Here is a 115,796-nt window from a genome sequence, read left to right on the forward strand (position 1 = left end):
CACTGGGGAAGTCTTCACACGCTTGGTGTAGACACCCCCCAACTCACTGATGGGTGTAAACCAGGTTGCCCTCAATCTGGTTTAGCCCATGTGCCAAAACAGTTTACCAGGGCGTGGCCACTGTGCATGCTACAGCTTCTTGGAGCCACAGGTGAGAGTTAGGTGGACACTGAAAGTGGAAAGCAGCCCTCACGCCAGGGGCACTAGTCTTTCCTGAACACACCCTACACTCCAAGACCGGGGGATAAATGGTCAGAGGATGTGGATGAGAAGTGTTCAAAGGAAGAAATCTAAGCTATCAACAGCACATGAGAAAAAGGGCTCACAATCACTAATAATTAGAGAAATGTATGCAGTTCTTCCCAACACCCAGGACACCCCTCTGCAGGACAAAAGCCCCATTGACTCATTGGTATCCGTGGGATCCTGCCAGGTCCATCACAAAGGAGGTGAGGCGCTCAGCTAGAAAGGAAGAGGAACTAGCTTTGGTTTCAAGCTATCCCTGGGTGATTTGTCTGCTCACGCAGCCCTTTCCCCTTCACAGATGTTGCCTTCATGGCCTTTGGGGGTCCTTTTCCCAACTCTCACTCCCACTGCCAGGTCGGATCCCTGCGGGGTTGGCTGCATTTCCCTTCTGGTTCTAGGAGTAACCGCAAAGGCTTGGGGTGTTGATGCAGTTGGCTGGAATCCCCATTCTGGTGTGTTCTGCTTCCTCCATACCAATCTCACTATCATATACTGGCAGTCATCATCCATTCCCTTTTTTACAGAGATATTTACTGAGGAGATGATATAGCAAGGCATATCCCTCCTGGGAGGAACATGGGCCCCCTTGCCACCGGGATCCCTGGCCATTTTGAGTGGCTGCCACAACGCATGTAGCCCCACCTGAGACAGGATACAGGGTCTTGTCCCGGTCTGGTCCTGCTGAGTTGGATCCTGTTTCAGGTAACTCCTGCTCAGTCAGCTCAGTGCCCTCATTTACCAGAGGGAGGCAAAAAGGGAGACATATGGTCAGTGTGAAAATTGTATTCATGACTTTTCTTTTGGGGGAGGGGTATGGAGATAAAAATGGATTTTTGCTCATTGGAAACAAAATTTTAAATGAAGCATACAAAAACTTTCATGCTGTGCTTGTGGCTTTGTGTCAGCAGGAGAAGGCTGCTGGTGCTCCCCACCTAGAGGCTTACAACAGTGTTTGCTGCACTCCCACGAAAAAGAAGCCCATTTGGCCTGTTGGGGTCTTCTTTATACACACTCAGTCTCAGCTCAGCAGCAAATCATGTCACCAGTCACCTCCAGAGATAGGCTTCCCAATGTAGGCTAGCAGCAAGCAGAGAACTCTGACCATCCTCTGAGGGTGGGGGTCCCATTGGCCAGACCCCCATGACACATGAAAATGAGTATGTGACCTCCCAAAGAGACTGTGATGTGAGCAGAGGACCCAGAAGCTTGAGGAATCTGTATCTCCAGGACTGGGATCAGCCTCCTGCCAGGCCAGGGTCTGAGGCAGCCAGGAAACTCCCTGGTGTTCCCGGCCTTTCCTACTTCAGGGGTCAGTCCTGGCCAGTGTGGGCACCAGACAGGGCAACTCAGGATTCCCTTGGGCAGCTCCTCTTTGGTCACTCGGCCCTGCTCTCAGACTCATTGCCTCCAAGGCCCTCACTTTGGTTTCTCCTGGCTGACCAGTGCCAGCCTCCTTGGAGGTCACTGTGCTTTCTTAGCCACATCAGCACTCAGTGTTCTCTGAGGCTCTTCAAGCATTCTGGCCCTGGTCTCCACTCCCTTTGAATCCTGGGGACTTTCCGTCTTCCCTCCTGAACAAGACAGACTAGGAGTTCAGTGGCTTGGCTTGGCTATGACAGATACCTCTCTGGTGCTTAGCTGTCCCCCAGGGCCTCCAGCTCCCTCCAGGTGCCCCATTCCTGCCATGCCCTAGGCGGGCCCCTCATTCTGGGAGTGGAATGAACACTGTTGTTATTAGAAAGATCATCTCTGTGGCTCTCCAGGCCATATTCCCCTCCCTGGTGGACACCTCTCCTCAGTGTATGATCTTCCCCCATTAGAACCTGAGCTCCTGGAAGGTAGGGTCTGTCTGCCCAGTGCCTGGCACATGGTGCATGGTTAGGTAGCTTTTCACTGATGTTCTGAAGTGGCCCCCCTGCCGCTGTCCACTCCTTCCTTCTTTCCTCTCTGCTTCCAGCAGTCATGATCCTCTCCTCTGCAGTGTGTGTGTGTGTGTGTGTGTGTGTGTGTGTGTGTGTGTGTGTGTGTGTGTGTAGGTCCTGCAAGATCCCATCAGCCTTAGTCCTTGCCTCATCACTACCCTCTGCCCCTCTGATCTGGAGGGCAGAGCCATGAACTCCCAAACCTCCATTTATGGAGGGGGCCCAGGCCAGCCCTCTCTTCATCTCCCACTGACTCTTTTGGATTTCTCTTTCATGCCCCTATACCAGGTACTTTCTCCCCACTCCCTTTTCATCTTTCTTTTGTGTATTGTCTTCCCCCATTAGACTGCAAGCTCCTTGAGGACAAGGTCCAGCTTTCTTTTCATATTTGAGTTTGTGTTTCCAGTGCTTAGCACAGCTCCTGGCACATAGTAGGCATCTGATGAATGTTTCTTGATGGATGGCTTTTGAAACCATCTCCTTAACTCTCCCCAGTTTTCTCAAAAGCTACCAAGCTCCAATTTCTAAGCCCTCAACATTCCATCTGGTTCTTAAAGCTAGCCTCTGTTGGGTTTTGTGAGACGGGTGTTACACAGCATTTCCTTGAACCTGAAGCTTGGTAATGTGTCACAAGAAGAAATGAGGTTTGTTTAGCATGACTTGTTCTTAGCAAGCACTGTTTGGCTTTCTAAATGTTTACAAACCATTCCTTCAATAATTTGGCAGGAGTCAAATTCCCTGTGAACATGTGAGTCTACTATGAAAACGGGAAAGAGGGTTGAGCCTTCCCTCTCTGAGCTGGATCCTGAGGAATCTCTCCAGTTTTCCATGGTTTTCAAAAGTTCCTGTTCGCTGGGCCCTGTAATCACATCAATCAACAGATCTCTATGGGTCAGCATCTCTCAGCCAGTGTGTGGAGCATCTGATAAGGTAGTTCAGCTGACCCTGGTCACTCTTTCCACATCAATCTCTGCTTTCAGGGCCCTGTTAGCCATTTCTGGTCTGTCCTTGGAATCATGGTCACCATCCTTGGAAGAGAAAGGAGGAGCAAAGCAAGTGTGTCATTCTGCCTTCTCTGCTGTTTTCCCATTCACTCGGAGCCTCCAGCTGAGCATCCCCCATAATTTAAAAAGTCCATCTGGTCATCTCAGCATGTGTCAGCATGTTCTGAGTATGAGTTTATCCAGGGCCCTTGGGCATTCATCCTTGGTGACCTGATCTCAGTTCCTTCTTCTCTCTAAGTTGGTTGGTGAGCTCCCTGTGCAGCCACATCAATCTCTTTTGAGAGCGACTCTTTTCTTCCTCATTAGAATTACATCTGTGTATCTTTATATATACATATTGTGTATGTCACGTGTAGCTTTAGAACATATTCCTGAAAGCTATCTATCCCATTTGTGACAATTTCTCTTGTAAAATCTTAAGCCTTGGCACCCTATATTTCCTTTCTATTTAAAAACGTCAACTTTGAACACATCTCTCCTAGTATCCAGGGTTATGTCCCACTATGCCCAGCTTTCCTTTCCTCTACCATTAATTCTAAGATGGACTGATCACTTCCTGCCAAGGGTCCCATCTTTTCCATTCCAGTGCCCTGACCCTCCTTGTCAGTGACAATCCCAGTTTTTCCCTCAGCTTCCATTCCAGCCTGCATCCCCATGTCTTCCATACCAGAAGCTTGGACTCCACCCTGGGAACCATGGTGGGCTCTGATAGCTGAGGTTTCTTTATATCATTGTTCCCAGAACCAATCTTCTCCTTTGCTTCTCGGCCACCAGGTCCAAACCGAGGTGCTGTGCGCACAGTCTCACCGTTTCCTTCCCCTTCCCGGCTTTCACTTATGTGTCTTCTCCCATGCAGAGGTGTTAATTCATGTCAAACCCATAGCCCACACCCCCAAACTCCAGATTAAAATGTCATGGGAAAATGTCTAACAAAATAAAGAAAAATGCAATTCAACACAGATCATGTTAATTGGTGGTTTTCTAAGTCAGTTTGTGGCCTGGAGAATCATTTCTATTGAAGTTTGTCACCACTGACCTAGAGGACAGAAACTGCTATGCTTTCTTGTATTTGCATCCTGAGGGCTTGGCACATAATAAATACTTAATGCATGGTCCATCTACCATCTGTCTTCCAAAAGGTGACCTTATCAATAAGGTAAACCATGGATTTTCTGGCCATCCTGCTTTTGGCAGAGAGAAGCTCCACCCATGAGGCCTGCGAACCAAAGCACTTGGTTTAAAATCCTGCCTCTGCCTGCCATGGCTTCTGTTTCCTCAACTATAAAAGGAGATGGTTGGTTTCTGACCCTGTGGTTGAATAATAGATGTGTCCTCTCATGGCTCCATACCAGATTTGTGATGTTTTCTGTACTCATCTATTTCCTCCTTCTGCCTGTGTAGCCTATAGCCTACTCCCATGATTATGTTACTTCTGTTTCTCCCTTCATTAATCCTCCTTAACATAGAGCTCTCCTCAGGTTCCTAGATTTCTTCTCATGAAGCACCATGAAGGAGATGACATGGTGATCAGGGCTGTTCAGGAACTCCTATTTGCCCCCTCACTCTTGTCCTGATTAATTTTCCAGAGGGATTTCCCAGTAAAAATGTTTTTTCTCCTCTCTGGGAATAATATCAAAGACATATAATTCTCTTTTTCTTTTTTTTTTAGGTCCAAGCCCCCAGACAGAGACAGAACTTTTGGCAAAAAAAGATCAGTGTTAGATCTGTCTTGATCTCTTCTCTGGGGATGTTTCCCCTTTAGCCACTTCCTTCTTACTTCCCAAGAAGAACACCATCAATGTGGTGTCCATAAAGACAAATCAAACATTTAAAACAACACAACAGAAAAGGTAAACGGAATTTCCCTATGCCTAGAGGGAAAGGCTTCAGGCTCCCATGAAAGAATTCAGAGGAATACATCCCTTGGGATGTATGTGCAGACAAGCATAACCTTCAGTCTTCATTGCAAAGCCTTGAGGCCAGATCAGATCTGCAAGACTCCAGGAAAATCTATTTTTACCAGCCTGTTTTAGGCATTTCCTATTTCTGACCAGAAGATATCATTTCTAAATTTTAAACTGAGGTCCACAAATACAAATCCCATTATTAGAAACCTTGACTTTCCCAACTTCCTTTCTCTTTGGAAACCATGACTTTTAGTTGGCCAGGGTGATGAAAACATCAGCTATGCCCTTAGACATGGGTCTTAGTTTTTTACACAAGACTTAATAACTGCTGGCTATGTTTCCCTGGTTCTCCATGTGAATCACTGGAAGTAATGAGTGGAATAGAGAGAATTGTCACTCCAATATTCTCAGGCAACAGGAACAGCCTTTTGGGGGTGGAAAGAGAAAGAAAGGAAGAAAGAGGAATGTGTGGGGAGGGTGGGTGAGGCAGACTTCTTTCTGGGAAGGAGGCAGCCTTGACATTAGACCAGGAAGGAGCAGGGGGCTGTCACCCCTCCCCCTTGGGTTAGGGCTTAGGGTCCAGGAGCCAGTTCAAGTGGTACTGTCCCTCTGCCTCAGAGTCCCTAGCCTAGAAGGACTGCAGGTTAAAGCTTTCTTCCTATACTGGATTTGTAATGTTAGGACAATGAAGAAGTTTCTCCTTCCCACCTACAGTGATGAGTCCCCGCGCACCATGCTAAAATTCTCAGGTCTCTCAACACAGCCCTCTCCCCCGGCATTTCCAGGCACGGATTACTCTGCACAACTGAATGTTAAAGCTACAGGACTGATAGGCCTGGTGACTGTGTATCCACCCCGTGTAGATGGACGTCTGGGGGGACGGAAGAGTCTGGTCTGTTCCAGGAAGTCCTGTTCACAAGGATGGAGACAAGGGCGTTGGAGTCTGGGGATGGGGTATATGGCCTCCAGGATCAAGACCCGGAATGCCCCAAAGCTGTCCTCACCAGGTCTCCCCCTAATGCCATAGCTGGGATATGCCCCTGACAAGAAACGAATTTCTAGAGCAGGTGATGGCTGTGAGCTGTGGCCGCTTTTTTTGACCAGACATTACTCCCAGTTACTCTGGACGGTCTTGCTGCTCCTGCCCAGGGATGTGCTGGATAACTTCATAAATTGTGCCTTGGATCTCCTGCCTGGGGCCCCACTCAGAGCCACAAATGGGCCTGCTGGGTATCTAGAAGATAGATCAATAGGGGAAGCATTTAGTAATCGCTTACAATGGGCCTGCCACAGCCATCATCACACAGGTAGGGAGCAGATAACCTGTGGCCCAGCAGGCTATGACCACACCCAATGTCTAATTGTGCCAGGTACCATGAGGGGCCACCTGCTGGTCTGGGCTGGCCGCTATGCTCATGATTATGGCACCTGGGAGCCTTTTGGGGGACATGGCCCCTTGGGATCTGGGGAGGTCAGACCTGGCCTGACCCAGACTTGGGGAGCCCTGCCACCAGTCAGAGGCTCTGTCTCCAGGCTGCCCTCAAAGGTGTCAAACACCTCTGCTGGAGCCCAGCTCCAGCTCTCTGTTCATTGCTAGGGAGGAGTAAAGGCACGTACGATTCCACCCTCCCTCTCCCCTTCCCCTGCCCTTCTAATCCCCACCCCCATGTGAGCACACACGTACCCTGGGAGCAGTGGAAGGCTCTGGAAAGGCAACAAATTCATATATCCCAAAGTCAGCCAAGGCATCTTCATGGCCTGAAAGAGAGGTCAGAGTTTCCAAGACAATCCGTCAAGCACTGATTAAGTACCTGCTGTGTGCAGGACACTCCTGCCCTCAAGGAACTTCCATTCTACTGGGGAAACACTATGGACAGAGGTAAGTGATTGGGGAGTGCTCACTATGGCAGACCAGGGAGTCAATTATTAAATGCCTCCTGTGTACCTGGTGCAGTCCCTGTCTTTCAATAAGAGGCAGTTGGAGCAGCTAGGTGGCACAGTGAGTAGAGCACCGGCTCTGGAGTCAGGAAGACCTGAGTTCAAATCCGGCCTTAGACCCTTGACACACGTACTAGCTGTGTGACCTTGGGCAAGTCACTTAACCTCAATTGCCCTGCCAAAACCCCTGACACTGACATTGATAGTCTCTTTATAAAAGGTAGATAGTGATGACCCAGATAGGCTCCTTGTGAGGATCAGCTGAGATAATAGGGAGCAGTGGAGGAAGGCTCTGAAAGGATGAGTTTGAACCCTGAAGAAAGGGCGGATTGAAGGGGCAGCAGGTCTGAGATGCAAATGAGATTCTCGGGACGGAGGTGGAGAGAGGTAAGGGCTGGATATTCATATCATTTGGGATTCGCTTGTGCAGCGGTGATAGCTGATGGGGTCACAAGAGTCTCCCAGGGCAGATCGATGGGGAGATGAATAGGACTCTGTAATAGAGACTGAGAAGTGTGGTTAAACAGGTAAGAGAAGAACCAGCACTGAGCAGGGGTCAGAAGTGGGTCAGAAGCCACAGGAGGAGAGCACAGCCAAGACACAATGGAATGCAGGCCACAGGATTCCACATGGAATAGGTTGGTAGAGTCCGGGGTGGAGGCCAAAGCTCTGCTGGAAGAGGTGGCCAGAGGGAGGCCATGAGAGAGTGGGGCAGCCAGGACAAGAGCTCATGAGGGCATCAGGGGTTATGTCAGGAAGGCCGAGGCCTGGGCAGGTAAGGGGAGGTGAGGGAACCTCCTAGAAGGAAGAGGAAGGGAGGGTCCTGCCAAGGATAGAATGGGGCCAAGGCAGGGATTAGAGAGGGAAGGGCCAGATAAGCTGTGGCCACAGCAGCAGAGTCCTCAGCCAGGGAGGAGAGGAGGGACTGTTTGCCATGAGGAGAGTCCAGTGGAGATGAAACAAGATACGTTTGTAGTGAGTTGTGAGTCTAGGGCCGGAGGAAGAAGACTGTGAGAGTAACTTAGGGCTAGTGTTTGGCAAGACAAACTCAGGGATGGGATGAGGGGGAGATGCAGGATGAGAGAGGATGGTGGATTTGGGCCAGGCAACCCTAGGGTGCTGTACGGGGCGGGGCAAAGGGGGGGGTGCAGAGCAGGGTAAAGGGCTGGGAGTTTGCAGGGAGGATCAAGAATAAGGTAAGGAGCATTGAGACAGAGGGAGAGATGAAAGGACAGGAGAAGGGAAGTTCAGAGCCCTTATGGGCATAGCCATGGGTGAGGGTGACACTGAAGGTCTGACCATCGCTGGGGGTGCCTGGGGTGGAGTGGAGACAAGTCTTGGGACATTGAGGAACCATGGAGCCACCTTTGGGTGAATGTCAACCCTTGATGAGGCTCTTTGTATGAAGACAGAGGTTGAGGGGAGGGAGGTCCCAGGCAGGGACTGATCCCCGGAGGAAAAAGGGAGTAGGATCTGGGGGCAGGAAGAGCGGCCCAGCAGGGCCTCTGGGACAAATGATGCAGATGGAGGGAGCAGGAGGGAGGGTCCCAGGGCTCTCCTCCTCCTCCTCCCTCGTCTATACGCACACAGGCTGACTGTGAGCTTCCTTCTTTGTATGCCTTGCATACACTAGGCGCTTAAGAAATATCGGTATAATTGGATTGAACTGAATCTGAAAATGCCCCCACATCACTACTGTGGTGCTCCATGAGAAATCTTAGGAGATCTGACACGGTCCCTTCAAGAGTGTCTGCTCGCCTGCACACAGGTGCCTCTTAGATGCAAAGAGCTCTCAGAGCTGCAGGGGGTGGTAGTAGTACACAGGCCACAAGCTGCATTACCCAACACCTCCCACCTCCCACCTCCTTTGGCTTCTCCCCATGAAACTTCCAGAAAAGGCCCCTCGTTCTGAGGAGAGACGGCCAACACCCTTCACCTCGACCCTCCTAGCAGGCCTGGGAAGCCTCCAACCCCTCCCTCCCTCATGCCCACCCGAGGCCCCAAGTCACAGACAGAGACAGTGCCAGGGAATGGCATGGAGCCTTCTCAAGGGCTGACAGGAGAGGGAAGCCACCAGCAGCACCTTCTCCCCCTCCCTCTGAGGCTGGGGCATTTGCTGGGGCCCGTGGGGGCCAGAGAATCCTGCAGTGGCCCAAGAGAGGCCGCCTCTGGGGCCCGGAACAACCCCAACCATCTGTAGTGTCTCCTGTAGTTCTCACCCGAAAACGTTTGTGCTTTTCTGTATTCGGATTCTGGCCTGAAGAAAAGAAACAGACACGAGCATGATTTAGTGTAATGGGAAATACCCCGAAGAGCTTCGGGCCCAAGACAGCCACCACTGAGTCCTTACCTGCCTGCCCACTTGTGTCGGATGGCTGTGGCCAGCGGGGGAGAGAGAGACAGGGAAAGAGCGCACAGTGAGTCACGTTTGCTAAGAGGAACAAAGCCAGGAAATTCTTCAAAATAAACTCGCACATACTTTTGTAGGGTCGGCACTTCTTCCACAAGAAGAGGCTGCTCATGGCTACGATCAAGAACACGGAGATGCCGGTGATGATGGCCAGGGACGACTTCCCTTTGCTGGTGACCTTCTCTAGTCCTGGGGAAAGAACAGACGAAGAGGGACTCTGAACTCTTCTGAGACAAAGCCGGGCCCAGGGGCAGCCCCACAGAGGTGTGCAGGGCGGCAGGGGTAGAATGGAGGAGCTGTCCCCGCTGCTGAGGACTCGATAGAGGAAATGGAGGCATTCTACCCAACGTACCACCAGAACTTTGGTGTTAAATGACAGGCCCATGTTTCAAGGTGCTTTGGTCCCACTTACCAGCTCTTCAGTTCCAGGTGGACATGCAGTATGGGGTCTCCCCCAGCTCTCATTAGATGGACAATGGGCTGTCTTCATCTGCTTGGTTTTTCTCATGTGCGTGGTTAGGCTGGCCTCCTTTGAATGACAAACTAGTTCTAAGCCTCTGCAATGTTGCAGGACTGAACAGGACCAGGACAATGTAATCAGCAAATTGAAGCACCTGGAGGCCCTGGCCACCTGCAGCAGAGCACTCCATCTTTTTATGTCCTGGAGACCTTCAGCAGTCAGTCTGGTGTAGCCTATGGACCCCTTCTCAGTCACACTTTTTAAGTGACTGAGTAAAACACCAGATTACAGCTAGAAGATGATGAAAATCAAGATGCAATTGTTTTCCATGCAGGCTCACAGACCTCCTGAACCCTCTCCATGGAGCCCAGGTGAAGAACCCCGACTTCTCAGGACTCCCTCTTCCATGTGGGCTCTTCAGGGACTTCCTCTGCATCAGTGGCTAATGCCTCCAGTGAGCCCCCATTGGTCTTGGGCTTCTAGCAATAACCAGAGGGCCAGCAAGCCAAATGATCTCTGTGCTTGGATTCCTTGGGACACTTTGTATGATTTTGGACATATGCACTGGAGACACTTTGTGCACAAGGGATCTGTAGGGAAGCATTGTCCTTTGCTGAGTCAAATGCTTTTTGAAAGTCAATAAACAGTGAGCTCTTTTTTCCATGTTTCAATCCAGCATATGAGTGCCCAGATATGGTTGGCTACAGAATCCCATTGACAAAAGGCTGCCTGCTTCTGGCTCATACCCTGTTTAAGCTATGAAGGTATCAGGGGGCCTCACAGAGACTTTATAGAGGAGGGGAGAGCAGTCTGTGGTTAGGGAGGTGGGGACCTGTTTGGGGTAACAATAAGATCTGAGATCACTTCCCAACTTCTGGTAAAGCCGGGAAATTAGACATATTGAGAATGGATTGTTGCCTTTTCTAAGTGGCCCAGTGGATAGAGCCCCAGGCCCAGAGTTAAGGAGACCTGAGTTCAAATCTGGCCTCAGATACTTATTAGCTATGTGACCCTGGGCAATTCAATTCAGCTATATCTGCCTCAGTTTCATCATCTGTAACATGGGGATGCCTCCCAGGGTTGTTGTGAAGATCAGCTGGCCTGCTTACCCAGAACCCTTCAGATCCTCACAGCCAGGCCCATGGAGGACTTTTATAGAGATTTTCCTGCAGGGACTCTACACATGTCACTGGCCTGAATATTTGCTGGGGTTGGACAGGAGCCCTTTGCAGTGTGAAGAGGCACCCCTCTCACCGGGACAAGGACCAAGTTCTCCCTCTCCTTTCCAGTGGCAGAGACTGAGTGGGCTCCTTGCTCCCAAAGGCCTTTGGGACCTGTCTGGAGTCACCTCTGTCAGTGCAGCTGCCTGAGGAGCCTCAGCAGGTGCTGGACAGGACTCTTGTCCACTGGGGAGAGCGTGTCCTGGGGGCCCCTGCTGTGCCCTGGGCTCCTTCTTTGGCTTCTCTCGCCCCCTCACTGAGTGTCTGCTCCTTTCCTGGCCTTGTGTTGTGGGCCAGGAGATCAGTGGCACCAGCTGGGGCTGTGCTACTCTTGGGGTTAACATTGCCTCCAGGTCCCCTGAGCTGCAACCCCATGAAGGCCTTTTGGGTGAGAAGAGAACATAAAGGTGGTGGGTGGGACTTGGTGGGGGTGGGGGGGGGGCTCCTGAGACCCCAGGCAGTTCCTTCTTGACCACCTTTAACCTTCTTGGTGTCAGCTTTTCCCTGTAGTAATCTTCCCAAATTGCTTTTAACCTCCTTGGGACCTGCTTCTACCTGGGTGCATTGGGAGGGGTCTTGCAGTACTGACCCTCATGTTTGGAAGCAGTCCTGGCATTCTATCTCACCCTCTCCCCCAGGGGCTTTAGAATAAGCTGTGCCCTTCCCTCTTCACTCAGCAGTGACTGGTCCATTTCCCAAAGTCCTCAGCGCACCATGCCTGACCTTAGTTAAACAAATAAAATTAAATTGCCTATGCAAACACAGACAAGAAGCACTGGGGAGCCCTGGGTCCAAGGAAGCCATATAGTGCGGCTGGCTTTTCCGGGTCACAGGGGAGCTGCTTCACCCTCCAGTTGGTCAGTCAATCAACAAGCATTTATCACCCCCTGTCCAGTCAGTGTGAACTCCAGCAGGAGGCGGCAGTGCTTATGACTGGAGGACACAGCTGACCACACAGTAAGGACCAGTGGATGGCACACAGCAGCTCCTCTTGGACAAGTTGGCTGAAGAAGCCCCTCTGAAAAGGAAGGAGACACCCAGCCAGGGTCTCCTGGGTGCTCTGTATTCTGTGCAGTTGGCACAGATTCAGAAGTGCTCAAATCACTTGGTAGAGATTTGAGTATGGCAGATGAATCCAAAGCAGGAACAAATGAATATTTCAAAGGCTTGGACTAGCTGCTGACAGGTTGCCAAGGGGCATAACAAGGAAGAGCAATAACTAAATTAATGGAAATGGCTCACCATGTTAAAGTCATACAAGACACTGAAACATATGGCAGCACAGACAACTCTTCAGTCATCTTCAGGCAGGAAATCAAACTTGGAGTCATCCGCTCACCGAAAGGGTTTGCTCCCATCATGTCAGAGGCTGCCTAGAGAAGAGTGCAATGGAAGAGGGCTTCCCTGGGGTGGGGGATGAGGTCCTCCAGATGCTCCTGGCTACCGAGTGGCCCAAGCACAGGGACATGAAGGAGCTTCCTGAGTGAGACCACACCCTGATCATCCACATGGGAAAAACCAAACAGATGAATAATGCCTGTTGTCCAGACTACAAACTGTTGTCTGAGGGCTGGTGCGTGAGGTTGTTGCAGTGGTCCATGGGTCAGGGACAGATATCACAAGAGGACAGAGAGCTGGGCCTACAGGCAAATAATTAAGGATGCCATCCAGAGATGCTTTTTCACACTAACAGTTCCTCAGTGAGGCTGAGTCGCTGCAGACCACAGAGCACCAAAATCTCTGAAGAATCTGAATGGTGGGAGATCCTGAAGGTGGAAAGAGGCTAGAACAACTCTGGGCAGCTTGACTGGAGTGGGGAGGGGCAGCCTCCTTCAGTAAGACCCAAGGGAAGCCCAGGACCTCAAGGGAGGCCTCCTGCACCCAGGAAATCCTTTTGCGACTCCCACAGAAGGAAGAGGCGGGGCTGTGGATGGGGGGAGGGCCCTCACTGAGGAGGTGACAGGCCCATAGACATCTTCTAGTGCATGTAGCATCCCATAAAAGGAGCCCATGGGAAGGCCTTCCTAAGGCATACCTGCCCTTTGGAGATGCTATTAACAATGGTCCTCCCCAAAGCCTCAGGACTCACCTGAAAGGTCAACCTTCACTATCAGTCTCTCTCTCCCTATCAACTCCAACACAAGACTCCTCCCCAAAGTCACAGGGACATGACTAATCTACCTGGACCTGAGTAGGCTGATGATCAGAAGGGAAAAGTGTCTCTGGTTCCTTTGGTTAATGGAAGCATCTCTTGAGGTCACCTTGGACTAACTGGAAAGGAGGAGGAGTCCGAAGGGAGCAGTTCAGGGCCATTATTCTCCAGGGTCCTGTGCATCCTTCTTATGTGGGGTCACTGGACCCTGAGGCCTAGAGCCATGCTTTATCTATTCCAGTTTTGTCTATTGTCTGGGGAGGTTTTTTTCAATTTTCAGAGCCCTGGGTTGGTGTATCCTTCTTTCTAATCCATCGTTCTGTCTTCTCTCTCCAAGCAGGATGCGTAGATTAGAATAATCTAAATTTATTTATTAAAGATAGGCGGCTAGGGGGCTCCACAGTGCACAAAGCACTGGCCTGGGAGTTGGGAACATCTGAGTTCAAATCTGTCCTCAGAAACCAACAAGCTGGGTGACCCCCCAGCAAGTCCCTTCGCCTCTCTCTGACTCAGTTTCCTTATCTCTAAAGTGGGAAACATTACAGCATTTACCTCCCAGGATTGTTGTAAGGATCAAATAATATTTGTAAAGCATTTTATCTGGTGCTCAGCACATAGTAGGTGCTCTGTAAATGCTCATTCCCTTCCCCACCCCCTCCACAACTGGCTCTTGAATAATTCAGCACATTTACTGGAAGGGCTTTGCTGATGTTGTTGGTGAAATGGCTCCAGGAGCCTCTGAGCCTCTGCTCCCAGTCCCTCCCCTCACACCCACCTGCTCTCCTTGTTTACCATCATCACAGATGGCTGATCTAGGCACAAGTCAAACAGGTTTGTTGGATTTCTCGAAAAGGCAACTGTCTGACGTGAAAGCTGCAGTCATCTGGGGTCCTTGGTCATCGGACCTTAATCAAATATTAGGAGCCTGTAACATCAGGCAAATACTTTGGCTAAACATTAACGGAAGGTGGGCAGGCGAGGGAGACAAGGCCCAATCTGTAGATTCTGGTCATTTTTCATTCAAAGAAAATAAAACCAGGCTAGAATTTACATTTGGGTTATTTTACTACTGATGATGAAAAATCCCCTAAATCCATTAAATACAGAAAACAGAAGGTGTGGAAACAGTTGGGAAGCACAGAGAAAACCCCAGACTTTGGAGGGTCCCTAAGGCATCTTTCTGTCCTAATGCTGAACCTCTTCTTCCCTGGGTCATTGGAACTCACGGAGTAGAAGCTACAGGACCCATTTGTCAAGCTCCGCCTCCAACTCCACCATTCTGGGAGAGGGAGAAAGTAACAACACAATATTCTTTTTTCTTCTTTAGGCTACATTCTGACTCTCCTCCTGGACCCTCTGCAGTGCTCAGAATCCTCTACAGCCCTGGACAGCTTCACACATTGAAAGCCCTCCACTCCCACCCTGCAGCCCCTCTCTCTCACTGGATGAAGTATTGTGTCCAGTTCTGGGTGGTCCATCTTAGGAAGGACATCTTTGATAAGCTGGAGAGTCTGGAAGGAGAGCATCCAGGGTGTTGAAAAGGCCTCATGAACTTGAGGGCTGGTCCTGGAGAAGAGAAGCCTTAGGGGGTCCATGATTACTGTTTGAAAGACTATTGGCTAGAGGGCTGATTGAATCTGCCCTGTTTGGTGCCAGGGGACAGAATCAGGAGCAAGCGGGGGGGGGGGGGGGGGGGGGGGGGGGGGGGGAGCTTCAGAGAAAGAAAACGTCTCTTAACAGTTAAAAAACAACAACCAGTCATTTCCAACTCTTTGTGACCCCGTTTGGGGTTTTCTTGGCAAAGATACTGGAATGGTATGCCATTTCCTTTTCCTTGCTCATTTGAAAGGTGAGGAAACTGAGGCAAACAGGGTTAAGTGACTTGCCCATGGTCACACAATTAGGAAGTATCTGAGGTCACATTCGAACTCAGGAAGATGAGTCTTCTGGATTCCAGGCTCAGCGCTCTGCACACTGTGGCGCCCCCTAGCAGCCCGTCCTAACAGTCACAAGCTCTCCAGTACCAGAATGGGCTGTTTGGTCCCAGGAGCCATGGGGGAGATTGTGGAGAGGCAGGTTCAGGTCTGATATCAAGATGAACTTCCTGCCAAGTAAAGCACTCTGAGGGGGGAGTGGCTATCCCTGGACGTAGAGGATTCCAAATCTCCTGGAAGTCTTCAAGCACCACTTTGGGGATATATGATGGCTTGGTCGCGGGGCGGACCAGAAGGCCTCTGAGCTTCCCTCTTACCTCTGAGATGCAGAAAGACCATTTGGCAATCGTTTAAACATCACAGGGACTTGAAGAGGGAACAAGAACTTGATAAGGGAGAATGTCCCTTAAAGAAAACAGCATAATATTCCAACTACAGGTCCATGAATTTTGCCCCAGTCATCAGCAAAACTTGCGAATGCGCTTTGGTCTGTGAGCGCTCAGAGAAGCAGAATCCAAACCGGTCATGCCAGCCTGGCTTCGTTTTCTTTTAGGAAAGTGTTTCCAGCCTGTGGGATTGGGGAAATGCCTGGGCTGGCTTTCAGGATCTGAGGAAGAGATGCTCACCACAAGGTTGCTGACCCAGCATGCAGCGCTGGGTGCTGCGCCTGTAACCCAAGAGATTTTAGCCAAGCCTCTGATGAGGTTTCTCCTGATCTTCTTGGGGAGAAGATGGAGAGATGTGGGAATTGCCCCCTCAGGCCGACTGCAGCCCATCTCTGAATTAATTTGCAAGTCCTGAGGTGTTTGTCCCGGGCTTAGTAAATTGCCTGGGCTACCAAGGTTATTCAGTATCAGATACGAGCTGGAATCTGAGCTCAGGTCTCCCTGGCTTCAAGCCTGGGCCATCACTTCCTGGGGCAGACATGTAAGAAAGCTGGAAATGGGCTGAGACTGATGCACCAGGAGCACACTACCCTAGCACGCTGTCCCAGAAGTGAGAAGATCGGAGTTCAGATCCCTGCTCCTGCACTTGCTACAAGCCCTCGAGATGGAGAGCGTGAGGTCAGAGTGGCACTCACACATGCGACCGCCCCCGAGACGTTTGCACCTTCCCTGGACCAGGAGCTCTTACCTAGAGAAGTGATGATCACTGTGAAGCGCGCCTCCCCTCGCCGCCCAGTGACGTTGTTATAGGCGCAGCAAGTGTAATCGGTGCTCCGGCCCAGGTGCTCCGAAGCCACCTCCAGGTGGGGCCCATGCTCAATCACCTGGGTGGAATTGTCGTCCCTCTGAATCCACGAGTAAACGTTGGGGGGGTTGGAGTCCGCAGAGCAGTCAAACCGGACAGCCTCCCCAAGGTCGACAGTGAACACCTCTCCCACTCTCAGGCCTCGGTCTGAGTTGACAGTGAGACCATAAGGACCATCTGTATTAAAGGGAGAACAGAGGAGAGGCGGAGCCTCAGTTTGCCTAGCCTGGGGCTGCTGGGCAGAGACGGGGGCTGAGGAACCCACCAGACAGCCTCAGCCAGTTCCCTTCCATGCCTGTCTCCTAACAGTCAGCATGGAGCCCGTGAACTCAGCCTCCTGTCTGAGAAGATGGAGCTTCTTTGGGTTGCTGACCAAACCACAGGTCAGACAGGCTTGAATCCAGGCTGTCATGCCAGGGTCCCACAAAACTGGCACCCAGAACTGGAGCAGGGGGATGGGGAGAACCATCCTGGCTGAGCTGTCTGCCCTTGGGACAAATGTCCTCAGGATTCATTCTTCTTATCATCTTCGTGAAGAATGATACTAATCGCTAGCATTTATGGAGTGCCAGGTACCATGCTAAGCATTTTACAGATTTTATCTCATTTGATCCTCATGAGAATGGGTGTGCATGTGCGTGCGTGCGTGCGTGTGTGTGTGTGTGTGTGTGTGTGTGTGTGTGTGTGTGAGATTACTATCTCTGTTTTACGATGAAGAAACTGAACAAAGGGGTGAAGTGGCTTACCTAGGGTCCCGCAGCTGGTAAGCATCTGAGGCAAGATTCTGACCTCGGGTCTTCCTGACACCAGGCCCAGAGCTCTGCACCACCTAGTCAGCTGCCCCATGATTACACGGCCACTTTCCCCACTTTGCCCCCAAACTGGTAAGAGCAGTAATATTGCTGGTGAGAGAGAGCCGGATTTCATGCACAAAAGGTGGTCCCTCCGTCTCCCTGAGTGTGGGGGTCTGAGATGAGCTCGAGCGTCTAGGTGCCTAGGTCCTGGTCACTGCTACCACTCAGCTGTATGACCTTGGGAAAGTCCCCTCCCTCCTGCGCCTCAGTCTCCTCACTGGCAAGATGAGGAGCCAGACTGGATGACCCCTCTGATGTGCTCTGGCTCTGTGCACACTGGTTGCTCATTCTCCCTGTACCAGGGTGGTTTGTGGAAGAATCAAAGGAAGGCACATCTCACAGGAACTTTATATCAAATGCTTGCTGTGCGCCTGTCAAGGGTCTCTCCTTCGCACTGTCTTAATTGCAGACCACAGGCTGTTTCTCTCAGGTCACAGCTCCTGACTCAGTGCTGGAGGACAGGAGGCTTTGGGGACTGGAGAAGCCCCCTGCCCCATGATGTGGGAATTAGAGCCACTGGAGAGAATTGCAAGAAGGAAGGGACAGTTGCTGGATAAAGGATGCTGAAGGGGACAGAAATGCTCAGGCCCTCCCTGAGCATCCACTGAACATGGCTCCAGCAGCACCCCTGCCCTCATCCCTCCGATTGACCCCTCATCCCTATTGGCTGAAAGCTGCTGGTGACCTGGGGATGAGAAGGCAAAGCAGAGGGAGGCTGCTGCCTTCCTCAGACCTGCCACCGTCTGACCTATTAGACCCTGAATACCATCAGAGAACAAAACCAAGCCCCCTCTCCAAGGTCAAGGCTGGCACCTTTTGGTGTCTGGAGTGTCGCATGCAGAGAAATGAGATCTCCACAGACCCCAGTGTTAGTAAATGCCTTTGGCCCTTCTGAGGGACTGCGGCTACCTGTCCACAGGTCCTACAGAGCAAAGAGGTTCAGGACTGGCAAAGGCAGACTGAGCTTGGCTGCTCACCCCAAAAAGGAGAGGAAGATGATGATGATGATGAGGAGGCTTCACCTCTTGTCCAACTCTAGTATGTCTCCAGAGTGTCCACTGAGACAGTGATTCTGGGAGCTGGGATTTCAGGACAGGAAGAGGAGGAGGAGAAGGAGGAGGAGGAGGAGGAGGAGGAGGGGAGAAGAAGAAGAAGAAGAAGAAGAAGAAGAAGAAGAAGAAGAAGAAGAAGAAGAAGAAGAAGAAGAAGAAAGGAAGAGGAGGAGGAGAAGGAGGAGGAGAAGGAGTAGAAGGAGGAGGAGGAGGAGAAGAAGAAGAAGAAAGGAAGAGGAGGAGGAGAAGGAGGAGAAGAAGAAGGAGGAGGAGGAGGAGGAGGAGAAGAAGAAGAAGAAGAAGAAGAAGAAGAAGAAGAAGAAGAAGAAGAAGAAGGGAGGAGGAGGAGGAGAGAAGAGAAGAATAGAGAAGAGGGAAGATAGAGGAGAGGACCTGTCTGCATGTGATGTTGTTGGTCACCTTCTTCTCATGGACACTGTACTCTCTGGGTTTCCATGATGCCCACCCCCCTTCTCTCTCTCTCCACTTCCCCCTCCCTGTCTGGCTGCTCCCTCTCAGTTTCCTTTGGTGGCTCATTGCTATAGCGTTTTATACCAAGACTCAGCGCTGGACCCCCTTCACGCCTTTGGTGAGTACCTTCTGTCCCCCATCTGAGACTTTATGACCAAAGTTACATTGAGCAAGGTTGTTGGGTTTTCTTCCAGGGAATGTTGCGCAACATTTGCTAGTGGCCTGGGAGATGGTTTTGTGGGAGGAGCATGTTTATGTAGGTCTGGCTGGACTGATTATATGGACCCCACCCTCCCCTGCCCCGCCACGGTTTTGTAAGACAATGTCTTCCAGTATGAGAGCGATAGGAGAAGCTGTCCACTTTCCTCCTGACCCTTCATGGAGTGGCCCTTGACGCTGGATTAGAGGATTCTCTGAGGAACGACAGAGGTGGGAAGCTGGCTTTTCTGGTCAGGAGTTTTGACACTCTCAGTCATTTGCTGTTGGTGCAACATTAGGAGTGACTGGGGAGACTCCGATCAATATGGCGAGTTCTCTGTTCACCTTGTTGAGAGGGCAGGGTGTGGGAGGGCACCTCCCATGAAGGTTGGCATGTGCTTTGCCACCTGGGGGGGATGTAGGGAAGGACTCCTCTGGCTCCCAAGGACTGACTCCCTCCCTGTGGTCTGTAAGAGTGAGAAGATTGCACTTCTCTCTTATTTTCCCCATTGGACTTCCAGAACCAAGTGCGACAGGTGGGTGGGAAGAGCAACTCTCTCCCCCTTTCCCTGGAGGCTTTCAGCAGAAGTACATGACAATACATGCTCCTGTGCCTCGGTGGTGGTAGTGGTGGGAGGGGATACTTCAGGGTACTTCCTGAATCCCACTTCCTGTGCAGAGAAGGGGACATTGGGGATCTTTGATTATCCAGGCAGGGTTATTTTGGAATCTCACTTTCTACCCTGAGAAGGGAGTTCACTGAAGAAGCTCCAGCTCTGAGAGTTGCTTCATGGGGGACCGCCAAGTTCAGGAATTCCTGAGTTTGACTGATGGGTTGTCTAGGTCTGCGGAACTGATCTTTTGTCCTCCTTTATCATTTGTTGGAAAGAATGGATCTTGGGGTGAGGGAAGGGAAATGAAGTGACAGAAAAACCAAAGAGGTCAGTGAAAATTAAAAAAAAATTCTTGAGTCGAAGCATTTGGGCCCTGGCCTCTGGGAGGACCAAGATTCCTCAACAGTGTGCTTGTTGGGAAGGAGGGATGTGTCACCAGAGGAGACTTCTGTGGCCAATGAACCATGTACTGCTGGGACACCGGGAATCTGGCTCCAAGGAGAGGCCTTGTTCAGCAGCCTAAGGACATTTACCTTTTGGGGGATGGAGTATTTGAGGGCTTTATGTTTCCACACTTGTTTGTGAGCATCTGCGGAGTGCTTAGCATCCCATGCATTTTCTGCAGGGTCAAATGAAGGCACTGCATATTCACCCAGTATTCATATTGAGTGTCTGGGCAGGAGCTGGGGACCCTGCTTCCCACATTGGGGAGGTCCTAGATATGAGCTTGACCTAAGCTTTGTTTTGGAAATTTTCCAGGAATAATTCCAGGAATAACATTCAAAAAAAATGAGTCCTCTTGGCTCAGGCCCTCAGGAGGAAACCAGTCCAGGTGAGTCAGTGGAGTGCCTCGCAGCCACAGATTTCAATATTAATAATACTAATAATACAAATTAAGCATGTATATATTTATATAGTGAAAGCTGGATCTTCCCGTATTCATCACCTTCTGCATCAACCCTACTGCTCCTGGGAGCGTGTCTGACCCTGTGATGCCGCGTTTGTCCTGGGAATAAAAAAACAAGACAGATCTTTTCTTCTTTTTCTCAAGTCGTCAAGCTCTGTGCCAGACTCTGGGCCTCAGAGGGGTCTCTTGCTCAGCTGCCTTGAATCTGTTTTCCTCCATACCTTCTTATTGAACCCACAATTCCTCACCCCCCAGATCTTCCCTGAGAGGATTTCCCCAGAGTCTGCTCCCGCCCTGGGAGTGCCTGTGTTTGTCACATCTCCCCGCATGGTGGAGTTCAGCAAGTGTTTGCTGTCCAAAGGGCAGGCAGACCCTGTGGCTCTTGGGCTCAGAGCTGGGGCAGTTGATTTTAACCAATGGAACTTCAGTCTAACAGATACTTGCTCCATAGCCTCCATTTTCCAGAAAAGCTTGGAAGGCTTCTGTCAAAGGGGCTGGCTGCATGGCCCATCTTGAGGGCCTTCTGATCCTTCTTAGCTGTGCCCACTTGGAATGAGATCCTTGGGAATCCCAGCTCCCATCATTCCTCCTCTTTGTTGATCCTGGCCACCTCGTTTCCCATGTTTGCCTTCTTGGAGGCCTCAGGTTTCCATTCATGGGAGGAGGCCTGGTGGGAACACAAGGCTGAGCCTAGCCCTGTATTTCTGAGGTGTGATGACCAGAGGCCTTGGCTGGATGCCAGCCCCATCCTGGATCCCTGCCTGCAGGCTGCAGGGTTTCCATAGGACGGATGTTGCTCCCTAATGCAGGGTGATTAAGACACTCTATGCCTGCCATCTGCTCCCCGCAGGGTGGTGGTGGCCGTGCCCATGCAGTCACCGATGGTTAATGGGAACAGGTGATTCATCAGCCTGGAGTCATTGAGGAAGCAAACATTTCTCTCTCAACAAAGGACTCGTTTCTCTGGGATCCCTTCCCAATAGGCCCATGCTCCCCAGAGGGGCTGCCCTCTCCCTATTACACACTTTCATAATTCTAAGTAACCACCTCTGGGAACAGAGGGAGGGCATATGGATCCGAGGCCAAGATGCTAATATGCCTAATAATGATAAGAATTGGCCGCACATTAGCCTTCGGACCTTGCAGAGGGAGCCTGGAGCTGAGGGGCAGTCAGCCCCCAATCGGAGGATCCTTCTCCAATCTTGATCTCATTCCAGCTTTGTCCAATGAGCTCCTCAGGTCCTCCTGGCCCAGCCTAGCAACCTTGCTGGGAATCCCAGTGTGCTCTGAGAAGATGGACACAATGTACTGGGGAGAAGGCCCAAGGAAGAGAATCAGCCACCTCAGAGAGCCAGTCCCAAGGAGGCCCATGCCCTCCTGGCCGACCACTGTGCCAATGCCACCCCAGCCAGGTATACCTCCGGGGGCTCGGGGCTGCTTCCTAGGGAACATCCACGAGGGTGATAAAGGCAGCGTGCGGACCGCATGACCGCAGATGCATCTATGGGTTGTGAATCCCGCCTGAGACACTGACCAGTTGTGGAGCCCTGGCTGACTAACTTCCTTTCTCTGAGCCTTGACTTCCCCATCTATAAAATGGTCTCACCCTTACAGGGAGCATAGTGGAGACAGGAATCATTGCACCCCCATTATCATTGTCCTCATCACCTTCATCACCATCATTATCATGAATTATTATTTCATAACGAGGCCTCATGACCCCAGGAGATCCATTTGGAAGTTGGACCAGCTTTTCCCCAATTGGCCTGAGCCCAAGGTTGACCTCTGGTGACACGGGGGGTAGCTGCTGATTCTGAGGGGCACTGCTGAGGTGGCCAGATGAGGCCTCCTGGATGTCTGGGAAGGCCCTGGGCCTTCTTCCCTCTGCCCTGAGATTCTGCTGCCCACTCTGGGCAGCCTGTCCTGAGCATCCCAGTCCATAGGAGTCCCTGTCCAAGAGCTCATGGTGGCGCCCCTTGCCCCTACCTATGGAATCCATGCAGAGACTTGTTGGCCTGTTCCCAGTGGCTCACGCCACCTCGCTCATCATTTGGTTCACATTTTTCTTGGTCTCAAATACTCGTTCTGGGCCCCTTTTCTCCTCTGATGCTGCCTGCACCCTAGTGCAGGCCTTCATCAGCTCACACATGGATGACTGCAATGGGTGGGTGGAGTCCTGCCTGCCTCCAATCTCTCCCCTCCCCATCCATCCTCCATTCAGCCTCCAAAGTGATTTTCCAAAAGCATCTCCCTCCCTTACTCAGTATGAACCGCTGTGGCTCCCTAGGGCCTCCAGGGTCAAATATAAACCTTCTGTTTGACACCTAAAGACCTTCGTGGTCTGGCTCCATTCTACCGTTCCCATCTCTCCAGCCAAATGGTCTGTCTTGTTCCTGGAAGCATCCACTCTTCCCCAGTTCCTGACTTGATACCTTTGTCCCTCTCTCTCCTTGTATCTGTTTCCAGAGCACAATACTTTGAGAAGCTGGGATCCATGAGAAAGAGGCAGACCACATACTGTGGGAGTCCTGGGGTGGGGGAGGGAGCTCCAAAGGTGCCTAACTTGGGGTGCTAATCAAGGCCGGCTTTCTGGAGGAGGGAGCTTTGGCATTCCTGGCCTCAGCCTCCCTCCAGGCAGGGACCCTTGGGAAGGCTGATCCATAGCAATGCCCAGCACTGACTCTTTTTTCATGGAGGCCAGGAGCTGGACCATCCTGCTCAGAATATTAGGGGACCAAATTCTAGAGCTGGAAGGGAGCCCAGAGGCCATCAATTCCAAACTTGCATTTTACAGAAGGTAAATTAGAGGGGCAGGGGCCCAGGAAGTCCAAGGCCTGGCCTTCCCCATTTGCCCTGGACCGGCTGGCCCCTCCTACACTTACAGTAGATGGTGGGTGCTAGGGCCTCGCTCTGCATCTCGCTGATTGAATTCCTCACCAGGCAGCGGAATTCCCCGACATCGGCTTTTGTCACGGGGACCATGTGGAGGACGCTGTGGTTGAGAGAGAAGCTGTAGGTAGAGCTGGCCCGCACGGGCTGCTCGTCTTTCAGCCACTGGTATGTGACCCGAGTGCCGGAGGCCACCACACACGTCAGTGTCAAGTTGCCCACGTTCTCCACAGCCCCAGAGGAAGGTTGGGTGTGCACGGCAGGCTTTGTCACGGGATCTGCAAGGCCAAGAGAGGGAATGAGCTCTCCGTGAATCTGTCACCACTTCCTCACCTTACTCCACGTGTCCCTGAGGGGTTTGGGGTTTGCACTGGGCCACTTTGGTTTGGGGGATTGACTTTTGGACAGCTGTGGCCAGACCATGTACTCATTCAGAATTTCTGACCAAGCCCCACAATCCCAGCCTCAGACAGGCTCAAACGAGGCCTCAGATCCTTGCTGATGGTGCGACCCTGGTCAAGTCACTTTCCATCCCTGCCTCAGTCTCTCATCTGTAATACCAGCGTAGTAAGAGCACCTACCTACCAGCGTGGTTCTGGGATCAAATGAGATAGTGATGGTGACGTGTTCAGAGCAGCGTCTGGCACACAGTAGGAGTTTTATTATCATCATTCTTTCTGTCACCTGACCCTCAAGAGCCAGGAGGCTGGGGGCAGGGGGCGGGGTTGGGGCCCTGGATGAGGGAAGGCCTCTTGCCGGCCAGCAGCCTGGGAGGCTGTCCAGTCCTCGCAGGGCAGGGGGATGGGTTTGGGAGCGGGGATTCGAGGGGCGAGTCAGTGTGATGGGCTGAGCCGCGGTGCCCACCGGAAGGCACTCACCATCCACAGTGACGAGGATCTTCTGGTGAGCAGACACGGTCCCGTTTCCCTCCGTGTTCACGTTGACCTTGACGATGTAAGTACCCTCGTCGCTGAAATGGAGCGGCTGGATGCGCAGGGACGCGTTGGGAGGCACCATGGTGAATTTGTGCCGGTACTCCAGATCGGGAACCACGGACCTGTTCACTGCGCCCAGCAGGTATTTGGGAGTCATCTGAGGCCTCTGGAACAGCCATATGATCTGCACATCTGAGGCCGGGGTCTGGAAGCTGTAGACCACCGGAAGGTGGAGCGCTTGACCCCGGACGCCGTGGACTGCGGCCGAGGGCACGGTCACCGTCAGCCCAGCACAGGTGCCTGCGGAGGAAGGGAAAAGAAAGGCAGCCGCCGAGGTGGCCACTGTCAGAGGTGGCGTCTGAGCCACTGCGGCAGTCCCCGGCGGACACCTGGTCCTTTCAAAATGCGATGAGGAGGAAAGCCGGGCATTCCTGGCCTCAGCCTCCCTCCAGGCAGGGACCCTTGGGAAGGCTGATCCATAGCAATGCCCAGCACTGACCTTCTGAAAATGCAGAAACATTAGTGAGGAGACCTGCCCGAGCGCATCCCGCTGATGTGCCTCCAGCCTGTTCACCGGCGGATGGGGAGCACAATTAGGAACGGGGCAAAGCGCACGGGGGCAGGGGGTGTCCTTAGCAGTCAGCATCACCCTCTTTGCATTGGCCTTTTCCTAGTTCCAGGACTGCCTTCTGACACCTTCCTCCTTTCCTGGCCTCCCTCCAGGCTGGCCTGCATGTCCCAACTCCACCCATATCCTTTGCTTTTTCTTTAACAGCATTTTCATTTGAAGTGGTCTTAAGTCAGTGCCCAAGGAGAGCTCCTCCCCTCCCCCAAGTCAGGCACCAATCTCATGGAAGTCTGGGGAAACTGGAAAAAGCCTTCATTCCCATCCAAGGAAAAGGAACAAAAATTAAGGTGGAGGATACAAAAAGATATGTTTGAAGAATCACATAATTCATACGTGAGCAGCGCTATTACCTCCCTCCCCTCGGGAGCAGGCATGTATTTGCCTTTCCTTACATCACCAGCACTTAGCACATTGCCTGGCACACAGTAGGCACTTAATAAATGCTCGTTGGCTGACTGAAAGCCTGACTGCAGGACACCATGATGTTGGAAGCAAATGGCAAAGGGCCTGGAATATGGGGCAGAGGAAATTGTGTTTTATGCTGAAGACCCTAGGGAGACCCTGATGGCAGCTGTCTGCCACCTAAACCTCTGTCATTTCTCCTGACTCCTCCCACAAATGCCTTGAGAAGCCAGGGTCCATCGGGAAGATGCCAGGATCCATTGGGAAGATGCCAGGATCCATTGGGAAGATGCCAGGTCCTGGGGGGCAGGCGAGGGATGTCCTCCTCTGCTTTCCAGAAAAAGCATCTTGGGAGAATGGACAGAACCCTAGGTCTGGAGTCAGGTCTGGAGCTGGACTCCTCACTCACATGCTTGGAGACAGGATGTGGTCACTGGCATGCTCCTGCTTCTTGGAGCCACAGTGAGAGCTGGGCAGCAGGTGGATGCCAAAGGTGGATCAGCAGCCCTGAAGGGCTGGCCTGCCCTCACACCAGGACCTCCCTGAACTCTCCATGCACACGTACACTTATACACACAGACACAGACAGACAGACAGACAGACACACACACACACACACACACACACACACACACACACTCTTCTTGGAGCCACAGCGAGAGCTGGGCAGCAGGTGGATGCCAAAGGTGGATCAGCAGCCCTGAAGGGCTGGCCTGCCCTCACACCAGGACCTCCCTGAACTCTCCATGCACACGTACACTTATACACACAGACACAGACAGACAGACAGACAGACAGACACACACACACACTCTTCTTGGAGCCACAGTGAGAGCTGGGCAGCAGGTGGATGCCAAAGGTGGATCAGCAGCCCTGAAGGGCTGGCCTGCCCTCACACCAGGACCTCCCTGAACTCTCCATGCACACGTACACTTATACACACAGACACAGACAGACAGACAGACACACACACACACATACACTCTTCTTGGAGCCACAGTGAGAGCTGGGCAGCAGGTGGATGCCAAAGGTGGATCAGCAGCCCTGAAAGGCTCGGCTGCCTTCACACCATCTGAAGGTTTTGGAGAAGCCCAGTGACTGGCTGGATCGATGCCCTAAGAAGATCATTCGCTGTGCTGTTTTGTAACTGATCGGTCACAGAGAGTGGCTTTTCGGCTAAATGCCTTTTCTGTTGGCTTGTCTCCTATAACCACAGAGTATAGGGGCCCCCCTGGGCCAGGGAGGAGGAGGATGGGTTCATGGCCTGTCATGCCTTCCCTGTCCCTAGTTGGCCAAGCCTCATCAATTACTCGGGGAGAAGGTATCATGGTCTTTTGTGGGGAGTATTTTGTGCCAATTGTTTCTGCTCTGTCACTGTAGTAAATACCCCTTACTAAAAACTACTTAGCCAATCAATCAAACATTTGTCAAGGGCCTAGGGTGCACCAGGCCCTGTGCTAAGTGCTGGGGAGACAGAAGGAGACAAAAGACAATCCCTGCCAACATGGAGCTTTCAATCTAATGGGGGTAGACAAAGACCAAACACAAACCTACAAACAAGCTCTCTACAGGATAAAGAGGAAATACCGAAGGGAGGGGAGGCCCTGGAATGAAGAGGGCTTGGGGTAGGCTTCCTGGAGGAAGTGGGATTTTAGTTGGGACTTAGAGGAAGCTAGGGAGGTTAGCTGGACTGAGGAGAGAAAGCATTCCAGGCCTGGGTGACAGTTGGAGAAAATGCCCAGAGCAGAGAGATGAAGGATCTTGTTCATGGAACAGCTGGAAGGCCAGGGTCACTGGAAAGGGGGGAGGGGGGCTGGGTTAGGGGGGCTTTGAATGCCAATTTTGTATCTGATCCTGAAGGCCAGAGAGAGCCGTTGGAGTTTATCCTGTGATCCAGCCCCCTAAATGATTCTCAACTGTTCATTTCAGGAGGAAGCAAGCTGGCCTCAAGATGATTGCAGTAGAGTGATCACTGACACCCCTACAACTCCAAGTGGGAGATAGCCCCTTTTTCTAGCACCCAGGACTCATCTGTGAGAGTGGGAGATATATAGGCTACAGCCCTCTCAGCCCTGAGACTTAGTTGGGGCTCTGGTGATTTCTGAGGTAGAGGAAGGAGTGGGGACCTCAGAGGGGCAGAGGCAGGAGGGGTAGCAGCAGCAGAAGTGGCAGGGGCAGTGGCAGCAGCAGGGACAGGGGAAGGGGAAGGGGGGGTGCAGCAGAAGGGGCGGGGCAGGGCAGGGGGTCCACAGCAGCAGCAGGGGCAGGGGCAGCAGTGGCAGCAGCATTATCAGGGGCAGGGGAAGGGGGGGTGCAGCAGAAGGGGCAGGGGCAGGGGCAGCAGCACCCTCCCCAGCAGCAGCCTCCCCAACCCCCCACATGACCTAATGAGCCCAGCTGTGAGCCAGGAGGAGCCGGCAGCTGAGGGGGAGAGACAAAAAGGGAAAGGTGAGGAGGAGGAGGGCCATGGGCCTTCTCCAAGAAGTCACTGGCTGTGGGCACTGTGTTCCTGAGTGCCTGTCCAGTAAAGGACACGTGAGCCCCCTGGTCACGGCTTTTACAACTCCTCAGACATGAGGAGGTCAGGGGTCAGCGAGGGATAAACACATTTTTTAAATTGGGGCCAAGTCAACCCTTTGCCTGAATATTAGGAATTTTCCTGCTGGGGGCTTTGGGCTATTGTGTCTTAGCTGCCAACTTTTAATCTGATAGAAAGTCCAGGAAGCAGGAGAGGTGACAGAGGTCCAAGGGTGTGGCCCACTAACTGTCAGGAGAGGAGAGGGTGGTGAGGAGGATCTGTCGGTCAGCTGTGTCTTCCACAGAGCCACTCGGAACCAATGGGCCATGTTTGGAAAGGCATGCTGCTCTGTGCTTACTTTCGGGGGGCAGGCTAGTGCAGTGGATAGAGGACTTGGAATCAGAGAGGCTTGGGTTTAAATCCTGTCTTGGATTCTTCCTAGCTGTGTGACCCTGGGCAAGTCACGTCCTTTCCCTACTCTGTACAATGTGGCTAATAATCATACCTGCCTCCCAGGACGATTGTGGTGCTTCATAAACCCTAAAGTTGGACTTTTATATTAGCTACGATGATTTTGTCCCAGATATTCGCTGAGTCTCCAGTTATCCCAAGGGCTGCTGCCAGGTTGGAAGGCAGATGATGGAGACTTCCACCCATTTCTGCCTCAGTTTACCTTGGGGATTGGGGAAGGGTCCCCACTCAACAAGCCTGGCAGCTTTGTGGACTGTTTAGTGCCGATGATGATGAAGAGAAGGAAGAGGAAGAGGAAAAGGGGTTCTTCAGAGTGGCTATGAGATTGCCAGGCCTGGAGTCAGGCTCTTCTCCCTGAGTTCAAATCTGGTTTCAGACACTTACTAGCTGGGTAACCCTGGGCAAGTCACTGAACCCTGTTTGTCTCAGTTTCCTCAGTGGTAAAATGAGCTGGAGAAGGAAGTGGCAGACCACTGCAGTATCTCTGCCAAGAAAATCCCCAACAGGCTCCCAAAGAGTCTTCCAGGACTGAATAACAACTACCCCTCTCTTAAGCACCAACCAGAACTTCCACCACAGAAAGCCCAGCTTTTGCATCAGGATTGTATCCAATCACACTTCATTTGATTATAGGTTTTTTCAAAATCGTAAGAAAAAGAATTCTGCAAATGACCTTTTAAGATGGTGTTTCCCAGCAATTAATTAGCAAGTTATCTGCTGGGATGGATTTCACTAGGAATAAATAATTCCAAGCACCCAACTTAGCCATTGTGACCTGTGGCCTGGTGCCTCCGTATTTTCTCTGTCTGGAGAGACCAAGAACCTAGGGCAGGAAGCCCAGAGACAGGATCGGATCTGCCTTGATTTATAGGTGAGACAGAGACAGGCGGCTGAGGCAGAGGCTGCTGAATTCCCGGGTGCTCTTAGTGGGCTGTGCAGGGCACAGAGTAAACCTCGGGTTCTGGATCAGTATCAGTGGGACCAGTGCGTCCTGGCTTTCCTGTGATGGGCTCCCTGTGCTGTCATTGCCCTTAGCATGAGGAGATACCCACCTCTGGGCTCCTGTTACAGGGGGCTTGTGCGGAGGCATCTCTAAAGGTGCGTTGGCTCCCCAGTGACCCATGGCTAACCACTTGGCCACCCTCTCTGCCTGAGGCATAGCCAGGAGCCAGGTGCCTCCAGTTCCTTTCCTGGCCCAGCCAGATCCTGGCGCTGGGTCAGTTAGAACCCAAGTCCTCCTCTGCCCCATGGCCGCCTACTTTCCATCAAACAAAGAGCTCTGGGAGCCCCCGAAGCCCTGTGTTAATTATAAACACGGTATGGGGCCCCCTCATCTCCTGCCCCTCCCAAAGTGACCTCTGGGCACCTGGGGCCCCAAACACTTGGCCCTCCCCTCCCCATCTGTTGATAGAAAACAAGCTCTGGGGTGGGGTGAGGAAAGATGTTCTCAGGAAGCTAATCGAGACCCTGGAGCAGGGCTGGTGGGGACTTTCCTCCTCCTTCCAGTTTGGAAGAGAAAGCACCTGGAACCCAAGTTCCCGCTCCATCTCCACCCAAAAGCTGGGGCTGAGCTCCGCACCTCTCCAGTGGGGATGTGGGTAGGGTGGGGTGAAGAAGGGTGAGCTTCAGAAGGCAAATGCTGCCCCATGCCTCACCGCCCCACAACCGACTCCACACGCACCCCTCACACATGTACCTCACTGGCCCTCTCTGCCCCAAACCTTACACCCCCACCCCACACCTTACTGTCCCCCACCTCACTGCTCCTCACTGCCCCACCCTGCAACTTACCGTCCCCCACCTCACGCACCATGCTGCCCCCGAGGGGAGGCCAGCCAGAACCCTGGGACCCTGGATGGTGACTGGGCAGGGGCAGTGGGAGCCACGAAAGCCGGGAGCTGACCCAGTTTCAGGGACTGCGTCAGGTGTTCCTCAGCAGCCCCTCTGAGCTCACCCCACCAGACTAAGTCACCTCAGACCTGTTCCTGGAAGGGGAGGCTCAGAGATCCTGATCTTGACAGGAGGAACCTGAGCCTATGGGTCCGAATTGTCCTGGGTGGGGGACTTCTGCCTGCCCCGCCCCCCCCATCCTCTTCCATCAAGTACCCACAGTAAGCGCTTAGTGGTTGTTGATAGCTGGAATGAAAGGGGGTAGCCCTGACTTTGACCTGAGGAGAAGGTTTTCAGTCAGAGCCGGGGCCTGGCTTTGGGGGCCTGGGGCAGGAATTTTATGCCTCCTGGGAGGTAAACTCTGGGGCCACTTTTCTGTCTGGCAAATGGATAAAGAAGGAAGTGGATTCATGTTCCAACTCTGCCCTTTTCCAAGTTAAGGACTTTCTGGGATGGCCTCTAGTAGCAGGCAGGCAGAATGTATGGGTTTCATCCAATGCACTTAGTGAGACTATTTGTAAAGCACTCACGAGGCACTAGGCACTTAGTAGGCACTTAATAATAAGTGCCAGTCCTTCCCTCTCCCCCGCCTCCACTAAGGGATGGGCTCTGTGCTCAGAGCTGGGCAGCAAAGCCAAGCAAGGCTCGCATGGTGGTGAGCTCTCCCCTCCAAGAGCTTCCAACATGGGGAGGAGAGATATGATACAGACACCGAATCAGAACCCAGCTGTCTATGTGGCAGATAGGCTGAGAGGCATCTAAAAGGCTTTGGGATCATGTGGGGCAGAGCTAAATTCTAGCTAGGGAAATCTGGCTAGTCTTCCATGAGGAGGCAGCTTTGGCCCTGGGCTCGAAGCACCCAACTGTAGCCAAGGTCTAGTCACACCAGTACATCATCAATACCCAAACCCTCCCCCCTCCTACCTTCCCTATGGCTGTCAAGGGCCCCCCACCCTCTGGGTGCCTCAGGCTCACAAGCGAGGACCCTGACTCCTCAGTAGCTCTCATCCTGTTTCCAATATGGTGTCAAGGTCTCTGCATCACCTCATATCCTTCCCCTTCTCTCCTTGGAGATGGCCACCCTGTGGTGCTGGCCTTCATCCCCTCACACCTGGACTACTGCATAGCCTGGAGGGGGGGCTGCCTGCCTCTAGTCTCTCCCTACTCCAATCCAACTTCCATTTAGCCACCCAATTCTGACCACATCTCGCCACTCATCCCCTCACCTCCTACTTAATTTCTAGCTGTCCCCTGTAGCCTCCAGGACCATATGCAAAATGCTGTTTGGCATTTGAAGACCTTCCTAACCTTTTCCAGTCTTCTTACATCTCACTCCCCAATGGGTACTCCTCAGTCCCATGACCCTGGCTCCTGGCTGTCTCACAAACAAGATCCTCCATTTCTGGGCTCTGGGAATTCTGTCTGGTGTTCTCCAGTACTTGGAAGGTCTCCCTTTCTCTCTTCCTCCGACCCCAACACTCCCTGCCCCCCCCCCCACTTCCTTTAGTTCCAACTAAAATCCCAGCCCCTTGAGGACTCCTTTTGGGACAATGCTTCCCTCTGTTAATTATGTCCTATTGACCCTGAGGGTAGCTTGGTTTGCATCTGTTGGTGGCTTGTCATCCCTGCCTTGAGGGCAGCCACTGTTTTTTGCCTTTCTTTATAAGCTCCTTGCTTGGCCCAGGACCTGGCCTGGAGTGGACATTTGGTCCATGCTTGGAGCCTAGGGTCCAGAACCAGGGAATTGTGACCACCCCACCCCCAAGCCCTGGTCCTCTCTGTTAGCCTTCTGCCTGAGCCCAGAGCAGTGCTACCAAATGGGGAGCCTTGGGGACCTCTCTGCAGAGTCCCAGAGGCTGGACTCCATAAACACAAACCCAAAGAAGGCCAGTCCCTTCAGTCTTTGGAGGAGCTTGGCCAGTGGCCACCGGTATCCTGCTGTCTGGGTGACCAGGGGTCGGCTTTTCTAAGAATGGTATCTGTGGCCCCACTAGGTATGAGGTATGTCAGGGTCCTTCCCCGGCCCCCTGGAAACCTGATTGGGCCATTGGAGAAGCCTCTAGAATTAGGTCCTAGGTGGGTAGACCCCGACTTTCTTAGACCCTGGGAGTCAAGATGGCCAGGGAGCTGCAAGAAAATGCCAGGCAGCAGGGAGGAAAGGGGAATGGGAGAGGCCATTGGCTGTCCTGGCAGAAGGGGAAGTGAGAAAGCCCTTCCTGGGCCCTCTGGGAAAGAGAACAGGGGCCTAAGAAACAGTCTCTTTCAAGTGGAGGGGGCTGCTTTCCTGGTGTGGACAACCTTTGGGGCTGCCTCCCCAACTCTGCCCCACCCCAAGACCCTGGTACAGGGAGAGGGGCCTGACTCGGTCCAGGCACCCTCCTGCCTCCAGACCCAGGACCACTGGGCAGCAGTGCCCACCGGCCTCTGACTAATCCTGTGGTCTCACTTCCAAACTGACCCTGTGCTCCAGGCCACTTTGTTGACTCCTGGGAGCTAAGACAAAGAGACCAGAGGGGCAGGCTCCCTGTAGGCCATGGCCCCACCCGATGCAGTCCAGGAGCAGCCTGTGAGGTGTGGGGGGCTTACCTAGAAGCAGGCAGTACAATTGGCAGCGCAGGACGCCCCTCCAGTGCCTGGGTTGGTCAGTGGGCTCCATGCCAGCCTCAGGACCCATGGAGGCAGGGCCCTGCTCCCGATGGCCCTTTGCTCTGGCTGACAGCTGCAGATTGATTTGCTAGGGAAATGAGCCCTGAGATAATCACCCTCTTCCCTCTGTGATTTGAATATGAGGTGTGTGTGTGTATGTATACAAAGGACAGGGGGAGGACTGAACACCTGTCAGGCAGGAGGGTGCCTGCCTCCCATTGCCAGTCCCTGGGTTGCCGTGGGGGCTGAGGCACAGAGAGGCAAGCCCTTTCACGGGATCACTTCCTACTTGTAGTGCAGTGGGCAGTGCAGCAGTCAGCGAGCTGATATGTGCAAGCAGGTGGAGCCCTGCCCTGGGCTCCTCATCCCTGCATGGCCTGGCCAAGCTCTTCTGCTCTCTGAGCTGTTTCCCCCTCTCAGGCCCCTCCCAGCTCCTGGGACCCCAGTACCCACCACCACCAAAAGCTCACAGTAGATACAGATTTGGCAGTCTTCTGGTTTTTTGAGTGCCTCTGCTCAGGGAGCCCCATGGCTTCTGAGGAAGATGTCTATCTGCCCTGATCCTCCGGGGCCCCCTCCTGGAATCCTGCCTCCAAAACGCCTGGGCTCCAGCCAGGAGACAATGAGAGAGCCAGAGGCAGCCGGGTGGAGGCTGGATTAGGGCTTGGTTTAGATTAAGGACTCTGTGGAGAGATTGTGTATGTAGGTGGGAGTGTTCACTCTTCTCTTTAGATGGTAAACTCCTTGAGGGCAGAGGCTATCCCAGAGCTTTGCACAGTGCTGGCACCTAGGGCTCTTGATAAATGTTTACTGATTGTCTTTGTCAAGGGAACTGTTCCACGTTTGTGTTGATTGACTGGTGGTCTGGGGGGGGGGGGGCTGGATGGTGCTAGGGGTGGGGAGGGGTGTGCTCCGTGTGAATGGATGCCCCTACCCACTGGAAGAGCCAGTGAATTTGCAACTCGTGCCTTATTTGTGGGCTAAATTCCAGCCCGGCGTAGGCCAGGAATGACCTCTGAAGTGTGGGCATCCCTATGGGCTTCAGATTCCAAAAGGCAGCTGGGAGACAGCAGATGCTCACATCCTCTAAAGGGGACCATAGGCTGTTGGTACTAGGGGACTCGTGGGCCGGCATGTCCATTGCTCAGATCCCTGGTACAGAAAGTTGGTGTGGTGGTTTATAAGCTCAGACCCTCCACACGGACAGTTAGCCTCCCCTTTCTCTAGGTCTGGAAAGGCTGAGGCCCCTTCGGCCAAGAGTTTGAAGATGACGGAGTGAGCTGGGTCGCTTCTGAGCTAGTGTCTGAAGGAAAGGAGTCCCTTCCGAAGTCAGAAGGGGCTGTCTCTGCCCCACCCCCAGGTACATTGAAGGTGTGTGAGTGGGGGGTGGGGTCCTCCCAGAGATAAGAGTATGGGAGAGGGGGTCTTTGTGTGTGGGGTGGGAGGTTAGGGTGCACGGCTGGGGCTCTCTCAGGAGTACTTGGGGAGGGGTCCTCCTGTGTGGGGGCAGGGAGCTCCCAGGTGATCACCAGGAGGAACTCTGGGTCTCAGCCTGAATGCGGAGTGGTCCTCCGGTCCCCAAACGACAATAGTAAGAACGAGGGCCAGCCCCGAGCGCTGGTTCGGAGCCCAGGGTCTGGGTTCGAGTCCCGACTGGCCGCTCCGGGCCCTGCTCCTCTGCACAGGGGTGAGGTCGGGCGGGTGTCGGCGGCCTGTCCCCTGCAGCTCCCGGGCACGGCCCGCTCGGGCCGCCAGGAAGCCCCGCTGGGGTCCTGAGGTAGGCTTCCCCAGGTAGGACGGGATCCCGGGTCTCCGCAGCTGCTTTGGGGGTCCACGCTTGTAGCTTCCTCCTCAGCCCAGCCGCCAGGTTCCATGGGCGCTTGGGGATCCTCCGGCCGCCCTCGTTCCCCCGCCCCCACTCCATTCCGCCAAATGTAACAAGCTCTAGGTGGGAGAGGTCAAGTTCAACTCTAGGGTCACCGGGCGCCGGAGCCAAGGTGGCTCCTGGGGGAGGGGGACCTCTCACATCCAGCCCCACCCAGGGGCCGGTGTATCAACCAATCCAGACGCCCGCCCAGCGCCCCGGCCCCGCCCTCTGGCCACTCCCCGCCTCCCTCCGGCCTTGCCCCTGCTTTGGTCCCGCCTCTTTTCCTTTCCTCTCCATTCTCCCAGTTCTCCGGTGCTTATGCCCCGCCCCCACTTCAATACCCGCCACTCTCTGGGCTGGCTCAGGCCTTGGCCCCGCCTCCTACTGGGCCTTCTCCTCTCGGCGTAGCCCACTGGACCCCGTCCCCGCCTCCGGCTCCTTCCTCCCCGGGCGGCATCGCCCTTCCCGCGATGCCTCTCGAGAGTTGTAGTTCGGCCTCGGGAGTCATACTCCAGGCTCGCGTCCCACGTGCCCGGGCGAGAACTACGCTTCCCGGCATGCCCCGTGCCTCTGCTGCGGGTCACGTGAACGTCCACCATGGCTTCCTGGTGCTGCTGGGGCCGAGGAGGGCGCGGGGCCTGACCCGAGCATCCCCGAGGTGTCCCCCTGCCCCCCACCCTGACCCCGGGGCCGCGGAGCCCTCTCCCCCTCCCTCCCTGTCCCCACACCCACCCGCCTCGCTCCTACCATGCAGAAGATCAAGTCCCTCATGGCCCGCCAGGTGAGTCGGGGGGGTGGGGGGGGGTGGGGAGCAGCGGGCGCGGAGGGGACCGAGGACAGAGAGGGAGGGCCCTCCTGGGCAAAGGTGCGGAGGTCGGGCCGTGGGCCCTGCAGGCCTCCGGCTCCGCCCTGGCTCCTGGTCCACTCAGGGCCTCGAGCTCTGAATTTCCAGGGATGCCAGAAGTGCCTGCCTCAGTTTCCTCTCAGGACTGCTGCGGGAATGCGGGGGGGAGGACCTGGCTTGCTGTGCAGACCCTCGCTCCCTCTCCCACCCCGGGGTGGGGGCTCGGTGCTCCCTGGCTCGCCGTGGAGCAGCCAGACAAAGGGGTGGAGAGTGGGGCTCCTTCGGATCCAGGGGCAGACTGACCCTCTAATCTTTGTTCCAGGGTCTCAAGAGCCCCCAGGACAGCCTCAGTGACCTGAGCCCCATTGAGAATCTGCGGCTGCCCAGCAAGGTAGGTCGCAGGGTCCCCTGCCAGGTACACCCTCCCTTCCCTGATACATATCACGGTCTCAGCTGTGGGCGTGGCCCTGGCTCTGGTGGGGTCTTCTGGCCTCCTCCTCCTCCTCCCCATACACCTGCCTTTTCCGTTCTTCCCTGTCCCCACGTGGATGGAAGAAAGCGCCTACTATGTGCCAGGCACCGCGCTCGGCGCTTTACAAACATGGTCTGGTTTAATCGCTATTACTATCCCCGTTTTACAGTTGAGGAAACTGAGGCAGGCAGCAGGGGGTGAAGGCCGGCGGGTGCCTGGCTGGTCGGCCCGCCCTCGGGGAACATCTGGGCCTTCTCCCCTGGCCGGTCCCGGGTGGGGGCGGGGAGAGCTCAGAGTCCCCCTCCCCTCCCCCCTTAGCTGCAGGCGGGCACACAGTAGGAGCTCAGGAGATGTCTTTGGTATCCTGGTGTCAGCTTGCGGGGCGCACAGTAGGAGCTCCTCTTGTATCGCACTGTAGGAAGCCCGTGCTGGCCCCCCCCCCCAGGACCTGGTTAGATAAGGGGAGGGCAGAAGCAGGCGGTGGGGGCAGGGGCAGTGTCCGCCCAATGCTAAGGGACGGAAGGGGGTGGTGATCGGACTGGGAGCCCCTCCCCGGGTGACCCCGGAGCTCACGCACAAATGGGAGGGGGGCGCACCCCGCTGAGAGAGGTTGGGGGGATGGCCAGAGGGCGCCGGGGCGGGAGGGAGGGCAGCCCGAGGGTGGGGAGGGGCTGCGGGGGCAGGGTCAGCATCGCTGCCCCCTCCCCCCCAGCCTGCTCCTTAGTGCCCCCTGCGACCCTGGGGGGAGGGGGTCGTGAGGGTCCCCGTGTTGCAGGTGAGAAGACTGAGGCAAACAGGGCCCCTCCTCCCCTCCCCCTCCCACGCAGCACCCAGGCTGAGGGTCATGGGGGGCGGGGCGTGGCCGGAGGTGGGGGAGGAGGGGCGGCACCGCAGGGGGTTTTCCGGGCAGAGACGCTGCAGGGTCCATGAGGAGACCGAGGCACGCGGGGTAATGGACCGGCCCAGGGTCACCCAGCGTGGAAGTGCCTGAGGCGGGTCCCAGGTGGGAGAAGGTGCCGCGGCTGGCCCGGTTGGGGTTGGGGGGCTTTCTGTAGAGGGGACAGATGGGTAAACTGAGGCCGGAGAGCTAGCGAGTGCCGGAGTCCAGCCCCCCTCCGGTCCTTAGGAACCGGTGCGCTTTTGGCGAAGAGTCTCACCCGACCCAGAGCCAGAGACTCGTCCGCAAAGGCCCCTCCCAGGCTGTGGCGCTGGGCCCGGTGACTGCCCGTGGGCGCTGTGGGCGCGGGTGCCCCGGTGCGTGTGCCTGTATGTCATGGGCGTGCGCGCGTGTGCACGGGCGCTCCGGGGTCCCTCCGTCTCCTGCCACCCGTCAGGTGTTCATCTTGTTAGTCTCTGTGTACGTGTCAGGTAATTGCATGCGTGGCGCTGCGGCGGGTAGGGAGGACCTGAGTTCAAATGCAGCGTCCGGCCGAGTCACTCAGCCCTGTTTGCCTCAGTTCCTCGTGCGTAAAATGCGCTGGAGAAGAACATGGCGCGCCACTTCAGCGTCTGCCGAGAAAAGCCCCCCCGGGGTCACGGAGTCAGAGCGCACGGTGGATGGGTGTGCGCGTTTTTAGCGCAGTCTGTGTTTTTTCTACATCACCGTGGTTTCCCCGAGCATCCCTCCCCTCCCAGAGAATCAATCCTCCAACAAGCCTATTTCTTTAGGGTGCTAGAGGGCGCCCCGCGGTTCACGGAGAGCAGGGGGCAGATCCAGCCTCAGACACTTAGCCGCCGGCCGGGTCACTTCACCTCCGTCAGCCTCAGTGTCACCAGCTGTGAACTGGGAATAGTAACGGCCTCTCCCTCCCGGGGTGGTGTTGTAAGGTGTTTAGCGCGTGCCCGGAGCCGCAGATTGTTCCCTGGGCCGCCCCTCGCCTGCAGACCCTCGGTGACGCCTCACCTAGGCTGGGATGTGCGTTTCTTTTAATTCTAGGGATTCAGAGCATTTTTCGTGTGCCTGTTACTAGTTTACATTTCCTTTTTAAAAAATAGCATTTTACCCCCCAGTTACATGTAGAAACAGTTTTTAACCTTTTTCCTGGAGTTCCAGATTCTCTCTGCGCTCCCTGAGACAGCGAGCCATCGCAGGTAGGGAGACAGGCGTCTCCACGTGAGTCATCTCATGGGGTCAGAGTGTGCGCCTCTTTTGAGAAAAGCCCCGGCCTGGCCCTCGGCTCTCAGTGGGTGGGATGTCTTTAATTGTTTCTGCAGCCGATGCCCAAGCCTTAGCAGACCGCTTGGGTCGGGAGGATTGCCGTTTGATGGCTCCCTCCTTCCCCCGGATGCGTGATCTTTGCTTGCTCGTGGCATCTCGCCCCCTTGGGCTACGAGTCAGTCCCTGTCTAGAGCCAGGGCAGTACCTCTTCAACACACACGCACGCACGCACCAGCACATGCATGCACACACTGACACACATACACCACTTTTTCTGTGTCTTGCAACAGCCTGTGCACAGTCTCCTCCATGAGATTGTGGGGAGCCTTTGGGAAATTCCCTTGGAATTTTGCCCCAGGTGTGGTTTTAGGGCCATGGAAGGTCATCATAAGTCCTTGTTGCTTGGTTGGTTCTCCAGGTGCACTCAGATCCAAGTTCTGTGGGCAGGGAAGGTGGAGCATCCCATGGAGGGCATGACCTGGAGGGGAAGTCAGGGCAACCCCCAGGGAAGCAGGGCCTTGTGTGTCAGGGGCTGAAGTGCTGGAACTCGTAAGCCTCCTCCTTCCCTGTAGGCTGTGTGGAATGTGTGTGTGGTGTGTGTATGAGTGTTATGTGTGTGGCATGTGTGTATATATGTGTGTTACATTGTGGCATGTGTATATATGTGTGGGGTGTGTGATAACATGTGTGGTGTATGTATATGTGTCATGTATGTGTTTGTATGTGTGTCTGTGTGTTGAATGGTGTATAGGTGTGGTGGTGCTGCTTTCCAGCCCCTGACTCCAGATGGCAGAGCCCGAAACAGCTGCCCTGCCCATGCCAGGCCCCTTACCCTTGGAGACAGCTGGGTTTTGGGCCCCTGACCCCTCCTCTTGGAGCTTTTCTGCTCTGGGCCTGAGCCTTGGGTTTAGGAGTTTCCTGCTGAATTATTCTGCACACTGAGTATGTCTGTGATTTATTAGTTAAATTTCTGGGCCTTCCTATCTCTCCTTCCGCTTGTCACAGAGTCTGTTGTGCACGTGGAGCAGAATGAATGAGGGCTGTGCAGTGACAACAGTAACTTTTAATTGGCCCTTTCATTTTTGTGTATTTTCATTAGAGATGACTTAGGCGGAAAGTCTGTGGAGTCTGATTCCCCAGGGATTTGCGCTGGGAGCAAGGGCAGAGCCACGGGGGAGCCTGTAGACCCCTGCCGCAGGCTTCCTTGCTTCTGGGTTAGAGGCTGCCAGGTCACACCCTCAGAGCTGGAGCGGCCTCCTGGGCCATGAGAGTGTTATGTTGAAAATCCAGATGGGGACGTGAATGTGCTGGGTGCAAGACACAGAGATGAAGACAAAATTGGCTCTCCCTCTAGGAGCTTCCCTTCTGTTGGGGGGAAACAGCAGGTGTATAATAAATATATGCAGGACAGATAGAAAACAAACTCAGGGTGGTCTGGGGCCAGAGGGAGAGAGGGACTTGGGAGTTAGCCAAGGGGGTGTGTTAGTGTTGTTTGTGCAGGGGCTTATGGAGGGTTTCTTAATTTGTACAGTTGAAAACAAGGGACGTGACTTGTGAGGCTGGGAAGGGGCTGCATCCAGAGGTCAGCGGGTGGCCGTTGGTGGTGTAGGTGGCCTGTGGCACATGGGGTTAGGTTTAGCCACTCGTCATCCCCCAAGCTCTAGGGCTTCAGGGGTCAGGTTGGCTGGCCCGGGGGTCTCTTGGTGTCTGTCGTTGGGGGGCAGGGAGGGTTAGCCCCTGGCACGGTTCATTGGTCACTCACGTCTTGGTTGTGCTTGTGGTCATCCTGGCCTTGTGGTTTTTTTTAAAGGAGGAATCGCGGGAGCTTCGGGAACAGCCCATTGACCCCCAGGCCCAACAAGAAATCATCAACAGCATTGAGGATGTCTACTTCTCGACTGACTCGTTTGATATTGTGAAGTATGAGATGGAGGTAAGAGCAGTGACTTCTGTAGAGATGGCAAGGGCAGAGGCCACCAGTGGGTCTCCAGGTGCTGGACTGTGTGCACAGCCAGAGGGGGGCTCCAGGGTTTGTGTCCACCCTCATTCACCTGCCTCCCATACTGCTCCGATGTTCCTGCTTTGTGGTGTGGGAGGTTTGGAGGGATGGCCAGCATCTGGTGGGGTAAGCCCCTACCTCTAGACCCCCACGTGGTTCTCCAAGCTCCTGCACTAGCAGAGAGTGGCCTTACATGATCAGTTTTGTCCTCGTGGCACGTGCCTGCCATGTTTCTAGGAGAAAGCATGGTTGCCATACCATTTTGGGGGCCCTGGGAGCTCACCTGGCCCATGTGAACAACAGTAGCTGTTGACCTTTGGGGGCAAGAGGGGCTCCGGGGCTCTGGGGCCTGGCCTGCAGGGGACATAGGTGGTAGGTAGGGTTTTAATGCTTCTTTGGGGGGCAGGGGCGGTGGCAGCTATAGCTCTGACCAAAATCTGAGTTTTGTGAGCTGGTAGGGAGCTGAAAAGGAAGAGACCTGGTCCCATCCACCCATTTTACAAAGGAGGGAGCTTGGGCCAGACTTCTGTTTGCAAGGCACTCTGCCCAGTGATAGGGGTACAGTCAGAGGGACAGCACTAGCAATGGAGGAGTAGAGGGACTGAGAAAGGCCTCCTACAGAAAGTGGAGTTTGAAGGAAGCCTGGAGGTAGAGGTGAAGGAGGGGAAAGCATTCTAGGCATGTACAAAGGCGTGGAGATGGGAGATGGAGTGAGGAATGGGAAGAAGACCAGTACAGTTGGATGGTAGAATATGTAGAGTTAGTTCAGTGAGATCCGAGGAGACTGGAAAGGGAGGAAGGGGGTTAGGTAATGAAGGGCTTTGAATACAAAACAGAGCATTTTGTATTTGATCCTGGAGGCCATAGGGAACCACTGCAGTTTGTTGAGTAGGGGGGAGTGACATGATGTGACCTGCATTTTAGGAAAATCACTTTGGTGGCTGAATGGAGCATAGACTCGAGCGGGGAGAAACTTGAGGTAGGCAGACTCCCACCAGCAGGCTAGTCCAGTAGTCCAGGTGTGAGGTGTTGAAGGCCTGCACCAGGGTGGGGGTAGGGTCAGAGGAGAGAAGGGGGAGTATTGGGGAGGTGCTGCAAGGGTGAAATTGACCAGAGATGCTGCAAGGGTGAAATTGACCAGAAATGTTCAAGTGAAATCAGTAGGCCTTGGCACCATATCAGAAGAGGGTGGGGTACATCAGCAAGCATCATATGTAATGGGGATAAGCTAGATGCATTCCCAATAAGATCAGGGGTAAAACAAGTATGTCCATTATCATCCCTGTTATTCAGTTTGGTACTAGAAATGTGAACTTTAGCAATAAGAGAAGAAAAAGAAATTAAAGAAATTTGAATAAGCAGTGAAGAACTAAGTTGTCACTCTTTGCACATGATATAATGATTTACTTAGGGAATCCTAGAGAATCAAGTGAAAAACTTCTTGAAATAGTAAATAGCTAGCAAAATTACAGGATATAAAATAAACCCACATAAATCCTCAGCACTTCTATATATTCCTAACAAAGCCCAACAGCAAGAGATAGAAAGAGAAATTCCATTTAAAGGTATTGTAGACACTATAAAATATTTGGGAGTCTCTCTGCCAAGAAAAACCCAGGACCTATATGAAAACAATTACAAACATTTTTCACACAAATAAAGTCAGATCTAAATAAATGGAAAAACATCAGTTGCTCGTGGTTCAGCCGAGCTAGTATAATAAAGATGACAATTTCACCTAAATGAATTTATTCAGTTCCATAACAATCAAACCACTCAAAAATTATTTTACAGAGCTGGACAAAATAATAACAAAATTCATCTGGAAGAACAAAAGGTCCAGAATATCAAAGGAATTAATGAAAAGAAATGCTAGGGAAGGTGGCCTAGTGATACCAGATATTAAACTGTATTATAAAGCAGCTGTCCTCAAAACTACTTGGTACTGGCTAAGAAATAAGAGTGGTGGATCAGTGGAATAGGTTAGGCATGTAAGAAGCAGTAGTCAATGACTGTAGCAATTTACTCTTTGATAAACCCAAAGAATCCAGCTTCTGGGCTAAGAATTCACTATTTCACAAAAACTGCTGGGAAAATTGGAAAATGGTAGGGCAGGAACTGGGCATAGACCAATATCTTACCCCAGAGCCAAAATAAAGTCAAAATGCGTTCATGATGTAGGTATAAAGGCTGATACTATAAGCAGTTTGGGAGAACAAGGAATAGCTTACCTGTCAGATTTATGGAGAAGGGAAGAATTTATGACCAAACAAGAGATAGAGAGCATTAAGAAATACAAAATGGATAATTTTGATTATATTAAATTGGAAAGTTTTTGTACAAACAAAGCCAATGCAACCAAGATAAGGAGGGACGCAGTGTCTCTGATAAAGGCCTCATCTCTAAAATATACAGGAAACTGGGTCAAATTTATAGGAATACAAGTCATTCCCCAATTGAGAAATGGTCAAAGGATATAAACAGGCAGTTTTCAGAGGAAAAAATTAAAGATATATATATATATAGAGTCATATGAAAAAATGCCCTAAATCACTATTGAGTAGAGAAATGCAAATCAAAACAACTCTTAGGTACTGCATCTCTCTTGTCAGATTGGCTAATGCTAGAGGTGATGTGGGAAAACAGGAACACTCTTACATTTTTGGTGGAGTTGTGAACTGATCCAGCCATTCTGGAGAGGAATTTGGAACTATGCCCAAAGGGCTATAAAAATGTGCATATTGTTTGACCCAGCATTACCACTTCTAGGGCTGTATCCCAAAGAGATCACACAAGTGGGAAAGGGAACCGTATATACAAAAATATTTATAGTAGCTCTTTTTGTGGTGGCAAAGAATTGGAAATCAAGGGGATGCCCATCAATTGGGGAATGGCTAGACAAATTGTGGTGTATGAATGTAATGGAATACTATTGTGCTATAAGGAATGGGGAACAGACAGACTTCATAATAACCTGGAAAGACCTACATGATCTGATGCTCAGTGAGGAGAGCAGAATCAGGAGAATATTATACACGATAACAGACACACAGTATCTCTGATGACTAACTTTGATAGACTTGGCTCTTCTCAGCAATACGAGGTTCTAAGACAGCTCCAGAAGACTCATGGTAGAAAAAGCTATGCACATCCAGAGAAAGAATTATGGAGTCTGAATGGAGATTGAGGCAAACTATTTGCTCTCTTTTTTTCCTCTTCTTTTTTGGTCTTCTTTCCCATGATTCATTCTATTGGTTATAATTCTTCTTTACAACTTGACTATTGTGTAAATAAGTTTAATGTGAAGGTATATGTAGAACCTATATCGGATTACATGGCATCATGGGGGAAGGTGAGGGAGGAGGTGAAAATTCAGAAATCAAAAACTTGTGGAACTGAGTGTTTGTAAACTAAAAATAAAAAAAAAATAAATTAAAAGAAAAGTGGGTGGGGTGGACAGTGAGGAGTTGACTCAAGATGATTCCTGGGTTGGGAGCTGGAGGCACTAGGAGGAAGGGGATACCCAGAGGGTAGGGGATGGAGGATTTAATGGGAAAGGTGATGAATGCGCTCCCATCGTGGGCATGTTGAGCCCCAGGGGCCTTTGGAGAGGCAGTGTCAGGCAGGAGGCTCAGTCATGAGGGGCAAAGACAGGAACATCCTTTGAGGCAGGAAAGGCACTGAGTGTTCTTCCAGATTCTTTCTAGGACTTTGGCAGTGACTAGGTGGAGACTGGTGGGATGGCAGCTAGGGAGTGTCTGGAGTCAGGGAGAACCAACTTCAAATTCGGCCTCAGGTACTTCCTAGCTGTGTGACCCTGGGCCAGTCATTTATCCTCTGACTTGTCTCAGTTTCATCATTGGTACAGTGGGGATCATAACAGCACTGACCTCTCAGGGTTGTTTTAAGGAGCAAATGAGATAATATTTATAAAGTCTTAGTGCGAGGCCTGCCTCTATGAATGTGAGCTTTGATGATGATGACTTCAGGAGGTGGCAAGGTCCAGGGAAGATTTTCCAGGGTGGGAGAGATCCCGGGATGTTTCTGGCCCGAAGGTTTGGCCCCAGTAAGTCGGGAGAGATTAATGTGAATAAGACAGGGCGCAGTCATTGGACCTTGCTGTTGAGGGGAATGGGCCGGGGTGGGTGTTGGTAAAGAGCGTAGAGCGTTGCTCTTGGAGGCTCCTGCCTGGGCCCTTCATAGCACAGTCATTCTGGGCAAGCCCACCTCCCTTGGGCCTTGGTTTCCGTGTTTGTAAAATGAAGGGGCTGGGCTCTGAGAGCCTTTCCAGCCCTGAGAATGTGATGGGAAGAAGCCACCTAACACCGCCTCCTTCTCCCCTCCCCATTTTATAGATAAGTAAACTGAGGTTCAGACTGACCTGCCCACGGTCATGGGGCGAGACACTGATGGGGGTGGGGTGGGGGTGGGGTTTGAACCCGGGCTGCCCGCATTTTAACAATGGGTGCATGGGGTGATGGGTGCATGGCCTTGTTTTCTTTTGTTAAAGAGCTGGAGATGGGAGGGGAGGCATGGGGTGCTGGGGGCTGGGGCATTGGCCACTCAGGGCCAAGAGAAACATGGATTTGAAGGAGATTAAGCAGGGTGGGAGGGTGGTCAACAGCTAGAGAGGCTGGCGGCGGGGGAGGGGCCCCAGGCTGAGGGCTGAGTGGGCTGAGTGTAGACTGGGCTGAGTGTAGACAGCTCAGTAGAGCATGGATCCCCAAGCCAAGAAACCCTCCTCGTGGCTGGGGGAGAGACCCCAGGCTGAGGGCTGAGCGGGGTGCTCTGTACCTGGGGCCTGGACCCCCTATCCACTGCGGGGGTGAGTGTAGACGGCTCAGTGGAGCATGGGTCCCCAAGCCAACAAACCTTCCTCCCCATGGCTGGTTTTGCCCACAGAAGCTCCCTCCTGTCCTCAGTTTGCAAGAATTGGAGGCATACAGAGACAAACTGAAGCAGCAGCAGGCCGCTGTGAGTATAGGGGGGTGACCGGGGGCTGGCCTGGTGGGGGGGGTGGGGGGGTACGGCAGGCTGAAGGTGAGTCAAGGCTTGCCTCTGACTTTGACATGAGGGACAGAGCAGCGCCATTCCCTTCAATGCTAGGCAGAGATTTCCTCTGCCTTGAACCCTGGGGTGGGCAGGGCTTCTTCCAGGCCTCCGGGGTCACTTGTCACCTGTGTCCAGGAACCTTCTGGTCTAGGCTTTGTACCAGAGGCTGTATGGGTGAGGCTGAGGCCTTCCTGGCTCCATGCCTCAGTTTCCTCCCCTGTAACATGAGAAGGCTGAGCTCCAGGATTTCTCACTTCTAATGGATTCTGGCATTGAGCCCAAGCCTCTGATTTTACAGATGAGGAAACCGAGGCCCAGGGGAGGTTGATGAGATGTGGTGGCCTCCTGGGTCTTAGCTTGTTGCCTCCAAGGCACCATGGCTCACTTGGTGGAAGCCCTTCCCTCGTTTCATTGGTCCCCAAATCCTCTGCCAGTGGTCGAGGGCTGTGTGGCCTGGAAGGAGGAGGGGGGCTGTCTCCCGGCACTGGGCTCCCCTGGTCCTTGGTGGTGGCCAGGCCCCAGCCTGGTCTGGGAAGCCTTTTCTGCTTGGATCCAGGCAGGGTGACCTGGGAGTGTGAGGGGGCGGGTGGCGTATGGGCTGGCAGGGTCGGGTGGCAGTGAGGGGAGGGTAGGTGGGAAAGAAGAGGCCGGACTTGTGTTGGAAGGCACCAGGAAGCTGTCCTTGGTGTTGGCTCCATGTCTGTCTGTCTGCCTTTGCTTGGGCAGGTCTCTAAGAAAGTCGCAGACTTGATCCTTGAAAAGCAGCCGGCTTATGTCAAGGTAGGAGGTCCTTGGAGAACCTTGGGGAAGGCTGCAGGGGTGGGGTCTCCAGGGTGAGACCGAGGTGGGCTGGGAGAGCCTAGGAGGGCTTCATTTGGCTTTGGGCAGGATCGGGCATTCTCCCTTCTCCCTGTCTCAGAGGGTTGTGATGGGGAGCTTGCTGGTCCTAATTCCGAGCTTGTCTAAGTCCAAAGGTCTTTTTTATTTTTATTTTTAATTTTTAAAATGTTTTTATTTTTTTGGTCCAAAGGTCTTTAAGCCACGTCTGTGCTGGGGTGTTTTTTTTCTGAAAGCTTTAGGGTGTGTGGTTTTTTGGTGGCTGCCCCTCCACAAATACTTGGGCCCAGGCCATCACAGGGTGGTCTCCAAATCCACTTTCACATCATTCACCTAGATTTTCTGAACCTAAATCCAGAGGGAGAGGCCTCGTGGCTGCCCAGGCCCGGCTGGGCCGATGGCTGGCAGTGCTCACTGCTCAGGTTGGCCTCGGGAGTGGGACTTGGGTCATGTTTTTCTTTCCATCAGGGAGGTAGGTGATAGCGGGCCTTAAATTGGAGGTGGCATGTGCTGCCTGCCTTCCTCAGACAGCGAGGTCTCTGCTTGCCAGCCTGGAAGGGCCCGGCCTCCATCAGCAGGAACACGGATACCAGGATGCCTGGGGGCCACTTGCCTGCTTGTGTGGGGGCCGTGAGCGACTGTCTTTGAAGTTTGCTCAGCACATTTCTCACGGCTGTCAGCCCATTAGAGCCATTGGCCAGAGAGGAGCTGGAGGCGAGCAGTGACCCCTTGTGTGCCTCCCTGCAGGAGCTCGAGAGAGTAACCTCCCTGCAGACGGGCCTTCAGCTGGCAACTGTTATCTGCAGTAATGGAAGAAGGTAGGCTGTGCTGCTCTAGCTTTGTGGGGAACACTAGGGTTCGTGCTGCCCTCCTTTGGACAGATGCGCATTGTCTGAGGTCCCTGCCTTAGAGACCACTTTACAAGGCTGGTCCAGGGCACACCTAGGAGTCTGGCAGCATAGCTCAGTCCTTCCTATTTTCTGGCCTCCTCCGGGGCCTTCCCACAGCTGCCCCAGGGAGCTTCCTCTGGGCACACCCCACGGTCCTTAGGAAGAAGTGCTGTGGCCTAGCCCTGGGCTGGCCTGCGGGGCTGCAGGGCTTCCACATCTCTGGTCTCTCAGAAGCCAGACTCTGTGGCCCCTGGGCTCTGAGGTCTGCCGCGCCTCCTGGGCAGTTCCCCCCACACTGCCAGCCCCCTAGTTCATGTTGACTGTTGAGAAAGCTGCCTTGCTTCCTGGGATTGACGCTGGTCTTGTGTCACAAAGCCCGGAGGTGGTGGACCTGGCCTAGCCTGGCCAATGTCTTTATTCTTCCTTCCTGCAGGCACCTGAATATTGCAAAGGAGGGTTTTACTCAGGCCAGTCTGGGCCTTCTCGCAAACCAGAGGAAGCGTCAGCTGCTGGTTGGCCTGCTGAAGTCCTTGAGGACCATAAAAACACTGGTGGGTCTGGGGGCTCAGGGTGTGGCTGCCGGTCTGCTCTTGGGCCACGAGCTCACCGCCGCTGTTTGTTTTTCCAGCAAAGAACGGATGTGCGCTTGAGTGAGATGCTGGAGGTAGGTGAGGATGATAGACTGATGGAGGAGTCAGGGGACACCACTAACCCCCCCACCCCCACCCCCGCCCCAGTAGGTGTGTGGAGCTAGCCCCAGAGCAGAGATTTTTTTAGGTAGGCGGCCTCCCACCTGCCTCTAGGGGCTGCAGAGAGCCCTCCTCCCGATGACCCAGAACAGGTCCTTGAGACCTGCCCCCTCTGGCCGCCTGTGGCAGCGACGATGCCCCTCCCTGGGTCTGGTGCCACGTTGGTGTGGCTGGGGAAACTGAAGTGCCTGAGTGCTGCACTTTTTCATTGTATGTTAAAATGAGTTTTCTTGAAAACATCGTGGTCTTGTCCTGCAGAGCCTGCCTCAGTAGGTGCTTTGGTGCTAAAGAGACCCCTCGCCCTGGGCATAGAATCGGGCGGGTCATTGCCCCTTCACGGCTACTCCTTAGTGTTCTGTTTTTCCTCAGAAAAAAGTTCATTGTCCTTGCCTGCCTCAGTTTTCCCTTCAGCTTCCCCTTCTGCTCAGGGTCCCCCACCAGCAGCCCCCGGACCTTGGGCCGAGCTCCCTAGCTGGGACATGTCCCTTCCCCTAGCTAGCGCCCACCCTGTGATGCCTCTATTCTCCCTCCAACGTCCCTTGTCTCCCCAACATCCCTCTCCCCCCAAACAAATGCTGTGCCCGTGTTTGAGCAGAGCCTCACGCGCTGTTCTCCCCAAGGAAGAAGATTATCCTGGAGCTATCCAGCTCTGCCTTGAGTGTCAGCAGGCGGCCAGCACTTTCCGACATTACAGCTGCATCAGGTATGGGGGCTGGTAGCCCCAAGTGGAGCGGGAGGGGGCAGGGTGAGTCATTGGGAGTCTGGGGTCTTCAGGGGCATTTCCACAAGCGTAGAGTCAGTTGGAAAGACCAGGCACCTGTGTCTACCCACCTCCCACCCCATCTGCCATGGTGTCCAGGGAGGGAGCTGTTGGAAGAGGAAGCCCTGCTCTTTCCCTTAGGGGCAGCATTTTTTTTTTTTACCGGGTTGTAGAGGGCTTTATTTTTTCCCCCCAATTACATGTAGACATTTTTTTTTTTTGAGTTCCAAATTTTCTCTGTCCCAACTCGTCCTTTCTCCTCCTTGGGAAGGCAAGCAGTTTGATACAGGTTATACGTGTTCAGTCATGCAAAACATTTCTGTGTTAGTCATGTTGTGAAAAAAAAAGCATGGACAAAAAATAAAAAAGAAGAAAAATGAAGAAAGGAAAGGAAGGGTCTGCCTTGATCTGCATTCAGACTGCAGCCCTGTTTTCTCGAGCGGTGGACAGTCTCCATCATGAGCCCTTGGGGATTGTCTTGGATCATTGGATTGCTAAGAATAGCTGAGTCATTCACAGTTCTCCATCTCTGGTGCTGTGTACAACGTTCTCCTGGCTCTGCTCACTTCACTTTGCAGGTTTTTCTGAAGTCATCCTGCTTGTCACTTCTTACAGCACCATAAATAGTGTTCGATCACAATCTCATACCACATCCCTTTGATTTCCAATTCTTAGCCTCCACAAAAAGAGCTGCTATAAATATTTTTGTGTAAATAGGTCCTTTTCCCTTTTTTTCGATGTCTTTGGGATATAGACCTAGCTGTGGTATTGCTGGATCAAAGGAGATGCACAGTTTTGTAGCCCTTTGGGCATTGTTCCAAATTGCTCTCCGGAGTGGTTGGATCAGCCCACTACTCCACCAACAATGCATCAGTGTCCCAGTTATCCCACATCCCCTCCAACATTTGTTACTTTCATTTTCTGCCATGTTATCCCGTCTGATAGGTGTGAGGTGTTTTAATGTGCATTTCTCTAGTCAATGGTGAGGTATGACTGTAGAGATTGGGATTTCTTCATCTGAGAACTGCCATTTATTGTTTGAGGAATGTAGTGGCCAGTTTGCCAGCAGAAACCCAGACCTTGAGAACTGGGAGAGAGCTCAGAGACCACTTAGGGCTTCACCTTCATTTGACAGGTGAGGAAACTGAGATGCCTGGGGCGGCCTGTGGGGCCCCAAAGGCAAGGTGAGAGGTAGGGTTTGAATCCTGGTCCTCAGACTCTGCAGCTCCACTGGGTCTGGATGCTTTGACCACTTTGACCATTTCATATCTTTCCTGTAAGAAAGTAATTGTCATAGGTGAGGTGACAGAATCAGTTAGAGTTTTTATTAACACTTTAAAAATGCGACGATCCTGCCCAGTGCTTCAGTAAGACACATTCTGTGAAAGGGGCAATTTGGTTTTGTCTTCATAGCCACAGCCCAAGGTCTGATGTCCGGCAGGACCCCAAACAAAGAACCGTGGTCCAGTGGCTGCTTTTTCTGGAGGGAGGCTTTGGGGCTTGCTCCCCCGGCACTGAGATGCTGCTTCTCTGCCCGCACGTTCAGACCGTTGGGGGTGCTGACCATGGGCGGTGGGCTGGGATGTCCTGTCTGCTGAATAGGGACTCTTGGCTGGCTACTGTTACCACTCTCAGTATTTTTCTTAAAATTAATTAATTAATTGATTTTTAGTTTCAGTTTACAACATTGAGTCCCTCAGGTTTTTGAGTTTCAAATTCTCTCCCCCTCCCTGTCCTCTCCTCTCCCCACCCAAGATGGCGTGCAGTCCGATATAGATTCTGCATACACCTTCACACTAAACATACTTTCACAATAGTCAGGTTGTAAAGAAGAATTGCAGCCGATGGAATGAATCAGGAGAAAGAAGGAACAAAACAGAGAAAAGAGCGAATGGTTTGCTTCAGTCTGCATTCAGACTCTAAATTCTTTCTGTGGATGCGTCACTATTTTCTAATGAGGGGATGCCTTCCCCAAGAATTCCCCAAAGAAATAGTGAGGAGGCTCTGCTGCTCTGTGTCCTGTCCAGGAACCACTGAGATAACAGCATATTGCCAGGAGGTACCTCGTTAATTTTGGTGCCTTTCCATTCTTTGTGATCCCTTGGGCTGTGGACCTGACCAGGTCCAGGCTAAGCTCTAGAAAAGGTTTTTGAAGCCAGGGTTTGGGGATATCCAGGACACTCTGCACTCCTCTTCACCATCTTCAATCATGCGATCGATTAATAAGCATTTATTAAGTACCTACTGTGTGCCAGACTCTGTGCTCAGTGCTGGAGGTACAGAAAGAGGTGTAAGCCAGCCCCTGTTCTCCAGGAGTGCACAGCCTAATGGGGGAGACAATGTGCAAAGTAAGCTACAGACGGGCTGAATAGGAAAGAATTAACAGAGAAGGCCTTGGAATTCGGGGGTGGGGAAGGCTTCTTGGAAGGGGTGGTATCTTAGCTGGGAATTAAAGGAAGCAGGGGAGGTCACTGGTTAGAGCAGAGGAGGGAGAGTGTGCCAGACCTGGGGGGCATCCAGGGAGAAGGCCCAGAGTGGAGGTGGAGACTGGGGTCACTGGACCGAGAAGGCAGGGCTCAGTCACAAAGGGCTTTGGATGCCAAGGAGAGCATTTTGTATTTGATCCCGGAGGCCATAGGGAGCACCTAGAGCTTATTGAGGTGGCAGGGTTAGAGCTGGATTGGGGTGGGATGATTAGATCTGCCATTAGGAGCTGGAAAGGGCAGAAACTGAGGCAGGAGACCTCCCTGTGGCTGGGCTGCACCAGGGTGGGGGCAGGGTTGGAGGAGAGAAGGACACGAATTGGTGAAGTCAGCAGGCCTCGGTGCCATCTTGGATCTGGGCGTGAGAAGTGATTCCTAGGTTGTTACCCTGGGGACTGCGAGAAAGGGGGAGGGTGAGAGGTGGAAGGGGGAGCAATCGGGGTGGTGATGGGGGAAGAGAATGGTTGTTTTGGACACGTTGAGGTGAAGGTGTCCACTGGCCCTCCTATGGGAGGTGGGGCCTGTGAGCCATCAGGCATACCCTGTATGCCCAGCCCTGTAAGCTGGGCTCTCTCAGAGGCTCGGAGAGCATCTGTGAGCTCTGACATGAAGGAAGGCACCTTTATTTCTCACTGTGTCCCCCACCACCCACTAAGCCGTTCCCTCTATTAAGGGCTCAAACAAAGAAGAGGAAGGAAAAAGGTTCAGCCCTGCTGCCTGACGGGCCAGAAATGTCTGGGGGTGCAGTCTTAACCCTCTGGGGGGTGCGGTCTTAACTGTCTGGGGGGAGTGCAGTCTTAACCATCTTGGGGGGTGGTCTTCCATGCCCAGTGGGGGCGCCCCCCACCTTGGCTAGAGGCAGGGCCAGGATCTGTGTAGGGCTGGGGTCTGATCCGCGTCCCTCCTTCCCTGGGGGTGCTGCTGTCACTGCTGGGGTGTCTCCAGGGCCCACACAGGCCTTCTGAAAGGCAGGGACCTGAGCTGTCTCTTCTTGTCCAACAGTGAACTAGACTCCAAGCTGCAGGACACCCTGGAGCAGATTGAGGTGAGAAGGGGGGCCCTTGGGCCTGGGGGGAGGGGCGTGGGGAGTGTGGAGTCAGGGGCCCAGAACCTCCTGGGGGTGGGGGGAGGGGTGTGGGGTGCTGCCCTGCTGAGCTGTCCTGGCCTCTGTGTCCTGGCTCTGATTTGTGCTTCTGGGAAGTGGTGCGGCCTCCCGGGTGGGGCTCAGTGAGGACAGTGCCACACAGTATGGTGCAACACTGTGGCACAATACAGCAGCACCACACCACAGGCTAACACAGCATGGTCTGATACAGCACAGCACAGTATAATGTAGCCCAGTACAACACGATTTTATACAACCTAACACAGCACAACACACTAACACAACAGTACAGTCTAGTACAACAAACATAGCATGACCTAATTGTATGTAGCCCCACACAACACAATCCCATACAGCCAAATTGATCCAGCCCAGCAGCATAGCAGCCATGGCAGGTTGGTTAGTCAGAGGCTGCAGGCTGACCCGCTGGGCTGGCCAGTGCTCCTTTGCTGGCGTCTTCCAGGAAGGGCGCTGATGGGCCTTGGCATTGGTGGGGCTCATCTCCCCTTTCCCTTACAGAAGCTGAGACGGGTCTTCCCGAGGCTAGAGTCTGTTTTGGACCCAGGCCCGGAGCCACTCACCTGCTCAGGGGACCAGGCCTACAGTGACCCTCCCCCCTCCCCCTCCAGCCAATAAAGGCTAGTCTGAGAAACGCTGCTTTTGCCACCAGGGCGTTTTGTCCCTTCTCTCACCGCAGAAGAGAATCCTGCTTTACTTGAGAGTTCATGGATGCTCAGGGGCCCCAAGGTTGACAGAGCCAGCCCAGTGCCAAGGCCTCCGTGGGAAGCCTCGGTCGTGGCTCTCTGCAGCCTCCCCTTCAAGCCAGCTGGGCTGTTTGCAGGGGCTGGGCTTTCAGGCCCTTGCAGGCCCTGGGCTCTGAGAGCTGGCCTCACAGTTACTGAGAATCTGTGTTTCATAAATTCCGGCTTTTCTGGCCCCAGAAAGGACCTTGGTCTGTCTAAGCCCTTGTTTTACAGAGGTGAGGAAGTAGTTTGTCCAAGACTGTGCAGCCCAGGATTTGAATTCAGGCAGTGGGGCTCCAGGGTTGGTGGGTCTTTCCTCCTAACTCCTGCTCGGTGTGTCTAAGGCCAGCCCCACTCATCCTGTGGGTATTCCGCTGGGGGCTTCTCACCAGCCCCTCCTTGTGTGTGCTCCCTTTTAGGAGCAGCTGGATGTGGCGCTCTCCAAAATCTGCAAGAACTTTGATGTTGCCCATTACACCAAGGTGCAGCAGGCCTACAGGCTCCTGGGGAAAACGCAGGTGTGTTTGGGCCTGCCACGGCCTGTCTGTGCGGCCCAGGTGAACCCAGGGGCGATGAGCCTGTGTGTGTGTGTGTGTGTGTGTGTGTGTACGTGCGCATGAATGCCTGCCTGTGTGTGTGCACGCATATATGTGTGCATGGCCTGTGGACAGCTGGGCAGCCCAGTGACATGCTTCTCGTGCCTTGTAGACTGCAATGGACCAGCTGCACATGCACTTTACACAGGCCATCCACAACACAGTGTTCCAGGTGGTCCTGGGCTACGTGGAGCTGTGCGCGGGCAACACAGACACCAAGTTCCAGAAGCTTCAGTACAAGGACCTCTGTACGGTGTGTGGTGATGTGCAGCTGGGCTCTTAAGCCCTTTCCTTGTCTAGCACTTGACCATGGGGCAGAAAGGGGGAGCTTGGGTGGGGGGGGCGGTGCGGTATGGGAGTGTGGGCCGGTGGATGAGAGAGGGAGAGAGGAGATGGGAAGTAGGGAGCAAAGGGGAGCCCAGTGCCCAGTTTACCTAGCCCAGAGTTGCCCCACGTGAAGCCTTTCAACATCCGCAGTTATTTTTAATGCCCTTCCTCTTAGCCTTTTCTAGATGCTTGGCAGGGAGAGGAAGGTGGGAGATTGGATAATGGCTGGAGGAGATGCTTTCTAAGGATGGTCAAGAGACCTGGGTGTGTCTCTGGGCCATAGGGCAACAGCCTGGAGATGGGGAGGGGGTGAAGATGAGAGAGCGGGCCTGATTGGGAGCCATTCTGCTGGGGAAGAAGGGGGGCGGGGACCAAGGGCACCAGCAGCAGGTGTGGCCTTGATCTGGAATGGGGGCCACTTCTTCCAAGTCTGGAGCCCTGCTGCTCACCCAGTGAGTGTGCACCTGGCTCAGGCCTGCTCACCTCTTGTCTGGTGGGTGCTTGAGCTCCTCCAGACCATGCCACACATGGCGGGCATCCAAATGTAATAAAGAAAATTGGCTTTCTAAGCCCCACCTTCCTGCAGGAGAGGCCGACTAGGTCAAGTGACTTGACCAGGGTCACATAGCTGGATTCAAACTCAGGTCTTCCTGACGCCCAAGTTCTGCAATCTCTCTGCACCACTGAGCTGGACGTCATTTGCGGAGCGATGATTGTTAAATCCATTGGAGGGGTTGGAGTACAGCAGAAGAGAAGAGGGTCCAGGATAAAGCCTTGGGGGACACCCACAGTTAGGAGGCATGACCTGGGTGAGGATCCAGCCAAGGAGACAGAGAAGGAGCAGTCAGAGGGAGGAGGAGAGCCAGGAGAGAGAGAGAGAGAGAGAGAGGAGAGTATAATGGAGGAGTGACCCACGGTGTCCAAGGCTGCAGAGAGGTCCAGGAGGAGGACCAAGAAGAGGCCATCGGGTTTGATAGTTAAGGGATCACTGATCACTTTGGAGAGGGCAGCTTGGGTGGGAACCAGACTGTAAGGGGTTAGGAAGAAAGCAAGAGAACAAAATGGAGAGGCTCCTGTTGTGGGCAGTGAGACATTAGCCTATGAAACAGGCGAGATTTGAAGGTGTGAGGAGTCAAGGGGGAGCCGCTTGTAGGAAGGAGCTGTCATCTCAAGGGAGGTTAAAGTTGGAGAAAGCAGAGGGGGTGGGTGTCAGTGAGCACATTAGGGGATGGTGGGAAAGGAGGGGGCACATGTGGTCCTTCCAGGTTGGAGATCTCTCCCCCAACCTTGCCTGGCCCAGAAGGAAGAGGAGCTTTCTGGGGGGCGTTGTGGGTACCTTCCCTGGCCCTGCCCCGAGCTGGGGGCCACCTTTCCCTCCCTAGAGAAGCGTGTCATTGCACGGCTGCCCTAGGGGCAGGAGAGCTCAGCGGTAGCCCTGCTCTCCCCTCCTGGGTCTCTTGTTTTTGTCATTTCTTTGGGATACAGACCTAGCAGTGGTATTGTTGGGTCATAGGGTATGCACAGTTTTATAGCCCTTTGAGCATAGTTCCAAATTGTTCTCCAGAATGGTTGGATCAGGTCACAACTCTGCCAACCATGATTTCCCACATCTTCAGCATTTTCCTTTTCTGTCATATTAGCCAATCTGATAGGTGTGAGGTGGTACCTCAGAGTTGTTTTAATTTTCATTTCTCTAAAATGGTGATCTAGAGCATTTTTTCATATGATTATATATAGCTTTGATTTCATTATCTGAAAACTGCCTGTTCATATCCTTTGACCATTTATCAGTTGGGGAATGACTTATATTCTTATAAATTGACTCAGTTCTCTGTATATTTGAGAAATGAGGCCTTTAAAAAACACTTGCTATAAAAATTCTTTCCCAGCTTTCTGCTTTCATTCTAATCTTGGTTGCATTGGTTTTGTTTGTGCATAACTTCTCTAATATAATCAAACTTATCCATCTTACATCTTGTAATGCTCGCCATCTCGTTTGGTCATAAATTTTTCCCGTCTTCATGGATCTGACAGGTAAACTATTTCTTGCTCTCCTGTAAATCGTTTTCCCCTTTTGACCTTATCTTGGTATATGGTATGAGATGTTGGTTTTTACCTAATTTCTGCCATACGGCGTTCCAGTTTTCTCAGAAGTTCTTGTCAAATAGTGAGTTCTTATCCCAGAAGCTACGGATCTATTATGGTCTTTTACTACTGTGTCCTGTGTACCTGATTTATTCCACTGATCCATCACTATTTTTCAGCCAGTACCACATTGTTTTGATGATTACCACTTTATAATATAGTTTTGAGATCTGGTACAGTTAGGCCACCTCCATGCATATCTTTTTTTCCCCATTAATTCCCCTGACATTCTTCACCTTTTGTTCTTTCAGATGAATTTTGTTATGGTTTTTTGTAGCTCTGTAAAGCTCTGTCTGTAAAATAATTTTTTGATAGTTGATTGATATGACACTGAATAAATAAATTAATTTAGGTAGAATTGTCATTTTAATTATATTGGCTTGGCCTATCCATGAACAATTACTGTTTTCCCAGTTATTTAGATGTGTGAAAAATGTTTTGTAATTGTGTTCATATAGTTCCTGAGTTTGTCTTGTCAGGTAGATTCCCAAGTGTTTTATATTGTTTGCAGTTATTTTAAATGGAATGTCTCTTTCTGTCTCTTGCTGCTGGGCTTTGTTGGTTATATATAAAAATGCTGATTATTTATGCAGCTTTACTTTATATCCTGCACCTTTGCTAAAGTTATCATTTTAGCTAGTTTTTTTGTTGATTCTCTAAGTGTATCATCACACCATCTGGGCAGTGTGACAGTGCTGTTTCCTTATTGCCTATTCTAGTTTTTTTCAGTCCTTTTTTCTTATTGCTATAGCGAGCATTTCTAGTAGAGTGTTGAATAATGGTGTGAGAATGGGCGTCCTTGCTTCACCCCGATTTTGTTGGGAAGGCTCCTCGCTTATTCCCAGTACAGATAAGGCTTGCTGATGGTTTTAGATAGATATTACTTATGCTTTTAAGGAAAGCTTTATTTATTCCTATGCTCTAGTGTTGTAACAGGAATGGGTGCTATATTTTGTCAAAAGCTTTTTCTGCATCTATTGAAAAAATCATTTGATTTCTGTTGGTTGTATTATTGATATGGTCAGTTATACTCATAGCTCTCCTAATGTTGAACCAGGCCTGCATTCTTGGTATGAATCTCACCTCGTCATAGTGTATGATCCGTGTGATATGTTGCTGTAATCTCCTTGCTAGTATTTAATTTAAAATTTTTGCATCAATGTTCACTAGGGAAATTAGTTTATAGTTTTCTTTTTCTGTTTTAGCTATTCCTGATTTAGGTATTAGCACCATATCTGCATCATAAAAGGAATTTGGTAGGACTCCTTGGCCTCTTTTTCCAAATACTTTACACAGTACTGGAATTAGTTGATCCTTAAATGTTTGGTAGAATTCACTTGTGACTTCATCTGGCCCTGGGGATTTTTTCTTAGGGAGTTCATTGGTAGCTTGTTCAATTTCTTTATCTAAGATGGGGTTATTTAAGTATTCTGTTTCTTCTGTTAATTTGGGCAATTTATGTTTTTGTAAATAGTGGTTTTGCTTAGATTGTCAGATTTATTGGCATATAATTGGGTAAAATAGTTCCTAATAATTGTTTTAATTTCCTCTTCATTGGTGGTGAATTCACGTTTTTCATTTTTTGATACTGGTGATCTGGTTTTCTTTTTTCTTTTTTAAAAATCAAATTAACTAATGATTTATCTATTTTTTTTTCGTAAGACCAGCTGCTACTTTTATTCATTAGCTTAATAATTTTCTTTCAGTATTATTAATCTCATCTTTTAGTTTTTAGGATTTCTAATTTGGTGTTTAATTGGAGATTTTAAATTTGTTCTTTTTTCTAGTTTTTCTTAGTTGCACGTTCAGTGCATGATCTGCTCTGTCTCTGTTTTCTTGATGTAAGAGTTTGGAGATATAAAATTTCCCCTAAGAACTGCTTTGGTTGTATCCCATAAATTTTGGTCTGTTGTCTCATTGTTGTCATTCTCTTCGGTGAAATTGTTGATTGTTTCTATGATTTGTTCTTTGACCCACTCATTCTTTAGGATTAGATTATTTTGTTTCCTATTAATTTTTAATCTATCTTTCCACTGTTTCTTACTGAAGGTAACTTTTAGAAGGGGGCCCTTGTTTGGAAAATGTTCCAAGACTGGAAGCCCAGGGTGGCAGGTGGGTGAGAACCAGCATTTGGAGGAAGATTGGTCAGTGGAGGAAGGTGGAGAGGCTGACCAGGGCAGCTTCTTTCTTCCTCCTTCAGGGTTCCTTCCACCCTCTGTTGGTTGTTCTTAGGTCCCACTATGTTGTTTGTTCGTTCGTTTGCATATAGATTAGGTTGAGCCAAGGCCCTTAGCCTGTCTTTGTGGTTTCTCCTGGTCCCTGATGAAGACTTGCAGGCTAGCTGAGAACATCATCTGATCAAGAATACAAGGAGAAGATCTGTGACATTTGTCACAGATTGTCACATTTGTCACATTTGAGTCTCGGTTTCCTTCTTTGAGAATGAGAACTGGACTTGGCTTGTCTGTGATGACCCAGCTCTGCGTGCCTGGGAGGCAAGGGGGAGGACTTTCATCCCCATGGACAGGGCTAGATGTCATTGCCTAAGAATGAGGTTCTTGACCTAGGCATTGGTAGCCTTTTAAATTTTTTATAAGTTTGACATTTTAGTCCAACATAATGACAAAAGCTAGCACCATAAATTGCAGACAGGGCCTCTGTTCTGTAGGGTTCTAACCTAGGAGTCTTTCTGTGATTATTTTCTGAAATGAAAGGTGATTTCCTAAGTCTTTCCCTTCTCCTATCTTCTTCCCTGAGGTCTCAACCTCAGTATTTATTGTGAGCTCATGGTCCTTAAACCAGAGCGCTCCAGGGATGTCCATCAATTAGAGAATGGCTGAACAAGGTGTGGTATATGATTGGGATGGAATACTGCTATGCTTTAAGAAATGACAAGCAGGGTGATTTCAGAAAAACCTAGGAAGACTTACGTGAACTGCTGGTGAAGTGAACAGAACCAGGAGAACATTATACATGTACACAGTAACAGCAACATTGTATGATGAACAGACATGAAAGACTCAGCTAACTCTTATCACGACTACAGTCTAATGTGATTCCAGAGGACCCACGATGGAAAATGCTGTCTACCTCCAGTGAGAGAACTAATGGACTCTTGGGTGCCAAGTGAAGGGAGCTTTATTCATTTTCTTTATTTTTCTTGTTTTGTGTGTGTGTGTGTTTTCTTTTGAAACATGGCTACTATGGGGATGTTTTTTGCATGACTTCACATGTATAGTTGATATATTGTTTTTATCAAAGGGTGGGGGAAAGAGAGAATTTGGAACTCAAAATTTTAAAAAATGAATGTTAAATTTTTTTTTACATATAATTGGGAAGTATTTAATAAAATAATTAAAAGTTTATTAAAAAAAAAACCCAGAACCCTCTACATGCTCCTCCTGAGGGGACTTGGCATCACCCCATGTTGGTCTGATGAAGGCATGCAGGGAATTAGGGCTGGTCAGTTCTGAGGCAGGGAGCTGTTTGGTGGCAGCCTAGAGCATGGCAGTGGTACTCGGGGCCTGAAGTTTCATTTTCTGGTCTGTTACTCCATGACAAGTGGAAGAGAGAGCTAGCCATCTGTGGCATGTTTGTGCCCTCTCTTGTGATTTATTCTTTGATGAAAGTAGAATCATGGGACCTTCCTCTTATCTACCTAAAAGGAAGGGCAAGGATTAATTAGATTGAATTTATTTGCATCATCACCATGCAGATCTACCAGAGGTTGTCACAAATTGCACTGGACCTTTTAGCTAAGCCAGTGATACCTGAGCTCAGGGAGGTGAGTCCTCTTGTGGGGCTGGAGCATCTGCTTGGACTTGTGTGGGAGCCAGGGCTTGGAGCGATTGAGGCTGGGGCTGACTTTCTACGTGTTAATCTTTCTGGGCCTCAGTTTCCCTATCTCTAAAATGAGGGCCTGGATTAGCTGCTCTCTGAAGTTTCTTTCAGCTCTTAAGCCCTGTCCCCTTTATCAGTTTTTGTGCTGCACGCACGTCCAGAGTGAACAGACTAGGAAGGAGGTCAGTGGCCCCTTAAAGCAGAGATGGTGAGAGGGAGGGAGAAGGGTCCTCCTGAATAGATAGCTTAGGGATTAAGTTAGATTAAAAAAATTAGTGTGCTCAAATGAGAACACCTCCAGTAAGTGCGCATTGTACAGTTATTCTTAAGAAGGCCTGTTGCCTGTGTGTGGCCCTCGCTGGAATCCCTGCTTCCTGTCTGCTCATTCCTTCAGCTGCAGATGTGTGTCGTGGAAGCAGTGAGCAATGCTGAGGGTTGCTTTCTGTGTTTCCTCTGAGGTCCTGGCAGGGGCCATATTAGGCCGGCGTGAGTTCACAGAGAGGCTGGGCTGTGCAACCACCTCTGGGACTCTGGGCTCTTCCTCGCTTGCTGCTTGTGAGCCTTTCCCTCGTTCTGTCCAGACGCTGTTGACCAATAGTGGCGTCATCTTCTTTAGGATGAAGCACTTCCAGGACAGAGCCAGCCATTGGCATTCATGGTCCCAGGGCATCAGTAAAAGATGTGCCCAGCTTGGTCACGTACTCTCCAGAAGTGTTCTCGTGTTCGTATCATTGTCATGATTCTGGTTGATTCCCTGCCTGAAGTGGTGCCTCCTGGCTCTGAGCTGCACTTTTCTCATTGTCCCTGACATGGAGTATTTTTTAAATGACCTTTTCCATGAACAGCTTCCTCTTCCTCTCCCTTTATTGTGCCAGTGAGGATGAAGCCGCACCCTTCAGTAGAAATTTTTAGTAACTTTTAGTGGTTACATTCATTGCATGTAGTTTTGTTTTTTAGCCTGGTTGTGTGTCATCCATCGTGGGGATTGTTCTCTTTATCTGCAGTCCTGTCTGTCCTTTTCCCTTAGCCAGCAAACTCTGGGTTTCTAGGTGACCCTGCCATTTAGATGATGAGTTAATTTGGAGGAGCTTATGGAAAAGCATGGGGTCACCTCAGCAAGCCCGGAGAGGTCTGCAGATCCATCCCAAGAATATTTGTAAATAAAATCAGAAGGGTGAGTGGGTCAAGGTGGATGAGACTTGCCGTGATGCCCTTGGGGACTGTCTTCATCCTCAGTGAAGGGAGCTCCCCAGAGGTGGGTGTCTGTCTGCTGTAGCCTTTTCTTTTTGTGTCTTGAAATAGCTGAGGAGATTGGAGCCTGAGGCTTTCAGGTCACACAGGGTGGTTGTCCTCTAGCTCCCAATTCTGGGCTCTTCTCTCCACCCTCCTTCCAGCTGTCTCCCTCTGTTAGCCCCCTGGTGCAGGGGCCTTGGAGGTAAAACAGACACCTTAGCATGGCATTCAAGGCTTTCCCCACCTGCCTGTACTCTACCTGCCCAGCCTGATTTCACCCTGCTCCCATGTGTTCACACTGCATCTCAGGAAAGCAGGGCTTGTGGCTGTTCTTGGACTCAGTTTCCTCACTCTGTGCCTGTCACATGCGTACCTTCCTCATTTTCCACTGCCTTCTCTCAGGGCCCAGCTCAGGTGCCACTTAACTTATGGGACGTCCCCTTCTCAGATTACTTGGGATTAGACCTCCTTATCAATTTAGTGTCTCTCTCCCAAGTCCCCAGTGTAGAACAGGAGCCTGAGAAAGGTACTGAATGGAGTTGTGGGAACAGAAATGGTACCCATGCCCAGGTTGCCCAAGTCTTAGCTCAGAAGGCCCAGGAAGTTGGTGCCATGCCATGGCATCTGTTGGAGCATCACTGGCTTTTTCTGTAAAATGTGGCCAAGGCTCAAGGCTCTCAAGAGATATTTGGTTTGTTGCTGCGCTCAGAAGGTGGAAGATGGGGCCCTCCTGGGGGTCTCCGTAGGGTGCTCTGTTCAACTCAGTGAACTTTGAGACTCTTGGCTGTAGGCCTTTGGCCCCTGCCCTTTGCCAGCTCTGTAGGAATACTGCATCTGTGGGAGAACCCCACTTCATGATTCTAATGAGAGGCCACAGCTGTGAGGGCAGGGGGAGGGGTCCTCTGTAGTGTCTGCAGGGCCTTCAAGGTCCTTAGTGTGTGCTCTCTGGGGTTCCGCAGGATAAATTGCAGTGAGCCTTCAGCAGATTGCCTCCCTCAATTCAGGTCTTGCTAGCTTTTCACGGGAGTTTCTTCCTTCTGCAGCATGTAACAGTGGACAGCTACATTCCGTGCCTGGCTGACCTCTGCAAAGCCCTGTGGGAAGTCATGCTCAGCTATTACAGGACCATGGAGTGGCATGAAGCACACGACAGTGAGGACACGACCAGGGTGGCCGGTAGGACCCTCTTGTAGCTCTTCCCCGTGTCATTGTGTCCTAGGCTCCTGGGCCCCCATCTCTGCCAGCCACTGCCTCACTGCGGAGCCTAGGGAGGTTTGCTTTGCTCTCTGAGCCCCAACCCAGTTCTCAGGCTGAGTGGTGTTACCCTTATGCTAGATAATTGGCATTGAGCAAAACCAGCCATGGCTGTGACTGCATCCCAGGAGACACCCATCCCTCAGAGATGGCAGTGCGGCGCTTCCTGAGAGAGCCCCTGGAGGCAGGGTTGGTCCCTGCTCTGCTCAGAGTCCTGGGATCTGACTTTGTGGGCACGTGGATGACTTGCCTACCACTACCCACGTCAGCTGGGAGCTGTGCAGAGACTGCAGTGACTCTTCAACCCTAGGCATGTGCTTTTCTTTTTTCCCTTTTAATCTCCTCTTCAGAGGTCTTCAGCAAGGTTGTTTTGCTCAGGAGACTCTGCTTCCTCTCCTACCCCATCTCTGCTTGTTTCCTTGTGAAGTTTGCTGTTTTTCTGTACCAAATCCATGAGTGTGGGGATGTGGACATGCGTGTGCGTGTGTGTGCATGTGTGCATGCGTGCGTGTGCATGTGTGTGTGCATGTGCATACATGCATGTGTGTGTGTGTGTAGGGGAGAAGTGAGTGTGTGTCCTTTTAGATGAGAAAGTCACCTGATGCCCTGTCTGCTACACCTTCCTTCACTTTTTTACACTTCTCACTCACCCCAATTATGAGAAGTTTTAGATTCTACCTCCAGACCCTCAGAACATCCACTCCAATACTTCTGCTTGTCTTCTTTAACTGCTTCAATATCATTTGAGACATTATGGTTCTGAGGGCCCCTTGTTTCTTTTCTTTCTATTAAAATGTTAGCACTACATCATCCTACAGGTCCTTCCAGTTGCTCAAATAGATCTGAGCTCTCCAGGCTTCTCTGAACTCTTGTGTGTATTTGCATTTCAAAGATCCCTAGGAGCTCTTGCCTTTTCATCAAAATGACTGAAAGTCGTCTGTTTCACTCAAGGTCATTTTTTTCCTCCATAGGAACATACTCAGCTTTGCAGGTTAAATTATTTTTGGTTATGAGCTTTTGTCTTTTACCTTTTGCAATATTGTATTCCCAGATCTCCTTTCCTGACTGTACTTGAACTGCTACTTTTGGGATGTTCGCAATATTTCTGCTTTAATGTGGGAGTCCTAGATTTGAGCTAGGACATGCCTAGGACTTTTTCCTTTTGGGGTTTCTCTTCAGGGAGTCAGGGGATTCTTTCTGGCTCTTCTGTGGTTTCTGGTTCTGATAGCTTTTGGTAGTTTTCATTTGTGATTTGAGGTAGAGGGTCCAGAATTTTTTTCAGTTTCATTTTGTTCTCATATTTCTTGCTGTCTCGTGGAGTCATTCATTTCTGTTTGATCTCTTCTGCTTTTCAGGAATTCTGTTTCTTGGGGAAGGTTTATGACTTTCTCTTTTAAGCTGTTTATTTCCCATCTAATTCTTTTCTCCAGAGCTTTTATTTCCTGGTGATTCAGCCCAAGGTCACCTCTCTCTGCCCAGATGTCTCTGGCATCTGTCCCTCTCTCTTGGCCTTACCTCAGTGACCTGGCCTGGGGGCCCCTCACCTTGGCCCATGCTTTCACAGTTTTGTGGCAGCCCCTCCCCCCGTCTTAAATACCCTTTCTCCACTCCTTCTGTGGGCCTCTTCTCTCCCTAAGCATTCCCTCCTCTTGCCTGCCAAATGTCAGCATCCCCAGCTCTGCCCTCAGTGCTGCCATGGCTTCCATGCTCCAGCCTCATGCCTGGGGCTTCTGTTCTCATTCTCCCTGCTGGGCTCCACCTGTGTATCCTTGGCTCCTAAGCTTTGTCTGCCCAAGGCCACACTGAACATCTTCCCCCAGAAGTTTTTCTCCTCCCCAAGGCCTTGGCTTGGAGTTCTAGAGTGAGTGTTTTGACTCTCTCCTCTCCCTGTGCCCTGACTCTTTTCTTTCTTCCTCTTCTCTGACCCACTACAGTCACTTCCCAGCCTGTCCTCCCCCTCTCCTCTTTCTGCCTCCAATCCATCTTATGCCACTTCTAGATTGAGCCTGGCATTCAAGGCCTTCCACACTGGGGCTCTACCCTGCTCTTGCTCCATGATGTCCCTTTGTCCCGTGCCTACCTACGTAAGAGCAGGAATTTGTGCTGTTGCCACACCTCTTTCCTCTGGCCCAGGGACTGACTCTGCTCCTCCTTCTCATGCCTGACCAGAATCTCATGGGTCTGTCCCATCATGTCTGCGCTATCCTTTCCCTTCCAGGGCCGGGCAGGGCCTCCTCTTTTTTTCCCTGCTTAGTGCCTGCCCATCTGTGTGCCTTTCTTCACATTGGACTGCACCTTCGAGCTTGTTGGGCGTGGGTGTCTGACACAGGCTGTTTATCCTCCCTCTGCTGCAGGGGGAGAGGCAGGGAGGGTCTTTCTGCCAGTGCTGAGCGGAGCATCCTCTAGCAGATGGGCAGGACCCCTTCCCTCCCCTCCCTGACCCCCTCAGTGTCCCAGCTGTGCCTGAGCATTGGGTGCAGGGTGGACTTAGGCAGGACCAAGGAGCTGCTGGGGAGTGGGCAGAGCCTGGGGGCTCGGAGATGGCCTGCCTTACCTCCCAACTGTGGTGGGGATCAAAGAACATACCCTGGGGTCCTCTTCCTCAGTGTTTTATGAAATAACTTCTCTGTAGGGGACAGCTGGGTCAGCGGCGAAAGCCCCAGGAGCGACATTGCCTAGAAAGAGGAGAGTGGCATTCTTAGTTCCCATTGGCATGAAGCCAACCTGAGATCTGTCCCATCTTTTCATTTCAGAAGGGGGTGGCATGGCGGGGTCTGAGGAGAGCAATTTTGATCGCAACTACGTGAAGAAGAAGCTTGAACACGGACTGTCACGGATATGGCAGGTTGGTTTTCCAAGATGGGAGAAGGGTCAGTGTTGACATTGTGTGCATGTACGCGCGAGTGTGTGTGTGTGCGCGCGCATGTGTGCATGTGCGTGTGCGTGTGCGTGTGTGTGTGTGTGTGTGTGTGTGTATGTGTATGTGTGTGTGTATGTGATGCCTGCAACTGGGGCCCAAGACCGAGGCCTGTTTGGCCTGTCTCTCTGGCTGCGTCTGCAGGGCCTTGTGGGTTAGGTGTCCAGCAGCCTCACTGATGTTGGTGGTCACTTCAGCGCTTCCCTCATGGCCCTCAGACAGTGGGGTTGGCGGCAGCTGCTCTTCTCTCAATGGATGCAGACTTGCGCTCTGTTTTTTGCCTGGCTTCAGGGCCTTCGTTGGTCGCTACTGCTTCTGTCTGTGCCCCAGGGTTGGGTTTTCCTATTTTAGTCATCGGTGCCCCACCAGCCCCTTCAGCACGGCTCAGCTCCACACGGCTTAGGCTGCCACCCCTAGACAGGACCTCCCCCCAGGTTGTGTTATTGTCCTTGGTCCACCAGGGCCCTCAGACACTGACGGGCAGTCTCTTCATTGCTGCCTGCCTCAGTTTCTTCAACTGTCAGATGGGTGTGATAGTAACAGCACTGAGGGTCAGATTAGATACTGATTTTAAAGCACTTAGCATGGACCTGGTGTGGAGTGGGTGCTTTATCTGTGCCAGCTGTGATCATGATTCCAGTTAGCACCATCATCCTTGGGGCCTTTGGCTGGGCCATGTTCTTTTTCCTGCTGTTTCTCCTGCCCTTTTGTGTGATCTGGAGTCATCATCACTGGGGTCACACGCACACATATGCACAAATGTACACACAGTCACAAACACAGACCTGCACACACAGATGTGTTCACTCACGCACATGTTAATGTGTGCACACGTGTGTATCTGCACATACAGTTCACACAAACATACATTTGTGCACATGCACATTTGCACGCATGTGCTCACCCATCCACACACACACTTGTAGATTGCACATACAGACATGCTCATACATTTGCACACATACACGCTCACCTATTCATGCTTGCACATGCACACACTCATTCTCACATGCACACATGCTCATCTTTTTACACACTCACGCATGCATGTGTTCACACACTTGCCTGCACATTTTCATATGCAGGTACACATTCACATCCATGCACATTTGCACATGCACACAATTTGTTCTTACATGCACGCATGTGTTCACTCATTCACACACTCACATGCACACAGACCAGCTCACACATTTGCACTCATGCATTTACTTACATGCTCATTTGCACATGTACACACATGCTCCCCTATTCGTATGCACTCAGACATGCACACAGGCATGCTCACACATTTGCCTGCACATACACATTCACGACTACACACACACACGCACGTGCACATTTGCACACACATGTGGTCCTCTATTCACACACATTTCCACACACGTGCACATTTGCACACGTATGTGATCTCCCCATTAACACACATGCACACATGTTTGCATGCGTGCACATTTCCCACACACACACACGTGTGCGCATGCACGCACATGGGATGGGACATGTGTGGTCCGACTCCAGGGGCCACCTGGGACCTGTGGCTGGGAGCTCTCTGATAGATCCCCCTGGTCTTCAGCACCACTTGTTGAGATGAGTATAGATCCCATCAGAGGGCTTTGGCCTCTCTTCGCTGGAAAGGTTGAAGGTACTGACAGGGCCATCGCGTTAAGTGGAGCTAACGTTCTACTTAAAAGGAAGAGAAATCACAACAGCTTGCAAACGCCCTTTGGGAATCACTCCAGTGGCTTTGATTCCTTTGGTCGCCATCTCCTGCGCACCTTCTGGAAGAAGAAGCCTCCCAGGTGTGGCTGTGGGAAGCGTTTGCTGACCCTCTGTTCTTGGGGCTTTCCCTTCAGATTGTGGCTCCTGTGTAGCTTTTGTGACCATTCTTGTGAGCATGGTGAGGAGCAGGCATTGGCTTTGGGACAAGCGCCACGGGCTGTTGGCTGGACATAAGACTCGTAATTCAGAGAGTGGCGGCTGGAAAGGAGCCGTGTGTCCTCAGACACCGGGAGTGCTCTGTTTCTTGTTCTGTTTCTGCCAGATGTGGCTGTGACTGGTGACCACTGTGAATCCTTTCCTGCCTTTGGATGTGCTGCGCTCTAATGAAATTCAGTCATTTTTCAAGCATGAGTGACTGAATTAGGAGGAGAGCTGAAGATGTGATGTGACTAATGATAAGGCGGTTGTTTGGATGTTCTGATGTTTGAGGGGGAAGTTGGGGGAGGGTCATTTGTAGAAGGTCACAGAGAGTTCCCTTTGTATGAAGAACCTAAGCATCCTCCCCTTTTTGATCATTGTCTATTTTAGGGGCGAGTTCTCAACTTTCTATCCTTTGTTATTCTTTTTTTCTTTATCTCAACTTATCTTTAGTGAATTTACTCATTACATGTACTTAGTCTAGTCTTTTCTCTTTCCTGTACTCCTATTGATCCTTATATGTGATTTCATTGATGTAGAAATCTCTTCACACCAGATTGTCAAACTTGTCGGGAGCTTAGTCTTCAAAAATAAGGTTGAATGATGACTTATTACCTGGTCACATAGCTAGTATGGTTTTTTTTTTCCTGCATAAAATCTTTATTATTTAATATTTTTTTTAGTTTTCAGTATTGATTTCCACAAGGTTTTGAGTTACAAATTTTCTCCCCATTTCTACCCTCCCCCCACTCCAAGATGACATATATTCTGATTGCCCTGTTCCCCAGTCAGCCCTCCCTTCTGTCACCTCATTCCCTCCCCACCATCCTTGTAGGGCAAGATAGATTTCTTTGCCCCATTGGCTGTATATCATATTTCCAAGTTGCATGCAAAAAACAACTTTTTTTTTGAGCATCTTCTTTTAAAACTTTGAATTACAAATTCTCTCCCCTCTTCCCTCCCCACTTACTCTCTCTAAGAGGGCAAGCAATTCAACATAGGCCACACATGTATCATTATGCAAAACATTCCCATAAATAGTCATGTTGTGAAAGACTAACTATATTTCCCTCCATCCCATCCTGCCCCCCCTTTACTCACTTTTCCCCCTTGACCCTGTCCCTTTTTAAAAGTGTTTGCTTTTGATTACTTCTTCCCCCTATCTGCCCTCCCTTCTGTAATCCCCCCTTTCTTATCCCCTTCCCCCCACTTTCACGTGGGGTAAGTTACCCAATCGAATGTGTATGTTATTCCCTTCTCAAGTCAAATCTGATGAGAACAAGACTCACTCATTCCCCTCACATGCCCCCTCTTCCCTTCCAATGAATTGCTTTTTCTTGCCACTTGTATGTGAGATAATTTACCACATTCTATCTCTCCCTTTCTCCCTCTCTCAATATATTCCTCTCTCACTCCTTAATTTTATTTTATTTTTTCAGATATCATCCCTTCATATTCAACTCATCCTGTATCCTCTGTCTATATATATGTATATTCCCTTCAACTACCCTAATACTGAGGAAGGTCTCATGAATTACACACATCATCTTTCCGTGTAGGAATATAAGCAAAGCAGTTCCACTTTAGTAAGTCCCTTATGATTTCTCTTGTTTACCTTTTCATGCTTCTCTTGATTCTTCTGTTTGAATGTCAGATTTTCTATTCAGCTCTGGTCTTTTTATTGAGAAAACTTGAAAATCCTCTATTTTATTGAAAATCCATATTTTGCCTTGGAGCATGATACTCAGTTTTGCTGGGTAGGTGATTCTTGGCTTTAATCCTAACTCCTTTGACTTCCAGAATATCATACTCCAAGCCCTTTGATCCCTTAATGTGGAAGCTGCTAGATCTTGTGTTATCCTGATTGTGTTTCCACAATACTGAAATTGTTCCTGGCTGCTTGCGGTATTTTCTCCTTGACCTGGGAACTCTGGAATTTGCCAACCATATTCCTAGGAGTTTTCTTTTTGGGATCTTTTTCAAGAGGTGATTGGTGGTTTCTTTCCATTTCTATTTTATTCTCTGGTTCTCGAATATCAGGGCAGTTTTCCTTGATAATTTCTTGAAAGATGATGTCTAGGCTCTTTTTTTGATCATGGCTTTCAGGTAGTCCAAAAAATTTTTAAATTATCTCTCCTGGATCTATTTTCCTGGTCAGTGGTTTTTCCAATGAAATATTTCACATTGTCTTCTATGTTTTCATTCCTTTGGTTCTGTTTTATAATATCTTGATTTCTCATGAAGTCACTAGCTTCCACTTGCTCCAATCCAATTTTTAAGGTATTATTTTCTTCAGTGGTCTTTTGGATCTCCTTTTCCATTTGGTCAATTCTGCCTTTCAAGGCATTTTTCTCCTCATTGGCTTTTTGGAACTCTTTTGCCATTTGGGTTAGTCTATTTTTTAAGGTGTTGTTTTCTTCAGTATTTTTTGGGTCTCCTTTAGCCAGTCATTGACTTGTTTTTCATGGGTTTCTTGCATCGTTCTCATTTCTCTTCCCAATTTTTCCTCTACTTGTCTAACTTGCTTTTCCAAATCCTTTTTGAGCTCTTCCATGGCCTGAGACCAATTCCTATTTTTCTTGGAGGCTTTTGATGTAGGCTCTTTGACTTTGTTGACTTCTTCTTGCTCTTTATTTTGATCTTCTTTGTCACCAAAGAAGAATTCCAAAGTCTGAGACTGAATCTGGGTGTGTTTTCGCTGCCTGTTCATGTTCCCAGCCAACTACTTGACCCTCAAGCTTTTTGTCAGTGTATGATAGCTTGTAGAGTAGAAGTACTTTGTCCGAAGCCTAAGGGGCTGTGCTGCTGTTTTCAGAGCTACTTCTACACAGCAAACTCTGCCACAGCAGTGCTCTTCCTCCCCCAAGAACCGCCAACCTGGACTGCGACCCAGAACCAAGCAGGCTCTGCACTCCCACTCTGATCTGCTGCTTAATTCCTCCCACAGGGTGGGCCTGGGGCCAGAAGTAACTGCAGCTGGGGCTCTGGAAGCAGCCCTACAGCTGCACCACCTCCATGTCCCTGGGGCTAGGGCCGACTGTGCACTCCTTTCACTCTAGCAGTTTTTCTACCTTCTCTGTTTTTGGCATTTGTGGGTTGAGAAGTCTGGTAACCACCACAGCTTACTGATTCAGGGTTCTAGGGCCTGTTCCACCCGGCTCCCCGTCTGGTTGGTCTGGGAGCAGCGCACGCTGGGCTGTGCTCTGCTCTGTTCCAGCTCCGTGCGATAGACCCTTCCCAGCGACCATCCAGGCTTTCCTGGGCTGGAGCCTTTGTTCCCTCTTCTATTTCGTGGGTTCTGTAGGACTAGAATTTGTTCAGAGCCATTTTTTACAGGTGTTTAGAGGGATTTGGGGGAGAGCTTAAGCAAGTCCTTGCTTTCCAGCTGCTATTTTCTATCCTTTGTTATTCTTAAAATCGTTGAGAAGCATTGTGCTAGAGTGGTTGGTCAGCAAGGGGGGCCCAGGCTCAAGGCCTGCCTTCTAAGCACTCCGGCGGTAGGCATGTCCCCATCAGGGGGCTCTCAGGACTGCCTGGGGCCCCACATGGGAGACTTCTTCAGCCTGGGGAAACCACAGGACACACCCACACACGTAAGTGCATGGATGTGTGCACACATGTGTGGACCCTGCTCATACATGCACAGTCACACACATGTACACACAAGCACGTTTGTTTTCTGAGCATGTTTTGAAGCAGTCCTTTCAGAGAAGTGGTGCCTTTTGAAGACTTTCCAGACTGTCCTATGTGAGGGCTTGCTGTGACATCAAGGGCTGCCAGAACTAACTGGGAAATGTCTTGTTTTACAGGACGTCCAACTCAAAGTGAAAACCTATCTGTTTGGGACTGACATGTCAACTTTCAAGTATGATGACTTCATCTTTGTCTTGGATATAATCAGCAGGTAGAGTCGGGGACTGGATGTGCACTGCCACTTCTGTCGTGGCTGCTTTCTCCTTATCGAAAGGGATGGCTCCCAAAGCGTGCCCATCTGTGAACTGGCACAATGTGGTTCCCCGAGTGTTGGGGGGAGGGGTCCTTCTTGCTTGCTCTTTCTATGGAGGGGAGGCCATTGGGCTGGGCCAGCCAGGTTCCACTGCCCTTTACTCTTCCTGCCTCAGCAGCCCCTGGAGGACGGCCTATTTCATGCTGTTTCTCCTATGGGGTGTCTTATTTCTAGTGCATCTTAACCTGCTTGCGCTCATGGGGTCCTACCACGCTGTGCTCCTTCGGGCGGTGGGGGAGGGTCCTCTGCACCTGCCCTTCAGAGCTTGTCTGAGTCTGCACATAGACACATGCACAGCCAGAAATGAAAAGGCGCATTTCCCTCCTCTCTGCTTTTGACTCCATTGGTGCCACATCCAGGCCTGTGCCCCAGAGAGATGAGAGGAGGGGGAGAAGGATGCCCTTGATTGAATGTGTGTGGCAGCCCAATTTGTGGGGGCAAAGCCCTAGAAATGGAGGGGTTGCCCTCCACTGGGAGTGACCGACCATGTCATGGTCTCTGGAGGTGATGGAGTGATGGAAGGACCAGGGCTGGCAACTCTGAGGAGGGACCAGGGCCAGCCTCTGAGAGCCTGGGGAAGACTTGTCTGAGCTGATGCTGAGGGAGAGCGCTGTGAGAACAACATCTATGGTGACACCAACATTGTCTTGGCTGACAGCCCGAGAGGACGGCCTTGTGACCAGCCGGGCTGCCACAGAGGAGATGTGTGCTACGGCTGTGGCCCTTTGTTGTGCTGGCCTTTGCTTGTTGGTTACAAGGACCTCTGGGTGGGATTGGTGGGGACAAGGGACTAGCCACAGCGATGCCAAAAGAAGAGAAAAAAGACAGGCACTGAAACATTTCTTAAAATTACGCAGGAGAGAAAAGAAGGTAGTGCAGACAAATGGGACAGCTCCAAAAGCAATGTGAGAATTGATTATGGAATTAGAAACGCTTTGGAATAGAGAGTCACAGCTTCAAATGCAGTGTCTACTTTATATGGAAATGCCTCTTTTGGTATTAAAAAGTGAAGAAGTGGCTTCTGTCTTCCTTCTGGCCTATTATCTGTTCTCAGTGTCCATCTCTGAGGGCCATCCTGAGGGATGAGCTCTGCAGGCTGTCCATCCAACTGAATGGATGAGGGGTAGTCAGCATAGACTTGGACTTTCCCATACTGCTGGTTTGGCGCTAGCACATTGCATCGTCTCGGAGGCTTTGCGGTGGTCATGGCTTGCTGTGTGCAGCGGATTGCCCACATCAGGAGGCCATCTCTAAGGAGTTCCTCTTGGCTTACACTCTATCCTGGGCCTCCTCTTTGTCAGTGGGGATCACATTTGGCCAGTGTGTTTCTCCCTGTTTTAGTTTTTGCTTGGCCTTAGTAATCAGAGGGATTTTAAGCCAAGTTATTTCTGTTGCATTTCTTCAAGTGTCTTGAGTGATTTTGGCCACATGTGGGAGACTCCTGGTTGAGGGGACCCTTTATAGGGGTGTCTGAGTCTACCATATTCAGTGCTTTCTTTTTTATCCTAGTGCTGTGGAGAAGTACTGAAGATTTTGGCAATGAACTGGGAAGGTCTGGGTTTTATACCGCAAAAGCAAACAACTAGAATTTACTCACAATAATAGATTTAACGAAAAGCAGTTTTGTTTATTTTTTTAAAAAAATTATTATGAACAAATACAAAAATCTATTTTTCTCTCATTCCTATTGGGAAAAAAAGAAAGCCCAAATCCTTGAACATATGCATAGTGGAGCTAAACAAATTCCCTAAAATCTATGGCTTGTGCTGTCCCCCTGGTGCATGCCCTTGCTGTCAGGAGGTGGTCCTCTGGGGTTCGGGTTGGCAGCTGCATAAATTGATCTGGATGGCTTTGGAGCCTGTTTTTATGACTCTTTCATTGTAGAAATCATTCTGCAGTTCTGCTCACTTCACACTGTATCCATTCATGCGAGTTTTCCAAGGTTTCTCTGGAGTCATCCTTTTTATCATGAACTTTGGGGTTCTGGAGGACACAGATAGAGGAGCGATGAAAAGACAGGAAATGATTCAGAAAAGTGACAGTTCTGGAAGATGAGCCGAGGAAGGAAGACTCAGAAACTAGGAAAGGCCAAAAGGACCTTGACCAGACAATTGAGGAGCCTGGTGGAGACACCTTCCCAGAAGTGATGAAAATCAAGCATGGCTTCCCAAGAGACCATGTCGACAGGATGCCAAGAGGAATGAATTTCAGATTGAGTTCATGTGCCACAGAATGTCCCCCAGGCTCTGCCCCATGCCTTCTTCTCCTCTGCTGTTGGCGATCTGGTCAGCTTGCACAGACTTCATCATCATCTCTCTGCCGAGGACTCTTGGTCCCAACCTCTTTGCTGACCTCTGGCCTCCCATCTCTAATGGCCTTTCCGACATCTTGAACCCGATGTCCAGGAGGCATTTCCAATAATACAAAAAAGAACTCAGCATCTCCCCCCAACTCCTGTCCTCTCCTGCCTTCCCTGTTACTAGAGAGGGCACCCTGTTTTCCCAGGCCCCCAGGCTCACAATGTAGGAGTCATCCTAGACTCTCCAAGATGGTGCCAAGACCTGTTAGTTTCACCTCTGAGGCATCTCCTAGACTCCCCCTTGTCTCTTGGCTCTGCCCCCACCGTGCCCCATCACATGTGCTTGGACTATGGCCATACCTGCTGGGAGGGGGCCTACCTGCCTCAAGTTTCTTCCCCATCTAGCCCAGCCTCCATTCAGCCACCAAAGTGATTTTCCTAAAGTCCAGGTCCAACCACATCACACCGCTGCTTGGTCAGCCCCAGTGGCTCCGTGAGACTTCCAGGATCAGATACCAGATGCTTTGTTTGGCCTTCAGAGCCCTTCCTAACTTGGCCCTCTGCTCCCTTCCCACCTTCTCCCACCTTCCTCCCCACCACATACTCTGTGATCTAGTGCCCCAGGCCTTCTGTCTGCTCCACAGACAGGACACTTCATCCCCATTCTTCAGGCCTGGAATGCCCTCCCACACCTTCCCACCTGCTGTAGACAGTTGCATGCATGTTATCTGTATGACTGACTGCTCCATGAGGGCAGGCATGTCTTCTGCCTTTCTCTGTCTCCTCCCACTTCGCCCAGGGACTGCCACACACTAGGCACTTACTCAGTGCATGTTGACTGACCAGCTAAGACCTGGGCCTTTTTCTAGTGAATTGTGAGAGGCTGTGGAGTTGACACACATATTTTTGACCATTGTGCATTTGCTCATTTTGTGGCTGTTTGTGAAAATGTCTTTCTGAGCTTTCTGAAATTACTTTTCTTTGGACAGGCTGATGCAAGTGGGTGAAGAGTTTTGTGGTAGCAAGTCTGAAGTTCTTCAGGAGTCCATCCGAAAGCAGAGCATCAACTACTTCAAGAATTACCACAGGTGAGCAAGGGCTCCTGGAGATGCAGCACTGTGGGGGCCTGCATCTGGCTCCATCTCTCACTTGCCCAGACTTGTATCTGTGATCACAGAATTGCTTTCTTTTGGTCATCAGTGAGGCTAGGGTCTGGTGGGCCAGGGGTCTGGTGGGGCTGGAGACTGACCAGGGTCCGGTGGGCTGGGGGCCAGCCTGTGGTTGGCCTGGGGTCTGGGGGGTGTATTAGCAAGGCAGTAATCACAACATAGATGATAACTGTCAAAATGCCTATATGGTTCAGTATCACAAAACATAAGAGACTCCACGTAGAAGGTAGAAGAGAAGTAAACCATTTATCCAGACACCAGAGAACCCGATCCCAAAACCAGTAAGCCCAGTCCATCACAGCAGCAAAGAATTCAATACACAATACCACAGCAGAGAACCACTCCATCCCATAACCTTCCGCCCCCTGCTGGGGCCTTGCTACCAACACATACACTTACAGCATAGCTACCACATGTCTATTCTTTTCCTCAGCTCCGACTGCTCTCTCTCCACATTTCCTGTGGCACACTTTCCTTTTCCTCTCAACAAGCTCCTTCCACCACGTGTGACTTAGGCTTCCTGTGATATAAGCAGGTCACATGACCTATTAATGGTTGGAAAAGATCTTCAAATCTAAATTGTCATTACAGGGGGCTGGCCTGAGGTCCAGTGGGCTGGTGGCCAGCCTGGGGTGTGGTGGGCTGGCCTGGGCAGTGGGAGGCCAGCATCTCAGCCCTGCTCTTCACAAGATGTCTCAGGTGACTCAGCCTTTGGGGGCCCGCTTCTCCCCAGCCGTAGGGGCGGGAACCTGCCTGAGGGTGCTGGGGAGGGAAACTGATGGGCTCCGGTGACTTAGAGCCTGTGCGTAGCCTATGCTTGCTCTTTCTTGGTTCTCGTTGTTTCTGCACCTAGGCCCATGGCAGCTCTTGGGCCTTCACCCATCTGTCATCTCTGAGGAGCCAGCAGGTGGGCTCTAGGACCAGCACCCATTGGGGTGTCCCGGGCAGGTCACTCCTCAGCCTCTGTTTTGTCTACTATCCAGAGGGGCCATTGACAGCTGGTGTCACAGGGAGAGTGGGAGCATCTCGCCAGCTTGGAATTGTGGGGACGGTGTCTGCAGTCAGCACGTCCTTCCAAGGATGGCCTCAGCCAGACCCTGGGGCCAGCCACTGGCTTCCTCCCAGTCCCCAGCGCAGGTGCCTGGAGTCCGATGCTATTGGCACCGCCAGCTTGGGGCTGTGGGCGGGGCTTCTGGGGTGTCTGCGGTGGGTCCTGAGCTGTGGCCCCTGTCCAGTGAGGTGGCATTGGCCCTTGGGGGAGGCCCAGGAAGGTTCTGTGTAGCCCCCGTCTTTGGGGATCGTCTGGATCATCATGTTGGCAGGTGTCTTGATGGTCTTTCATCGTGCCTGGAGCCTGAGCCTGGCATGAATGGTCTCTGCGCACTTTGTAGAGCCTGGTTGGACCCAAGGCCCTTCCACTCTGGGTATTTGCTTCTGGGCACTCGCCAGGGGATCATCTGAAGGGGAAGGAGATAAGTGTTTATTAAGTGCCTACTGTGTGCTGAGCACTATGCTAAGAGATTCACAAACATTTTCTCATTGATGATTCTCCATTTTACAGTTGGGGAAACTGAGTGACTTACCCAGAGTCCCATAGCTAGGAAGCTGCTAGATTTGAACTCAGTTCTAGTGTTCTCCACACTGTGGCTCCCCCTAGTGGCCCAGCTTGCTTCCTCAGGACTGATGTGGCAGCCTTTGGTCCATGGCTGGGATGCCTTCAGTGTAGGGAGTGACTGCTGCCACTCAGCCTTGTTCTGCCTTTAGAACCTGAGGTCTGGGTGGCCCATAGCCCAGGGGCTGCAGGGCCTTACCCAGGAAAGGTCTGACTTGGACCCACGTCTTCTTCCCAGCCCCTAGCCTCCTCTGTGTCACACCTTTCTCTGTTGGGCTTGCTGGCCCCTAGGACCCCCAGATCTTTTTCAGCTGACCTGCTATCTAGCCACACCTTCTTCATCTTTTTTTAAATATTTTTTCATATTTTACTATTTAATATTATAGTTTTCAACATTGATTTCCATAAGGTTTTGAGGTACAAATTTTCTCCCCATTTCTACCCTCCCCCCCACTCCAAGATGGCATAGATTCTGATTGCCCCGTCCTCCAGTCAGCCCTCCCTTCTGTCACCCCATTCCCTCCTCCCCCATCCCCTTTCCCCTTACTTTCTTGTAGGGCAGGTTAGATTTCTATGTCCCATTGCCTATATATCTTATTTCCCAGTTGCATGCAAAAACAACTTTTTTTTTTGAACATCTGCTTTTAAAACTTTGGGTTCCAAATTCTGTCTTCCCACCCACCCTCCCTAAGAAGGCAAGCAATTCAACATAGGCCACACATGTATCATTATGTAAAACACTTCCACAACAATCATGTTGTGAAAGACTGACCATATTTTCCTCCATCCTATCCTGTCCCCCTTTATTCAGTTTTCTCCCTTGACCCTGTCCCTTTTTAAAAGTGTTTGCTTTTGCTTACCTCCTCCCCCTATCTGCCCTCCCTTCTATCATCCCCCCTATTTTATCCCCTTCCCCTCCTTTCCTGTGGGGTAAGATACCCAATTGAATGTGTATGTTATTTCCTCCTCAAGTCAAACCCGATGAGAGCAAGATTCACTCATTCCCCTTCATCCTGCCCCCTCCTCCCTTCCAACAGAACTGCTTTTTCTTGCCACTTTCATGCAAGATAATTTACCCCATTCTATCTCTCCCTTTCTCCCTCTCTCAATATATTCCTCTCTCACTCCTTAATTTTATTTTTTTTTTTAGATATCATCCCTTCATATTCAACTCATCCTGTGCCCTCTGTCTATATATATGTATATTCCCTTCAACTACCCTAATACTGAGAAAGGTCTCATGAATTACACACATCATCTTTCCTTGTAGGAATGTAAGCAAAGCAGTTCCACTTTAGTAAGTCCCTTATGATTTCTCTTGTTTACCTTTTCATGCTTCTCTTGATTCTTCTGTTTGAATGTCAGATTTTCTATTCAGCTCTGGTCTTTTTATTGAGAAAACTTGAAAATCCTCTATTTTATTGAAAATCCATATTTTGCCTTGGAGCATGATACTCGGTTTTGCTGGGTAGGTGATTCTTGGCTTTAATCCTAACTCCTTTGACCTCCAGAATATCATACTCCAAGGCCTTCGATCCCTTAATGTGGAAGCTGCTAGATCTTGTGTTATCCTGATTATGTTTCCACAATACTGAAATTGTTTTTTTCTGGCTTTCTGCGGTATTTTCTCCTTGACCTGGGAACTCTGGAATTTGGCAACAATATTCCTAGGAGTTTTCTTTTTGGGAATCTTTTTCAAGAGGTGATCGGTGGTTTCTTTCCATTTCTGTTTTACTCTCTGGTTCTTGAATATCAGGGCAGTTTCCTTGATAATTTCTTGAAAGATGATGTCTAGGTGTGTTGGTAAGCAAAATGGGCTCTTAGCACTCAGTTCAGCCTTGAAGAGTTTGGCTTTTGTTTCCTTTGATTAATTCAGTGTATTTCATTGATTTTTACTAGGTGCTAAGCCCCAGGCCCAAACCCCTATTAGTTGCTAAGCCTACGTGGCATGAAGCTCCCAGGGTACTAAGGGGAGGTGGTAACTCAAGAGCCAATCATAGTAGCCTAAGTTCTGGTCATTCAGATGACATTTGATGATGTCTGAAATGGTATGAGAAGAGAAGACAGAGCTATTTGCTCAGGGCTCTCACTCTTGGTGTGGAGACTCAGGGCAGCTGTAGTTAAGAGCCCTCCAGCTTGCCCGGATGTCCGGACTTGGTTTTCTTGGTAAGTATGAATTATGATTTGGTCTGTTTCTAATGTATCTTTGTATTTGTATTTGCTCTGAAGTTCAGGGTGCTTGCTTTTTCCCCTGAACTAAGTGACTGATATCTGTACATTGGATTGAAATAAGATTGTTAACCCCTTAACGTTGCTTTCCTTAGTAAAGTAGATCAAAAGAACCTGGGCTTTGGCAGCATTCTTGTTGTTGGGCTTCTGTTGGTCTTTCACCCCCACAACAGCTGCTAGCCGGATTTTTGAAACACTAGGCTCTTTTTTTGATCATGGCTTTCAGGTAGTCCAGTAATTTTTAAGTTATCTCTCCTAGATCTATTCTCCAGGTCAGTGGTTTTTCCAATGAGATATTTCACGTTGTCTTCCAATTTTTCATTCCTTTGGTTCTGTTTTATAATATCTTGATTTCTCATGAAGTCACTAGCTTCCACTTGCTCCAATCCAATTTTTAAGGTATTATTTTCTTCAGTGGTCTTTTGGATCTCCTTTTCCATTTGGCTAATTCTGCCTTTCAAGGCATTTTTCTCCTCATTGGCTTTTTGGAGCTCTTTTGCCATTTGGGTTAGTCTATTTTTTAGGGTGTTATTTTCTTCAGTATTTTTTTGGGTCTCCTTTAGCCAGTCATTGACTTTTTTTTCATGGTTTTCTTGCATCATTCTCATTTCTCTTCCCAGTTTTTCCTCTACTTCTCTAACTTGCTTTTCCAAATCCTTTTTGAGCTCTTCCATGGCCTGAGACCAATTCCTATTTTTCTTGGAGGCTTTTGATGTAGGCTCTTTGACTATGTTGACTTCTTCTTGCTGTGTGCTTTGATCTTCTTTGTCACCAAAAAAAGATTCTAGAGTCTGAGTCTGAGGCCGTTTTTGCTGCCTGGCCACATTCCCACCCAACTACTTGACCTTTGAGCTTTTTCTCAGGGTATGACTGCTTGTAGAGGAGGGAGTGCTTTGTCCCAAGCTTTAGGGGCTGTGCTGCTGTTTTCAGAGCTGCTTCTACTCCACTGTCATCACAAGCTCTGCCACAGCAGCACTCCTCCTCCCCCAAGAACCGCCAACCAGGATTGTGACCCAGATCCAAACAGGGCAAAGCAGCCTCAGCACTCCCACTCTGGTCTGCTGCTTGATTCCTCCCACCGTGTGAGCCGGGGACTCAGGAAACAGTTGATGCTGGAGTTCTGGAAGCAGCTGCAGGAGCTTCCTGCTGCCACCCCAAGTGCTGGGGCCGGACCACTTTCTATTTTTTTTTAAATTTTAATTTTTTTTTTTTTATTTTGAGTTTGCAACACGCGGTTCTACATAATTTTGAGTTCCAGATTTTCTCCCCTCCCTCCCCCCTCCCTCCCCAAGATGGCATGGAATCTCGTATAACTACCACGTATAACTTCACATTGAATTAATTTATACACTAGTCAAGTTATGGAGAAGAATTATGACTAATGGAATGAATCATGGGAAAGAAGAAACAGAACCAAAAAAAACCCAAAACCCAGTAACAAAAAAGAGGAGAAAAAAAACCGGACCACTTTCTAACCCGATCTAGCAGTTTCCCCACTAACCTTCCCTGTTGTCTTTGGTATTTGTGGGTTTAGAAGTCTGGTAACTGCCACAGTTCGATGATTCATGGCCCTCAGACCGACTCTGCCCGACTCCTGGTCTGGTTGGTCCTGGTGTGGCCGTGCTCTGCGCCTGGCACCATGCGATAGATCCTTCCCACGACCATCTAGGTTGTCCTGGGCTGGACACCTGCTTCCCTCTGCTATTTCATGGGTTCCACAGCTCTAGAATTTTTTACAGGTGTTTGGAGGGATTTGGGGGAGAGCTCAAGTCCCTGCTTTCCAGCTGCCATCTTGGCTCTGCCCCCTCCACACCTTCATCATCTTGTCCTGGGGATCTGGGTTTTCCACCTAAGTGTGATTCTCCAGCTCCCTGAATTTTTTCTTGTTAGATTTGGTCCAGCATTTGAGCTTGTCCATATCCTTCTGGACCTTGGATGTCATGCAGTGGGCTCGCAGATTGGCTGGGTGCATGTCCATGCCTCTATCCAAAGCCATGATAGAAGCATTAGACAAACAGCAAACCTCCTGCTTTGTTGACACGGCACATACTTCTAGGATTGGGCTTCACTTGGTGGTGGTTGTTAAGTCCTTGGGTCGTGTCTGGCTCTCCGTGGCCCCATTGTGGGTTTTCTTGGCAGAGACACTAAAGAGCTCACGTTACAGATGAGGAAACTGAGGTAGATGGCTGAAACCTCCTGCTCCGAGTCCAACCCTGCAATCAGCTAGCGACAGGCTGGATGATTCTTGTGGCCGCTGAGGCCAGGGTGGGTTGCCCTGGTCATGAGAGAATTGATTGCTCTATTTTCTGGCTCTGTAATCCTGGGCCAAACAATCCACCTCAGTTTTCCTCGGTTTCTTGAGTGGTAAAATGGAGTAGCAACAGCATCTGTCTTGCAGGGTCGTCAGGAGGATTAAATGAGATGACATTCGTGAAGGGCTTAGCACAGTGCCTGGTTTCCCCCTTTCCTAACATCAGGGCATGTGGAAGGTGGAGCAGCTCTTGCTCTGCTGGGGCAGTGACCTTGTCCAGGAGGGATCTGGGATTGCCTGGAGTGGTTGGCTCTGGGTGATGGGTCCCCAAGCCTGGACTGTTGTCATCACTGCTGCTGACCAGGCTGGAGCCAAATGACAGGAGGAAGCCTTGGCTTCCACCCCAACCCTGGCTGCATCGGCCGGAATCTGCCTAGGCCAATGTGATACTCACAGTGGCTATGGTTGCTATGAATATGCCGGTGTAGTTCTGAATTACAAAATATAACAGACTCTCCTCATTGAAGGCGAAACCAAAACATTTATTCAGGCACGAGAAAGCCAAATCCATCGTAGCAACAAGGAAATCTATAGGCATTAACAATGCTGGGGGCACCGCCATTCCCAAGTCTTCCCTGTGTTAGGGCCTTCACACAAACGAACACCCTCAAGCGAAATCACTGCTTGGCTCTCACTTCTGCTAGTTGCTGCTCTGTCTCTCTCTCTGTCCCCCAGCTCTGACTGCTCCGTCTCACTCCCTCTCAGTTCTGCTCCACCCCTTCCTGCTCTTCTCATTTGGCAAGCTCCTCCCACCACAGGCTCATGGGACTCAGGTCACCTGGGCGTATTGATGGATGGGAAAGATCTTCCTATTGCATTACCAATACATTCGACCCCAAGATCTTTCCCATCCATTCCATAGGTCGGTGGGAGTTTAGGGGTAATTGGTGTCAACAGAACTATACAACACTATAACAGGGATAACACAAAATAAGCACATAAAGCAATATCTTAGGGTGGGGCTTGAGCACAAGCACCCTGTCATTCCCCCCTCAAACGAATGGGGCCCAAAATCCCTTGGGGTAAAGGGGCGAAGGTCTCTTCTTCTATAGCTGCTTCCTGCTGAGGTTGGACGTGGAGCTGTCGCTGCCCTAAGAGGTCCCATTTGAGGGTTCAGTTCTTTAGCCGGCATCCAGAGTTTGGTCGATGCCAGGTCCAGGGGTGACACAGCACAGTCTTGGACAGGGGATGACATCCAGATAGAGGTTAAGCTCTTGCTCAAGGTCCCACAGGCAGTATTAGGTGGTAGGATTCAAACTCAGGTCCTCTGACTCTTTCCTGCCACCAGCATTGTTGAGGGTGTGTGCAGTGCTAGTGGGGGAGGTGCCCCTGATGGCCTATTTGGGTCCATGCAGTGGAGCTGTTTTGATGCGTGTCTGCCTTCTGCGGCGTGTGGTAGCCACATCTGTGTATTTGAGGAGGAACCCCCCCAGTGAGATAGAAATCGATCTGGCCCTCCTCACCTGGGAGGGAGGTGGGAGGCGGGAGGTGGTCTGGAAGCCTCCCAGGCCCCGTAGCTCAGTGCTCACTCTGTTGTGAACCCGTCCAGGCACTCCATCCAGGAAGCTACAGGTATGCAAGGATGAGAGGAAGGAGAGAACCCCACTCCCGCCTGCCTTCCCTAACCCTCCAGCCCTTGCCCCAACCTCAGCCTCAGCTTCTGTGTTTCAGGACACGCCTGGATGAGCTGAGGATGTTCTTGGAGAATGAGACCTGGGAGCTGTGTCCAGTTAAGTCTAGCTTCAGCATCTTACAGCTCCACGTGAGTGGTGGCTCTCTTGTGGATCGGGCCATGTGGGTCCCAGAGCCAGGAGGGGAGACGTGGGCCCTTTGGGGGCCCATTGTCCAGCCCTGCGGGTAGGATGGGGCCAGGGAGGGCTGGTGCCAGTGGTTACCGAGCCTTGCATCCATTTGCAGGAATTTAAGTTCATGGAGCAGTCGCGGTCCCCGTCTGTGTCCCCGAGTAAGCAGCCAGCCTCCTCAGCGTCCTCTGTGGCCCCTACCTTGTTTGAACAATACTGCAGCGGAGGGAACCCCTTTGAGATTCAGGCAAACAGCAAGGATGAGGAAACTGAAGACGTGCTGGCTTCCAATGGGGTGTGTGAGGCCTGGGGCGCCCACAGCAGGAGGGGGTGTGTGTGCAGGGTGCTGGTTTTAGGGCTTCCTGTCTGCAGCCCAAAGCAGCCTCCTAGCCCCCCCCCCCACCCCACCCCACCCCTCCCTGCAGATGGATCAGCTGGAGGTGGGGCCAGGATTCAAACTGGGGGCCTCCAGCTCCATGGTCTGCTTCTGCCCAGAGTGGGCAAGAAGAGGCCTCCCCCACCTCTCCTCCCCTCTCTCCTCCCTCCTCTCTCCTCTTTCACCCTTCCCACTGAGCTCTGACCCTAGGGGGCTCCCCGGGCTGGTGAGGGTGAGGAGGAAGCGGCAGGGTATTTCCCCCACCCTCAGTCTGCACACTCTGCCCCCTTAGTATGAGTCAGATGAACCTGAGAAGAGTGCGTACCAAGACTACGACAGTGACAGTGATGTCCCTGAGGAGTTAAAGCGCGACTACGTGGACGAGCAGACAGGGGATGTCCCTGTGAAGAGGTGACTGCCCTGGGGCTGGGTGAGGATCCTGCCACAGATATTGGCCTGGGCTCTGGGGCCTAGGCCTGAGCCTCAGTTTCCCCTTCTCAAAATGGGCCTAATGTCGACCCCGCCCTCACGGGGCTATTTGGGCTGTGGTAGGAGAGCATGTGTCCAGGCCCCTGTCTCCCTCCCACTCCTTCACTCCTGCCTCTCCCTCCCCCCTCCTGCTTCACTCTTCCCTCTCCTCTGCCTCCCCTCTCCCCCATCCTGCTTCACTCCTCCCTCTCCCTCCCCCCCTCCATCCCTCTTCCCTCTCTCCTCCATCCCTCCTCCCTTCTCCCTCCTCCTTCCCCTCTCTCCCTGGTCTCCTCTTGCTCTCCTAACCCCCACCCTCTCCCTTCTCTCTCTATCTCAGCGTTTCCAGAGAAACGCTAAGGAGCCGAAAGAAATCAGATTACAGCCTGAACAAAGTCAACGCCCCCATACTGACCAACACCACCCTGAACGTCATTCGGCTGGTTGGTGAGTTGGGGGCCGGTGGGATTGGGAGGCTGGGGCTACTGCCTGGCCTGGCCCAGCCCTCCTCTTGCAGCGGTCAGAGAGTCCAGGGATAGTCATGAGGAGTCCCGGGGGCTGCCACCTTGTATATCTGTGGAATTTCAGGACCGGGTGACCGGCCTGATTTCCAGACCTTGATTCCTTTTCCTTGCTGGGTCGCGCCCCCATTTAAGCCCTCTGGCACAGATGGACGGCTTCTTCAGGGACATCAGGGGCCTGTGTGGCTCCTTGGTCAGGGACAGTGGCTCTGTGAGGCCACATGTATATGCCGGTCAGTGTCGGTGTTTCCTTTCCGCCTTCATCTCCGAGGGGAGGAGTGTAATTGATGTTTATTGATCGATTGAGTGATTGATTGGTTTTATACTTCCTAAGCCAAAGAGGAGGGGGTGGCACGTCTTCTCTGTCTCCATCATAGTGCCCACAAGGGGGAGCCATCTCCCTTCTTTCTGTTGCTTGTTGCTGATGTCCCCAAAGAGCATTGCTGGTTGCCGCCCACATCGCGCCCTGCCGCCATTCCTCACTCTGCCTTTGTCCACGTCCCTTGACCTTTTTCTCCCTGGGCACCCATTTTTCTTTATGCATCAGAGCGTCTTGTCAGGGCCTCTCCGTCTGGTGATCTTGCCATTGTGGCTGTCAGGCACTGGCTGATGGGGCAGGGGCAGGGGACGGTTCTGCCACAGAGACCCAGGGCTGCCTGAGAACAAGGCGCTGTTCCCAGAGGGGACGTTTTACTCTCCAGCTCTGCAGAGCCACTGATGGCAGCCTGCTCACCCCTTCTCCATGCTCTCCCGTTCTGGGCCTGTCCTGTCCTGGGGATCACCTCTGGAAAGGGTATCCTGCCATTTGAGGAGCCTAGCTCTCATTGGCAGCCCCTCCCTGTCCCAAGGATTTCTGCCATCAGTGAAGTTTGGGGGCTGCTGAACCCTGTTGGGTGGGGACCAAGACCTGTTCTCAGCTCCTGCCCTGTAGGAGGATGGTCCCAACTCAGGCAGGGGCAGGAGGGCCTCCCCTGCCCATGTGGAGGGCTTCCTTTGTGGGAACTGGGCTCTCCCTGGGAAGTAGGTAGTTTGGGGGTATGCGGGTCAAGTCAACAGCATTTGTTCAGTTTTATTTTTATAAAAATAAAACTTGTTGGGGCAGGTAGGTGGCGCAGTGAATAGAGCACTGGCCCTGGAGCCAGGAGGACCTGAGTTCAAATCCAGCCTCAGACTGTGTGACCTTGGGCAAGTCACTTAACCCTGATTGTCTTGCCTTCTCTCTCCAAAAAAGCAATTATTTTAAAGTTTAAAAAAGGTTAGTTTTTAATGAATAGAAATCTCTTTTCTTCCCCTGCCAGCCGCTCCCCACCCCAGATCCCCGAGTCCAGCAAGATGTGCTCCAACTTTGGCTGTGTCCAAAACGTGTGTCCCATTACGCACCCTGAGGCCCCTCCCTTCTGGCAGGAGGTGGACAACCAGGCTCTTGGTCCTTCATTGCCCAGACCTTGGGGTCCTTGTGAAAGAAGGCGCCCCCTGGCTCTGTGCCTGTACTCTTCTGTGCTTTGCAGAAGTCCCCGGTATTCTAGTGTGAGGAGTGTGTCAGGCTGGGCGGGTCTTCCCAGGGTCATTCTCTCCCCTGCTCTTCCTTGCTCTTTAGGGCAACATCTTCCTGCAGCATGCTGCCCTTCACTGTTTCCTTCCTCCTCACCGCTGGCGTTGCCGGCTGGCCGAGGACGAGGCGCACCTTTTTGCCATTCTTTTCTCCCTCTAGTGGCGCTGGAATCATGTTTTTCCCTAAGGACAGAGATTGGGGAGAGCTGGACATCGTATCAGGCCAGTGCAGGAGGGGACCGTGCAGCCCCCACCCCCTCATAGAGGAGAAAACCAGCTCAGGGAGGGGTGTTTGGGCGGCCTTGGGCAGGGTCTGCTGCTGGGGGGATGCTTAGAACTGCAGCCAGAACTGTCTGTGCAGGGAGGCCCCCTTAGGGTCACGGTCAGGGGGTCCGTTTCGCTGTTGCTCTCTTGGGCTCCCTTGGACTCCTTGGACTCCCTGGCGTGGGATCGTTGTCCTACTGGCGGCCGGCTTCTGCCTTCCCACACCCCTTCTGGTGTGCGGGAGGCCTCCTCTGGGTGTGTGTGGGGGATGACCCTGCCTTGTGGGAGGGTGGAGTGGGCTGACATGGGAAGGTGGCGGCCAGGTGAGCATATGGAGGGTCTGGGCATCAGGGCATGGCGTGCAGCGCACAGGGGGTCTTGACCATAGCCTGGCCTTCCTCACAGGAAAATACATGCAGATGATGAGCATGCTGAAGCCCATCGCTTTTGACGTGGTCCACTTCATGTCGCAGCTGTTTGACTACTACCTCTACGCCGTCTACACCTTCTTTGGCCGCAATGACTCGGTGAGTCTGGCTGGGACAGGCAGGTGACGTGGAGAGCTGGATGTGTCCATGCGTGGGGGGGAACGGAGGTGGCCAAAGGACAGCAGCCGTGCCCCCCCGCCCCTCTCGGATGTGACTCGGAGAGGGAGGTCAGGAGGAGAAATCGTGTGTGCTGGGTCCTTCCTGCGAGGTGGACTGGGCCACACAGTGCACGTGTGCACATACGTGTGACTGGCGGGGCCCTGCTCTCTTTTTCAGCTGGAGTCGACGGGCTTGGGCCTAAGCAGCAGCCGCCTGCGGACGACGCTGAACCGCATCCAGGAGAGCTTGATCGACCTGGTAAGGGGCCCCGGGAGGCAGTGTCCGCTCCCCTCCCAGCCTGGTCTGTCTCCAGCAGATTGGGGGTTGGGGGGCAGTCACTTTCACAGACTTCCTAAATGTGCCCCTGCCCTTGGCCTGGAGAGTCTCACGTCCCTGCGTTGGGCCTAGTTAGCATTGCCTGAACCTGAGCTGTCTTTTGGGGGTCTTCTGGAGGGCAACGCTTGCCACAGTCATCCCTCACCTTGCCAGAGCCCTCAGGCCAGAGTAAGCCAGGGGTGTCAGGGGATTGTGTCCCCATTTTACAGGTGAGGCCCAGGCTGGCAGGGCTCAGGAGGAGGAGTAACAGTGCCCTCCCCACCTGACTGGCTTCTCTCCCTTGGGATACAGCTTGGATAGGCTGCCAGCCCGCGTGCCAGGCAAGACCTTGCCTGGATGGCTGCCTTCTTTCGTGTGGGTTGTTGCTGAGAGAGGGCCAGCCAGGTGCTGCCCGTCAGATCATGGGGGGGGGGGGGGGGGCTCAGGAGCTGGAAGCCTCCCTCCTGGGCCTGGGTGTGCATGTGGAGGAACAGTCAGAGCCAGGCCTGGATAAGGCCCTCAGGGCCGGGGCAGGAAGGGCCTCAAAGGCCATCTTGGCACTACTGAGGAGCACTTTGCAGTCTCAGCCAGGGCTGTTTTCTGATCACTGTTTGCAGCCAGTCAGCGCCCCTGAGGGCATCTCTGCCTCTGGACGCAGTGAGCTGTGTGCTTAGGATCTGGCTCCCCTAGCTCACCTGGCACTACACGTGGTTGGCTGGGCCAGGGGCTGGAGTGGGGCTTCTCTGTGCCAGTCTCTGTGTCTATCCTCAGCATCACTCCCCGGGCCAGTCCCCACTGAGGAAGGCCTGTGCATACCTAGCCCTGTCTGTCCCCCCCGCCACCACCACCACCCTGGGGCCCCTGGGCCCCTTTCTCCTTTCCTGCCTGGTGCCTGACCTGTGGTGGACTGCTGGATTCCCACTTTTCCCTCTGCATCTCCTCCCAGGTTCTGCTCTTTACCTCTTGGGGCTGGACTCCTTCACACCCCTGAGGGATCTTTGAGCAGAGAGACCTCAGATCATGATCTGGGGTGAGGCTGACCTCTTGTCAAGCCTTCTGCCTAGTGAGCCCAGCATCAGCATCTGGCTGTCTAGAAAGAAAATAGCCCTCCTCCTGGGCCACTGTCCCAAGGCCTCTGGAATTGTGCTGGGTCACTGTGCTGGTCACATCCCTGAGTCTTTCAAAGCTGTTTGTCTTTCTAGATTGTCCTCCTGTTTCTGCCAGCTCCCTGGACATCACTTCATCCAGCTCTTCCCAGGTCTTTCTAAAACTATCCCCTTCATTTCTTACCTGTAATGTCCCATCGCCTTTCTAGGCCACAGCTTGTTCAGCCAGTGCTCAACGGATGAACATCCCTGCAGATCCTGCAAAAATTGCTGCTCATTTCTGAATTGGCTCACACACTCAGATGGGGAAAGAAATCTGTCTTACCCTACAGGAAAATAGGAGGGGAAGGGATTAAGGGGGTGGGGGCTGGTAGAAAGGAGGTGGATTGGGGGAGGGAAAAGTCAGAAGCAAAACACTTTTGACTCAAGAGAGGATAAATGGGGGTGGAGGCAATAGGATGGAGGGAAATACACTTATAACTGAAAAAAGTTGACAGTAAGTTTCTCTATTAAAGGCCTCTCCCTCTGCATTTCACAAATATAGAGAATTGAGTCAGATTTATAGAAATAAGAGCCACATATGAACAGGCAGTTTTCAGATGAAGTAATCAAAGCCATTCATAGTCATAAGAGAAAATTCACCACTGATGAGAGAAAGGCAAATTAAAACACCTCTGAGCTACCACCCCATCCCTATCAGATTGGCTAATATGACAGAAAAGGAAAATGATAAATGTTGGAGGGGAGGTGGAAAATTGGAACACTAATGCATTGTTGATGGAGTTGTGAAATGATACAATCATTCTGGAGAACAATTTGGAACTGTACCCAAAGGGCTATAAAACTGTGCATACACTTTGATCCAGCAATAGCACTGCTAGGTCTTTATCCTAAAGAGATCATACAAAAGGGAAAAAGAACCACATGTACAAAAATATTTATAGCAGCTCTTTTTGTGGTGTCTAAGAATTGGAAATTAAGGGGATGCCCATAAATTGGGAGTGGCTGAACAAGTGTTATACAATTGTGATGAAATACCGTTGTGCTATAAATAATGAGCAGGATGCTCTCAGAAAAACCTGGAAAGACTTACATGAACTGATACGGAATGAAATAAGTAGAACCAGGAGAACATTGTATACAGTGACAGCAATATTATATATGATGATCAACTGTGAATGCCTTAGCTCTTGTCAGCAGTGACAGTTCTGAAGTACTTAGGGTGAAAAATGCTATTCATCTCCAGAGAGAGAACTGTTGGAATCTGAATGCCAATCGAAGCAGACTTTTTCTTTACTTTTTTGTCTGTGTTTTCTTTCACAACGTGACTAACATGGAAATATCTTTTGCATGACTGTACACGTATAGTCTATATCAAATTGCTTACTATCTTTTGGAGAAGGGAGGTGAGGGAAGAAGGCAAAAAAATTTGAAAATCAAAAAAAAATTTTTAAAAGAATGTTGAAAAATTGAGCCTCCTAAATCTTCTGCCTGTCTGACCACTCATGCTCAGTCTTCTGGGCTGGACCTTCAAACAGGTATGCTCCCACTGACTTGGGGGTGTCCCCCACAGCTGTCCTGGGCTACAAATAGAAATGGGGGCCCCCAAAGTGGATACCTGCAGGTGTATGTTGACTTAGAAAACCATCTTAACATTAGCTGTGTTCTAATGCATTTTTATTTATTTTGTTAAATATTTCATAATTTTAACCCAGATGCACCTCTGCTCTATACTATTTCTCTTGGTGACCTCATTATCTTCCATGGATTCATTTATGTAGATGATTCCCAGGTTAGTTTATCCGGCCCTAACCTCTCTGCTGACCTATCTCACATCTCCAGCTGCCTTTCAGATATCTCAAATTGTATGTCCAGTACACATCTTACACTCAGTATGTCCAAAACAGACCTCATTATCTTTCCCTCTAAACCCTTCCCTGCTCCTACTTTCCCTGTTACTCTCATTCCCTGCCCCCCCCCCCCCCCCCCCCGCCACTTCCCACAGTCCCCCAGGCTTATAAGTAGGAGTCATCCTAGACTCCTCACTCTCACTCCCCAGACCCAAGATGGTGCCAAGGCCTGTCAATTTCACCTCTGCAGCATCTCTTGCTGATTTCACCTCTGCAGCATCTCTTGCTGATTTCACCTCTGCAGCATCTCTTGCTGATTTCACCTCTGCAGCATCTCTTGTTGATTTCACCTTTGCAACATCTCTCCTTGGACTCTGCTACTCTACTGGGGCAGGCCCGTATCTCCTCACACCTGGACTATTGCAATAGTTGCTGGGGGTTCTGCCTGCCTAGAGTGTCTTTCCTCTCCAGTTCATCCTCCATTTAGCCACCAAAATGATGTTCCTAAAGTAAAGGTCTGACCGTGTTACACATATCCCTACTCAGGCAACTCCAGGGTTCACTGTGGCCTCTAAGTGCACATGCAAATTGGGTTGTTTGTCATTGAAAGTCATTTTTGACCCATCCCCTCCTACTTCTTTAGTCTCCTTACCCCTTCCTCCCTGACACACCCTCTTTCATCCAGTGACACAGGCCCTCCTGGCTTGTCCTCACACAGGACCCTTTATATACCAACTCTAAGCATATTCCCTGGCTGCCTGGAATGGTCGTCCTCCTCATCTCTACCTCCTGGCCCCCCTCTTCCTGGGCCTCCTCATTCTGGGTGCCTTCTCTCTGAGACTCTTCCCCAGTTCAGTAGCCTGCCTATGGCCTGTTTGTCCATAGATGCTTACATGGCTTCTCCTCTGCTAGAGGGAAAGCTCCTCATGGGCAGGGACTGTTTTCTGACTTTCTTTGTGTCCCCAGAACTTTGCATGGTGCCAGGCAGACAGTGGGTGATTAATAGATGCCTGTGGCCTTGACTTCCCTTTTTGTTAGGCCGTGACCTTTCCTCCTGAGGGTAGGCCTCTTTGGCCAGTTGCTTCCCAGACTTCCCATCAGTTTTTGTCAAATAGCGTATTAGCCTCCCTGGGACCCTTGTTTCGCTTTTCTCATTTTTAGGAGATTTCTTTAAAAGCTGAATCCCGTTTGACTCTTCCATTTGTGGATGTTTCGGAAGGAGGAGGTGCTTGTTGCATTGAGTCTAACATTGCTTTGGAGTCAGAGGACCTGAGTTCAAATTCTGGGCTTGCTGGTTGCTGAGCAGATACCAGGCATTGCCCTGGGGGGAATGAGGAGGGCCCAGCACAGTTCAGGGCGTGTGCTGGGCTCGTGGTTCCCTGAGGAACCTGCATGAGTCACTTAACACCACCTGTTCTGGGCCCCAAAGCACTCTGTGGGCATCTGCTTCGCCCTCCTCTTTGGGGCATGGCTTGGGACAGGGTGGGCCCAGGTCATCTGCTGTTGGGGGGACTTTGGGGGCAGAGGAGTCTCAAGAGTGGGATTTTATTGTTGTCAAAATTGCTTGTGTTTAAGAAAACAGGTGCACTAGGTTTGTGGTAGTGTTTGATGTGCAACGCAAATTCAGTGGCCGGTGAAACCACTCCAGATTTTGGACGCCCCTTGCCTTGGGCTCCTCTCTTTTCCCACAGGCCCTTGCTTGTCACCTCCTTACAGGGCACGCCACCTTTGGCTTCTCTCCTTCCTGAACCTAAAAGACCTGTCTGGTGTCACAGCTCAGGCTAGTCATGGGCCTTCCCTGGCTCTGCCCTTGACACTGGGTATTCAAGCACGCCCAGAGTGGGTGCCTTCCCTCCTCCTCCAGGAAGTCACCTCCACTTAGTAGGGCCTTCTTTATTTTCATGTTCACCATCTTGGTGTCTCCCATGTGCTCCCTCCTTCCCCCTCTCCTCCCCCCTCTGTCTCTTGGGTGTGTGTGCGCGCGTGCACACACGCACACTCACACACACACTCTCACACGCGCACACACACACACCCCTCTGCTGGCATCTGTTCCAGGGAGTCAGGTTTGATGCTCTCTGCACCTGGCCCTGGGCTCTTCATCCTGCATGGCAGCTGCTGAGCTGAGGAAGATGCTGTTGCTGTGGAGTCTCTGGGGAGAAAAGCCATTTCTCCTCTTTGACATTTGACTGTGTGCCCCAGGAGGTCTGGGCCTAGACCTTGGCTGGCCCCAGGAGGGACCCTGAGGCGTGGCGGGGCTTCTCTTCTTTCAGGAGGTTTCCACGGACCCCACGGGCACCCTCACAGTGGGCGAGGAGAGGAAGGAGAAGGTACCAAGCCCGCACCTCAGTCACCTCGTGGTCCTGACATCTGGGGACACGCTGTACGGGCTGGCAGAGAGGGTCGTCGCCACCGAGTCCTTGTAGGTGCCTCACCTCAGGGAGCCTTGTGTCAGCCCACTCCCCGACCAGTCACCCTTGTATAGGCCACTGTGGGTCTCCAGTGGCTGGCTAGCCAGGCTTCCTTGCCTTGTTGCTCCAAGCCTGAGCCACTCTTCCTGCTCATCTGGGGCGGGTTCTCTGGGTTCTCCCTGGGTGGGAGCATGGCCTCCTTCCTGCCGAGTTGAGGGTTGTGGGGAGCAGCTTTGGTTCTTCCTCCAGGTCTTTGTTATCAGAGATAGTGCCAGCGTCCTCCTAGGAGCCTAGCCCACCCCACCTCCCCTAGCTGAGCAGTGGCCCCAGAAGGACACAGAGACCTTGGCCCGTTCTCCTTTCTGCAGTGCCCACCCCCTTCCCTCTCCACACTCCTGACTGTGGCTGCTGCTGCTGTGGGAGCGCTTTCATAGAATTCCATTCCAATAGAATGGAAACTCCTTGAGGGCAAGGATGGTTTCCCCAAGGCCCAGCCCAGTGCATGGCACACACACAGTAGGTACATAGTTGTGAAAGGCATGATTTCATGGCTCTGCTCCTGGGAGGTTATCCCTCAGTTGGTCATGGCTCTCCATTGGCCTCCAAAAGTGAGGCTTTGGTGGGGGCGACCCCAGGGATGCCTTTGGGCCTAGACTGGAGCACCTGGTGTGCAGAGGGTGCAGGCATTCCCCCCCCCAACCCCCCTCTGAGGGAGCACTCTCCCCTCCCTTGCACAGGGTGTTGGGCAGAGCCCACCCTCAGCCCACCAACATGGAAGTCTGCTCTCAGTTCAGTTTTTCACACAACCTTTTAAGTTTAGCTAAGTAACACAAAGTGATTTCAGGAGGGTGCTCACAGCTGGACGTGGCCAGGAGAGGTCTCTGTGTTGGATTCTGAGAAGCCCGCATGGGGAGGGAAAGCCTCCCAGGTGTGGGGAACAGCCAGTGCAAAGATCTGGATCGAGGAAACAGAAGTCAGATCCAGAGATAGCTCTGGCCTGGGCTGGCAGATCCTGGAAAGGGAAGATGAGCTTTCATGGCCTCCCTCAGGGTTTCCTGGTTAGGAACGTGGTCACTTTGGTGCCCATTTAGAGACCCAGTCCTTCCTCCCTGCTATGTTCTTTCTTCCCTGTCCTCCTCTCCCTTCTCCCCCTTTCCCCCTTCCTTCCCTTCCCTCCTCCTCCCCCTCCCTTTCTCCACTCCCCACTCCTTCTCCTCTCTCCTCCTCCCCCCTTTCTTCCTCCCCACTCCCCCCCTCCCAGGGTCTTCCTGGCTGAGCAGTTTGAGTTTCTGCAGCCGCATCTGGATGCCGTCATGCCCGCCGTCAAGAAACCCTTCCTGCAACAGTTTTACTCTCAGGTGAGAAGCTCCCCCTGGGCCTGTGGGGCCTGTGTCCCCCACTCCTTGTCTTGGGGAGGGCCATGAGGGAGGTCCCAACAGCTCACCTTTCTCCCCAAGTATGAACATGAGGCCTCAGGAGAAGGGCGTCCCGGCGGTCCAGCTGGTGACCCCAGAGTGACGAGGTCAGAGTTGGCAGAGCTGACTCCTGTGGGAAGGAATTTACTTAGCCCTTCTCTGTAGCCATTGGGAGTTTTATTGACGCAAGAGCAGCGTGGGTCTCCCAGCAAGAAAGCGAAGTGAGACCCCAGGATTTGGGGGAGTTAGGCTGATATAGATGCTTCAGGACGGTAATGTAGAGTGAGAGGTTTTATAGAGGTTGAAGATTAGGGATGAGGAAATGGGTGACACAAGATAAGAGGAAAAGACTTTAGGATGCCTTTAGGTTAGAGAGTAAACTAGGGAAAAGCAACTGTCAGCCCTCAGGGCCCCATGTGTATTCTCTTCAAGAGGACACTCGTGGGGTGGACGATGGGAGAGCGTCAGCAGAGGCTGCCTGCCGCCCCTCCCTGACGGTGCCATCAGCCGTCACTGCCAGAAGAGGTCCCTGGCCCTCCCCAACTCATGAAGAACGGCTGCCCCAATGGTTCCCTCTGCTGAGGTGGTCCTCAGGCCGCGCTGCTCCCTTCCCTGGGCCCCAGGAAGGGCCCTGGGGTGATCTGTGTGTCTGGGATGTTGGGGAAGTCCAGCTCCTTACTGAAGCCTTCTCATTTCTGGGAGCTTGGTTTTAGACGGTTTCGACCGCCAGCGAGCTGCGCAAACCCATCTATTGGATTGTGGCGGGGAAGGCCATCGACTATGAGCAGATGCTGCTTCTGATGGCCAGTGTCAAGTGGGACGTGAAGGAGATTATGTCTCAGCACAACGTCTATGTGGACACTTTACTGAAGGTGAGTGCTCGGGGAGGGGTTTCATGTTGCCCAGGCTGGGCTGGGCATCCAGAGACAGGGCTCAGAGCCCCGATGGTATTTTAGAGCTCCTCTTCTGCTCCACCTTCACTCCCTTTTTGACCGGCCGAGCCAGAGGGAGAAGCTTAGACCGAAGTTGCTGTAAGGAGAGAGGAGGAAGACCCCTGGTGGTCACTGGGAAAGAAGCCCAGAGCCTGTGGGGCTGGGGAGGGCCTGCCCAGAGTTTGTTTTGGTGGGGTGGGAGAAAAGTCTGACTTTCTCAGGCCCAGCTTTCCTGAGTGCCGGCTGTGACTGGTCAGGTGGGACATAGCAAAGAAGCTGACCAGCTGCCCCCTGCCAAGGACCCAGGATCTGCTGGTGCCTGGCTCTGCCCTTGGGTGCTGGCCGTGTGTGTGAGCGGGGCTCCAGTTCCCAGAAAATGCTTAGAAAGTGCTTAGGTGTCCCTCCCTCCCCTCCCTTTTCCCCTCTCCCCTCTCTCTCCTTCCTCCTACCTTCCCATGGGGGTCAGTCCTCAAGGCCTGACTGGGGTCTGTCACAGCCCTTGGGCTGCCTTTGGCTCTCAGGGTTCCTCATGCTGAATCAGTGCCTGTAGGAGCAGGACCCAGAGGGGAGGGGGCTGCAGTGCCCATCACCAGCCCTCCAGCAGCTCTTCAGCCACAGTGTTGAGAATTGGGGCAGGGATGGTGGAAGTTGGGCCTGCTTGGGCAGCCCTGGAGGGTAGGGGATCTGGGGGAGGGCAGGGGGCCCAGGATAGGGCTGGGGTCCTGGGGGAGGGCTGGGTGACTGAGCAGCCTCCCTTTGGTGCCAGACAAACCCCTGAAGTGTGGACACTTGAGATTCTGGTCAAGGGGCCAGTGGGAGACAGGCCCAGAGCTCTTTGCTTCTTGGTCCTTGGGACAGGAAGTAGCCAGCCAGGGGTCATCTCTCTCTCGAAGTGGGTTGGCTCATGTTTGTCCGTTGGGGCAGGATCCCGCCTCAGGGACACAGGTGGATGAAAATGTGTTCAAGGTCATTTTCTCAGGAAGAGCCAGAGGCCGTGTTGGGTTGTCCAGTGTCACTGAAGGCCTCGGACAGGGAGAGGCGCCAGCCCTGACCCAGTGCCCCAGGCCCCTGGGCCTTCCTCGGCCTCCCTCTCTGCTCCACAGGCTTCTAGTGTGGCACTTTCTTGTCTCGTTAGGAGTTTGAGCAGTTTAACCGGCGGCTGACTGAGGTATCGAAGAGGGTCCGGATTCCCCTGCCTGTGTCCAATATTCTGTGGGAGCACTGTATCCGCCTGGCCAACAGGACGATCGTGGAGGGGTGAGGGAGTGGCCCCTGGGGTTGTCCTGCCGGGGCCAGGCAGCTTTGGGGGAGGGAGGGGCAGACTGAGTGCTGGGGGCTGAGCCGTGCCCTCCCTCCTTTTGTGGGGGCACCAGAGCCCCTCCCCCTCCCCAGGGGAAGCTCCACCTTTGTCACTGGCCTGGGGGAGCCCAGGCCCCAGTACCTCGTCTGTGAGGTGTGGGATCCCAGACCATGTTCTGTGCACGGCTTCCTGAGTTGGAGCTGGGGGCACAAAAGTCTCTGGGAGTTTAGGAAGCTTTGCACCTTGGGAACCTTTCAGTCCAGCTGTAGGGATTGCATCTCATCAAGTTGGGGACAGTCATGCAGGAGAATGGCACCAACCTGGCAAAAGAAACCTCTGATTCCTCATGCTCTTCGCATGAGAGGAGACTTGGTGGTGATGGAGGGACCCCATGGGGCAAGTGTACAGGAAACCAGGGGCTGCAGCCTGCACTGGGATCGCAGTCCCATGGGGAAACCAAGAAAAAGGCACCTTTCTCGAGTTCACAAGGGGGCTTCCCAGAAATGCATTAGGAGCAGAGGGGCTGCCCCCTAAGATGCTGCTGCCTCCCCTAGGGCTATGCCTTCCTGGGCACCTGTTAACCCAAAATGAGATAGAGAGGCCAGGATGAGTCTCGGGAGTCTGCAGGGGTCACTGCCAACTTTGGCCGAGGGGGTGGGGGATCATAGGGTGCCGCTCCCTCTCCTCCCTCTTCCCCCCCCTCCCCTTGCCCTTGTTCCCTGCCTCTCCCTCCGTTCCCCCTTTCTCCCTCCCCCTTCTCCCCTTTCTGCCACTGCCATCAGCCGCTCCACATTTGTTCCTTAGTTATGCCAACGTGAAGAAGTGCAGCAATGAAGGTCGGGCCTTGATGCAGCTCGACTTCCAGCAGTTCCTCATGAAGCTGGAGAAGCTGACAGACATCAGGCCAATCCCGGACAAGGAGTTTGTGGAAACCTACATCAAAGCCTATTATCTGACTGAGAATGACATGGAGCGCTGGATCAAGGAGCACCGGGTAAGGCATGGCCGGGGCCAGGCAGGCTGGGGGTCAGGAGGGCCAGTGGGGCAGAGCGGCCAGGAAGGGCAGGCAGGAGGGCCAGAGCGGTCAGGAGGGGCAGGCAGGAGGCCCAGAGTGGTCAGGAGAGGCAGAGCAGTCAGGAGGGGCAGGCAGGAGACCCAGAGTGGTCCGGAGGGCCAGGAGGTGCAGGACGGGGAGGTGGTCAGGACAGGCAGGCAGGAGGGCCAGAGCAGTCAGGAGGGGGTGTGTAATGTTCAGAGAAGAGGGTTCTTGGGGGCCCGTAGGGGGAGCGCACCTGGTGCGACAAGAAAGGGACTCTGACCTCTCCTGCCCAGGGTTGTGGGCCCACCCTGCCTGACAACTCTGTCCTCTCTCTCATGCCAGGAGTATTCCTCCAAGCAGCTGACCAACCTGGTGAATGTGTGCCTGGGCTCTCATATCAACAAGAAGGCACGGCAGAAGCTCCTGGCGGCCATAGACGACATCGATAGGCCCAAGAGATAGTGAGCCAGAGGGCGCGGACCTCCCTCCCTCCTCCCTTCCTCCTCTCCCTCCCTCCTCCCTTCCCTCCTTCCTCCTCTCCTTCCTTCCCTTCTCCCTTCCTCCTCTCCCTCCCCCATCCCTTCCCTCCCTCCTCTCCCTCCTCCCTCCCCTCCTCCCTCCTCCCTTTCCTCTCCCCTCCTTCCTCCGTCCTTCTCTACCCCCCTCCTCCCTCCCTCCCTTGCTCTGATCCCTGGCAGGCATAGGCATCCAGCCCTCTTGGGGACAATACTGGATGCATCCTTTCTGTCCAAAGGGAGGCCCAGAGTTTGGGCCGTGCCCTCAGTGGCCTGATAACCTGTGGACGTCCCATCTCATTGGTTGTGCTCCTCCCCTGAAATGCTTTCACTTGGTTGTGCTGTTGTTATGTGGTGTAAGTTGTCTATTTTTCAGGAGAGCACGCCATCAAATCAGCCAGGAATGCGCACTTTCTCTCATCCTCCTGGGCCTGCGGGTTGGCCTGGCGGGGATGGGCGGCTCTCTGATTATAGGCGGTGCCCAGCGCCCTCTGTGGGCTCAGCTCTCCTTTTCAGAAGGCTGATAGAGGCTGAGCCACAGAATGAGAGATGACCAGTTATGCGCACTAATAAATGTTGTACTCTGACCCTGCTGTCTCCTGCACGTTTGTCCTTGCACACCTTTACTGGTGGGGAGGCTCAGGGTGGCGAGCTCTCTGGGATGTTTGACCCCTCCTCATCTTGTGTCTTGGCCAGGTTGGTGTCAGTGGCCCACGTCATTCGCTGACCCATTCCATTGGACATACACATCAGACGTGTGTGGCCGTGACTCTGGCCTTGGGGCCAGTGTTGAAAGAGAGGGGCCCTGGGCTGACTCTGAGCATCAGCTCCCTCTGGGTTCAGAGGGGTCAGCACAGACCTGGCCGTTTCTCCGGTGTCCGGCTCCAGGAGTGAGGTGGGGGGTGTTAGATCGACCTCTGACCTGGGACGAGACAGACACTGGGCTTTCAGATTGTCCTCCCATTGTGCCTTCTGGAATGCCTGCTCCATGATGGATAAAGGGGCTTTCCTTGGGGACCCCAGATTCCCCTGGGGAGCCTCGTGGGCCTCTGATTGAGGGAGATAGCAGGGCTGGGGGTGGGGGTGGGGCACTGTCTCCCCTCCTCTGTCTGTCCAGGCTTGTCCTGGTGGCCACGGGCCGCAGGGCCTCCTCCTCCCCACTCCTTTCTTGGGTCTTTCCTCCCCACATCCTGGCCTCACACTATCAGTCTTCAAGCACCCCGACTTCCCCGTGCCTCAGTTTCCTCATTTCTCATCGTGCACCCCAGGCACACTCTCGGCCTGGCCACCCCCTCTGATGCTCCGCTGAAATCACGTTCTCTTATCATCACCTTTTGTCTTTGCTTGACCCCTCGGTTCTCTCCAGACCATTCCCTGACCTGCACTGGCTGCCCTCTCCTCCCTTTCCCATCTGGACCTCCATCTGTCCCTGCCTTGGCCAAGCCTTGGCTTTGGATCATGCCCACTGTTGGCACCCAAGCCAGGCCTCCCTGATGGCTCTCTTCTTCCACTCCCCATCTCCTCCACCTTCAGCCTCCCAGGGTTCTCAGCTGAGATGTCGCCCCCTTCCCTCCTCCTCCTCCTCCTCATCATCTTACCCTCTCCTCCCCCCATAAATCCCCTCACCATGTGGCATCCCCTTCTACACCTTGGCTCCCTGCCCCCTCTGGAAGGCTGGAGGGCATAGCACTGCCTTCCTCCCCAAGCCTTCCTCCAGGGAATGGATGCTTGCCTGTGACTGCATAGAGCTCCCGGCCCTGGCTGGACCCCCTAGGTGGCTGCCCCCTCCCCCCACTTTTTAGCTTCCTGAGGGGTTGTCTCACCCCATTAGGCTGCAAGCTCCTGGAGGCCAGGCATGGCACATAGTAGGTGCTTAATATTTATTGAATTGAGCATCACCCAGATGCCTTGTGCCTCTGTCTCCTTCAGCCCTGACTCTTGGCCTGGCTGATCTCTCTACCTAATCTGTACTCCCCTGCCGTCATCCCATCTCCTACGCCATACCCCACCCCACCCACCTCTCTCCCTGTCTGCTGGCTCCTGCCCTGCTGCCCTTGCCAGACCCCTCCTATCCCATAACTCTCCTGCCATTTGTGGCTAAGGCCACTTCCTCTCCCCTTACTGTGAGACTAATGGCCTTTCCTCTCCCTCCTCCAACTGCAGCCTTGACACTGTCCAGCACCTTCTTGACACTTCCCTCTTCCGAGGTTTTGCCGGACCATCCTCCTTCTCATATGTCTTTCTGTCTCTGTCTGTCTATCTCTCCTCCCTCCCTTCCTTCCTCTTTCCCTTTCCCCCCTCCTTTCCTCTCTCCCTATCTCTCTTCTCTTTCCCCTTACTCTATCTCTTCTCCCCCTCCCTCTCTCCTCTCTCTCCCTCTCCCCTGTCTTTCCTCTCTCTCTTTCCTTCTCTGTCTCCTCTCTCCCTCCCTCCATCTCTTTTTTCCTCCTCTCTCTTCTCTCTCTTTCTCTGTCTCTTCTCCCCCCCTCTCTTTTCTCCTCTCCTTCTATCTCCCTTTCTCCCTCTCCCCCCTCTTTCCTGTCTCTCTTTCCTTCTCCCTCCTCTCTCTTCCTCTCTCCATCTCTTTTCTCCTTTCCTCTCTCTCTTCTCTCTCCCTCTCACTCTCCCTCTATCTTTTCTCCTCTTCTCTCTCTTTCTCTGTCTCTTCTCTCCTTCCCTCTCTCCCTTCCTCCCCTTTTCACTTACACTCACAGACACAATAATGATTACAATGAGAATAAAAGGACAAAGTAGTAAGATGGAGCACGGTGTAGTTATACTGACCAAGAAGTCAGTATAATTAGTGGAGAAGAGCTGAGAAAATGGCTCCCTTCCTTTGTTCAGAGGATATGGGTGTGGAATATCATACTCAGAAACCTCCGTGCTTGGCTGGTTTTTTCTAGGTCCTCCTTCCAGGAGGAAGAGGGATATATCCAGGAATGAAGGGGATATAAAAACAAAAAAACCCATCATTTAAAAAAAAAGGGATCCAACAGTGAGAGCCAAGAAGTGAGATCCACAGAACTTAGGCTTCTGCTGGGCAGCGCCACCCTGGGACAAGGAGGAGGGGGCTGCCATGTACTGTGGTTGGTGGCACAGCAGGGCCCGTCCTTGGTCTACATACCAGCTTGTTCTCAACATGTGATATAAATTGGTTTCTTGTGAGATCTCAGAGACCCAAGCCCCTGCCCTTTTGGATGTCTCAGTGAAAGGGGGTTGAGGTTGGCTGCTTTGCTTTTCTAACCTTCTCATCAGGATGTCATGGTGAGCTTGGCATTTGGTTCATTTGGAAAGCAGTTTCCTTGAATAGTGGAAAACCTGATGCAAAGATGAGAGACGCAGACCTTCAGTTCATTTTGGGGAAGGGAGTCATAAATCTCAAGGAAGAGCTTTAACACAGACGTAGAGGTAAATGAAATGCTATTTAGGCTCTGACAGGTGATTGATGAAAGTAGGAGTTATTGGTGCATAGCTTGAGCTGTGGCAGTGTGGCGTCCAAGCAGCTTGTTGAAGATCAGGTTTTTTATGGCACATGGCCACTGGATTTATTAGGCATAAAACTGGAAAAGGCCATTGATCAGTGTGTTTTAGAAAACCGCCACAACAAAGCCTGAGGCTCAGGACAAATCAGGGATGGGTCACTGTCAGCTCACAAGGGCTGAAGGTCCAGCTTCCCAGAAAAGGCAGAGAGGCCCTTTCTGAGGGTCTAGGTGTTGTCCTCTGTCCAGCTTTTGGGTGATGCTGGGGCTTTGAGGCCAACCCTTTGGGTTCAGGGCCTCTGAGCTCCCTCTGTCTTTGCTCCAGGGGAAGGTGGCTGCTCAACTTCCCTGGGTGGCACTTGGATACTCCCCTCTTTGTCCCAACTGGCCTTGTTTTAAAGGAGATGCTCACAGACTACAAGACCATCAGTCACTTTTCTGAACTTAAATTCACCCATAAATCTGGTCTTTGTCTAAGGTGCAGCATTTCAACTAAACTCTTTCTCTCCCTCCCCCTGCCTCCTCTCTCTCCCTGTCTCCCTCTCTTTCTCCCTCTTCCCTTGCCTTAGTCTCTCCCTCCTACCTCTCCCTCTCTTTCCTTCCTTTCTAGTCCATCTTCCACTCATCTGTCAACCTTCCCACTGACCTCCAGTCTTACATCTCCAGCTGCTTTTGAGACATTTTGCATCGGGTGTCCAGTAGACATCTTAAAATCAACATGTCCAAAACAGAACACGTTATCTTTCTCCCTAAATACATGCCTCCTCCTATCTTCTCTATTACTGTCATCCTCCCAGTCCCTCAGATTCCCAATCTAGGGGTCATCCTGGATTCCTCATTATCTCTCATCCCCTCAGATCCAGTATGGTGCCTAAGTGTGTGTCCCCCACCCCCTTTTGCAGCATCCCCCCTGGTCACTTTCTCCTCTCTTGTAGAGTTCACCCCCCCCCCCACCCTTGCAGTATCTCTGGTCAGTTTCTCCTCTGAGGATCTCTTGTAGATTTCACCTCTGTAGCAATCTCTCCAATTCTCCCCATTCTCTCCTCTGACCCTGCTTTGACCCTGGTGTAGACTCCTGTCACCTCACACCTGGACTCTGGCAATAGCAGCTGGGGAGGGGGGGGGTCGGCCTGCCTCCAGTCTTCCCCTGCATCCAGCTCTAGTCCATCTTCCCAAAGCTCCCCACTCAGCAAGCTCCAGCGGCTCCCTATGGCCTCCAGAACACAATCCAAAATCTTTTTGGCCTTCAAAGCCCTTGTAGCCTAGCTCCTTCCTGTCTGTTCTGTCCCCTTACACCTTCCTGCCCTCTTCTATTCTAGTTACTTGTGTTGGGGGTGACAGCTTGTGTAAAGGCGTGGAAGGGGGAGATGGGAGGCCAAGTTCAGGCAACAACCAAGAGGCCAGTTTTATGGAAACATCTAATGTGTGAAGGAAGAGCGGCTTACGTAGCGGTGAAGAGCCTGCATTTTATCCTGGAGGCAATAGGGCATCACCGACCCTCTTGTTTGTGGAAGTGCTCTAAGAAGGGGAAGATTGGTTAGAGGCAGGGGCTGAGGGGGTGGCGGGGATACAGAAGCTGTGGTCCAGGTTAGAACAGGGCAGGGCTTGGACTGTTCTGCGATGGGAGACGAAGGGTGTGATGTAGGAGGGATGATGGCTAATGTTCACAGAGCCTTTGAAGATGGCCAGGGACACTCCAGACAGGATCTCAGGAGAGCCTTCCAAGCAGCTGGATGAGGACCTTACCCTTGGCATCTTTATCTGCATTTTGCAGGTGAGGACGTCAAGGTGGCTACTCCCCTGGGGCACACAGTGCCCAAGCTGTTCTGGTGTTTTGATTGACTGTCATGATAAATGCTGGCCAAGAAGTCAGCAGCAGTTTTGTGGTAGCAGGATTTGATCTGCATTTCTACTCTAGACTTAAATTAGCTTCTCTTGGACTAGGCACACATTCCTTTCTTAAGCTTGAAATGGTTTTTCTATATATGGTTTGGCCAAGAGAGAAGATTGTGAGGCCTGCATCAGCAGAAGGAGAAAATGAAGGTAGGAAAACCTGCCTCATCATTGGTACCCTGCCCCAGGGTCTCTCCTCAGACAGGGGGAAAGGGCTCATTCGTTGCAGACTGGCCGTCATAAGGTATTTCCCTGTCCTGGCTGTGTGAGGAGTGAAGTTCCCACACCGAGCCAGGAGGTTGTGGTAGGGGAGCTCCAGGTGATTCCAGTTGTGACCTTCTCCCCTTCCAAGTTCCTGCAATCTTTTTCAGGGCAAGTGTGATGATGAAACTGAGGCTGTCCCTGTAGTCCTCTTGACATATGGGCCCCTGGGTATGTGCATGTGTCAGAAAGAACATGGCTCATGAGCTACCACCGGCGTAGCTATTTTTGCCACATAACTCGAGAATGTAGTTGTACAAGGCATGAGACTTTTTTGATTGGCTAATTTATTTATTTTTAGTTTTCAACATACATTTCCATAAGTTTTCAATTTTCTCCCCCTCCCTCCCCAAGACAGCCTGCACTACATATACATTCGTATTAAACATTTTCGCATTAGTCATGTTGTATAGAAGAATTCTAATGAATGGGAGAAATCATGAGAAAGAAAAACAAAACACAATCTGCTTCGCTCTGCATTCAGACTCCCCATAGTTCTTTCTCTGGATGTGGATGGCATTTTCCATCATGAGTCCTTTGGAATTGTTTTAGGTCCTTGCATTGCTGAGAAGGGCTGTTTGTCAAAATCAGTCATCGCACACTGTGGCCGTTACTGTGTACAGTGTTCTCCTGGTTCTGTTCACTTCACTCAGCGTCAGTTCATACAAGTCTTTCCAGGTTTTTCTGAAGTCTGCCTCTTCGTCATTTCTTAATGGCACAATAGTACTTCACTACATTCGTATACCACAACTTGTTCAGCCATTCCCCAATGGATGGGCATCCCCCCAATTTCCAGTTCTTGGGCACCACAAAAAGAGCTGCTATAAATATTTTTTACATGTGGGTCCTTTTCCCCAATTTTATGATCTCTTTGGGATACAGACCTAGAAGTGGTATTGCTGGGTCAAAGGGTATGCACATTTTTATAGCCCTTTGGGCATAGTTCCAAATTGTTCTCCAGAGTATTTGGATCAGCTCACAGGTCCGCCAACAATAAATTAGTGTTCCAACTTTCCTACATCTTCTCCAACATTTATCATTTTTCCTGTTTTGTCATGTTAGCTAGTCTGATAGGTGTGATGTGGTATCTCAGAGTTGTTTTGATTTTCATCTCTCTAATCAATAGTGATTTATAGTATTTTTTATATGACTATAGATAGCTTTAATTTCTTCCTCCAAAAACTACCTGTTCATATCTTTTGACCATTTATCAATTGGGGAATGACTTGTATTCTTGTAAATTTGATTCAGTTCTTTATATATTTTAGAAAGGAGGCCTTTATCAGAGACACTAATTGTAAAAATTCTTTCCCAGTTTTCTGCATCCCTCCTAATCTTGGTTGCTTTGGCTTTGTGCAAAAACTTTTCAATTGAATGTAATCAAAGTTATCCATTTTGCATTTCATAATATTCTCTATCTCTTGGTTGGTCATAAATTCCTCCATACTCCATAAATCTGACAGATAAACTATTCCTTGCTCCCCCAATTTGTTTATACTGTCAGCCTTTATATCTAAATCATGGACCCATTTGGACTTTATTTTGGTATCCAGTGTCAGACACTGGACTATGTCCAGTTTCTGCCATACTATCTTCCAGTTTTCCCATCAGTTTTTGTCATATAATGAGTTCTTATCCTAGGAACTGGGGTCTTTGGGTTTATCAAACAGTAGATTGCTATAATCCTTGACTACTGTGTCTCGTGTAGCTAACCCGTTCCACTGATCTACCCCTCCATTTCTTAGCCAGTACCGAGTAGTTTTGATGATTGCTGCTTTATAATACAATTTAAGATCTGGTACAGCTAGGCCGCCTTCCCTAGCATTTCTTTTCATTAATTCCCTCGATATTCTGGATCTTTTGTTCTTTCAGATGAATTTTGATATTATTTTTTCTAGCTTTACAAAATAATTTTTGGTAGCTTGATTGGTATTGTGAGGAGTGACTAAAACTTTTGTTTCCACAGAAATTGTGTAACATGTGACTTAAGAAATCTGGGGGATTCACACATGCAAGAAAGTCTTTATACTTGCAGCAAATGAAGGAAAATAAATTGATTGTAGAAGACGCTATCAACATAGATTAGTACTAGATTATCTTCTAGCAGAAGAAGAGGGAAATGGAGAGATATAATGGAGAAATTTGTTTCCATTCAGAATAACAATCAGCAAAAGGGAGACATGACGAATGAGTTATGTCTCACACAGAAGATAACAGGCAAAGCAAGGATCCAACTGGTTTTACTTTGTTTTGAGGTTAGAAGTCAGCTAAGTAAAGTAAAAGTTAAATCTAGCTTGGGATGCTCATGGGTAATAAGCTTATGAATATTAACTTCTCTCGGAGGACTCAAGGTTCATTTTAATGGTCATACAGTGCACGCAGTGGGAGCGGGAACATGTCAAGGGGATCTATGTAGTAGGCGTATTGGAAAATTGTACACCCTGTCTTACCCAGCCAGTGGAGAGACTGGGGAGGGACTTTGTAGTTGGGCATAGGTTTTTAAAGCTTACTTTTGTTTCTGGAGGGTGTGTCTATTTTACAAGACACCTGCTACTACAGTAGAATAAGAGCCTGTGTGAGTTATTTCTTGCAGTAGGGCACTGAATAAATTAATTTAGGTAGAATTGCCGTTTTTATTATATTAGCTCAGCTTACCCATGAGCAACTGATGTTTTCCAATTATTTAGATCTGACTTTATTTTTGTGAAAAGTGTTTTGTAACTGTGTTCATATAGATCTTGGGTTTGTCTTGGCAGATAGACTCCCAAATATTTTATAATGTCTATAGTAACTTTAAATGGAATTTCTCTTGCTGTTGGGCTTTGTTAGTAATATATAGAAATGCTGGTGATTTATGTAGATTTATATCCTGCAACTTTGCCGAAGTTGTTTATTATTTTAAGTGGTTTTTTACATGATTTTCTAGGATTCTCTAAGCATATCATCATATCACGGCAGAAGACATTTTAACAAAAGCCTTGGTGAAATACACATTAAGAAAAATGTCACCCTCTCCAGATGACCACAGCACTGTGGTGGGGAAGGACACACCCAGGGAACATCATGGTGGGGCATGTGTCTGGGAGCTGGTGCATCCAGGGCAACTCCCAGCACTCATGCTTCAGAGCAGTCTGTGTCTTCTGGTGCCGTCTCTCTCCCCTGAGCTAGAGCCCACTCTTCTCTCCACTGCATTAATCTCTGGTAGATGTTTCTGCTGAGCTGAATCTCTCTACAGCTCCCTCCCTCTCCCTCCTTTCTGAATCTCTACAGCTTCCTCGTTCCTTCCTTCTCCCCCTCTTCCTTTTCTTCTCTCCCCTCTCCCTTCCTGTCCTCTCTCTGAATCTCTACATCTCCCTTGCTCCTTCCTTCTTCCCCTCTTCCTTTTCCTCTCTCCCTCTCCCTTCCTCTCCTTCTCTCTCTCTGAATCTCTACAGCTCCCTCTCTCTTTCCTTCTCCCTTCTCCTTCCCTGCTTCCTTCTCCCCTCTCCCTTCCTCTCTCTCCCCTCTTCCTCCTCCTCTTTCCCCTGTCCCTTCCCCTCTCTTCTTCTTTCTCCCTTTCCCTCCCCCTGCCCCTTCCTCCCTCCCCACCCCTGTTTTGCTCTCTGTCTGCTGACATCCCTGGGGCCTCAGCTTCTTTCCCTCAATAGGAGGAGTGATTTGCCAGAGATCATCTCTAGCATCCGGTTAACTTGGGCAGCCCTTGGGCATCTTTAAATTTGTCTCTTGAATGGACCCCTGTGTTTGGGAATTTCTAATGCTGTTAGAGGAGTTGGAGTCAGACAAATTCCTTTTAAGTCATTGTGCCAATGGACAAGGGTTCAAATGCAGGGGAATTGAGTGATAATGTGGCAGTTGACCCTCCACCTCCATTTTTCCCATGCTTATGCCGGAGGCTGTGCTGGGCAGAGAAGACCCCAAAGGCTTTCAAGTTGTGCTTTGCATTCCTGTCAACACCACCACCCCACCTCTCCCTCTATCTATCAGACATCAGTTTGAGCCTCACCTGCTGGAGCCCATTAAGTTAAGGATGAAAGTCTTTCCCACCTTGGCCATTCCTGGAGTTGGCGGGAGCAAGAGCCCTTCTCCACAGGTCCATGTTGGTAACCAGGACGGTGCTCTCTGGTCCCCAGGACTGATCAAGGGTTGGTTAAAAAAAAGTGACATACAGACATGTGCTTGCTGGGCTGCTTGTCCCGGTTCTGTATAGATCAATACTGGGTTCTGTCCCTAGCCAATCATGACATGCAAACATGCAAACATGTTGTAATGACTCCTTTCCAAATTAAGGCTCCAGAGAGGAGAGGATGGTGTCCACAGAGAGTAGGCAGTCAACAGCATCAGAGTCTTCAGAGACAACAAAATTCAGAATCAAGGAAGAGACCATTAGATTTGTCAGCTGAGGGATGGTCTGTAACTTTGGAGAGAGCTGTTTAGTGGAATGATGCGTCTGGAAGCCAGTTTTCAGAGGGTTTCAAAGACAGTGAAAGAGAAATTGTCAGTGCTATGGTGAAGATTTTTTCAAGCAATTTTGCTGAGAAAGGGAGGAGAGTGACAGAGTGATAGCTTGTGGAGGATGAATTGGGGGGACAAAAGTTTTCTGAGGATGGGGCCATGTGAGTGAGTTGGAAAGCAGCAAAGAAGGAACCAGTGGCCAGAGAAAGACTGAGGTGGGGGGGATGTTAGAGGAGGAGGTCTGCCAGGAAAGCCTGGAGGGGAGAAGGTCAAGGGGGCATGTGGAAGGCTTGGCCTCAGCCAGGGGCCCCATCTGTCACCATTTGCCTCTGGGGAGCTGGATACGCAGCCTGGCCCTGCTCCTGTGCCTATGCTACAGCCACCAGAAAAAGGAAGGCGTGGTTACCCAAGTCCTAGACCCTGTCCAGTGGCTCCACTTTGCCAACTAATTGGTTTTTTTTTTTTTAATCAGTGGAAATGGCCCGAAAGAAGAGATGTGAGCCTGTGCTTTGTGGCTGTCCCTCAGGACCCTGGGACAGGAGACCTTCCCTGGAGGTTATCTCACCCATTAGGGGGCAAGGCCAGCCTTGCTTTCTGTCTGTGCCCTCGGCTCCTCGCATGGCGTTTGCACACACTAAGTGCTTCACCCATGGCTTCATTTATTCATTTGTTTGTTAGTTCATCCATTCATTCGTATGGGATGCACTCATGGGCATGGCTTCATGACTGTCCCTAGTTCTGTTTAGCTGAACTAGAATGAGAGGGAAGGCAGCAGATGGGGGAGTAGTTTAGGGGAGGGTTTGGCGAGTGATGGGGAAAGGCTTAAGGATAGAGCTGAGCTGGTCCCCTCCAAGTGTGGCCAGTGGGGAGGTGATGGCCTGGGGAGGGAGCAAGAACAGGGTTAGTATCCCTGGCTGAAGGGCTGTAATCAGAGAAAAAGTGGAAGGGGGACCCGGTGAGGATGGAAGGAGCGACCACTCGTCTTTGTGTGTGGCTGATGTGGGAGGGAGGAAAAGGAAGTGCATCGATATCCTGAAGCCCCCGCAGTGTGTAACTAGGACTGAGAAGCAGCCTCCTGATTCACTGAGAAAAGAAGGTGATTTTCCTGCAGGGGAGGAGGAAAAGCAGTAGGGAAAGGTCAGAGAAAAATAAGCAAAGTGGGAACTTCAGAAGGGGTAGGAGGGGTTTTGGCTCTCCCACCGAGACTTGGGGGTTGCCAGGGTGCGGTGCCATCCAGGAGAGGGCGGAAGGGGCATTTGTTAATGTGGTGCGGGAAGCCTAGGCACATAGGGGAAGGGGCAGGCAGATTTGTGGTGGGATGTCGCAGCAATGGGACTGGAGGAGATGGGATACCTGGTGCTGGGGAGGAAGTTGGTTCACAGTTGGGGACAGGGGGGAGGGGTGGACAGAGGTGTGGTGAGTATTTGGGGAATGAGTCGGGACAGAGTGGTCGGTGCCCATGGATAGGGTATGCGATCTGCTCCTTCCTCCTCAGAGTCTGGTAGGAGATGAATTTTTCTCCCCTTTTTTGCTGGTGAACCCTGATGTTTTCCCTGCCGTGTACAGGACCTTTTTTTAATGTTGCTGGGAGGTTTCCTGAAAACGCCCCTCAATGTTGTTTTAGAGAGATTTCCTTGCCAACGCCCTCTGGTTGTCTCAGGGAGACAATGGAATTGTCTGTTCCCTTGAACACGAGGCAACCCTCTTGGCTTTCATATTGGAGAATGTTGGGAGTTTGGAGACTCTGTAAGGGGCTTGTCTGGCAGATGAGGCCTCGGAGCCTGTGTGTGGCTAGGCAGCCATCGTGGGCAGGTGGGCTCGAGCCCTGGGCATGGTCCCAGCCCTCACTCTGCTCAGTGCCTGCGTTTGCGTAGTGTGGATGGTCCAGATATATGTAGAGAAGATGCCATGTCCTGCATGCATCTTCAGTCCATTTGTGTGTCATTTTCAATGTGGAGAGGGGACACCTCTGGGTTAGAGCAGCAATCAGAGCATTTGAAGGGCAGGGATTGGGCTAGCAGAGTGGGGGAGGTTGCAGGCACACCTGGGTTTGATGTCAGGAAAGGGCTCCTGCCAGTGAGCGCTTGGGGGCCTGGGGGTGGAGTGGTGGTGTAGACACATACCATTAGACACACATATGGGTGCTTTCGCTCCAGAGGGCTCCATCTTCTGTCAGGTGCTTTGTAACAAACCAGGAGGGACTTTTAAAAAAGAATTTTAGAGGCTGAGAATATAGGAGGTAGGTAGACGAGAAGATGGGTCTTCCCCAGAACACAGAAGCCAAGGTGTCCAGGGCAAAATAATGAAATCTGCCTGTGCAGTGGGGTGGATCGGTGTCTGGCTGAGGAGGCCACGGGCCAGAATAACAGGTAGGCAGCATCTCCAGCATCGGCCCAGCTCGGGAACGCAGCCCCTTGATGATGCGCTGGGAGCAAAGCATCCAATTACTGGGTGAGGGAAAAGGAGGGAGGGCAGAGGTGAGTACCAGGCAGGGCTCAGGAACTCGGAATCTATTACATGAGATGAGGAGGAGCGAAATGAGGGAGACTGGCTGAGAAGTGGCTGGGGGGCAGTTGGCCCAGGAAAGGACGTCAGTCCTCAGGAAGGTGAGGGGAGCCCAAGCCAAGAGAAATTCCGGTGCGAGAGGATGCATTGAGCTGCCTCTGATGACCTGAAGCCGGAGGAGCTGTCTAGGCAGGCTGAGTTTGGGACCAGCCCCCAAGAGCGGACAGGGAGACTGTCCATATTGCTCCCTGGCTCCAGGCTGGCCTGAGGGGCTCTGTCTCCTTCAGTGGTCTCCCCTCCCCCATCATCAGATGGCCCTCATCCCCAGACCTTCCATTCCAAAAGGCTGTGACAGGTGGGCAACTTACTCATGACCCAGAAATAAATGTGATTATGAGTTGTGTTTGGATGCTACTGTATTGAGAGAAATGTATTTTTAAAAGGTCTAAAGGATGGCCAGAGATTGAGAATAAGGAATTCTGGGAAAAGGTATCACTACTGTTTGTAGATGACAATGTAGTTATCACCACTCAGCTCAGCTCAATAAATGTTAATGGAAAACCTACTCTGTCCTAGGCACCATGGGGGGAGGGGGTGGTGCTGGAGACACAAATACAGAACCACTCTTGTCCATTCTCGTGGTCACCTTTGAGCACTGGACCTTTGGATGAAGTTCAAAGACCTAGCATTGTAGTTCACTCCCAAGGGCTTTTTGGAAAATTCCTTTAGAGCCAGAGGCTGTCCTAGGGGCCTGGCCTGGTGACCTAGATCCTGTGAGATGACCCTGATGACCAAAGCTTTTCTGCTGGAAGGCAGAATGTGACTTTTAGACTCACAGGTAGCCCCAAGAATGTTGGCAATTTTAAATCCACAGGGAAGGCATGGAGGGGACAAGGCATCATCACACAGGGAAAAAAGACTGCATTAGTCAGGAGTCCCTGCATTCCCATTGGGCGGGATGCACCCGAGATGCAAACCTGCACAGACACACCACAGTGGTCCGTGACTCAGCCCCATTCTCCAGGAGCGCAGCATCACAGCTTTTGGTCCTGCTGGTCACTCCCTTCACCTCCTGTGCCACCTTTTCACATTGATTCCCTGCTGTATTTCATCCTTAATTTCTGCAGCCACAAGGAGAAAGTGAAGTCTGGTGTGGTCAGCAGGACTGGATGAGGTCCCTTGAGCAGACAGGTCCAACTGGCAGGTCCTCAAGACCATTGGACAGCTCCTGGGACTGTTACTGCCTCCTCCTCTCCCTCTCCAAGCCCCCAGAAGGTCTGTCCCCCACAGCCCATGGAGCAGGCACCTGGACACAAAGGGGACCCTCTGGCTGCCTTGTGCTCAGATTGAGCCTCTGTCAGAGCCCTCTGCTGCTTGCTCCAGCTCCATCTCCAGCTCTCCAAAGGGGCCGGAAGACCCCTGAGCCTCCTCCTGGCTTAGTCTAGATCCTCTGCACTTGGGAGGCCATCTAAACTTGCTTTTCCTGGCAGATTCTTTTCTGATATTTCAACAGTTGTTGGACCAGGAGCTCTTTCCCATGAGGGAGTTGAGGGGATTCAGACAGCAAGAGGTTAATTGTGGGAATGGAGGGTACCCCATTGATGCCGTCTTGGGCCTCAATTGTGGAGCCAGCCAGCTTAGGTCCCTTTCTGTTTAATTATGGATCTGGTCCAATGTCTGCCTTGGGAGAAAACTATTTAATTGTGGGAATTGGAAGAAAATCTTATTGTGTTGTTTGAACCTGGCCCTGCAGGGCTGAGAGGTGGACCCTTCTTCCTGCTGCTTCAACACCCTTAACCAAGGATGCAGGTTATGCCGACCAGAACCCAGCTAGATTCCCAGCCAGATTCAAAGATCTATGCGAGGAGTTTTCTGTTCTGTATCTCAAGGAGCCCATATCTCTTAACTGAAAACTGGCCCCATACTGTTCAGTCACTGTTTCCTTGTTGGATAGACTACAGGCACTTGCGGGGAAGAGGAGGGCGTGGAGGTGCCTCTTTTTCTGATTTCCAGGAATTGCACCTGCTCGCTTTGCCCTCCCAACTTATTCCCTAATCTGTCCTCCAGTTAGAGACCACATGACCTCATTTGTATCCTGGTTTTCTTTTAATGATCTTCGTTGTTTGTTTGTTTGTTTGTTTATTTATTTATTTGTTTGTTTTTGCAGGGGGGAAGGCAGGGCAATTGGGGTTAAGTGACTTGCCCAAGGTCACACAGCTAGTAAATGGGTCAAGTGTGTGAGGTCAAATTTGAACTCAGGTCCTCCTGACTCCAGAGCCGGTTGCTCTACTCACTGCGCCACCCAGCTGTCCCAGATCTTCGTTGTTTCTAGCGTGTAAAAATCTGTTTCTCTCTGCATTTGGGGTCCAGTGCCAAGCTGAGGAGGTGTGGTCCTGATTTGTTGGGCAGTTGGCACGTGGTGTCCAGAAGCTCGAAGCCTTCTTCCCCAGTCATTCCGTCTTTCACCCAGCGCAGCACGTCATGTTCTTGGGTTTAGCTGGGTTGCTGTGAGGACCCAACGAGATCCCATTTACAGGGCACTCGGCACGGTGTCTAGCACACAATAAGTACACAGACACGCTTGTTCCCTTCCCTTCCTCTTCAGACTCTGGGCTGAGTGGAATGGCTTCCACTTCTGACTTTTCTTGTTGGTTCCACTAATCTAATTTTAGACCAGCAATGAGCGGTTTTAAGGGTCGCTGCTTTATAACATTGATGGAAGCCGGGGAGGGCCTTCCCTCCGTTCTAGTTCCCTTGAGATTATAGATTACTGGTTCCCCCGAGGAAGCTCTGTCCTCGTCCGCCTCAGTGCGGTCTTCCCTGGCCGCTCGCCTCCCAAGCTTGCACCCTGTCTTCACCCTGCAGGCGTATCGTGGCATCATTTGGCCCCCAGGCAGATGGCTCCTCCTGGCCTTGTACCCACTCGGCTCACCTGATGCGGGAGTTTTGCCCCGCTCTGATGAGCCTTGGGAGGATCTCTGCTGTGGCTCAGCTTCAAGATCCCGGAACTCTCTGTTGTCATGATCGGGGACTCCCCCAGCCTGGCCCTGACTGCTCAGACCTTTTCCCACGACCCTTCTTGGGTGAGCGCGCCCCCCCCCCCCCCCCCCGCCGCCCTGCTGTGCCCTCTCTGGCCCTCCCCAGGAGCGAAGCCCGTGTTGTTATCAGCCTCCTGTTTGGTTTTATCCTCAGGTGTTCAGTGACCCTTCTCTGCTTCCTCTGATGCTGCCCACCAGACAGGGCTCAGGACTCCCCTCTGACTCTCCTCGCCCACTGGAGTTCTGTCTCTGAGGTTTTGTACCTGATAACCAGCAGCATGGATAGGCACTCTACCACTCCGAGCTGGACTTTTCTGCTCCCCTCACCCCCAACTCACCTGCCCTGTGTCCTTGGTGTGGGCAGCGGGTGGGGCACCAATGGTTATTTGTTGATAGGAGACATCTGCAGGTTGGGAACAAGACAGTGAGTGCTAGGGGCAGACCTATGGGAGAAGGATTTGGGTCTGGGGGTCTTTTGGAAACATTTTCTCATTTAGATTGGTGACCATATGATCTCAATTTTAACCCTCTCCCAATATATAAGACAATTTCATTCAGCAGACACATGTAGCTCTCATCCTTAGCATCAGGTGGTCTGGACATTAGAGAAATACCAATTCCTGCCCCTCAAAAGCCTTGGGGAATTTTAGAGGGGGAGAAAGTGACCTTTTGAGGGATCAAGAGGGCTTCCTGTAGGAGGCAGCTCTTGAGTTGGGTTTAAATTTCAGGAAGGCATCTGGTGTTTATTCAGTGACCCATGGGGGGATGTTCCAGTGAGGGGGAGCCCCTCCCATAATGGCCCCATGGTTTCCTTTGCCAACCCCAAGACCTTCACATTATCTTGAAGTCCCCATCCAGCATTTGTCCCCCGAGAAGTGCCAAGGTCTTAGGGTTCAGAGTCACTAGGAGAGGGAAGGTCCCAAACATTGACTTGCCTCCAGGTAGCTCTGACTGCTGACTGCCTTCACTAACACAGGAGCCCAAAGGCACCTAAGTAGCAACAGGTATTCGATCCTCCTTGGTTGAGAAGAGCCACAGAACCTGGCTGAACCCAACAGCTACTGGCCAGGCAGGAGGGGTCAGAGGAATCCAACCACGCCCCCCCCAGGCTGAGAGCAGCTGCCCCCAGGGCCCCTGTGGCACACCGTAGTGAGGGGAAGAATGTAAGCTGCTGATTTTAGGGCCTGAGAGCGTGCTAAGGCTTTGGTTTAAGTGTGTAGACACTGCTTCTGCCCATTTGGGTCTCGTGGTATGGTTCCGGGAGTGACAGGTTCTGACCTCCTGAAAATAACCTTAAGAGCCTCAGATCCTGCCACATGCTCTCTGCAGAGGAAAGCTGGAAGCCATAGGCTGACCTCTTGGCATGAATGGCTGCCTCCTCCATTAACCAGACAAAGCCAGTTAACCGAGATGTTTTCCACCTGCCTACCCGAGCCCTCACCACAGTCTCTCCTTAGTCATGTCTCAAAGGTTCCCCCCAAGGCTCTGCTAAAAGGGCTTGATGGTCCAGATGGGGTCCCCCACCATGGCAGGGGAGGGAACCAAGGGAAGCAAAGAAGTCCTCACCCTAGTTCCTTGAACCCTGGCCCTGGCCTCTAAATGATTCCTTTTGGCTTCATCAAGTCCAAAGGAGCCTCTTGGGTGCAAAACATCCAGGAATCTCCCTGTGAGTTGGGAGCCTCAGGTGAATGAAAGGGGGGTGAGTCCCGGGAAGTGCCAAAAGACAGTGGCCTATGCCCCAAATCCTTTCCAGAGCTGGATAGCTCTATGGCCCAAGGGCTCTCCTTGTCTTTGCAACAACTCCAAATATTAGGAAAGGCAGAGGCATCGCACCCTTTCTAGAGGTGAGGAGACTGAGGCCCAGAGAGGCAAGGGGAGTCAGGGACAGAGCTCAGTACCCTGGCTCCCTCCTAAGGCTTTTCCCCTTCATTCTTGCTATGGTGCTGTTCTCTGCCCATTTTTAAAAATTGGAGGCTGAGGTAGGGGGAGGGGATGTGGTGTAGCAGGAAGGATCTGATCTGGGAGCCAAGCAGCCAAGCACAAGAAGGCAGGGCTTCTTTATGATGCCAAGACCTGGGGAGCTGTGTGGAGAGAGTGGAGCAGGGGGCAGTTATGGCGAGCCAGCCTGGAAAGCCAGCCCTGGTGCAGGAGGCAAAATGGGGGCATGCCAGGGGAGCTCTCTCTGGGAAGGGATTGCAAGCCCAATATAAGTCATCAGTGTGATGGATGTGGCGGAAGGTGATAGGGAGGGTCACCTGAGAGGCACACAGAGCCTTTGGTCATAAGTTGATGGCCTCTTCCCTGTCCTCTGCCCTTGTCAGACCTCCTCTGGAGGAGAGCCGTGTTCAGTTTGGGGAGCTGCCATCGGTGAAGACCAGCAATAAGCTGGACAGCATCCAGAAAATGGCAAGCAGCCTAGGGAAGGGCCTGTTCAGCGACAGTCATTTGATGCCTTTGGGTGGGAGCCTCCCTGCAGCACAGACCTCTGCATCAAGAGCAGCTCTTACCCCAATCCTGACTAACCCTAATTCGCTGCCCACTTTCTGCCCATTCTTAGCCCTTTCTCCCCCACCCCAAGGGTTAGGTGAAAAGTCAACATAGCTGTCTCAGTGACCTTACAGGGATTTCTGTCCTAGAGAGGACAAGTCTCAGGCTCAGTGCTCTGATGACACATCAGACATCACAAACACAGCATAGGCCAGAAGGTTGTTGTGTTTGCTTTATCTAGCACACATACAGCCCAGGCACTAGACTTGACCACAGGAATAACCAAAGCTCAGGCATGATCACGAACACATACAACTTGTGGACACAAACAGTAACTGGGGTTGGGGGATGTGGTGCCTAAGGGATGACATGCATTCACCCTTTGCCCCACACAGGACAAACTCCCGTTGGGAAAAGTGGCCAATGGAAGGAGTGAAAGAGACAAGGGAGTGAGGGTGGAATCCCTCCTCATGGACACAGAGGCCTGGATTGT

The 115,796-nt window shown here is 51.6% G+C and overlaps 2 protein-coding genes across 5 annotated transcripts; one reads left to right on the forward strand and one right to left on the reverse strand.

Annotated features, from left to right (window-relative positions):
* Positions 1–6,196: 6,196 nt before the first annotated feature.
* On the reverse strand, positions 6,197–32,929 carry HEPACAM2 (HEPACAM family member 2). Its single transcript, XM_036739343.1, has 9 exons — positions 32,860–32,929; positions 24,308–24,664; positions 23,423–23,707; positions 16,328–16,621; positions 9,493–9,616; positions 9,372–9,392; positions 9,237–9,274; positions 6,764–6,837; positions 6,197–6,313 (listed from the first exon to the last, which is right to left on the reverse strand). The coding sequence occupies exons 1-9, from the start codon at positions 32,927–32,929 to the stop codon at positions 6,197–6,199; spliced, it is 1,380 nt and encodes a 459-aa protein (XP_036595238.1).
* A 2,423-nt stretch (positions 32,930–35,352) lies between these two features.
* On the forward strand, positions 35,353–97,779 carry VPS50 (VPS50 subunit of EARP/GARPII complex). Of its 4 annotated transcripts, none has more exons than XM_036738620.1 (28): positions 35,353–35,567; positions 35,953–36,021; positions 40,071–40,193; positions 45,162–45,233; positions 46,038–46,091; positions 46,896–46,966; positions 47,472–47,589; positions 47,667–47,702; positions 48,408–48,490; positions 52,033–52,075; positions 53,298–53,396; positions 53,587–53,727; positions 62,063–62,195; positions 65,027–65,118; positions 70,920–71,014; positions 74,405–74,503; positions 82,408–82,498; positions 82,654–82,833; positions 83,207–83,325; positions 83,723–83,829; positions 86,124–86,245; positions 86,483–86,563; positions 91,850–91,998; positions 93,249–93,345; positions 94,116–94,274; positions 95,470–95,591; positions 96,439–96,628; positions 97,016–97,778. In XM_036738620.1, exons 1-28 carry the CDS (start codon positions 35,535–35,537, stop codon positions 97,133–97,135), a joined length of 2,898 nt encoding a protein of 965 aa, XP_036594515.1. In that variant the 5' UTR covers positions 35,353–35,534; the 3' UTR covers positions 97,136–97,778. The 4 variants fall into 4 exon arrangements, with proteins under 4 accessions (XP_036594515.1, XP_036594519.1, XP_036594518.1 ...); XM_036738623.1 differs by having other exon boundaries at positions 35,371–35,567; positions 82,408–82,465; positions 97,016–97,779; XM_036738621.1 differs by having other exon boundaries at positions 35,477–35,567; positions 65,030–65,118.
* The last annotated feature ends 18,017 nt before the right edge of the window (positions 97,780–115,796 follow it).

This window comes from Trichosurus vulpecula, chromosome 9, assembly GCF_011100635.1.
Source record: "Trichosurus vulpecula isolate mTriVul1 chromosome 9, mTriVul1.pri, whole genome shotgun sequence".
In the NCBI taxonomy this organism is placed as follows: domain Eukaryota; kingdom Metazoa; phylum Chordata; class Mammalia; order Diprotodontia; family Phalangeridae; genus Trichosurus; species Trichosurus vulpecula.

Bases quoted from the DNA above. Each gene is read 5' to 3' on its own strand.
- VPS50 (XM_036738620.1), top strand. From the start codon at position 35,535: ATGCAGAAGATCAAGTCCCTCATGGCCCGCCAG. The intron at 53,728-62,062 runs GTGTGTGGTGAT...TTCCTTCTGCAG, and splicing joins AGTACAAGGACCTCTGTACG to CATGTAACAGTGGACAGCTA. The intron at 94,275-95,469 runs GTGAGTGCTCGG...TTGTCTCGTTAG, and splicing joins ATGTGGACACTTTACTGAAG to GAGTTTGAGCAGTTTAACCG.
- HEPACAM2 (XM_036739343.1), bottom strand. From the start codon at position 32,929: ATGGAGCCCACTGACCAACCCAGGCACTGGAGGGGCGTCCTGCGCTGC. The intron at 24,665-32,859 runs GTAAGCCCCCCA...CTTCCTCCGCAG, and splicing joins ATTGTACTGCCTGCTTCTAG to GCACCTGTGCTGGGCTGACG. The intron at 9,393-9,492 runs GTGCGAGTTTAT...CGCTGGCCACAG, and splicing joins TGCCGACCCTACAAAAGTAT to CCATCCGACACAAGTGGGCA.